At 38.5% G+C, this 121896-nt stretch overlaps 5 protein-coding genes and 1 long non-coding RNA gene across 13 annotated transcripts in view; 2 read left to right on the forward strand and 4 right to left on the reverse strand.

The window, feature by feature from the left end:
- Positions 1-268, reverse strand: part of foxb1a (forkhead box B1a) — a 3349-nt gene extending 3081 nt beyond the window's left edge. The window contains exon 1 of the mRNA XM_008412270.3: positions 1-268. This exon is cut by the window's left edge and continues 3081 nt beyond it. The gene's annotated coding sequence lies outside the window, so the exon portion shown is untranslated.
- Positions 269-32761: 32493 nt separating this feature from the next.
- bnip2 (BCL2 interacting protein 2) lies at positions 32762-47320 on the forward strand. 6 transcript variants are annotated; one of them, XM_017305060.2, is made up of 13 exons: positions 32973-33067; positions 33575-33998; positions 36234-36332; positions 36466-36530; positions 36790-36966; positions 42528-42710; positions 42830-42932; positions 43009-43140; positions 43274-43360; positions 43446-43544; positions 44892-44927; positions 45408-45459; positions 46733-47320. In XM_017305060.2, the coding sequence occupies exons 1-12, from the start codon at positions 33031-33033 to the stop codon at positions 45436-45438; spliced, it is 1473 nt and encodes a 490-aa protein (XP_017160549.1). In that variant the 5' UTR covers positions 32973-33030; the 3' UTR covers positions 45439-45459; positions 46733-47320. The 6 variants fall into 6 exon arrangements, with proteins under 6 accessions (XP_081464341.1, XP_017160549.1, XP_017160548.1 ...); XM_081608215.1 differs by lacking the exons at positions 32973-33067; positions 45408-45459 and adding an exon at positions 32762-32779; XM_017305059.2 differs by lacking the exon at positions 45408-45459.
- Positions 47321-47883: 563 nt separating this feature from the next.
- On the reverse strand, positions 47884-49682 carry gcnt3 (glucosaminyl (N-acetyl) transferase 3, mucin type). Its single transcript, XM_008412264.3, has one exon. The coding sequence runs from the start codon at positions 49574-49576 to the stop codon at positions 48278-48280; it is 1299 nt and encodes a 432-aa protein (XP_008410486.1). The 5' UTR covers positions 49577-49682; the 3' UTR covers positions 47884-48277.
- A 129-nt stretch (positions 49683-49811) lies between these two features.
- On the reverse strand, positions 49812-71189 carry LOC103466585 (uncharacterized). Its single transcript, XM_008412263.3, has 16 exons — positions 70877-71189; positions 68285-68488; positions 68144-68212; positions 67955-67994; positions 64304-64449; positions 62763-62957; positions 58862-58948; positions 58571-58769; positions 58265-58488; positions 57940-58182; positions 56955-57200; positions 53198-53393; positions 52633-52838; positions 52360-52460; positions 51144-51315; positions 49812-51009 (listed from the first exon to the last, which is right to left on the reverse strand). Exons 1-16 carry the CDS (start codon positions 71064-71066, stop codon positions 50645-50647), a joined length of 2883 nt encoding a protein of 960 aa, XP_008410485.2. The 5' UTR covers positions 71067-71189; the 3' UTR covers positions 49812-50644.
- A 3472-nt stretch (positions 71190-74661) lies between these two features.
- On the forward strand, positions 74662-120209 carry otud7a (OTU deubiquitinase 7A). Its single transcript, XM_008412259.3, has 13 exons — positions 74662-74803; positions 92972-93101; positions 97764-97917; positions 100547-100732; positions 100849-101067; positions 103061-103162; positions 105027-105154; positions 106427-106539; positions 107949-108076; positions 108170-108319; positions 114868-114982; positions 115480-115564; positions 116920-120209. Exons 3-13 carry the CDS (start codon positions 97833-97835, stop codon positions 118477-118479), a joined length of 2871 nt encoding a protein of 956 aa, XP_008410481.2. The 5' UTR covers positions 74662-74803; positions 92972-93101; positions 97764-97832; the 3' UTR covers positions 118480-120209.
- Positions 97925-105096, reverse strand: LOC103466583 (uncharacterized). 3 transcript variants are annotated; one of them, XR_533959.2, is made up of 3 exons: positions 105005-105096; positions 104768-104898; positions 97925-98141 (listed from the first exon to the last, which is right to left on the reverse strand). It is a non-coding gene; the product is annotated as an uncharacterized LOC103466583 (long non-coding RNA). The 3 variants fall into 3 exon arrangements; XR_001776725.2 differs by lacking the exon at positions 97925-98141 and adding an exon at positions 103094-103181; XR_533961.3 differs by lacking the exon at positions 97925-98141 and adding an exon at positions 103100-103184.
- Positions 120210-121896: the final 1687 nt, after the last annotated feature.

Here is a 121896-nt window from a genome sequence, read left to right on the forward strand (position 1 = left end):
CCGAAGAAAGTTTCAGTCTTGGCAAAGCTGGAGTTGCGGTGCGCGTAAAGAAGCCAGTCTATGAGCGGCTCCGCACTAGAGAAGGACGGGGCGCATTTTCCGGAAAAGCGTCTCAGCCTGTCCCGTTAAGGTTGCGAAATGGACTTCATTTGGGGGTTTCCCTTCGAAGAGACTAGCTGTCGTGCGCCTCCATGGCCTTCCTCTAACCATCTGATAGTTTTATGTAGTGACATGAGCAGAAAAGAACCCCTGTAGAGGCGCTCCATTAATGTGCCACCTCTTTGCTATCACATGACAATTGCCATGGGAGGGGGGGAGGGCAGGGAGAGGAGCTGGGAAGGAAGGCATAATCTGGTTTCATTTACACCTATTTACACGGACACCTTGGGCCAATGGAAATCATTTCCATTTGAAGACAGAAAAAGGGGGCGAAAGAGGCTCGGTTACCGGATGGCACTCAGTGTGTGAAGGTATGCGCACTTCTGCGGACTTAGCGCTCCGAATTTAAACTAATACTAGGCGTATTTGGTATGTCATAATTTATGTATAATTAACCCATGTTTTTTCGTGTGTTGATGAACGTTAAGACTCAAATTGAAAACTACATTTTGCAATTTTGCTGTAATAAGCGCGTAATAAAGTATGCATTTTTAAATAAATTGCATGCAGTGTTTAGAAAATGCATTTAATTGCCATAAAAAAAATTGTCTATGTTGCAGACACTGTAAAATAAATAATTTGCCACGAGGAAGTTTGTTGACTATTAGTTTTTCTCAGCTAATTTCACCCAGAGCAGAGAGGCAAGGACGAATTTGAAAACATCGACACAAAGCAAAGCAGCGCTGTTCAAACTGAAACTTCATGAGGCAATCAGCTCCATTGTGCTTATGTAAAAGAAGATTCAAAAAGTACTTCAGGAATGCAAATAAAACCCTCGAGGATGGTGTGGCGAAAACTGTATAAAATATCCATAAGTCAATTATATGAATGCGAAGCCCCGAAATGGGGAAGCCTATTTTCAACCAAGTTCTATTCAAGCTTTTTTGGCCGTGCAGGGCCACCTTTTTACGCTTGGAGGGTTCGCAATGCCGGGGGACCACACACACGCACATCCAGATTTACTCATAATTTATGCTAATTTCTCCGCCTCTATAAACCCACAGCGCACCCCATCACCAGTCTGATGGATTACGACAAGAATCGCTTTGCGGGGGAGCACCGAGCTCTCTACTTTTACCCAGAAACCTGCAGAGGAGCGTCCTCCGGACTGATTAACGATCTGAAATCATCAGTCAGGACAAATATGTAAAGCAATTCATCTTTTTAAAAAAAATGAGACAAAACAAAATACGGACAATACTTGCAATAATGTATGTTTCCCCAAATTAAGTTAAGGCAATTATATTTGTTTGCCGAGTTTGATCAAAAACCATGTGGCTATATGCTCCTTTTTTTTCTGTTTTACTTCAGCAGACTGGCTTTTAACACCTGTCATTTCACGTTAATGTTCCGCTGAAAAGGTTTTATCCAAAAGGAAGTGGCCTTGTCGCCCTCAACTCAAACACTGCGGATAATGACCACACTCCGCCGAGTGCCAAACATCTTCTGACATGCAGTGCACAGGGCGGGCAGTTTATTCACTCCCATTAATTGCAGAGAATTTGTTGGACGCAATGAAGGCCCAGTCAAATTAATCAGCAAGTGTACCTACATGTTCTGTGGAAAATTCATCATTTTAGATCGTAATATTAGTGTGAGATTTGAAGAGCTGCGCTCCACGCCGATTTAATTTTATTTGTTTGCAATTTTATATATTCAGAAATTGTGTCTGCGCGTTGCGAGTTAACCTGCGGCGCCTGTTTTAATAACCAACCGAGCCACGCAGGCTTTAAGAGCCTTTTTTTTTTTGACTCCTCTCACTCTCAAACTCAGTGGCTTTTTGAGCTCCAGGGTTATGGGATATTGTTGGGCCTTTTGTCCCTGCCCAATGCACACACTGAAAATACCACCATGACTCTGAATCTGAATAGGTTTTCTTCCTAGCAGCTTCCAAACTCCCGAGTTCAAGCAGCAGTAGATCAAGTCTGCACTATGTTTGGTCATTTGTAGAAACCCGAACAAAGGTTGGGATAAGCCAAATTGCATTGCACTTGTGAACCGTGCCTCGGTCTGAAGTATCCTTTATAGCAGGAGGAGGTGGGGGTGGTGGTGTGAGGGATGGGGGGGGGGGGGGGGTGCACAAGAACAATTTTGTGTGAGCTTTAAGAAGAAGAAGAAGAAGGAAAACAAAGGGCACTTTCTGAAACATCTTAAAGTAGAGTAGTGAGGCGTGACATTCCCAGGGTGACGAGACACAAAAGCTGAGGTCATGGGGATGAAAAAGAGAATCAAACAGCCACTTTCACACGTCTGCCCTCCTCTGCTGCGCCGCAGAACACAATGGGAAACAAATGTTGTTAAAAGAGGATCGATGCCATTCATCCTAAAGCAGCGAATGATAGCCAAACAATATTGTCACAGTGAATCGAGTTGAGATATGCTGCCACCCAGACCCAAGGAGAGCGAGGAGGAGGAGAGGAACTGCTATTCATGGAAATGATTGGAGGACAAATTTAAGTTCAGAATGATAAAGTAGGACATTCTTTAGTTGCAAATTAGGTACGTGGTTAAATACTGCTACCATTTGTAATAATAATAATAATAATAATAATAATGATAATAATAATAATAATAATAACAACAACAATAATAATAATAATAATAATAATAATAATAATAATAATAATAATAGATTAAATATGCGTGTGTGTGTGTGTGTGTGTGTGTGTGTGTGTGTGTGTGTGTGTGTGTGTGTGTGTGTGTGTGTGTGTGTGTGTGTGTGTGTTCCAGGTGGGAAGGTGCTCCTGGTTGCTACATATGTCAAACTCCGCTCCAGACTCCAGGCGATGTAGATTTTAGGTCATTAACCGACCGATAAGCAAACACATTAAATCATTAAATGACGGAAAATGCAGAGACTCACATTTAAATGCAACCACTTGGACTCCACGTACATCCGGAGCAAAACGTCCGTAAATGTGTCGGACTGCTCGCACTTATTCTCACCGCAGCAGAGGTTGAGCTCTGATGGCCTTTTGTGTACAGAAAGCGAGTTCACTGTACAAGAGAAAGCGTGCAGCGGCGCAGTTTGTTGTCTGCTGCAGACGCAACCAACAGGCCCGTCTCTAATTAAGTCCGGGGTGGCTTCAGCCCCCCAGAGATGTTTTACGGCGCAATTAAGGACGCACCGATCATAAGGTATGAATATTCAGCAGAATGACAATTAATTAGCAACCAGAGTGTTCTCTCAAGAGCTCCTCCAAAAGCAAATTTAGCCTATGTGATAAGAAAGTTAAAGGCCACCTTTAATTTTCACCAAAATAAAAGCGTGATTTTTGCGTGCAGAAACGTTAATATATATATGTATATTTTTTTTATTATTTTAATTTCTTTTATTTTATTAACCAAAGAGAGGATTTATTTTTGGCAGTCTCTTCCATCAGCTGTTTCTGGATCAAATCCGAAGGAGGGGCTCCTACCTGGAAGAACACCTCGGGGCATTCACAACATATGCTCGGATTATGCTTAATGGTCTAATTACATAAATTAGGCATTCATTATACGGCACATCATCTGTAACAGATATCTCAATTGGACGGAGGCGGGAACAAGTAATTCAATTTGTCTGGGAATAGTTTTACCCAATTAGTCACCGAAAGACATAGGAAATATAAAAAAGAAAATGATTAGACTTCCTTATTATATTTTATTGTATTTTTTATTTTATATTTATATTTGTCTATGTGATTAAATGCTTAATTTGTTTCAAAGCAGCATTGACATCATTAGTTTCTCACTCTTTAACCATCTATCTATCTATCTATCTATCTATCTATCTATCTATCTATCTATCTATCTATCTATCTATCTATCTATCTATCTATCTATCTATCTATCTATCTATCTATCTATCTATCTATCTATCTATCTATCTATCTATCTATCTATCTATCTATCTATCTATCTATCTATCTATCTATCTATCTATCTATCTATCTATCTATCTATCTATCTATCTATCATATTATTACACAGAATGAATCTTCTGTCCATTTATCTGCTGCTTATATAGAAGTGTGTTTAGGTATATCGCTGTGTGTGTGGGACATAAGTGTGTGTGTGTAGGGGTGTGTCAGTTCATTGACTCCATATGGTGAGAAACAGCAGGACTGATGAGAACACTACCTGAGGTCCGTGCTTTGCGCTGTCGACTGTAACCAAAGCAGAGACCCCTCTGACCCTTCCTCGCATAATTCATCACAGACAAGATACAAATCTCACTCTTCCTTTCATCGCTTAGCTTTTGGTGACAGATGACTCTGTTGAAACACGCCATCCTATTAGACTACACACCATACTTAGCCAGCTGACAGATATAAAAAGAGGGAGGGATCAAGGAGCGAGAGCAGGAGAGATGAAGGTGGGAGGAAAAAAATAAAATAAAAAAAAATTTCAAAAGGAGAATGGATAAAAGACAGAGTGACACGGATTACATATCAATATTTAGGGGAATTACAGAAAATGTTATTACCTTGTAATGAGTTAGTTTCACTTGAACAGTAATTATGCAAATTCCCATTTCCTGTATATATTGTTGAAAATGAGAGAATAATGCAATATTAAGCAAAGACTGATCATAATATATTAACAACAAACTCAACAGAGGAGTGAACTTTCTTCGTGAAGAAAAAAGATTAAAGGGCTTTAATGCAAAAAAAAAAAAGAAGCATGAATTATCATAGGTCAGTCACATACAGACTTTTAATTCACAGAGGATAAAAATGAGGTGGAAGGCTTTGTGACGAACAGAAACCAGCGCAAATGCATAATGAGTCAGAGATCACAGGATGAAGCAATATTAATAAGGGTACACTAAGTTTAAAGGGGTCGTGGGTGAGAACTCACTCCCTTGAACCGTGTCATTAAGCGCCGCCTAACCCTCCCAGTTGACAGGTGAGACATTATGAGAGCAGTGGGAAGAGGATCAATATATGGGGTCACTTTAAGTGAAATCACATCCTTATGAGGTCAAAGCTGTAAGCTTAACCTTTAACCTTCCTTTTCATACTTATTTTTTCATTTTCCTTTTACTGCAGAGAAACTGGTTCAAACTCGAATACCTGAGATCATAACATCCCAGAGCTGACCTCTCGCCTACTTTAACTGCTCTCTTCCAAGACCCTTTGAATTTCTTTGAATATAACTAAAATAGACAAAAATATTAGTGTGTCTATGACCTTAAAGTAGTAAAATAATTTACAATGATCTATTGTTTAGAGTTCTTCTTCTTTTTTCTTTTTTTTTTTTTTTACTAATTTAAAACATCAAAAACATATTTTAAATAATCCACGATTACATATTAACCACTAATTGAGGTAAGATGATGTTTATCTCTTTCTGAGATAGACAAGCATACCTTAGACCTTATGTAGACTTTTAATCAGTTTACATTTCATTTATTGTTCAGAAAGCCCATACCACTACAGTAAATAAGACTTAGAGATATGTTTGATTTCCCTTTTGTTTTTCTTGCATATTTAATTTTACTCAATTAAATAGTTTTCAAATAGACCTTAACATAATTATTAATAAATACAATCCCTGATTATGAGTCAATCATTTGATTCCTGGCAAATAAATCTAAGACATTCTCCATATGTTTACCTCTTTTGAATGTGGAAATGCAATGACTGCATTGAATGGGTTACAATTCATTCTTCAGACATAATTTTGATTTATGTAAATTAACATGGCATATAAATAATAAACATATGTGTTGAGTGCCCCCAATTAATTTCTGTAGCTGCTTAGTAAGAGATAAAAAAAAAAGAAAAGTTCTGAACTTAGGATCAATTCCTTGTACATTCACATGTCCTCTGCAACACCACCGCAGCATTTCGGGTTAGAGAGCGAGACAGCTAACTGATGCAAATCCCCTTATATTGCCGGCTCTGGTGGTTGCAAGGCACAGTCTTTTGTGTGGCTCATGTTCACTGAGACCTTGGCAGTGATCAGAACACACTTAACCAACTGGGACCAAATGAGGGGCATTTTGCTCTGTCTTTTATCTCATACATCAGGGAAATGCCTGGTCTCCACGGAGGGCTGGCAGAACTAAAGACCAGAGCAGCACAATGCACAACAACAGTAGAGGTGAGTTTACAACACATGTAAACAGTAAACACCATGGACGATCCCCAAAGGGAAGGTAAGAGATGAAAAACAGACCACAGCACACTTTCGGAAGAAAAGTTAGGAAACAATCAATTTGTGAGCACCTGCAATTCTTGAAAGTTTTGCTAACCACATTAAGACATAAAGACATGTTTTGGCTGTGTGTGTGTTTTAATTTGCATGAGACTTTTTAAAAGCAATCTTTTGTCTCCTCATAAAAGACTAATGACTAATGACCATTAATCTTAGCCAACACTCTGATAATGCTCAATATTTGGACTGGCCAGCACAGACAATCTCTGCAGTAAATCATAGAACATTAAATAAATAATATATTTATTATATGTTATACTTGACTTACTCTTTCTCTCAGATATAAGGAATAATTTCTCTTAGGCATTATTCAAAAACAGGAGATGCCTTTTTGTATAAAGGCAAATGTGTATCCAGCATTACAAGTGAGTAAATAGTTACAAAAAAAAAAAATGTTACCGTAACCTCACCTTGCACATGTATTTTCTCAGGCCAAATATGAACTGGAGCTGTGACAAACTAGGCTGAAGGAGGAAACAACTTTATTTTGCCGCCACACACAGCAAGCAGAATGATGGAGGTAAAACAATCTCCAAAGGTCACTCTGGGAGAACTGCAGGAAAGAGCACAATCTTGGATCAGATGCAAAACTTCACAGGATTGATGTTATCATACTGTTGCTCAGTTACTATGGCATGAACGTCCATTGCTATGTTGTGTTATCTTGACGGTCTTGACTAATTTAAAAATCCACTGTAGATTTTCTGTTGATTTCCTTAATGGCTTTTTTTTTTAAAATATTGCTTTGTGTTTGTTTTTAAGTATCTATCAATAAAAAAATGTTGCCAACTTAACCATGTCTTAATTTTTATATTCTCTTTTGTCAGTTTGTGATATTTATTCGTGTATATTGCTATATAGATTAAAAAAAAATACTTGCCACTTATTACGGCTTACAAAGTGTCAGAAACAGCTTGTAGATGGTAAATATACAGCAATTGGCAACAAAAAGGAATTGCTTCAAAAAAAGCCTCACTACTTCTATCATTAATTATGTAAACATGTGAATATTGTTAATGTTACTGGAATTTTAACTAGATTCATTAGAAAAAACATAACTTGAACTTTTGTCTCTGGGTTTTAGTACAATAATGATCACAGATGTGTTGCCAAATCAATACTGAAACTGTTCAGCAAACACACAACTGATGTTTTCCCACAGCCACGTTTGCCCTCAGACATGAGTCCCACAGAAGACCTTTGGGGTTTTCTAAGAGGAGTTCTAAGGGGTGATTTTTTTCTGAATAACTCAGGTATTAAATATAGAATGATGGCTATATGTTCCCCACTCTGTATGCTCCTTCCTTTGAATTGTTTAAGAAGAAGACTAAGTGGTGTTCTACCCAAAAGAGAGATGCAAAAATTATTAAAACAAGGATTACAACACGGGAAAACACATTCTTTATTGATATGGTATCCCTCTGACCCCTCCCAATAAACTTACTCAAGTTAGAAGTTAGTTTTAAAAATATCTGTGAGATAATGCAACTGCAATGAAAATTTTGTCTAGTTAAGTATTTTGGTAAAACTTTTGAAGTGATGGCAATATCTGTGAAAGTTCTGCATCACAACACATTTTTAAGTCTAATTTATTTGCTTTGTCAAATTGGAGCAACTTTATACCGAAAACATGAAAAGAAGGAGGGGAAAAAAACATCATAAAGTTTGTGTTGAACGAGAACTAACAAATATAGGTCACTATAGCAACCTAAAGAAATGTATGACATTAATTTAAATAAAATTTGAAAACTTGAGTCACTGTGGAAGATGCTTAGTACACACTGTGCATTATTACTGTGGACTGGTAATAATGTGACACAGTGCGTCGCTGGCAGCCAAGGACTTTGCAAAGCGTGCCTAATATGTAGAGGAAAATATATATTTATGTGTCTGAAATACGGCTGATTAAGTGTTCTTCAAGCAGCACTGTAGCTAATATATGGGAAGATTTATTTTTGATGGGTAGCAGTAATAGAGATGATGAACTGTGATGTTGATTAGTAAACCCTTGTGGGTCTGCACTTGAAAATAATGTTGTTGACTCTGACCTGTTCAGGAGCCAGCACTTCAGTTGTGACAAGGCATTGAAATTATAGACAGGGAATCTACACAGACTGCATGCACAGAGAAGAATGCAATTACATTTCTATCAAACAAATTCAGTCCAGAGCCGGGGTTTGTGCTATTAGAATGCACTAATGGAATAGCACAGAAAGAATCCAATGAAATGTCAAGTGCTGCTGCGCATCAGGAAATACTCTTTACCCGTCACACCTACTGTAGGCAGAGACAGAGTGTTAACAGGCTTATCAGCTAGGGAAATGTCCCATTCCCCTGCCTAAACCAAAGCTATTACAATCCCAAATAATTAACTTTCAGCAGAGCAGCCACTTGTCATGACAACCAGGATCAGAAGAGCAACATGTAGAATAATTTTGATCAAAGACGGCCTGTTTTCAGAGTGCGAAGAAAACCGTGTTGTTGGGTTCTGGTTTTCAATATATTTTGCCAGCTAACTACTGAAGAACTGGAAGGCAATAAGTTCACATTATCCCAGTGTTATCGTGTTTTATGTCAAAATCAAAAAGCTGTGATTTTCAAATTGAATATAAAGGAAGTTTAAATGGTAAAAATGTGTTAATTCATGACGAGTTACAAAAAAAGAAAAGAATACAGGAAGTTTTCTTCTTCACTTTCTTCATGTGTTTTGTAGGTTGCAGAAGGTGTTTTCAAAACCTTAGGTTTCTGGTAACTGGCACCATGTCTAAAAGTATTGATTTATTGTGTATTTCCTCTAATCCACACAGGACAGAGTTTTACAAACAGGCTCAGATATATACATACCCCTCCACTATTTTGTTAAATTGAGGTTGTACCGTAACCACATGTTTTTTGTAGACATTAACAAGCTTCTTGGACACATGTAGCATAGAGAGAGGCTTTATTACCCTTTCAGGTATTGCATCACCTTGAGTATATAATGGAACAAATTTGATTTCTCTCTATTTTCAGAGTGAGAACATGAAGGGATGTCACATCTTTTCCTCCTACTTCTTTACTTCAACAAAAAGGTACTGATTGAGAGACTTTCTCCTCTGTTGCTCTCTGACGATTGTGTGGAGAAATACCATTTGCCTGCTTTCCATTATTCCTGCCATCCTGAGGAGAAAGATTTTCTGTATCAAAACATAACCGTCAGACACATATGTGAACCAATCTATCACACTGAAAGTGATCTATGAGAAGACCCGACATCCCAAGAACAGTTAAACTTAGGATTGACAGGATTGACCTGATGCAGATGAAGGTAACATTCCTTTTGGACGTTCAATGAAGAGATGTAGTTAAAACCTGTGACTGAACAACACTCCAAGTGAGCAATTAAGAAATAGAGGGCCAGTCACAACCACCGACATGTTCATTTCGTTTATTATTTACGACATTGCTGCTTCGCCTCGTCCAGTGCAACAGTTTCCATCTGTCACTTGCAGTAATGAAGAAATGTGACATGATTGTTTAGACTGAGGTAACTTCAAAAAACATCTCATAAGTTTTATGTGAAAGCAACCTGAGTCCGATTTTTTTTTTTTAAATCTCTAAGTTGAATGTTTCAGACTGTCATATGGGTGACAGAGATTGATAGGAATATGTGTGTAATCGAAGTTGCGAACTTGTCTCCAAAATGACTGTTCTCAAGCATTACTCTGTTTATGTCTGCATCCCACTAACTCACTTGAAGAGACCTTAAACCAACTCAGGTAATAAGGCCTAATAAATGACAACCAATAAAAAGCATTTATTCGTGAGTGTCAACATGATTAATTGTGCAGTAAAAAATCTATGCGAGACCTCGCAGTCAATGAGGGCAGTGAAAAAGGCATTTTGCATTTCAGCATAACTGGCACCAGGACAGGCATTTATGCGAGTCTATCCATGGAGTGGGACGAATACCATATTAATAATTAGTCCTGTAATTCCTCCTCAGGAATTGCTATGCCTCAGACTGGTTAGTGAATTTAATTATTAGCAGCCTTTTTGTTTCCATGTCCCCTTCATTACTGTCAGGATTGATGTAACGTAAACTTCATTAAAAATTAAAGCGGGACTCTTAATTATGAGGCTACAGTGACTGAAGTTAGAATTAGCCAACTCAGTGATGTGCAAATGAGAGCATTATTTAAGAAACATGCTGGAAGTAGTTATGCTAATTTCAAGAGTTCACAGTAGCAGACCTTTTCACTTGCAGTTGCATATTCATTAAACACACTATGCAAATTTAATGTAGCAGTCTCCGTAATGCCTTGTTAATTTATTCAGATTTATTGAGAACGACTTGTAAAAAGTACCAATTTAATTACCCTATCTCCTTGGAAGGTAGGGGATGTGGCCAAGGTTTTAAACTGTGTAAATCAGGATTAGTGTGGTTTGATGGAGAAAAAGGGAATGAGAGGACACCTCTGTTAATGGCCATGCTTGAAATACATATTGATTTATTTAAGGGATGATCCAGGTAGAGCACTCTCAGCCAGGAAAGAAAAGCAAAGACGAGCTTGTTCTTTTTGTAAATTGAAATAAAAACACCCCTGAACCTTTGCATTAGGAGACGTGCAAATATTTATGATATAGTGTTTTGCTAAAGTCTGTAAATGCACTATGTTTCACAATTAATCGCTGGTTATGTTCCAGCGATATGAGTCTGATATTTATTTTGTGACCCGGACCACTTAATGCACACGGTGTAGTGATAAATTACATTTCACTGCAGTTGTGTTGAAGGAAAAAAAAGCAATGACTGACACACAAAAACCCATCTGGTGTTTCTGCATATTTTATATCAAGGTGAAACAGAGGAAATGCTTACAGTAAAAGGCAGACATTATTTTTGTAGAGTACAGTACATTTACAAAACAGCACAGGCATAAAGAGAATATGCAAAATATGCATATTTTGCATTTTTGCAATGAATACTGGAGAAGAACAATTATCAGGGTTTTTTGTAACAACATTTAAGACCAAGGTTGAATCTCATTATCTAATTCAGAATTCTGCAACCTGTGGCTCTTTAGGCCCTCGTCATTGGGTGCTAGTAACATAAATGATAGAACTGAAGAGTTTTCAAACCTAAATTTAATATTAAAGCTATCTTAGCCAATTTTTATGTTTTCATGCTAAATTATATGCTCACAAATTCCTTAATATAAGAGGTAAAAAAAAAAAATTATTCAACAGTTTTATTTTGTCAAAGCCCCAAATCAAATGCTTTACCCTTCAAAATTAAATACAAAACAAAACAAGACCTTTGTTTTTCCTTGTTCTAAAGTCAAACATTATACATAATGAAATAAATAAATATCACATAGTGGTTACATTTCATTTTTTTTGCACAGACAAAAATGAGTCAGCTGATTGTAGCGTTTGTTGAACCCTGTCCTGGAGTTACGCCTTTTTACCACACCTTATTTTATGCTTGTTAGGAAAGAACTAAAATACCAACTGTTCTTTGATCAGAAATACATCCACATGGAAGGATTTAACATCAACGTCTTGACATTTAATTGCCATAATATTACCAAAAACTAAATTATATGGTAGAAAGTTTTCATAAAATACCAGTTTTTAAGTATCCAAATCCTAAAATAAACTGGAAAAAGTATGCTTACCCTTAGACTAGACAACTATGTTAAATTTTAATATACTTACAGACACAGGCATCTAAACAATAGAGCAAATGGAGCGACTACCCCATTTTTAAAAGTGGGGGTCATGTTTTCGATTCCCAAATTTTCTAGCAGAAATACTTTCATCACTCCAAGAGTCAGATTAAGTGCCCTATGTCTTTCATAAGGTTTTCTTGCTTGCTATTAAAAAAATATATATCTAAGGATTAGTGTAGAAATTTCTAGTCTCGCCCTCCTTCCCCTCTGAGTTGGCTCAGTGCAATCACCTCACGCACAGTCTATGATATGGAAATAAAAGTTGCTTCACTGAAAATGAATACAATCTGATTCAAGTTTTTTAAGTGTCATAACATGATTTTATCATGTAAAACACTGCAGAAAAAAATAACTTTGCACATAATTATTCTATTGAGGCAGGTCTGGACATCTGCAGCCAAATGTTAGCAGTGATCATTGCAGCAGTAATGTTAGTAGACACAGGTAGGTATCATGTAATAAAACACCAACCTCAAAGTTACTCCAATGTCATTAATCATTTTTGAACTGGTTTATGAAATCAGTATGACTTTAAGGAATCGTAAACTGACAAAACGAAGACGATTTTTTTTTTTAGGTTGTTGTACACTTTTTTTCCAAATATGCTCCCTCATTTTATAACATACATGTTCAGTCCACGTTCAATAACTTTCTATATTGTTGAAAAGTTCATTTATTTCAAAAATAATTATTCTGTTTTAGTTTGTAAAATATTCCAAGATTAAAATCCACTTAAATTGGTTTTCTTCCACTTCAAAATGCTCCATGATTTTATGTTGCTAAATCACATAAAATCCCAATAAAACACATTGATTATTTGGTTATAATGTGGAAACACTGAGTGTAAAAAAATATTATGTTTTAAACAGCACTGTAAATAGAAAAAAATATTGATTTTACCCCAAATTTTGTGGCTGTTAGCAATTTGTTCCACTTTTTGTTGTAACAACAGGGTAAGAATGCAAGTAGGCCAAATGTTCTCATTGTACAACATTAAACAAAATGTCATATGGCAAATAATAACTCAGTTTTCTAAACGCTTTAGAAAACTGTGGAATCTTTTACCGCTTGGTTTCCAAGATAAAATATTCCTTATTTGCGATCTGTAACTGTTGTGTCAGAGCATATAAAATTCAGGTTCAATGAGAGGTGACCATTACAAACAACACAGCAATAAACATTTGCATCTAAAAGCCTATTTACTGAATTGGAACATGTCCAAACAGAAAGATTTACTGCGCATTGAGAGAAGTGCTAATTAATATGCGCTTTTACTTCGATATATAAAAGCCTGGAAGACAAAAAAAAAGAATAAACATGTCTGCTCACACATTGGCAGGGCCTGTTTACTCTAATGGACCTACATTTTAGGTTTAGGTTGTGTATCTGAGTTTGAGCTGTGCTCTAATGACAAAAATGTTCGCTCAGTTGTCTGTGGGTGACTTCAAAGGTAAAAAGAAAGCAAAACCTGATAGACTCTGTAGCCTAATAATCTTGTTAGTTTCAAGTGGCATGGTCAGCTGTCAGTGACTAAACCTCAGTCCCTAGGGATGCAGTAAAAAGCCTGAATTGCAGAAAAACATCCCTGGGGCATATGAGATGATGGTGGTGAAAAAAAACAACAAAAAAACGACCTGCATTCGAGCACCCAGGGCCTTGCTGCGCTGACCGTGTTGGGCCAGAGCTCACTGTCTACATACACACCACTCCAGGAGATAATTACACTGACTCGCTGTCTGTTGCTTGTCTCTGTTCATCACTCCCTGCTGTGACCTCTTAAGTCCCTTGAGGTGTTCATAAGGAGTGTGCATCAGAAGGTTTTGATGACTCTTTAGTTCCATTTTTTTAATTAGTTTTAATTAAAATAAATATAACTATTTAAATGGACATAATTCACCTAAATTTAGATGAATCAAAAGAAAAGCAAGTAAGTGGAAATACATAAAAACAAGATGAAGAGTACAAAAGTCATTGACTTTGGTAAATGTGTGAAAACTTGAATGCTACGCTCTACTTTAAAAGTAAAGCCCTCGGATTATCTTGTAATTAAATTTGGTCACATTTTGATTTAAAAGTCACTGAGTTCAGAAACCAAATTATTTGCAAACCGAACTTGCACAGTTTGTCCTTTTGAGCGTAACTCACCATGTTATGTTTTTTTTCAAGCTTTAATAAATCAATCAAAACCAGACGTATGACAGGCTCAATATAGTTAATGAAGAACATTAATTCAGTTTTCATTAGAATTGTAACTGGGGTTTTGGTTATGTGATCATATGTGATTATAGCTTTGGGTATGCAGCCAATGAATTTATGTTCGAGATTTTTGAAGCATTATTTTTACTTTTGTTAATTAAACAAAGCTGCATAAATATGAATATCTAAACGGGATGGAAATACTTGTATTTGAGTAAATGTCTACAAATGAAATGATTCTAAATATTGCTGCTTTTCTTTTTTTTTTTAATCCTCGTCGTCACGATGCTGTTCTAAAATGCTGATTGTATTCATCCCTACTAAACCCTCAAACCAGAAAATGACTTAATACACACCCATTATCGTCTTGGGGGCAATCATTTCCATTTTTCTCTCTGAGAGTGACAGATGTGGTCCATCCAGTTGACCATAATTAATCTGTGTTTAGAAGGAACACTGCGACCAGGAGTCGAGGTGCAGCCGAGGGTCTGTGTCTGAGGACTGATCTGTGTGGGCCCCATTTGTTTCTACGTAATTATCCCATTGCTTTGAATAATGGGATAAAGGGTGCAAGCATTGCTTTGATAGGAATGAGATTAGTTTAATCAAGTTCATTGCTCGGGCCAGGCCACCAAATCTCATCCCCTCACCTCTCAAATCACCAGACCCTCTCACCTCCATTCACCGAAGCTTTACGGCTGCCACATTAGTGTGAAAAATTTATGACGTTGTTAGTTTTAATTGCTACCCCTGTTAGGACAATGCATACAGACGGCTTTGTGACTAAAGGATGCATAATAAAGCACGTGATATTGCTGAAACAAAGCTTTGAAAGTGAACTGCATCATTGGTTTCTGTCTAGTCCATTTCTGGATTTCAAATACTGGTTAATACTGCAAAAATAACAAGTGGATGCCATTTACACCAACCCTAGTCCTCAAACTCCCCCCATCCTGTGCATGTTTTAGGCGTCTCCCCGCTGTCTCACACCTGACTTAAATGATTATCAGACTTCAGCGGCTCTAGAGGAAGTCATGCAATCATTTGAATTAGGTTGTGCTGGAACAGAGACATATCTAAAACATAGAGGACAGGGGTCCTTGAGGGCCAGAGTTGAAGCTCAACGTGGGTTGGATGTTTTCAAACTCGAGAGTCTCGATTAGGGACCTAAATTGCCTCCGTCCTCCTTTTTTTCCTGCTCCCTATTTTTCAACCTTAATTTGATATTTGTCGTTAATCAAAGATCCCCGAGTTTTAAATGCAGTCCTACTTTTAGACTTCACAAATGCACAAAGATGGCTTTTTGAAAATGTTTTGTCCTCACTTGGCAAGAGCAGAATCCTCTCCTCCAACTGCTGCTTTCTACTAATAGCTACTGGTGAGTTTAGCTTGATGTTTACCCTAGAAAGGCTAGGTTTGTCTGGTTAACTGGTAGCTATTTCATAAGGGTGAGATTACAAGGAGATCCGATAAAGCGGCAACACAATGATCTATGCCTCTATTCATAGGGCCGGTATGGCAAACCTTTAATAAAAAAAGCCTTTCTTTGGTGCACTTTGAACTTTAAATAGCATAAATTAATATAAAACTGCTCACGGGATCATATCTGCTCATTAAAACACAAATATGTGAAGTCTATATTCCTGGACTAAAATGTAACAATTTTTATGTGACCTAGTAATCTTTATTTGTATTTTAAAATTTGTGGTAATTATTGCACAACAAAATTATTAAACCAGTGGAGTCTTATTTGTTGATTTAAAGTGATACAGTAAATAAATAGATTTATTATAATCCAATATCATCTCAGCTACTATAATTTTGTGGCATTTTCAGCCAAATATCTGAACTTTTTTATTACACTAAAATTCATTCTTAAGAAAAACATATTGGTTTTGAGTAATACAAGCACTTCCCATTTGAAAGTCAAACATGGGATTTATCATTGTAATGTGTTGCCCCCTGGAGGTATATATTCATGTGAAGTAGTACAAAAAAAAAATCACAGGATACTTTGTGTATTTATGCTCAACAAATCATGTTAGGCAAAAGTGACAAACTCAGCATGCAACAAAGGCATTGAACTCCTATGGCGATACAAAAAAAAAAACAAATCCGTGAACACACTCTCCCTACAGCACACCATCACTCTCTGCAGCTGGCCAGACGTCAGAGGACAGGGGGCCCCCAAAGTGTCTAAAGAGGACAACAACTTCGTAAACAAAGCCCCGAGTCGAGCTTTCTCCCCGAGTCCCGGCTTTGACTTTCTCCTTCGCAGATCTGCAGCCCCCTCCGCACCAAAAAAGGGGAAAAATACAATTGCAGCACAATTTGGGAGCCATTCATCAAATAAGACATAGGATTAATTAAGCCTGAGGAGTGAATTACCTCCCTCTTCACTCATCATCTCCTACCCTTGGCCTGGGGTAGGAGATGAGTTGGGAGCTCCGCACTGGAGGTAAGGTGGGTAGGGGGGAGGAGATGAAGATACTGTAGTATTAATATGTGTTTAATTCACCTCAGAATCATGCAGATTTTATCCCATTTTTAAATGATGTATGACAATATAAATGCTCCATAGGGGGAATATTACGGCAAACTTATTTTTAGACAATATATTTATTAGAAAGACATGTTTTAGGAGATGTAAAAAAAAGGGTTGAATGACAGAACTTATTTCCTTAAAATCACTCCCGCAACATTAAAGGCATTAAAGCATTTCAGCTGATATTTTAGCTGATATCCCTTCTTTTTTAGAATGAGCATTAACAATGTGTTACTGTGTCATAATACCCAGTAATAAGTAAAGCTTCCCTTTCCGCATGTGCAGAGATATGACACAGGTACGTTCATTACACCATGGCATCCTGTCCCTGACTGTAGCGGGTCATGCTTTTGATGAATGGACCGCGCCGCCTCTAGCTCCAGGCAAAGATTCGGCACCTCAAGAGGCTGACGGGATGCAACCCTGGACGGGCGAAGAAAGACAAGAAAGAAAGGAGGAAATGAGGGGGAGAGGAAGACAGATGAATTTCGATTACCCAGGAGTTCTGTCTCCCCTGAGTTCTGCTTCCAGAACACATTATGAATCTAATGCGCTATTATTCTCTATCACCCTCCTAAGCCTAAAACATCTGTCCTTGGGGTGTCTCCTGTAATAGACAAGGGCTTTCGGGCCCTTCGCTAGGACAAGACGGCAGCTTCTACGAGGGCTCTTGACATCCTGCCGACTTAATCGGCAAGTGCTTCTGCAAAATCGACATTGCCTAGAGAGGATAGCAATCAGCGTTTGTGGAGTTACAGAGCATTGATATTGTCACAGTAGAGCTTCCAGACACAGTGAAGCCTGACCTTTGAGAAAAGAGAAATCGGTTCTTTTTTGATTGGTTTTTCCTTCTCTTCAATACAGTTTTTTGACCTTTTAGTTTCTTAAAGGTTAGTAGCAAGTGTACTTTGGAGTATGCAAGGTTGTGTTTGATATTTTGTATTTTTAAACAAATAAGAAACAAAATCCAGTAACATAGGGCATTAGCTTTTAACCACATACATCTCCTCACTGCAAGCTATCTGTGCAAACTTTGCATTGCAACAGTTTTCATATTAGCATTGTGTCATGCTGCAATTAAACATTTCTGTGATAGGCCAATGTAAACTAGTAAATAGAGAAAAAAAATCTGAAAATGTCTCACAGTCAAACTTTTGGTCACACTCTCATCCCTATTGAAATTTACATGATCTATTTTATATCTGCTTATCCTACGAAAAGACTAAAACTAACTTGCAGTCCTGGTATAAAATTCTTAAAACCTTAATTGGCACATAATTAAAGGCACAAGTTATTTTTAGTGTCTGTCAAACATATTTACATAGTAATTTATCTAAAAGGATGTGGGATGTATACCAGCAGAATGGACTTCAACTGAAAGAAGTCCTTTTTTTACAGTAAATTGACAGTTTATTACCCTTTATGCAGTTTACAAAACATGAATGTGTTTATCATAAAATTCGGAGACAGTTACAGTGTGTCATGTCACATGAAATATTATAATCTGCATTTCAGAATAATGCAAACTCAGATAACACCACCAAATATAAATTGATGTAATGTTTAAGTTTGAAATATCCTCATTTAAATCTTACGCTTTCATTCTTACCCATAATTATATCCCACATGAAATTAGTTACATCACGATGGCTCATTTAAAAGAAATCAAAATAAAAATGAGCAAGTCTCTTAATTGACTTTAAATTGAAAAAAAAAAAAATTGCAATGAGATTTGGTGAGAAGCTGATTAAGATAATTTCCGTTATTAAGAAACAAATGGTCATAACAATGACATTTCAACAAGGGAAGAAATATTTTTCCACACAAAATACACTGACTATACAATAAATAGAATCTATGCATTTTTAACATCAGACAGTATACTCCAACACTGCTAATGACTCTCACTTTAAACATGAAAGATTTCTTAATGGAGGTGTAGTATTTGATGTCGCCCTTCTGCTAATTGAATTAAATTGAGTCAAAGAGAAGAAATATTTGTCTTGGGGGCTTTATGGCCCCAAAGCTCTGATTACAAATGCATCTCATTTAATGAAAAGAATATATCTCCATTCATTAAATATTAAGCACAAGGGAAAATACTATGACTATCCATTCATTTAAGAGAAATAAAGTCTCACTGGAACAAGAAGCATCACAGCAACAACTCTGCTGCTGTGTTACAAACGTCAAGTCAATCTAAACAGGAAGTTTAGTTGTTAAAGAGATGGTGAACAGATGGAACAAGCCTGTTCCTCTCATGTCTGTTTCTTTAGAGCAATTAAAAGTTTCTGGCTGTTTTTGCCTCCCGTTCCTTCCCAAGTACAGATTGCAAACAGAACAAGAGGTCAAATATCTGCAAGGGAACAACTGTTCCAACAAGCTGCTTTGGTCACAGCTGGTGTAAAACACGGACGCGCGCTCACCTGAACGAGGGCCGATAATCACCCCCACACCAATGTGAATAATTAGTGTAATAATTACCAGGCTTAAAACAAATCTGCGAGCCGCCCTCCCTCACAATGCCATCAAGAATAACAGGTGCTGAACATACCCGGGAGGGACAGAGATTAAAGATTATTTCATTATCCTGTGTCTCCTTCAGGCACAGCTATCTTCTGTTTTATCCTGTCGTCCACAGCACAGGGTCGCGTGTGTGCATGTGTGTGTGTGTGTGTGTGTGTTGGAGGAGGGGGGCTCATTTTCCTCTGGCTTGGCAGTTTTGGGAGGCAGTCATTTGACAGAGAGTGAACATTGTTTGATCTGGGAGTGTAAGCTGTCCTTGAGCTTCCTGGACTCTCCGTGTCCACATAACCTCCAGCTACATAGAGTTAGGTTGCATTAATGGTTATTATTTGCTGCCATAATGTACCTTTTCCTTTAATAAAAACCAGATGTTGATATTATTTTTGCTGTAAGGGTGAGTAGATCAATTTCTCCTAGACCTTGAAATATTAAAAATTGAAGATCTCTACCGAACTTATATCTGTAAAAAACTATTAGCATTAATAATTAAGATAGTGGACAATACTTTTCTATTTCTGTGACTGCTCAGTGGCTGTGTATACTCTCAGTTTTCACTTAAGCAATGAAGCAAGTGAGCCTAAGGGTGTTTGTTCATCAAGGAATTACTTAAAGACTTGTCAAGATGCCACAACTCGTGCTTCAGCTCCCAGGCTCTGTCTGTGTTGGTTATTCAGACTTCCTGTGTGTTTTTGAAATTGCTGCAGCAGGTGCAACACATATTAGACCCAGTTAATCAAATATTTGTTTCTGCTGCTTAATAAAGTGCGTTTTCTGTTTTAATTCACAGTTGGACTTACAAAAATCACAGCAGCAGTAAGGGTGAAAGGGGGCAGTGTCTTGTTATTTTATCTTTTGATTTTATGTAATAGACCAACACAAAGTAGCACAAAATTGTGCAGTGATAAGAAAAGAACTGTGTGGTTTTATTTATTTATTTCACAAATAAAAATCTCAAATGTGCGGAGTACATTTGCATAAAATCCATTGGTAAAATGTTTTCAAAGATTACTTGAGTGTCATTAGTAAAAACAACAATGAGATAGCTTTGACTATCTCATTGAACACTGTTCCATCCCTCATCCAGAAATGGAGAGAATATGGCATAACTGCAAATCTAGCAAGCCTTTCAACTAAAATGACTACCTCTGCAAAGTGAATATTATTTAGAGAAGCAGCCGAGTGGCCCATGGTGACTCTGGAGGAGCTCCAGAGATGCAAGTTCCAAGTGGAAGATTCTATCAACAGGGCATGATTACTTTTTGACCTGCTTTGAAGAGTGGGAAAAAAAAACAAGAAAGCATGGTTCAAAGAAACCACAATAATTCTTGTTTTCAATTTACTAATGCAGTGGTTCAGATGAAATAATATTTATGTATTATAATAGTCTAGTCAAGGTCCAAACTTAAGTCCAATTGGAAAGACTTGACAGTTGATTCATGTAGATTCTTATTTTCCCCATTTTTATTTTGTAAATAAAAGTAGGCAAAACTTCTGAACAGATGCGTAATGCTGGTAGAAACATACTACCAGACTTACACCCATTTACTTTTGATTTAATATTGTGTGCTATTTGTGTTTGCATGTCACATACAAAATGAATAATGTGAGTTCAAGTTTGTGGCCGAAACATGACAAATCTGGGAAAATCTCAAAAGCTGTGAATAATTTTGTAAAGCACTATTTAAAATAAGTACAACGTTTCTGCAAAACACCAATGTTAAGCAGATGAGCAATAATGTTTCAATACTTTACAGCGGCAAACCGGCATCCAGCCACATATAAAATGTTTGATGGGATTCTTCAGTGTTTCTATTCAGCAGGGAGCAGAATATATGAATGTCTATGCAAAATAAAGATGAATGTGCGCTAAAACGAGACACTGGTCCATTATAATATCAATATGACATACTACACTTTATCTTTTACCCAGCTCTGTTGTCTTATAATGCTACATCATTAGTTTCCCTGACAATGATTTAGCATTCAGCCATCTACCCCATTGACCTGTGCTGTGTTTAAATGTAACCTTCCTTTAGCCCCTGCTATCATTTGTCACCTCTGAGCCGTCAGAGACACACAAATTGGACGCAGCCTGGCACAGTCGCTTGACAGTGGGACACAGAGGGGCTGCAAAACAGAAGAGGGACAATCTGCTGCATCCATTACATTTACATGGCCGGGGAAGGTTAGCAAGTTGTTCCTGAAAGATTACTGCCTCTAATTTCTTTGGGGAGGGTGGGACCTTGGTTCTGATGCCAAGTCTGCTTTTCAGGTCAGGGCTCCCTGAATGTTAACTAAGACCCAGGAGTAGGTCAGCAGGCAGGCCAAGGGAACACAGCAAAACCTGGCCCCACTGTTAGCTGGTGGCCAGCTAAGCCGTGCAGAAAGTTGCCATCCATCTTTGGAACAGTTCTAATGATTCAGTTAGAAAAGGTGAACACTGGTGCTTCATGCAAAGCACAAATAATAAAATACCCACCAGTAAACAGAGTGACTGACTTGAAACAGGATCAAATTTTCTTAGTTTCCTGCATGTCAAGGCAAAAAAAAACCTGAAGTCAATGATGATTGACAATAATGTGGGAGTACGCAAAGAGGCATATTTGGGACGATTGCCTTTTAGTTTATTTATTAATGACTTTTCAGAATGTTGCCTACAAATGTAACCTGTCAGATGTATAGATGTCACAGCTTTCTCATGCGAAGGACAAAAAACACAGTGCCCAAGAACTGACAGCTGCAATGTATAGTGTTTACAACTGGATCCAGAGTTTGATTAACATATCAACATATATAGAAATGTATGTTTGTAATTCTGTAAAAAGCAAATACTAACAGCAATTCAAGTTTTGTCATTCAAGACAAAAACATATAAATACTACAAGAATTCAAATATCTGGTAATTATTTCATATTAACAGCTTTGTCTCAAACAACAGGTGGAACAACTTGTGAAAACAATAAAATTTAATCTGCCCAACTTTTGATTTATTGGAAATAATTTAATTTCAGAGAGCACCAAGTTTTTTGATGCCATTATTCTGCCACATATGACATATTGTAAAACAAACTCGAAAGAACTCCAGTAAATTACCTTCGGCAGGCTTTTCATGTGAAGTGCTGGTTGGTCAGGCATTTTTTTTTCTCATTGTGCATCTCAGACCTCAATACAATTAAAAGTTTCTCATATAAACTTCCAACTTTTACCTCTTTTCGTAAATATTTTTAAACGTTGCTACTGGAAAATTAGAAAAGGCAAGATGTCCATATTTAAATTTGGGTGTTCTTGTGGATATTTTAAAACTATTACATTTATTAGATTTTACTGTATCTAAACTCATTATTTTTTATGTGTTTGACACCAACTAGAGATGGAAATTTGCAATTGGGAATAATTTTATATATTTTCACGCTACTGTTAATTAACTTGCATTGTCACATTAAATTATAAATATAATACAAACTCAAATACCAAAGTAACTATCCAATAATTTTTCCAAACTGTTTGAAATCTTAATCAGCTTAATCTGCTCTTTGTTTGTCCTCTTCCAGCTATACTTTTTTCATACTGTTACAAATATTAAAACTATTTAAAACTGTGAAAAACACAGCTTTTCCATTTAAAACAACAATCTAGCCATTTGTTGTAAGAGTTCAATTCATTTTCATACCCAGATGTGTAAAACACAAAATCTGAGAAAAATATTCTGCAAAATATTTGCATTATTGAGAATGAGCATGAGTAAAAGCAATGGTGATTTTTTTATATTTTCTTAGCTTTATAAAGAATAAACCTTTCATTAAGAAGCAACTTTAAACGTCACACACTGCTTCACAAAGTATGAAATACAATACAGATTGAAATAAAAACAAAAAAAGAACACAAGTTGGAAAATATACACAGATCCAAAAATCTAAAATGTCCAGTTTATTGAACTCAGTATATTTTATGCATTATTTTTCTTTTTTTTTATATAAATTTAAAATCTTATGAATTTCTTCTCCTAAGTTGCTATGTCATGATTTGGACTCTCAGTGCTATTTGTCACGATTCAACCTTATTAGAAATACAAAGAGCCCCATGTTCATTTCTCTGAGTTTGGTTTTACAATGCAAGAGCTAATTAGGAATTGCTTCATTATTTGTTAATAAAGCAGAGGACTGACTCAGGGGAACATTTCAGAGGAAGTTAATTATGCAGTCTGCTATTCTCAAACGATCTCAGCAAATGTACATTATGGCTGTAAAGCTGTTTGGTGGTCTGGTGCCATTATGTATTTGTTTTGTTGCTCTCACCATATGCAACGGCCATGTTATTCGAAGAACGTTTTGTTTGTTTCTGTAGAAAAGCATTGGATTTAGTTCCTGTGATATGAGGTTAATGCTTGACTTTAAAACATGAGCCTAATCATATGTTTATGTTGTGTTATCAACGCACAAACAAACACAGCAGACAAACTGAAGACTCATTTGTCAACCCGGAGCATGTTACTGAAATGCTATGAAGATCTGCACAAAAATAATTCATCTCAATTTTTAAAGTCCGTGAAGGAAAAAGAACGCCTTAATATTTTCACCCATCTTCACTGAGCTGTGCTTTAACGCTTTCTTTTTATATGCCGCACAGAGGTAAATGATGCTTGAACATCAGGGAGATCGCTCACTGTTAACCATATGGTTTTGTGCAAGAGGTCAGAGTGTTTGTGAGGGTTAATACTAAATGCCGAAACATAGACAAGAGAGACCCATGCATATTAATGACAGCATGTATTCCCTTGTGCAAAGAAGATCTGACAAGATAATTTTTCTTCTTTGGACAACTGTGCATGTTCAGTTTTTTTTCTTTTTTTCTTTTGGTCCCTTCAAAAACAATAATAAATAGTTTTGTCGAATCCAACTATTTGGCAGAAATTATGGCATTAAAACAAACCATCACGTCCCATGGATGAGTAAAAGTAGAGTAAAAATGTTGAACTCATGGTTTCGTTCCTATTTTATTGTAACATTAAAAAAGCTTGCATTGAAATATTCTCCCTCCCCCTTATTTCTGGTCAAATCTTTTCTCACATTGACAGTGATTTGCTTTAGTTTCTCTTCAGTCACCATAAGAAATAAATATTTTAACAATCAAGTCAGAACCCTCTTTAAAACCCTAAAGCTGTCCCGTGCAGTAATTCTCCCAGAAAGTGTTCAAAACGTGACCAAAACAACTGCTGCCTTATGCCAGAATTAGCAAACAGTTATCATTTCTATGACATAAAAGGCTCTGTGCCAACATGCAGTGAAATAATAAAATATTGAAATGTCTATGAAACATAAATGTGAGCACTTGCTACATCTGTCTCTTGCTAATTGAGTTGGTACCAAGAATGTTAGTACTCTGGAGAATAATTTGTCAGTGCAAAACATCGAATGGACCAATTTATTGGTTGCTTCAGGCTGTGGAGTTCCAACAGTCTTTGATCAACCTTTTTTTGGGTCAGTATCTCTCGAAATGCAGCGAGGAAAATTACACAGTGGAGAAAATGTTTCATGTTTTTTAAATAGACAACGAAAAGTATTTTTTGTGGTTCCACTGTGTGGCTATAATTGCAAATGAATTCTTCATAAGATTTGAAGCCAGGGAAGGGAAGCAGAGACTTCTGTGCATCCTATTTACTGTTTTGTGTGTACGGTAGCTTAAACATTTGTTGTAAAACAGAGCGAAAATAGAATCATTATAAGTTTTCTTTTCTCCCCATCTCTCTCTGAATGTCAAACTCACTGACTGTAGACTTGTCTGACACATTTGAAAATCCGCTTCAAAGGGTTGGTGTTAGCTGAGGGGTTGATCAATCTTTGATTTGAAAAGTTTCTTGACATTTTGACACTGATTATTGTTTGATACCATAGCCAAGTGTCAAACTTCTGTTTTGCCTCGACAAAAAGCAACTCTTTTTGTTTCAGTGTAGGAAGTGTACTTGTTTGAGTCTCTTCAGAGAATTTAACTATATGACAAATTAATTCCAATTATATCAGTAGAGATTTGTCTTGATGTATACACCTTAGTCTAACTAAGTTAGTGGTACTCTGATCAGACCCTTGCAGATCTACTTTGCATATCTATGATATGAAAACATAAATAGTTTTCAAGCCTGGTCATGTTGCACCTCTGAGAGTGTAGCATTAATAGTAATATCTCCAGCTAAGAGAAACTGACACCAATATTTTGGTGAAAAATTCTGCAACATGAGTATTGTAATTAAAAAACACTACATATGATATGTTTTAAATTATTATATTCCTGTCATAGCCCATAGGAACTCTGTCCACAGGATTCCTACTAACCTGCATAATAATTTGCACTTTTTCTAAGAAATGTAGGAAAATGGTATATAAATGTTGTGATTCTTACATGATATTTAAGTAGCTTAATGTCATGATACGCCATGCAGATGCTCTGTTTGCACCGATGGAGATTCACTCACTTCAGCTTCCTTAAACTGGCTAACTTGTGATTTCTGAGTAATTTAATCAATAATTACACTGGGGGTCACTGGTAGGCTGTGTTTACAGCACTGGACTTTTAGTCCAAGATGGCCAAATAATCAAAGACTGTCACATAAAGTAGCTTACTCTGTTCTTGTACAGTAGTGCAGTGTCAATTATACACCTTTCATGCAAATAAACAAGCCTAAATTTTAATGGTGGTGATTCATAAAAGAATACATTTTAAATAAGTGACAGGACTTAGTGTTTCAAAAAAGGTGCTTCATTTCTTGACGTATTTAAAATGTGTTTTTAAGCATGTATGGGTTATATGATAGTTTTAGTTTCTTTATGTGAAACGTGCATTGACGAATAAGTCCTACTGTCTTGAGTAGTTTATTATTATTGAACATAAAAATACATATTTTAATGTATTTAAATCTAGTTAAACAACAACAAAAACTGATATTTTATTTTATTATAAAAAACAAAAGCAGAATGCCTGTTTAGTCAGACTATTAGATTTTTCAGTAACAAGTGACTAATTCAAAGTGAAAAAAAATTATATTGGCCACGTATGCTCCCTACTTTAACATTTACATAAAGGGCAGTGTTTTGTTGTATGCTCAGGAGTGCAGCTGGCCCCTTTGCTAAGCAGTTTTACCACTGAAAAAGGCCAAGTGTCTATATGCTGATCATCATCTTATCTCATTCATTATACCCATGAATGGTCCCTTAGTCACAGGGATGGAGGCTCTGGCAATGTAGCCAGAGAAATTAGATTTAAAGCATATTTAAAAAAAATGCTGAATTGGTTTAATTAATCAGGAAATAGAATCAGTAAGTGGAGATAAATTCTCCTGTGTTCCCTAAAAACGCTGTTTCAACACCACGCCATTACTGGCTGGTGTGTACCCATATGATTATGCTCAGTTCAAAGAGAAGATCGTGTGTTTTTTGGACTCCAGATTGCCAACAAGCACTAGATCCCATATGTCAACAAGAATGAGACTACTCGCAAAGCAAATACTTGTGTAACAACAATAACAGACATCGTCTGAAGCCCTTCTGGAATAATTAAACAAAACTAATACAAGTCAGAATCATAACCTGATTCATAAACTACAACATATTTACTTGGAATATGTCCACACTTCACAATAGCGAGGTCACGCAATTCACTGTTGCTGGAAACATTTCAATAAGCCCCCTCAAGATAAGAAATCAAGTCTGGCTATATCATTAGCTCACATGAACATTGTCCCAGAGGACCTTTAATTTGAGTTGGAAAAGCCTGTTCCTTCACTGTGAGGTTAAAGAGTGGGTGACAAGTGAAGAAAATCACAGTGGAATGCATTAATTAGGTAGACCTAAAAGCATATTTATCAAAGGCTAAGCCGTACGGAAATGATCTAAGAAAGGAGCCAATAAAGACAAGACAGGTTAATAGAATAAAAGGCCTTGAGCGGAATGTGTGCTTATACATAAAATATCTACCTGATCTCACATGTAAATGAAATATCAGGATGTGTGCGGATTAAAACATTACAGCAAGCTGAAACTTGTGACCTTTAAGCAGTTTGACAGTGACAGTCGGCATCTTCTGACCGCTCTGATTAAAATGTCAACGCCCCTGACTGCATTCATCTCAGATTCCACACCAAACGGACCAATATTTGCTCAGAGAAAGAAGACTGATTACACCAAACACGAATATGCTGATGTCAAAGATAAATATTTAATGAAATCTTATGATCAGGAAAAGCAGTGGTCCGCAGAGGAAACAAACAGCCCCGCGACTCTGGCTGAATCATCTAAACGGTGTCAATCACACGTGGAAAAACCAGGGCTTCGTTCGCGGGCAGTGATGACTTATGGTCCCTTGGTGGCGATTGAGACAGACAGGGCTGATTGAGAGAGCTTATCTTTATAAAAGGGGGGGAAGCCATGGAATTGTTAACAGGATGTGATGGCTTGCGTCCGCCAAGTTGAGCGGGGAAATAAAGCTGCCCGGCTGCAGCTGCCTTGCCATCATTCTCGGAGGTAATGATCTCTGTCTGGCTCAGGAGTAAGTAATAGTCTGCCCACAGGCTACGTGACATGCCGAGTTCACAGGCAAAGTTGAACCAGGACAAATGAGCACTGGTCAGAGCAGTGCTACACTTACAACAGACCTAACAAACAGATTCATGAGGATTAGAAAATACATTTTTACTTTTCAGTTCTATTTATTTATGTTATTTTTTTTTGTTTCTATTTTAAATAAGACACTCATTAAGATAATATTGGTTTGTATAATATTTTGGATATTTAAGGGGAAGTTAAGCCAGAACAGAGCCACACTTGCAGCAATTTTAATAAACAGATTAAAGATTCAATTGTGATTTATAATTTTGTGTTTCAACTAAAATAAAAGGATATAAATTGAAAATTAAGAGCATGGGCAAAAATGATCTTATTTTGTGCCGTGTTCTGCATTCCAAAGGGAAGGTTTAGCTAAGACAGATGAGAACTGGTCAAAACAGTGATTCACTTACAATAGAGTACATTATTTAATCCCCTGTTATATTTGTAGAATTATTTTCATTTTATCTTAGAAAACACACAATATGAATTTTTAAACATTATCTTGCACTGTTGATCAATTTCTTTTAACACATTACCTCAAACTCTAAACACAATTAAATGTTTCACTTCATTTTATTTTGAAGGAAGCACACAAAAGAAGGCCATAATAGTATTGTCTATATCACATTTCCATTTTTCTGGATTTACTGGGAGATATTTAATTGACTCAGTCAAAAAGATCTAGTTCCACTCAATTATCTTTACCAAGATAATTAATCAATTCACAATGCACATCGTAGTCTCAGAGGCATCTTCGAGATAATTGTTCTCATTGACTTGAATAATTATTTGTTTGCCCATTTAATTATTTTCACATTTGGAAAACAAATGAATGCTTGCTGGTATACAATGCTTTTTGTCCCCCTTGTTTTGATTCAAGTTGGTGAAATTAGAAAAAAAAAGAAAGAAAATGAAAAAATAAATGCAGCGTAAAACAATAATGTTATGACAATTCCTGTTTTTGCATCACGTCTCCTGAGAAATTAATCAGATTCAGTTTTTGTGTCATTATGTTTTCTCTTCAAAACTCTAACCTAACCTCAATGTGAAAAAGGTCAATAAAACATGATTTTATTTCTGCCTTGTGGCATATACTCAAACTACACTGGATCAAAGCATGAATATTTCTCTGATAGAAGGTTAGCTCTGGGTTACAGACACAGTGTCCTCATTTTTTTTTTCTTTGACTGGCACGGTGAAAACAATCTGAAAACAATCTTTGGAGTTCTCAGTTCACACCGCATGAGCGAGACCTCCCGGCTAATGTCGCGAGCAGCACAAATTATGAGAGCCAATTTAATGGCACTCCCTAGTATTTATCATGCTGTTTTAAATGTTTTGCTCATTTGTTTCCATTAAATATTTCATCTTCCCTTAAATATTCATTTAACTTCCTCTTTAAATTTTTTACCAGTCTCTCTGCAGTTGCTATCTTCATGCCTCCCTTTTAGGCTTTGCAATCATAAATAATGATTCCTCTGCACCCAAAAAAATGATTGCATAGAACATGCAGAAAAAAATCCTTTTTGTCTTTTCTCATTAGTGATATACGCCTAAATACTTCCCGCAACTCCACTTATGGAAATTGGTTGGAAAGTTCTCTTAATGATTCTGCTTTGCAAATACGATGCAGCCTATGTTATTGTACCCAGCATCTATTCCTCCTTTCATAATAAAATGAGACGCCTGCTTATTATGTGCAGTTCCTCTGTTGCTTTTAAAAGCAAGGATCATCCTTTACGCACCCTGAATTAGATAATGAAACTGTAGCTTTCATTGTGAAAAAAGGTCCTTCTGATTTGCAACAATAGCTGTTTGTTGGCCCTTGGCTGTATAACTGAGCACGGAGGCTTATAATGAACAAAGCAACACTATAAAACAATGTTTTAATGTGTTTCTTTCTCTACATTTCCACTGCCTCCTGTTTGAGAGTTGCGATGTAGTTGCATATGTTAGTAGTTTTAAACTGGCCGGAAAAAAAATAACATCTAAACTGCTTTTTTTTTTTTTTTCTTCAGAATTTGAAAAAAATGATGCATTAGAATACAGCATGCATGTCGAAGAGAAGCATAAACTTAAATTTTTTTCCCCCTGGATTATCTACTTTGTGATGAGGTTGAATGATCCAGCAGAGTAAATAGCAATGTGTTAATTAGAAATTATGCTGAATGATCCACAGCAAACATTGCTGGAAATAACCAGACAGCATAGATCTATAATATAATCTTTGCTTAGACTTTTTTTTTTATTAACTGATGTCTAAAAATCAAATGAAACAAAATATTCCTCAAAGGCCATATACTGTTTTGGAATTTCTTCTTTATGGTAATATTTTGTTGCTGTTTCTTTATAGTGTTGACAATGTCTGTTGGATGACTGCGAGTATGTGCATCTGGGAATCACGAAGAGAATAGGAAAATATTAGTGTAATTATGACGATCAATGAGGAAAGGACAGCATTAAAAGTAAGGATTTTCCTCAAGACCTAATCATTTTAGCAAGCTTTTGACTCCACCTAGTGGCGACATGAAAATTCGTTCTATTTAACGGATGAAGAAAGTAAGCTGAGAATGAGATTTAAGGGTTCAGAATTCAAATAATATATTATAAACACAAAGTAATTTATTCTAAAAAATAAAATAAAATAAAAAAAATCAGATATCATGCTGAATCATCTTAAAGAAATTGTATGTAAACATACCTGAATAACTGGTTGGTTTCAGATGACAATATAGCCCATGCATGAATACTTGCATTTATCAGCAACACGATGAGAGACGATTCATGAGACAAATATAAAATCATCTGAAATACAGCGTGTACGGTTTAACAGTTTAATAAGTATTGAAGTTGTTTCATTACTGTAATGTAGCCTAGTGTGCTTAACCTTTTTAGAATACTACTCCACTACAGGACACACAAATCAATACAGAACTGGCCATATTTATTAGCAGATCTGGTAAACATATGAAAAAAATGATAAATTAATTTCAGCTTAGAGACCTATAGAAGTCAATTTCTTCTAGACACTGTCTGATAATCTGGAGAAGTTTATATATTTATAAAGACCTCTCACAGTAAGATAGTGTAAAATTTTGTACCAAAGGAAACCCAGCAGATTGAATGGAGCCAGTGACTTACAGCATTCACTCCTCCTTGGACCAGCAGGGGGCGACAGCAAATCCATCCATCCATCCATCTATCCATCCATCCATTTTCTTTACACCCTTGTCCCTTAATGGGGTCAGGAGGGTTGCTGGTGCCTATCTCCAGCTAACACGACAGCAAATCGCTTGTGTTAAGTCATTGACTTTACAGCAATCAATTATACGGAGCATGCATGTAACGACAGTGGAGAGGAAAAACTCCCATCCAACAGGATGAAACCTCCAGTAGAACCAGAACTGGGTTAAGTACCAGCAGCCAGGGGTGCCACCAGGAATCTTGGGCCCCATGAGAAAAAGATGAATTGGGTCCCCCCCTGATGTTACAATTTCTTGAGTCTATCTGACCCATAAAAGGCATCAAATCTGAAAGGCTTGCAACTGCCTTGCTTTCTACAATATTTACTGTTTGTGAACTTTACATGCAACAGTCTGCATGTTGCATGCAAGTAGGTTGCTTGCATTTTTTAAATTAGTTTTAGCTTATTGACATGTCTCTCGCAACAGTCATAGACAAAATGCAAAATGAAAATAAAGCAATCCAGACTTCTCAAAAGATGCTATGTAGTTGCATTTCATTCAAGCTGCAGTATATAACTTCAATAAAAAATATGTTTTCTCCATATTTGTTAAAGTTGTCACCATGTCATGTCAGTTTGTTGTGAGACAGATTAAAAAAATCAATCTCCTCCACCTCCTCCCTGAGCTACTATTGCTAGCTAAAGTAGTGCAGCATTCTAGCCAAAAACAACCAATCCAAACTAGAAGGAGTGTCTTAGCGCTGTCTATCAACCTCACTCAACCTCATAAATATATTGTAAAAAGAGCTAAGACACAGAGAAATCCCTATAGCCTCACTGGAATGATGCTAACTAGCTTGTCATCGAATACAGTGTCGCTCACCTTTTTCACTGGGACGGGTTAAAGGTTATGCTGGCATCGAGGTTAGAGCTGCTGCTGTCTGACTCACCTGTTGTTAAGTGTGGTAAGAAGTGCAAGGACAAGTTAAATATAAAAATATGTAGGTAACTTCTTTTTCCCATGATTCATTAGATGCTAGTGAAATGAAGGCAAACAGTAGTCTGTAGCTAAGCTAACTATGCTAAATGGTTGACAATCTCACACAGTCTACCCACCTCTATTGGAGAAAATCTGGGTTACAAATAGACACTCTTGTCTTTTTCTCTTTCTCTTTTTGTAAACCTGACTTTGTTATTTTTCTTGGCAGCATAGTAACTGCCACTGTTGTTTTTTGTTTTTCTCTTTATTGATAATAAGGGGGTTTACAAACAACCCCATGACATTTTAATTTATTCAATATGACTCTATATGTTTTATAACTGTATAGTTGATTATTATTATTATTATTATTATTATTATTATTATTATTATTATTATTATTATTATTATTATTTTGTTAATCTTTCACAAAATAAAGATTAACTGTAATTTGCCATGACATTTGATCTTTGTAAACACGGATAATCCATTATTTTATGAAAAAAGGGTAATTCGCAAAATGTGAATAACCCTGGACAACCAAGGACAACCATGGATCCTTTTCATAATATGACAGCAGTGTGTTCTTAGGCAGGGGCTTCTTCTGACCTGCTGTAACTGCTACTACTGGACATCGCTCCTGCCCAGTCATCCGTCATCACTTTGAACAAATTTGTAAGTTACATTAAGTTTCCCTTTCAGATTGATGGAGCATTTTAATATTGTAATTGAATCAATGAGATTAAATCCAGGAGAGGCTAGTCTAACATATAAATAAAGATGTACCTCTTTGAGTAAAAACAAAGCAAGAAATTGTATGTGTGAAAAGTGAAATCAGCCCTCCCCCCTCTAAACCCCCCCCCCCCCTCCAAACCCCGTCACCTATTTAATAAATGCCCACGCGCATAATATTTATTTAACCGTCCATGGTTGCAACCGTACGTCGAGGCGCCTGGAACTTTGGCAAGTTCAACTTACCGCTATTTACTAATTTTCCTGAACAATTGAATAACTGTGTACAGTAAGCGGCTGAGCATATATTCCGCTTAGAGTAGACGTTTGGTCCGAAACTTAACTGTTATTAGCCTCAGCTACCGGCTAAGTTAGCTCTACGTAGCCGAAAAAGCTAACGTGACTAACGTTTGTTAACGTCCGCAATAGAGGGGAGAGCATTGTGACTTGGAGGGAGGAAGGAAGGAAACTTGATAAGCAGGATCACTGCGTACTGCTGCTTGTGCAAAGCTAGCACACTTTCAGACGACTAGCTTCTTATTGTGACGCGTTCAGACAAGGTGATCAAATCTAAGTACACGGTGTGATATTTCGCACTGCTTAGCTTATTAGGTATGTTGATTTACAAACATGTTGGCAACGCGTCGCTTGGCTAGTTTGCGGTTTCCTAGAGCTAGTCCGTTAGCAACAAACTTCTGAAAAAGTTGCTAATCCACTTTGGCTTTTTGACTATCATAGGAAATAAAAGAAGATCGGAGTATTTTTCTGAACAAACCCCGTCTGAATCGCGTCAGCACCAAGGGAACCTAGTAAAAGGACTCATGGCATCGGACGTGAAAGAAAGTGAAGTGTTGAGGGGTGTAAGTGATACAAGTTTGAACAATAGCGACTCAGATTGTGTCACACCCAGCAGGACTGATGGGGATTTGGGAAACATACAGACATCTAGTTTCTCGTCTTCTGGAGAGTCGAGAATGGAGGGTGACCAGGATTTACAGGGTAGCTCAGCCTCAGCGTTGGAAAATCGCGAAAAATCTCGTCGAGAAAATGTGACCAAAACAAGAAGGACAACGCCAGGAAAAGTGCAAAAACAGTCTGGAGGAGGAAGCTCTGCCCCGGTTAGCCTTCCCAAGCCGCATTCACCGCCAGAAGCATCAGGAAGGTGTGTATTGATTAAACTGTTAACGTGTGTAATTTCACATCGCACCAGAATTTTAAATCAAAATAACTGGTATGCATCTTTTTAAACATTTTCGGAAGTTTGCGTTTCTTTTTTCTTCTTTTTTTTTTAAGCTAGAAATTCTTCAGTGCCAGTTAACTGTGTCGGGTGTCTTGAAAGAAAACATTTCTGTCAGGGCGCAGATCCCCTTTTAACCGTACCAATTTTTCATTATTCTGCATGTTTGTTCCTGCACGAACTTCCCCTTATTCTCGCCATTGAAAATGTAACAAAAATAGAGATATTATTAAGAAATTAAGAAAACATAAACTCGTTTAGGAAGGCCTAAAGAATTCTCAGCATGATTTAAATTCCTAAAGACGTAAGTTCAGCTCATGCAATTTATAACGAGCTTGATTCAAAACCTGTAAGAATGGTTTAGGTCATTTCTATTCTACAGTTATCATTGTTTACGATGTTTAAAATTCACCACAGCTTTGTACTCTGATCACCTGCAGAAGTAGGTTTTGTTTTTCTTGCCGCTTGTGCGCATCAGGACAAGCTGTAAGAACTTGTAAGAAATAAGTGCACTTTAAAAAAAAAAAAAAAATGTCAGATGTTCTGTGTGGGGAAAAATCCAATAGGTATTGGATTTCTAATGAAATCACAAAAACGGCACATTAGTGTGTTTGACATCTCACAGAGACAATATCTTCAGTTTAACTTCACCTTTACATTTCCATATAAATAGACATTGTGTGGTGATGTGGCTTTATGTAAGCGTAGTGTTATGATTCAAGTTTTTTTTTTTTTTACTTTCTCGTTTTTTGCAGTTTAGCTTCCTTATTTGGCTAAAGTAGCTTACGATTAGTCTTTCCACTTGGTCTGCAGTTTTCCTTTGAAAGAAGCAATTTTCCTATTTCAGCTGTTAGGTTGTGTAGAGATTATTGCCATTTCTAATCAGATACCTAAATGGGTTTATTCTGACATTAAATACCAAATCTGTGGAATTTCTGTACAAGGACAAATACATTGTTGTAGCCTATTAAAGGGGGCTCTGTATAACAGCAATACAGATTCCACATTTATCATTAGTTAGGCATATGGCTTATAAACTAAGCTCTTAGCAGAAGCTGGTAAGCTTTCAAACGGCAAAATACCTGATTAGGAGACCAGTTACAAGCTGAAGCTTTTGACTTGATGCTTAAACATGGGACTAAAAGTATATTGTACGATGATTAGCCTCACAAAGCGTCACATATGAGTATTATGGTGCTTTCTCGTGAATGTTTAGTGCTGTGGTTACTCTCCATGTATTACTTTGGAGGCTCCTGAATATTAAACAAATCTTATGATTAACCTGCCTATGCACAGCAATAATTACTTGCATTTACAATTTAATCTGTTTTATGCTTATTATGCATAGTAGGGAATCAGTTTAACACAGTGTTTCTCAACTCTGGTCCTCACCCAGAGGCCAGGGGTGGGCAGTCCTGGTCCTGGAGGGCCGGTGTCCTGCAACTCCTAGATGTCTCCCTGGCCCAACACACTTGAATCCAACAGCTGAATCACCTCCTAAGTGCAGTCAGGTTCTCCAGAGTCCTGCTAATGACCTCATTATTTGACTCTGGTGTGTTGAAGTAGAGATGCATCTAAAAGTTGCAGGAGACCCGCCCTCGAGACCTGGAGTTGCCCTCCCCTGATCTAAAACATGCAGAGCAGGTGGGCGGTGAGGACCAGGGTTGAGAAACACTGGTTTAACACATCAATTCGGTTTAAAAGAAAGCTATACAATGTAGACTTTCAAACTCGCTAATTTTCTTTGAGACCGTCAGCAGAGACGGCTGTCGGTGAGCCTGAAGGAAGGTTTAATTTACCTTAGACTTCTGTAAAAGCTAAATTAGTCCCAGTTTACTTGATGAAATGATTTTATCCTCAGTGCACCAGTGTCTTTAAAAACAGGCTCCTAGTGTCTGACTCAGTAACCCCAAAACGAACAGTGCTGTGGTATTTTGGCAAATGAGTTCAATTTTAAGGCTTCCTGACTAATCCCATTAAGACTGTATGCATCACCTTTAAAGAAAAATAACCAATTATGTCTTTACATTTTACAGATAATCTGTGGTGGCTCGCTCTTGAACTTTGCCCATTTTATTCTACAAAAGTCCTGTTTTTTAGCAATTAGATTCGGTTAACTATGAAATGTTGAATTCTTGTTTATGTCCCCCCTCCTCCAAGCAGCTTGGAGCGGCAAGAGTCAGTCGCCACTACAGAAGCTCGTCTGAGAATGGAAGGAGTTGAGCTGAAGGAAGAGTGGCAAGATGAAGACTTCCCAAGGTACTGAGATACCCAGATGCAGTATAACTCAGTATAAAATGTCTTATGCATAGTCTCTTTTGCCCACATTATGGGCAAAAATGTGAAAATCATAAAGTATTAAAGTTAAGATTATGAACTTATTTTTCATCAGGCCCCTCCCAGAGGAAGAGGAGCTTGATGAGTTTTTTTCTGGAACCTCTGAAGAGAGAGACCCTGGTAATCATAACACAGTAATGCACTTCATATTACTGTACAAATAAAAAATAATCAGAACTTTTTAAAATGTTATTTCAGATCTTTTTCTAAATCTTAAAGTTAAATCTTTGAGAACTCCTGAGTCTTACTTGGACTTTTTTCTTTTTGTTTTCTTTTCAAAATATAATTTTTTGTCATTGCATTCAAAATGAATTATTTGGTCTATTTTTAAAATGTCTGCACATATAATAGAACTACTAACAGTTGTTATCTGTCCTAGGTTATGGAGAGGACCAAAGAAAGAAGGCCAAGAAAAAACTGTCCGCTCCAGACATGAGTTTGACTCTGGACCGCAGCGAAGGTTCTCTTCTCTCTGATGAGTTGGAGGAAATTACAGATCTGGACCTGGATGACATGGAGACGCCCTCAGACAACAGCAATGAGTTTGAATGGGAAGGTAAAAAGCACTGTGTTGGTCTTATTGTTTCTTGTAACACTGATTGTTTTACTTTGCCTTATTAACAGAATGGCAAAGTAACCCCAGTATAAACATAGTGATGGAAAAAGTGATGAATTCTTGGGAACATGCATGTAGGGCTGGACGGTAAATGGATTTTATTGATTGAATTTTCAGTTTTTTGAAGATTTCAGTTTTTTCCCCCTCCTTGATTTCCATAGTTCAGAGTGTTGTCAGCCTAGCCAGGGCCTACCAGCTTGGTTGTCAAGTTGAATTCAGGTCAACTCACAGAAAAAATAATAGAAATAAAAAACAGAAAACAGAACAGAAAATAATCTACTAAAATTGAATTTAGTATGGGAAAATATCAGATTTTATATACAAGCTTCATCACAAGTGCCTACATGCATGTGAGATCCTGTTATGAGAAGCTAGACTTCAGGTTAGAAATGAGAAGCTGCCTGGTCTCGTTTTGCTAAACTTCATCTATAAACATTGTCCTTCACAGACTTTTTATGGGGTTTTTTTTGGTAGCTTTCCTCGTCAACTCTGTTTAAAATGCTGTTTGTTGTTCTTGTTCCCACATTGCTGCATTCCTCTTTCTCACTTGGAAGAGTTGTTTCCTATGTCTGCCTGGAAACAGGCTGCAGCCCAACAGCAGGTTTTTCTCTTCCTGTGGTAAGAGTTCTTGGACAGACTTCATTTATTTTTTTACAAACCACAAGTCAATCAAATCCTTTATCCCAATCATCTCTTCACTTGTTTGAATGTATTTTCTCCCACGTTATATTTCTTGCTTTTATTTTGTTTTGCTTTGTTTTTTATTTTAAATGTTCATTTTCTAAGGTACTAATGACAGTTTATCACTTCAGAAATGGTTTATTTTCAATACATTCACTATTTTGTTTTTTCTCTTTAAGTGTTTGCATTTGATTGTAAACAAATCATGTAGATTAGCGGCTCTCAACGTGGGCGGTACCACCCCACAGGGGGCGTTCAGAGGATGGCAGGGGGCGCTGGTGGAAATTTTTGCAAAAGGGGGGCTCTGGGATTCCTTTGGGGGGCGTTTGGTCGAAGGTAAACTTTACACCTTAAATGCACAACAATACTAGTTTAGACTTTGAGCAACTTGGTAAACTGTATTGTGTAACATTAAATCATGCTTGGCTGCAACTGTATCGATGGCAGCTGCTCTTCTCTTCAGTGTTTGTAGCTTATTGGCGCAGCTCCTGCTACTGGTAGCTTCACCGCATCAGTTCAGCGTTACACCGGCTGATGACGTTGCTGTGATTCACTTTGTCTGGTATTTTTGTAAATATGTTTTGGCAGTTCTGTGATTATGTCAAAGTAGCAACTTATATTAAAAAGTGTTTTATTTCCATTTGAAAGCTGCTTGATTCTATGGAAGGCTAACAGAAAGTCGCTCTTATAAACATGTTATTACTAAAATCACGATACCCTCACTTTGTATCCCTCTGAAAAATGAGCCCATTTAAATAAAGAAATCCCTCCATGGGTGATACCAAGATAGAGAGCATTCATTTTATAGTATTAACACCGGTGCTGTAAGTGGTCTGGTATGAAACGGGTGTGATAGAACAACACAGCACTTTTAAATTTCAATTATCAGAATACCAAAATTGTTTCCGTTGTTTTAAAAGTTTATATCAGTCTGCCTTTTCCCCATCGATACGCTTCCCGACCGCCCTGCACCTTAGGGGTTAAAAAAAAAACAAACAAAAAAAAACAAACAAAAAAAAAACGATGCGTACATTGCGCAAAACTCTGAAACAGGAGAAGCGGGACATAAAACGGAGCGACAAACTAGATGCGAATTATGGCACAAAAACAGAGAATCCGACGCTGAACAGTGAAAAATCAACACATGATGTGAAACACATGACGATTAGGCGGCGCAGCAGGTGATGAGTGAAGATTACTTGTGGTGAGCGTCAATAAAGGATAAAATAAATCTAGCAACAGGAAAGAAACTAAAGTGGACATAGCAATAAACCAAGAGAGGATAATATTAATCAAAGGAAACTAAATGGAAATGAATGAAGAACAAAATGCAAGAATAAACTAAGAAACTAAAGTAAATACGGAGGAATAAACTGGTATGGCAAGACCTTTCGAGCAATACTTAATACTGAGGAATGTATGGCAAGAATAAACACACTATTTCCAGATAAAAGGTAAAATAATATTGTTGAAGTGCCATGGGTTTGCTGAGACCATATCTAATACTGAGAATAAATATATCTTACAAACCATAACAGTAAAGAACTTATTACTTATTTATGTTTTTAATTAGATTTGATATATTTATTTCTTCAATATTATTTTTCATGTCAGTGTTAATGTCATGAGGCTGATGACTCCATGACACTTTCAATTTGACTCATTAGGATTTGATTAAGAACCAGATTTGTTCTTTGAAATTTCTGACTAGTAAAACTATTAATCTATAAATCAATAGTCAGGTCTATATAAAGATATAATCCATGTTTCTGTCTCATATTTGTATGGCATTAAAAGGACCTGGAACTTTTGTTTTCCAATGAAAGCTCTGGTTTGCACATTAAATGCCATGAGGGTGAAGTTTTATGGATGATACTCTGATGTCCCATTCCCCTGAAGGCAGCACAGAGCTGCACCACCAAAACTCACAGAAACACTGAAGAGAAGAAGAGTTATGATTAATGTAGTTACAGTTCTCTCTAGGCCTGTCGCGATAAACGATAAATCAATTAATCGGACGATAAATTAAACCTATCGACCTCATTTTAATTATCGTCTTTATCGTCTCTTCCTGCCTTTTTTCTTTCTGTTGATGACACTGAAAGAAGAAAGGCTCAGCTCCGGTGCTCTCCACTGACCCTCCCTTCCTCATTTCCTTAGTCTAATGTCCAGCGCACACTACACGAGTTGTCGGCCCATTTTCAAACCCTGAGACCACACATTAGCCGACAGAAATCCTAGGTATAACGGTTCGATCGGGTTTGTCGTGCCGTGTGGTGTCCAGACACATGGGCACAAAATAATGGCTACAAGTCCAGTTAACTAATTTTAAAATTCGGCATTAATCAATGCTTTATTAGAATTTACCTGTGATGCATGTGGCTAGAGTCAGCGTAACGTCCTGACTGAATGAAAAGCATTATAACCTATTTATGTCACGTTAATGAAGAACAGCTTACCGGGTTTATCAACTGAGGTAGCACTTTGGCTCCAACTCCTCTCCTTGTCATTTCTATATTCTGTGCACGAAACGTTGAATAAACATTAATGTTGTTTCCACAAATCCAATCCAATGTCCGCCTTCCGTAATTTCCCCTCAGAAAGTGCGGAGGAGAATCTGCGCTTTCTGATTGGCTACCTGTCGCATTCAACGGGCTGCGTTAAGCTCCCAGTCGGGGAAAACCCCTGATTTAGATCGGAGCGGCCACGACGATCTACCGTAACCCACCACACACTGCAGGATGATCGGTTAGATTGGCCAACGATCTAAGATTGTCATAAGGGGGAAATGGGGGCAAAAAATGGTGTAGTGTGAACTACTGCATTAGGTAGTCGGATGTGTCCGTTTTCTCTATTTAAATCTAGTGATTACTGAAGGGCAATATAGTATACAGACTTCATAATCTGCACTCTTTTGGTTGAATGCAGTATTTATTTTCCCTTTGACTTTATGTTGTTTAGTTTTTATTCAAGTACGCTTTTTGTTAATGGAGACTGAGAATCCATTTTATTTTTGTTTTTGGTTGTTTTGTTTATATAGTTTATCAGTTCCAGTGTAACGTGTTCTTTTGAAAATAAGGTGTATATATCAGGAAATCGCATGTATTATTAGTCATTTCCATTTGACCTCGGTGTCAAAAGGTCTTGAAACAATATTATTGTTTATCGCAATAATTTTTTAGACAATTAATCGTCCAGCAAAATTACTTATCGTGACAGGCCTAGTTCTATCCATGTTTTAATGTTGCAGAGCTCAGTCGTTTTGCAAATAGTTCAAAGTGTAAACTGGCATTGTTGTACATCTTTTATCTGGTCATTTTGTGGAATATTTAACAACTAGAAAATGGCAAAGAATAAGAATATTTTTTCCACTCTGATTGGCTGCTCTTAGGCCTACCGATTTTAAGTTGAATGTTCATTGCATTATTCGTAGACACTTGTGAAAATGATTTCTATTCACATGGCTTTTTTGTTCTCTGGGAAATTATTTTTGATGATGAATACAGAAACTAGCATAAAAATCAAAACATTTACAATAGTGATAGTAATATTAATTATAAAATAATAGTCAGTCCAAAGTAGCCTACAAATTCTTTGGTGGGGGGCTGTGGGGGACCTGGATAAAGGCTAGGGGGGCGCTGGGCCGAAAAAGGTTGAGAAACACTGCTGTAGATAATGCAATGAACATAGCTCTTCTCTTACTGGAAAATGTGGACCAGATTAGAACACAAATCAATACTGAAATTTTAAATTTGGTTTATATTGCAGATGGGTGCACTGTATAAACATTCCCATACAAGTGTTTCAGTTGAATTTGTGTAGTTTGACTTTGTGGTAATCTAAATACTTGTCTCAATGTTGAAACACTGTGCAGCAATAGATGTACAAAATACACACAGAAGTACCTAGGGTGTTTCTGGGAAGAACAATTCAGTGCAATCAGGTGTTTACATACAGTTATATTGCATTATTTTTTTTTTTTTCACACTGTCTGAAATTAAATCAGACAGAACAGGTTTGTCACGATAACTTTTGCTGGACAATAAATTGTCCCACAAGTTATTGCAATAAACAGTGATGTTTTGAGTTACAAGTAATGTTTACAGCATAAAAATGCAAGCACACCCTCTCAAACATCAATAAACTTTAATTTTTAAAGAACATTTAAACCTGGAACTTGGTTAGGGACATTTTTTAGTTTTGGTTGCTTTAGCAGAATATTCCTGCCACTGACCTCTCAGTAGTTTGTAGTAATTCTGGCTCATTCCTCCCAACAGAACGGCTGTAACTGAGTCAGTTTTGCAGGCAGCTGTGAAACACACTCTTTTATGTCCTACCCACAAATTTTCCCACAAATGTTCCATGAAACTAAGATTGCAGCATTATAAAGTGATATTCGTACCCTCCAAATATCACTTTATAACTATTTTGATGGTAGTGAAAGAAAATATGTAGTTTGCTCTTCTACAGAGTATGTAAATATCTTACTTTATTTAGTGTTTGTCAATTTTCGTTGTCATGTGATGTTTTGTATGCGTTAAGAAAAAAAAAAAAGATATTTTTTTCTTCTTCCTAATGAAAGGCCTGGAAAGTGATAATGAACTGCAGCTATGATTGTTGGAATTTAATCTGAGAGCAAAGCATGTTGTCAAGATACAGATGATCAACTGGATGTAATTGGAGCATGAGGAAAATAATCTAAAGATTTGAATGTATACTTGATGAAAAATGCTCTGATTTTAATCACACAAATCATCGGATGGCTTAATTTATATGTTTGCTAAAATATATATTTAGCTCAATTAAATTTTTTCTTTCAGATGATCTTCCAAAACCAAAAACCACAGAAATACTACAGAAAACTGTCGATTCAGTCCAGGAATATTCAGCCTCAGAGGAGCGGGAAGAAGGACGACGATGGAGGATTTTCCGTTTTGGAGATCAAGATCACAGAGTGGACATGAAGGCCATTGAACCTTACAAGAAAGTCATCAGCCATGGGGGTCGGTGTAATCTTATTGCCATGCACAAAAGCACAATGACTTGAGTTCCATGGATTTAGTATTCCAAATTTTCTCAATTTATTATAAACATTTCTCCGTCTTTGACATGTTGTCTACAGGTTATTACGGAGACGGTTTGAATGCCATCATTGTGTTTGCTGTTTGCTTCATGCCTGAGAGCGGTCAACCAAACTACAGATACATCATGGATAATTTATTCAAGTAAGAGTGTGCGAATTAATTGGGATATTACAGCCGACATTTGAAACAATTACTTAACGTGCGATTTCTTCTCCAGGTATGTCATTGGCACACTGGAGCTGCTGGTTGCGGAGAATTACATGATTGTGTATTTGAATGGGGCAACATCTCGGAAAAAGATGCCAGCTGTTGGCTGGCTCAGAAAGTGCTACCAGCAGATCGATCGCAGGTAATTCAGCACAATTCTAAAAAAGACGCCGTTGTCATAAGTAGAATAGAGATGTCACCATTTTCATTTAGTCCACTTAGGAGACTATGGTTAATTTGAGCTTTCTTAACATCTGACTGGTATCTTTGTATAGGTTACGGAAAAATCTAAAATCGCTGATAATTGTCCACCCCTCCTGGTTCATTCGTACCCTGCTGGCACTCACAAAACCCTTTATAAGGTATGTTGCGGGTATAAATATTAGGAAAATTGAAATGATTAATGCAAAAATATTTGTTTTGTGCCATTTCTGTTTCCTTCTGCAGCTCCAAGTTTTCTCAGAAAGTCAAGTATGTGTACAGCTTGAAAGACCTTGCTGAGCTTGTCCCTATGGAGTACGTGGCCATACCAGAATGTATCAAACAGTGAGTATTCAACACATGAACGGCGTTCGGTTTAGGTTTTCCAGTTACATTTATAACTGTATGAAGGTTGAATTCTCACTCTTTCAGTAGAAACAAAATACAGGAGAGGGTATGGGGTGCCAAATCTTCAACAGTTGCTTGAAGATGGATAGGGTTACCCTCTGCACAAATAATGGTTGTCCTGACAACAGATTGTCCCACCTGAGCTGAGTCTTTACAGCTCCTCCAGTGCTACCATGAGCCTCTTGGCCGCTTCTCTAAATATTGCTCTCCTTCTCCACAACTTTCTCCCTGACTTGTCTGATGTGTTCGTTGGTCTTCATGATGCTGTTTGATAAACATTATAAAATAATCCAGCTGTATTTACACTGGGATCAAAGTAGATGAGACTGGTTCTGTTTCTGGTAAGTCCACTTGTGAAGGCAGGAAGGATTTTATTTTGCGTTATACACATGCAGAGCCAACCTTCAACTTTATTTGTAAAAGAAAATCATGGATTGTTTCCTTTCACTTAAAAATCACAACTTTGTGTTGTTCTATCACAAAACTCAACAAAGTTTGTAATCCTTGAATGAAAAAAGTGGAAGAAGGCAGCTGTACATGCACCGCCAATACAAAGTGTTGAATTGCATTTTGTTTGTTCGCTACACAACATCAGCATGTCCTAGTCTCTCAAAGGCAATCTCCGACTGCTTCCGAAGTGTTGAATTTCTGTTTCTTTTTGCTACACTGTTACATTCCTCTTTGTAGCCATCACTCACTTTTACACTTTCCTCAGACTTGTAGAGTAAAACCGTCTAGTTCATTTTTAAAATATGTTGTAAGACGTTAAAAAAAGATGGAACTAAGCTATGATAAAAAGCGCTTTTAGCCTGCACCGTCAGCACACAGTTGCCAGTTATCAATATATTTTCTTTTACGTCAACAGTTAGCTGGTTCCGCTTCAGTTTACAATACGGCACTTCGAAGGATTGTTGTCTGATGCCCATCATTGAAAAATCATGATCTGCATTAATGTAGATATTGGCTTCAAATTAGAGCAAGCATTTAGTTCACGGAATTTTTTAGCATTGGGATGAAATCTAAGCTCCAACAGCCTAGATCTGTCATAAGACGTTTTAGGTCTGGGGAGAAAAATAATAAAAAAATATATAATGTGTTTATACAATAGGAAAGATATTGTGAATAGATGAAACGCACGTCGACTTCATGTTTGTCTCCACTCTTTTAAAAAGATACTGCTCAAAAACTCGGAGAATCTCTGAACATTCTGCAGGTTTTGTTCTGTTGTTGGTGTTCGTTGTCTACATTTTCTCTGCTTAAACCAGTTTTCCTGCCCCTCTTAAGGTTTGACGCCGAAAAAAATAGGAAAAGCAATAAAAGGTATTTGCTCTTTGACCAAGGGTCAGTTTCTGCATCCTTTTGTATTTCGTGAAACTAACAATAAATTGATCAGATAGCTTGCAGAAACACACCAAGACACCTATTCTCTTAAAGGAAAGAATCTCCTCTGCAAATCTCAACTGATGTGATTTAAATTCCAAATAAACAGACTGAATGACTGTCTGCTCATTAAAATAGGTGGCTTGGTGAATGTTTAACCAGCTAAATTCTTGTCTGAGCCAGCAATGTAAAGTTAGCAGCATAATTTTATTATGCAGTTTTTTTTATTATCATTTACAAATATTGTCAATCTTTACATTTTGCGTAAGGCTTTTTGCATTTCAGAATATGCACTTTCTTACCCAGTTCAGAAAGTAATGTAACAACTTTAAACAGTTTATAGGAAAATAACTGTACACAGATTTTCTTGATGTCACATTTACTGGTACTTATTTCTTGTTTAAAAAAAAAAAATAAAAGGAAAAAAAGCCCAAAAAGCAAACGGGTTTAGAGTTGCCGCAGTTTATATTTGGTAAGTATTTTTTATTTTTTTTGTCCAAGTTAGTGCCACAAGGAACTAGTTTGTCCCCGTCATTGTGGTTCGTGTGGTTGCACTGTTGCACATTAACCGTGTCCTCACATGGTTGTCAGTAAGTGGCCCTCACTGAACGCCCAGCTTGTTCACGCTCACAGCTTTCTGCATGACTCACTCCCTGCACTCCTGCTCCCCACTGATGTTTTGGTAAATGGATCGTTTGTCAGCTTTCCTCTTGCACTCGTAAATGTACTGCTCTTTCCTGATAAGTGATTAATGGTTCAGCTGCTGCTGTGATTAGTATAATTGATTGAAAAGTATAACATTTAACTGTAAAGGACAGAGGAGTTTTCAGTTTATAACCTGTGAAAACAAAAGTTCTTGTGAGGAGTTGCACATTACGAACTTCTTAACATTAAGATTAACAGGCTCCTAGAAATATTAAGGACTCATGCACATTTCTCCAATTCCTTCATTTTCTGTTACGTTGAAAATGACCACCTCTATCAAAAATCCTGCAGCTTTGCCCTATTTTAATTTGGAATGAAATTGTGATAAGTCCAAATCTGAATCAGTAGGTCAGACCTCACCCGAAATTGGCCTGATCGATACACAACAGCTAAAATCCATTTGAGAGGCATAAAGTGCATTGATTTGATTTACCGCACTTTACAACAAACTGGAAGATGGATGTCCAGTAAATGCATAGATTGGTCCTTAAACGACACTTTGTGTTCTCAAAGGAAATTAAAACATTGTCATGTACACTTGGTATTGACTTTCTAGGGGAACTGAAATTTATATATATATATATATATATATATTTTTTTTTTTTTTTTTTTTTGGGGAAAGATATGTAAAAAGAGGTATGATTTGAACATTTTCTAAATGTGCATCTTTAGGTCAAGCCAAAAAAAAAAATCAATTGACCAGCAATGGCCTAAAATGTGTTTTTGAAAGTCCAATCTGGCTTGAACCACCACCTTGTAACAAGCTGCATATGGACAAATTATTGAATTTTAAAACGGAGATCTCAATGGACTCTGGCTTATTTTTTTTGGGGGGGGTGAAGAATTTTCCTACTGGTTTTGTTGAGAATTTAGACAGGATTTTTATTTTTCTTACATTCATCCCAGTCTGAACACATTTCAGGGTGTGATTCCCAAAAAGTTCTATTTTTAGAAGCCATTGTTGTAAGCTGATCCTGATTGATTGCATTGATATCTCCCCAGACTCATAGCTGTCTTCTGACTTCTGAATGTTTCTGCAGAGTTGACCAGGAAATATCCGGGAAGGTGGAGATGGCTGCTGCTGCTGTTCCTGAGTGACCACTTCACAGCGCCACATGAGGAGGAGTTTCAATCTCTCCAACTCCTGTCTTCATGTTATGCTCAAATTTACAGACATTTTTTTTTTCTGCACCTAGAGAGCATTTTTTAGTCTATGCTGTTACATTTTCAGACATTTTGCTGTATTTTTTTTTTCTTATCAAACAACCTAACCCTTATAACTTTGCCCACATTTGCTGTTCGAAATATTGTAATTTGCCTTTTAGTCCCCTATGTTAAGTCACGCCTGTTTTCGGTTTTAGTTAAATCCTCACTATTTAACACTTTATTACAAGTGGTTGCTGCATGTTCTGCTTTGTTACATTGAAATATATATTTATATTCAAGGTGTTAAAGGAGAGAAATTTAATATATTTTTATGAACTGATTTTTAAACTGCAATTTATAGGTGTCAAACACAGAGTTTCATTTTATGTAAAGTGTTGGCAGCACCTTTTTCCACTGTTCATTGCTGATGTTCTGTTAAAATTTCACCTGGGGAAAATAAAGCTTTATTTTGTTGGCCTTCACTGGGATGTGCCTTCTGTTTGTTTGAAAGAGAGCCTGAAGCAAATTAGATTAAATATCCATGTATACAGGGTTTGTGGAAAATTGAGAAGTACATTTGTCATAAAAGGTGTTGCATTTTATTCAGTTGTGTCTTACATACTGTATGTACACTCTTTTGTTTAATGCTTATTCTGTTAACCAGTTTCTTCTCGACGTGGTCAAGAAGCAATCAGACTGTGTAAATTGTACATTATGCACTTTTAGCTCATAAAGTTTATAATAGGGTTTTTCCTAAAAACAGATTTTAATTTACTAACATGCTGTCCAAGCCCCAATTATGATTAATATATAAAGTAAGATGACAATGGTGAGGTTACCAACTTGTGTCCAGCTTGCATGCTAGAGTGACCAAATGTCAGCTTATTAAATCAGCTTTACAAACTGTTAAAGGTGATTTTATAATTCATGTAGGACTTCAATCTATTAGAAGAAAAAAAGTTAAAAACTATATTCATACACAGTTGTGGAATTCCAAAAATGTTTACCACTTTGGAGATTCTTGTAGATATTACCACAAATTAAATCCACAAAATGTACAGATTTTATTGAAATCAAAGATTTAGAACATTGCATAAGAAACTGAATACCATTCTGACACAATTAAAATAAATATGTACACCTGTGCACTGCTAGTAAGCTAGCAGCAGGAAGCAAATGCATTTTATTTGCCTACAAAAAAGACAAATTTGCACATCAAACACATTACAGATAACATTACAACTGCAAGAAAATGTTATTTTAACAGCCAGTATTAAAAAAAAAAACACTTCTTATTTTTGACATTTCACTGATGCCGACCTTGTACGTTTACTCGGGGGGGGTCATCGCCCTGTCAGATGTTCTATTGCAATTAAAGTACGAAGCTTCTCAAACTTCACCTGCTCCATGTGAAAAGAGAACTATATACATTTTGGATTCTACAAGAGGTTTTGATATTGCAGAGAACCCAGGGGGTCATGACCCAAAGCTTTGAAGCGCAGAACTGACTCCAAACACCTGATGGAAATGTCATCGACTTCTGGGTCAAACTTATTTGCAAAGAGGTGCTGCTGTCTCAGGAGCCACAGGAGGTCGCCGGCGCCGTACACACACACGGCTCTCCTGTAGGTCCCCATACATGGATAGTACGGAGCTCCTTTTTTCACGTCTCCTGTTAAATAAGACCACTTGACAGCTCGGGCAAGAGCCATCATGTCCGACGTGTCATATTTGCTGTTTGGGGGCATTGATCCAGGAACCGAGGACATCCTCTGCAGGGTGGCCCACATGTGTTCGTCTGGACTGTATGTGTCTTTTTCCCACTCCATGAATTTCTGAACCTCTCCGTTCTGCATCAAGTATTTCACAAAGGCCCTAGAGACCACAAAGTAGGCTGCGCTTCCTGAGAACATTGGGCTGCTGATGGGCGGCGGGCTTTTTCTCATGTCTGTTCTGATGACGCCGTTGGCGACATTGTGGTGGTACTGCCAGCGACCTTTCTTGGAGACACTGGTGACTTCAGTTTCCATGCTGTTCCTCCCATTGAGGACTTTCAGAGCCATCACCATCTCCCTGTTGGTTTTGATGGGAAAGTCTGTCCCACAGGTATTCAGAAGGTATTTCCACTGAACTTCAGAGTGCAGCAGATCTTTCATGCAGTTCAGATCAGCCTGTACTCTGGACCATGAAGCATACACAACACTTTCTAATTTACTGGCTACAAAAACATTGGGAAAGCAGGAAACTATTTCCTTCACAGCCCTGTGAAAAGACAGGGAAGACTTCTGGTCAATATGGATGCAGTAGATGTTCTGTGGAGCATAAATAGATCGTAGGAGTCGTTCAAACATCTCTATCTTCTTGTGGATCACCATGGAGTATGCAATGGGAAAATTTAGCTCCTCCTCACTTAAAGGCACTGTAACGAAGCCTCTGTTCTCAATATAAGCTGCACAATCCTTTGTTGCATTAATGTAGAAATCCTCAGAAAGAGTTGTTTTCTTAGTCCTGGACGCTAGAAGCTCTTCTACTTCAGCCTTGGTGCCCTCTACGTCTCCAGTGATGATGGCTAAACAGGCAGGTAGGTCAACGGAAAACTGCTCCGGGATATGAAATTGAGAGGGCGAACTTCTATTAATGGTGGTTTCCCAAAAAACAAAGGAAAGGAACAAACAAGTCAGGCTGAGAAAGGTGGTCCACAAAGAAATCCACCTTTTCTGGAGCTTTGTGTAAGTCATCTCTTTGCTCACAGGCGACAGGGCAGGTGATCTCTCATCAATGCAGTTTCCAATTTGAAGGAGATTCTGTGGTACTTTATCATCCCTTTGTGGAGGTGTGTCCGATAAGAGGGCGGACTGACTAACGCTGCATCCTTGTCGATGATTAAATATTATCACATTGCTTAGGTGAATGTAGAATTTCTAAAGAAGTTAATGTGTCTTTTGTGTAGTTGTCCAAGGAGTGTCGGAACACTTGTAGCTAAATCATGCAAATTTATTATGGAACATTCAGTTTCCCAGGTACTCCTTTTTTTAATGTTAATTATAAAAAGAAAAAAAAATACATTTACACAAATATGAAGGTAGTTTTTCAGTCACTGCTCACATGTCTTACTAACAGTGTGCATTATATAGATACAGGCACTTTGTAGGATCTCACAACTAAAACAAAGAAAAAGAATAGAATCGCTACAGTTCTGGTGAGATTTCTACATGCAATCTTCAAGGACAAAATGTTTAATTCATTTTAATGTTGCACTTAAACAATTGCTTTTCCAGAGTGGAATTAATCTACAACATAAAATTTTAGTAATTTTTGAAAAAAATAAAAAATTGGATGTACAAGTTTGGATTTATTTGGGATTTTTGCCTCATGTACACAGTGCAGAAACATTTGCATGCTTTACACACACTAAATTTTCTTTAAGCGAGCCTCAGCAGGTTCCACTTTTACAAAACCCTTTTTACACCATTACCAAGCTTCTGGCACAGACTACAACATGCATCTTGACAGTATATGTAAATATTTGTGGGAGTGTAAGAGATTAGGTTTGATACTCTGCGGAGTAGAGAAATTCCACCACAAATTCAAACTTGTGCATGCAGCTCTTGTTTTAAAAATTATTTCAACTTTAAACAAAAATCATGTTCAAATAATCATCAAAAGCCTCAAATTAACACTATGATTACATGTAAACATCTGTAATTACATCTCCATGTCTTTCTAAACATAAACTAAACTACTCTTTAAAACCAAACTTTACAGTTACAATCAGTCAGCGACCGTACGCCTTGGCATGGATGCATCTAAGACTGTTTTCCGATGCCATCTTGGTCTGCGTCCTGCTCAAGGATGAAGCTGTAGCGTCTATAAACTGATCCGCCTCGGCTGGTGTAAACCACATCTACCTCGTCGCCGCTGTCAGGCTCGGGTACGCCGTGCGGCATGTTAATGCTGCCGCTCCCACTCAGTCTCTCGTAGCTTTGGCTCCAGCAAAGCCTTCTCCTGGCGTGCGCCTTGACCAAGGCGAAGACCGCCAGGGCCAGACCGGCTGCCAGCAGCAGGGCAACGGGCAGAGCAGCTGTGGTGTGCTTCAAAGCCCGCGAGGACATATTTGCGTCCAACTCCTTGTGATCTCCAGGCCTGGACAGAGGAGCCTCCACACAAAGAGCTAGGGAAGAGAAAAAAAAGATAACACTAATACTGTTAGTGTTATCTACTAACAGTATTAGATAACACTAATACTGTTATCACCCAAAGCATTTCAATCCTGAAATGCTTTGGGTGGGTGGCTGGCATGTTTACCTGAGCGAGTGTCACAAACACAGCAGTTGGTGTGATTCCCTGCAGCCTGACAGCAGCGGGAGCAACGGTTCTCTACAGCGTGGAGGGCGAAGTCTGCGTGACAGGTCAGACACTGGTCAGGTCTGGGGCCGACGCAGTGCCTGCAGGAGCCGTCACAAAGCTCACAGGTTTCCTACCAAACAGCAGCACACGTCATTGCACAGCACATGATACACAGAGCAACACACTGATAGGAGAGCAGAGTGGCTCAAATAACTACTAGTCACTTCTTTCATTCTCCTTAAACATTTCCATATTTTGTCATATAACGCCAAAAGCCTTTTGGGGTTTGATCAAAACTCTTCCAGTTTAACTTTTTATGTTTTAGATTTTGATCCCGCTGGAAAAGGAAAGTCTTTCCCCAGTCATAAGTGCTTACAGTTTCTTAAATAATTTCCTCCAGGAATGCCGTGTGCATTAGAGCGCCATCTATCTCATCAACTCTGACCAGCTTCCCTGTCCCAAAAAGCCATGAAGAAGAGAAGCATCCCCACTGCATGATGCTGCCACCGCGACATTTTAGCTCAGGGGATGGTTTACGTTTCGGACACACAAAGCATCTCCTATGTAGGCCAGAAATACTTGTTGGTCTCGTCACGTAAGAGCACCTTCATCCACATGACATGTATAACTTACACACCTTATAACTTCTTTTCTTCAATAATAACTTAGTGCTTCATATTTTTCCATTAAGAACAGATTTATAGAAGGCACGACTAAAAGTTAAGCTGTCAGCAGAGTCTGCTTCAGCTGCGGATCTCGGCTGCTTCTTTGGTAATTTTCAGAACTCAAGATTATTTTTCATAACCAAACTCTGTTGTTCCTTGATCTTCAGAATATCTGTATTTATATTAACATTTAACTACATACAAAAAAAAAGTAAAACAATGTGTTATTTCCTTTCATAATTATTCACTACTTTGTCTTGGTTTATCACATTAAATGTCAATAAAATAAAATGAAGACCGTGGTTGTAAGCTGATAATACTTTTGCAAGAAACTGTAGATTTACTTTACAGTAATGTTTTTTTTTTTTTTTAATCCTACAGATTCATGCTTGTAATTTTTCCTCTCCCACCAAACAAAATTTGAACAAGACAGCTTTTCCTGTTCAGGAAGAAATGTAATATTAAGCAGCCTTACAGAGCACTTCTGACCATTGTAAAGGTGAGCTCACCATTTCTGAAAAGTACTGCCCCTCTTCACAGCGTGGGTAACAGACACCGTCCTTCAGAGTGCTACCCCAGTCACACGTCAGGCAGCCTTGAGGCGAGGAGTCTGAAATCATGTGTACACCGTATAACTAATCTGAAAATCTTATGCAAATGGGGGAAATGTACTTGCAAACATTGACATATTATAAAGACAAACTCGATTCGACAATACGGCCTATTGTTCACTCGAACGGAAACAAAAAACAAATAAATGCTACAGCTGGAGATGTCTGTACCTGTGCAAGTCTGACAGCTGGTATGGCACTGTTTGCAGAGGTCATTGACCTGATAGAAGCGGTGCGGGCAGCGTTCCACGCACAGCTTGGTGCCTTGCAGCTCCAGGAGAGGAGGGAGACAGGCCCGGCAGGACTCCGGCCCCGGCCCTGTGCACAGCTCACAGGACCCGTCACATTTTTGGCAGCGAGAGCCCTGTTTGTAATACCTGAAGAAACACATATGATAAATGAATAATTAAAAAAAAACAAAAAAACCCACTATTCATCAAAATGTAATTAGATACGTGTCAGATGATATGTGCAACAGAGAATCAGATGGATTAGTATCGATTTGGCTCAATATGTAGGAGTCCACCAGGGATGCCAGCATGTAGCTTACCACCATCCGTGTGAAGCGCTCTCTAGTCCTCTAGACTGGATAAAGTGCTATACAAGTACAAGCCACTCAGACAAAATTACATTTTAAGAATCTTGACTTCCAAATCAGACACAAGCTGCGGTATTTGGATGATAGCCTGTCAGTGCAGATTTAAAAAAACAAACAGGTCGAGCTTCAGTTTTGTACCCGGTGGGGCAGTGGAGGACGCAGAGCTGGAAGAGCCGCAGGTATCCCACAGAGCAGGCCAGGCAGTCTCGAGGCGACGCCCCAGTGCAGCTGGAGCAAACATGGTCACAGGGCAAACAGAATCCCAGCTCCTGTCCGTCAGCTTCCTGCCTTGTGGAGTACGTAGCAGCAGGACATTCATCCACACAGCTGCTGTCTGGAGGAGAAAACAAAGAACGGTGAACACCAGCTCACGTGTTTGAATCATTTCCATACGTTCTCTGCTACTGTTCTCTTGACCCGTTCTCAGCTCTCAGCTTCACTGTGTAATTTAAAAACAGGATTCAGCATCAGTTGTTCGTCTTTCCAACCCTTTAAAAATACTGAAAAATATATTGTTCTTATCCTTGACTAAGATAGAAATGTAGAAAAAAAAAACGTCGATAAAAATAAAACTGTACAGTAGATGCACAGTGGTGTACAAATGTGAAAACACTGCCCTCCTACTAATCTGAGATCAACTTTCCCTCTCCTGATTTCCTCCCAAACTCATTTCTTCATTCTGATGGTCTAGCCAAATTCATTTCTGATAAACTCATTGAAAGGCATTTTCCTTTCATAAATTATGTTCTTGGGCCGTGTCTCCACAGAGTTTCCTTTGGTTAGCAGTCAGGAAGAATCCATTAAGACCTCAACAAATTAGAATATCAGCACAAAAGAAATTTGTTTTTGTAATGTAATCCAATACATGATTATATTACATGCTAAATTACACACAGAGTGGTGTATTTCCAGCATTTATTTCTAGTAGTTTTGATAATTCTGGCTACCAGCCAGTAAAAGTCTGAAGTTAATTGATATCTCTGTAAAGGAAGATCTGAAGTGTTCAAAAGTTTCCTGGCAGATAGCTGTGATGCTGACAGACCAACACCAGCAGATGACTGCTTCGCAAATCATCACTGACCAAATGCAATGCTAATGAAATTTAATCTGAAAAGGGTTCTTTGTTCCACTGAGGAACACCCAAGTCCTCTTTCTTCTTGCTCCAGGTAAGATGTTTCTCTTGAGTGGTTATAACAATCACAAACCCAGCTCCAGTCCACACCTCGTGAATATCCCCCAAACTCTCAAATCTACTTTGCTGCACAATCCTCTTAAGGCTGGTGCTTGTATATCTTCTGTCTACACACTTTGTCCTTCCACTCAATTTTTCATTTATATTGTGGGATACAGCACACTGTGACCACAGGGCTTCTTTAGTAATTACTGTACTTGACAACTGCCAAGTCAGCAGTCCTACTCATGATTGTCCCAGACCTAGAATAACCTTTCTGCATTCAAAATCCTTCATTTTCAGTCTTACGTAATTTGATTTTTATTTTTATTTTCAGGGTTCTGAATTTATAATGAGGAATCGTGTATGGTTAAAAAAAAAAACATAACAAAACCAAGTCATCTTTCAAAGTTAAGTAGAAGAAAACTTTGTCCTGCAGAACCTGAGTGTGAAAAAATTAAACATACAGTTGCAGCTATTGTAGACCTATAAAATGTAAACAGAAGCTAAAGTCTTCAGAAATAGCAAGCATGCCATTTCTAAGTATTTGCTGTGTAAAGAACTGGTTCATTTGACAAGTGTACAAGTAGGCTGAGTTGGTTTGAGGTTAGCTGAAAGAGTTGACAGTTTAAGTGGTTTGATTCACTTTGGACAGTTGAGTTAATCTCTTCAGCAGAGGATGACCCACCTGCAGTGAAGTAAACTACTCAGAGAAACTGCAAATAAATATATAGCTAAAAGTCTGAATTAATTAGCTTAATGTCACTTAGTAACTCACAGAAGACTCGGAAGATTTGGCACAATTAATTGCAAATGTTTTGAGGAGGAAGCCTTTTCTCTCTACAAACAACGTGGTAGCTCAGCTTAAGCTTACAAAGATGTTCCTGAACTAAACCACAAGACTTCAACCGAAAATTAAATAAAGGACATCCTCCAGAGACGGCAGCAATGTTGGAGCAGAAGATTTGTATCTGGTTTCTACGTAAGCGTATTGCTGTCACGGAAGAAAAAAAACATTTTTGAAGACCGTCACATTGTAACACAACTTTAAAGCACAAATGTTGTAATACATTGTGCAAACGTGACAATTATCTTGAATAAACTTGATAATAATATTGTATAAATGTAATATTTTCATCCAGATGGTTTCTTTTCAGTGCCTTTATTGCCTAGTAAAGAGTAGTATAATGAGTCATTTACAAGTCTTGCTCAAGTTTGACTTCATTCTTGGTTTAAAACATGGAGAGATACTGATACTGCTGCACATTGTGGATGAAATTATTGTTAGTACGCAAACTCTGAGAAGGATCTTAAACAGAATAGTAGCCACAGCAGCCCCTGGAGCAGTCTGACAGAAGTTATCACAATCACAAACCCCAGCTCCAGTCCACACCTCGTGAATATCCCCCAAACTCTCAAATGGACTTTGCTGCACAATCCTCTTAAGGCTGGTGCTTGTGTATCTTCTGTCTACACACTTTGTCCTTCCACTCAATTTTTCTTTTATATTGTGGGATACAGCACACTGTGACCACAGGGCTTCTTTAGTAATCACTGTACTTGACAACTGCCAAGTCAGCAGTCTTACTCATGATTGTCCCAGACCTAGAATAACCTTTCTGCATTCAAAATCCTTCATTTTCAGTCTTACGCAATTAGATTTTTTTTTTTTTTCAGGGTTATGAATTTATAATGAGGAATCATGTATGGAAAAAAAACAACAAAACCAAGTCATCTTTCAAAGTTAAGTAGAAGAAAACTTTCAGTATAAAAGCATGTTGTTATTAGGCCAAATGCAGAACCTGAGTGTGAAAAAATTAAACATACTCTTGCAGCTATTGTAGACCTATCAAATGTAAACAAGCTAAATTCTTAAAAAATAGCAAGCATGCCATTTCTCAGTATTTGCTGTGTAAAGAACTTGTTCATTTGACAAGTGTAGTTAGTCGGTTGGTTCATGAACTAAACCACAAGGCTTCAACTGAAAATTAAATAAAGGACATCCTCCAGGGACGGCAGCAATGTTGGAGCAGAAGATTTGTATCTGGTTTCTAAGTAAGCGTATTGCTGCCATGGAAGAAATAAAAATTTTTGAAGACCGTCACATTGTAACACAACTTTAAAGCACAAATGTTGTAATACATTGTGCAAACGTGACAATTATCTTGAATAAACTTGATAATAATATTGTATAAATGTAATATTTTCATCCAGATGGTTTCTTTTCAGTGCCTTTATTGCCTAGTAAAGAGTAGTATAATGAGTCATTTACAAGTCTTGCTCAAGTTTGACTTCATTCTTGGTTTAAAACATGGAGAGATACTGATACTGCTGCACATTGTGGATGAAATTATTGTTAGTATGCAAACTCTGAGAAGGATCTGTCATGCCAGCCGGCGCCACCAGGCCCTCTGACCACCAGCAAGGCAAGGTGGGTGAAGAAGGATGCAACAACAGAGCGGGGTTTAAACCAGCAACCTGCTGATTGCAGGGCGAACTCCTACCACCGTTACCACCATTACCCCAAGTACCATAATTCAAAATTAATCAGACCCATTACAAACCCATTAGATTACCATCTGGACTATTGCAACAATGTTTATCTCAGTGTATCTACATGTAATAACCTCAACTGACTTGAAGTAATCAGTTACTTCTTGGTTACTTGTGTTGCATACATATCTTATTCCTTTGAGAATCTCAGCATTGGTGGAAAACACTCACTGTGAAGGTATCTGGGGACAGCACAGGTCAGACATTCATCACTGCCGGGGCCCTGGCAGGAGTAACAGTGCTTGTGGCAGCTCATGCAAGTGAACTGGTCGTCGTGGAGGTACGTTCTCGTCGGGCACGTCTCGTCTCCTGTGACGCCACACAGTAAGGTGCCGGGATCCAGCACCAGTCCCCTCTCGCACTGGGTGCACTGGTTTGGGTCTGGACCACTGCAGCTCATACACGTCTGGTGGCACTCTGCAGATACGCAACCGAGTTAGTGTGCACTGGTGAAATATCATCACTGCTTTTACATAAGAAAGAGGAAGTGAAGACCTTTGTGGCTTAACTGTAAGAGCTTATTGTTATATGACCTTCTATAAGCTGCACACACTTAAATGACAGGTAGACAAAGTTTTACAAGCAAATCTATTTCTTATTGGTATTACAGTTACTTTTGGTATTTCAAGCTTCCAAATAAATGTAGGTTTTGATTAGAGAAAAAAAATGTTTAGTCAAAAAGAACATGCTAGGAATTATGGACTGGATAAAAAGTTTTTTTTTTTTGCTTAAACAAGTTATAGAAAAAGTCCATCTGAGTAATCCTGTCTTTTCTTTCTCCTCTTATTTTGTAATGTATGATACAACATAACATTGGAACGTTGTCATATATAGTACCTTTTCTAAAAGGTCATACATGATGTGTAAAGTGAAAAAAATAAAAAAATTTCAGAGTTAAATTTGTACAAATTTAAACTGAGTAGTGCATTTGTTTTATCCCCTGGATAATTTATCAACCACCTTTCTCTGCAGTGATAGTTTTTCAAGTTTGTCTCCACCAAATGTTGCCCGTTCTGTTTTGCAAATTAGCTCTAGTCAGTCAGATGGGATGGAGACTGAAAGAGAAAATCAATTTTCATGTCTTGCTTTAGATTCTCAATCACATTTTAGTTTGAACCACTAACACTAGATCATGAAACTGAGTTTGGAAGCTCACCCTGGCACTCCACAGCTGATGTCTCATAGTAGGTACCCTCAGGGCAGTCTTTGAGACATGAACCTTTATAGAGCTTTGGACTGAAGGTTGAGCAGGTCTCACAGTCGTCCGACAGCGGTCCAGAACAGCTGCCACAGGTAGGGTGGCACTGAGTGCATAGGCCCTCTTCCATGTCCTCGTAATAACCCATGGGACAGCTGGCCTTGCACACACCGTTTAGCATCAAGTAGAGGAACGTGCATTCTGTGAGACGGAGACGAGGTGAAAATCAGAACTGCACAAGTTTACGCTTTGGCAATAACCTAGAGCAGATCGGATAAATCACTGAAACAGGTTCTGTCATCGGAGCAGACATCACAGTGGGGAGGACAGCGTCTGCAGGTGCCGTCGTCTGCTGGGTACGCCCGCAGTGAACAGTTCAGTCTGCACGTGCCGCTCTCCAAGTAGTGGCCATCAGGGCAGGAGAGACACTGAGACTTTTTCTCATCGCAAGTCAGGCAGGAGCTATCACAGGCCTCACATGAACCGTCCGGAGTTTCAAACAAACCCCTGAATGTAAAGAAAGGTAGACATTTGACAGCACATGTAGAGGAAACAACAGCTCATCTGTACTATTCACCGTACTGCTTACTCTGGGCAATTTGACCAACACCGGCCTTGGTGCAGGAAGAATGTGTTGCTGCCTTTTGGGCAGCTGATGCAATTATCACTGGTGTCCACGCAGTCCTCGCAGTTTGGTGAGCAGTCTTCGCACAGCCGGGTGGCAGGGTTCGCATAAGAGCCCGACGGGCACTGTTCTACACAAGAACTCTCCAGGTCCAAGAAATACCCTGAGAAATTACACAAACGTAAACATGAAGTGTAAAAATGTGCACGTTTGCAGTATTCCAATCATGTCCCAACCTGCAGTCAATATCCGCACCTTGGAAACAGGAGGAACAATCCAGCGCCTGTGGGCCGAAGCAGGTCTTACAGGATGGGTCGCACGAGTGGCAGCCGCCAAATTTTCCTGAAAATTAAACATCTTGTGAAAAAAAAAAGTGCCAAACGTTTGAGTTTTTACGACCAGTAGAGGGCAGCAAAGCCTGCTAAAACGGAGGGTGTTTTCCGAGCACAACTGATGACAAAGTGCATGAAACCTGCAACAAATGATCTGCTGAAGAATAAGAATTGCATCAAATTTATGAATAATTGCAGGAAACCTTTTCCTGAAACACATGACATCTCACAGTGGTACCTCTGGCTCTTACATGCTTTTGTTTCTCTCTCTATGTATGTTTGTATTTTGTTATTTTACTTGTAACATTTGTATGGCATTTGCATAGATATACTTGTGTGTTATGGTGCATTAATTTTCCCCCTTGTTCTCTGTATTTTATATATAAATATATCAATAAAAAAAAAGCATCAAATTATATTATGACGTACAGATTTTCTAGGATATAAAATAAGGAGAAAAAATGCAATAATACTTGAACAACAATGGACCTTACCACAGGGGCCGCATTTCATTGGTTAATGCCCATTTTACGTCACAGCGCAGCTATCATGTGGGTTACCGTCTCACAAACTCATGTTAATATACACTGCTCAAGAAAATAAAGGGAACACTTAAACACTTAAGTGAACACTTAAGTGTTCCCTTTATTTTTTTGAGCAGTATACAGTGTGGACTACCAGACCGACAGAAAGTTTTTGCGTCGGGACTCAAAAAGAATTGGTTCTCCACTGTCAGTGGGGTATCTGTACAGGCGATGTCAGGTATCCTGATCGTGTTTGTGGAACTAAAATTCAAATTTCCAAAATCTGAAACGGAAAGCCTTGCTTGGATCAAAGCTTGTGCACGACCGCATTTGCAGCTCAACCGTCGTAGGATCAATAAGAACAAAGGAGTGTGTGCTGGTGCAAGTATTATTGCTTTGCTTTCTTTGTGCTTAGTGAATGAAAAAAATAAAGTCAATAATTAACACATCCATTATGAAAACCTTTTAGCCAAGTACAGCATAATGACAGTACCGATACAACTTCTACATCCTGAAGCCTGTCTGTTACACAGTCTTACGTTAGCTGAACAGATCAATATGCAATGTGTACCGTATCTGACATACATTAAAGATTTTATTTCACCTGAAAAGGCTTTTTACTAAACTGTAATCGTGATAGCCATGCTAGCTTTTACTAAACTGTAATTGTGTTAGCCACGCTAGCACCGAGTACCGTGTATAAGTCCTAGGCACATTCAAACCCTCAAAACCATGAATGCCCGACTTACCCAGCCTTGCAAGAACAATAGGCATCAGTGATCTTGTCCACAGCTATATTTATGCTGAGGGTGTGAGGATCTGCTGTTTTCCTCATGACCGGTAGCATTTAGCTGTGACGCGCACAATGTTGGAGGCATTGCGTGGCTCAAACACCTTGATGTCGCCCAAAAAAGATGACATGAACTTGTTGGTTCCCTTGTCCATTGTCATGGCTGATATTTTGTGAAAATCCGGCAGAAATGCTAAACTAATCGACTCAGAAATACTCTGCAAAGAACGGAAAACTGCCATGTTTAGACATTGGAGCTAAGATGTTAATGTGAGACATGAAGTCATGTGGGACTCTCGAGGGGCGTTTCTGGGCGGAGCTTGGTAAGGTCCATTAGTTAAAGTTAAGTCAAATTCCGTATTTTGCTTACAAAACAGACAGGAGATGGTTTTACAACTTAATTGGAGTGCAGTTTCACCCAGACAGAGTCAATGAACATATTTATGATGGCACACACCGTTTGGAGACCTTTTGAAAAGTCTTCCATTTGTATTGAAAGCAAAGATTTTGGGAAAGACAGGAGAAAAATTTCCACAGGATTCAGAGTAATAAAAGCACAGTGGAAAGATCTGGAGCAGACTTTCCGGAGGTGTCTAATTGGTGATGAAGGGCCTCGGCCTGACAGGTAGCCAGCGGAGTTTCACAAGAACCTTTGCAGAAAAGCAATTATCACTGTAGCTCGGGACTAATCAGGCTTTTATAATGCGCACAGAACCCATTCCTGATGAAAAGGCACATGATGTCCTGCTGGCAGTAAAAGGGCTGCAAAACCATGAGAGGCAGAGTCATCTGAACTGACTGAACAAAGACTAAACTGTCTGTGCTAACATTTGAATCGAACAACATTTTAAGCAGCAGCACATTTAGAGCTTCTTGTTAAATTACAAATTCTTCTCAAAGTTTTCATATTTAGCTACATTTTAACCACAAGCTTCGATGCGTTTTTGTTTCTGATATTTTATATGATGGACAAACATAAAAGTAGCATGCAATTGTGCAGTAAATTGTAAGAAATAAAAATCGGAAAAGACTGGCTACCATTTCGATGATGAAGTGGCTGCAGAAGTCCTCTAATTTGGAAACAGAGTTTACCTTTATGGAGTTTAATCTCAGTATGAACTTTAATGCCAACCGAAGGACAAAGAAATTTGTTTTTACTCACAAATCAATCAAGAATATAAGATGTTATCTTTGTGATCTACGTTCGGTTTTGTGCTGATGTGCTAACAGGCTGTTCTGTTACTTTGCTCGCTCTGCCTCACTTTATTACTGAGAATCCCGTACAGATCGCCAGCATATAAAGTTACCCAGTTCTAAAATGTCAAACACTTGCTGTTATTCAATATAGACAAGAATAAAGATCCACTGTAGATTAAAATGTCATTTACGGTGTTGGTTCCCATCCAACAAATGACAAATGCAGGTTACAATGAGTGCGCAATAATTTAGACAGTTAGCTAAAAGAACTGTGCAATACATTTCTAAACTGATGCAATGTTCTGGCTGTAACATGTATAATATATTGATGTTTACGAACGCAATAGACACTTGTATTTTTATTGTTGGCCTGAAGGGTTATCTTGTGTTTTGGCTTTCCCTCGTTTCCTAGCCGAGAGAGGAAAATCTGGGAAGGCTGCATAACACTTGAAACTACAGCAGTGTTCACCTTCCAGGAAACCACTTCGAAGTTTGTGGCAAGACGTGAAAATTGTTATTCACAGACATTCTTCATCCAATCTGACTGGATGTATCTGAGATGTCAGTGAAACACGAGCAGACCTTTAGATATCCTGTGTGTTGCCCAGCCCAACGTGGGCCCTCTTCCATCAGCTGTGCCGTATCTTCCAGCCAGAGGCCTAGGCGGGGACACTTCTCTGACTTTATTCAGAAAATAGAATGCTGGTAGAATATGTCAAAATACTGAACACTCCAGCTGGACATTTGTACCTCTTAATTTAAAATGGCTAAAGATTAGGAATTGTTTACCAACACATTAAATGAAAATAGAAAGGAGTACAAACGGTACATGAAAAGACATTTCAATTAGAAATTAAGCGCATGCACCGGTCAGTAATTTAATTAATCATGTTCTACACACGCCGATTTCCTTTGAAAGTCAAGATTTGGCTGTGTTCGATATTTGTTATTAGTTATGTCAAAGGCTATTTATTGATGATTAATGAAACTCTTTTGCAATCGTCAACATAAAGAAACGTACCAATAGGACACACTGGTTGGTACAAGGTCAGAGCTAAAACTGATAAACTGTTGACCTTGTGTTCTCTCTTTGTTTCACAAACTCTTCTGATTTACAACACGGATGGTCCTGATTTATTTTTAGCAGCAATGAGCAGAATGTGATGGTGAAGCTCCTTGATTACTGCATCCTTCTAATGCTACTTAACAAACCTCATCATCAAATCTGGACTCAAGCCTTTTTTTTTTTTTTCCTTCAGCAAGTCAGCTTACTTTCATCATTAGCCAAATTAAATTAAGTTTTTTCTACTTACCATCAAAATACTGGCCAAGTGGGCAGTTAACCTGGGGACACTGTCCGTGCAGAGGCTGATTCCCACTCAGACAGAGGTCACAGTCTGTGGAATGAGGCCCATGACAGGTCTGGCACGAGCTGTGGCAAAGCTGACAGCGCCACCCACTGGAGTCACTGAAGGTCTGCGATGGACACTGTTTTATGCACTCCTCTCCTGAAACAGCAAAGAATAAAGTGACTTTATTGCAATAATAAAGTTCCTAAGCTAACTAAAGATAAATAGTACCTATGATACGATATATGAATACTTTGAAACTCAACTGCTTAAATATAAATAAAGTCAGTCATGTACAAATTTGAGCAAGTATTTGCTACCTTTGGAGTTTTTCTGTTTGTGACTTTTTTCTCCCTTATTTAGACGTCACTAAGCAATTTCTGTTTTGTTTTTTTCAGACAAAAACAAACACAGTAAGTAATGAAAGTAGTTTTGAATTATTAAGAAATAAAAAATGTCTAAATCAACCTAAACAATAAAAACAGCAGTGTCCTTCCCAGCAGGGCTGTTCCTTCAGTTTTTTTCTTGTCAGAAACATTTTTTCAGTATGTGCTTGCTATGCTATCTTGTGGATAAATTTGACTGGCATCCAACCAGACAGATGAGCATGACAAAAAAAAAAACATTTCAATAAATTATTTATTTAATAATGATTTAAAAAACAGATAACATATTATGGTTTAATAACAGATTAAAATGTATGATTTAAAATATCATAAGATTCCTTTTCTTTTTTTCCCTCATCTTTGCTCCAGCTTTCTGAGGCCCCTCTGGTTCCCTCTGGTGGTCCCTGAGGGAGCTGTGGTTCTCACTGATCTAAAACATTTAGCTGTGATACTAAGCAAAAAAGAAATCTGTAAGAGTGTCACTAGTTTTTCACAGTATTGTAGTTCCTCTTAAAAAAAAAGAAATTTGCAACAATTTAATTTTCTTATTTGCTTCTTCAGAGTTGCTTTTTCTCCAAATTTCACCAGACATACAACCACAACAGCCATCTTAAGGCTGAACCTTGTGGTTACACATAACAAAATTATATATTACAAATTATATATTCCAAAGGACACCCAGTTGGACAACTGAACAAAATGACAGAACACTTGCTCATCTTTATTAATATTAAACCTTTTTTTTCTCCTCGTTCTTTCTGCAATCAGTCTCGAAGCTTATTGCTGATAGAGAACAGCGCAATGCTAATTCATTCTTTGCATAAACCATACATTTGCATATCTTTTTTCCCCCAGATTTGCTGACACTCACCTGATTTGCAAACCAAATGAAGACTCAGGAGTGCCATTATTTGTTTATAATAAAGATAAATGCTCAGAGACACAAACTAAACCAAGCTTTTTTTCAATATTAAGAACTGTCAGGATCTGTCACTTGCACTTCACTTTCATTCTTTTTCCAAATAAAGGAGTGAAGGAAATACATATATATATATATATATATATATATATATATATATATATATGTGTGTGTGTGTGTGTGTGTGTTTGCAGTTGTACCGTTCAGGAAGTAACCCGGCTGGCAGGCGAGACAGCGGGTGTTGGTGCTGCAGTCCTCACATGGCGCTGGACAGGACAGACAGACTCCACCCACGTGGTCCTCGTAGCTGCTCTGAGGGCAGTGTCTGCGGCATTTCTGTCTGAAACTGTAAGGAATAGTTCACTCAAATACCACCCAAATGCCATTCTCAATATTCATTTGCATCCAATAGATTAAAAATCCATAATAATTCGAAAATTAATTGTCTCGCTGCAGGTATTCGTAATTGGTTAATGACCGTTTGACTTTTAGCTGCCATGCTTTTTAAACAAGATGAAGTTTCTTCTTCCTCTTTTTTTTTTTTTTTTTTTTGCATTGGTGAAAGTGCAGGAAAAAAAGCAGGCCATGGAAAACAGCTGCTGTTTTCAAAGTGTTGAAGGTGACTGCTGTTGCAAGCGGATACTGCACACTCAAATTTGAGACTAGATGAATTGGAAACCAGGGACCTGAACATGCCCTGTGTCAGTTCATGGCACACCTGCAGCTGCATTGTTGACTTCAATGCTCTGCTCCTTCAAAAGCTTTATTCACTCAAACAATAGTATGACAGCTTAGAAAGAGGAGCATTTTTTTTCTTTAACAGAAAGTAAAAATGGTTTCTCATTCTGTTCTCTCAGAGCTTTAATCTCTTGTTTATTACGTTGCAATTTTAAGCTTAAAAATTACAACGTAAATTTGCAATTTTTAAGCAAATTTAAATGAAACTTAGAAATATTTGCAAATAATTTAAAACTGGCTACTGCTAAGCATGGGCTGGTTTAAAAATGTAAATCAAGTCGATCCAATAGTCTGAAGTCCTTTTGCTGGGATGTCATTGAACTTAGGGGAGTGCCTTATGTTTTCTTCGGCTATGAAGTAGAGAGTAAGTCAGAACACCCCTCCCCCATCTGTCACAAGTCTGGCTCTGGCAGAACAAAAGCTGTTACACTTTGGCCTTGCTTACAAAAAATTACAAATGTGATGGCTTGGAAATTATTTCCAGACACAAAAAAAACATTGGTAGTCTTGTTTCGCAAATTAAAGGAGCAACACCCATTTGTTTTATTGAGATAGGGTTAGGTAATACAATTCAAAATGTCAGAAAAATTATAAGTTTACAGTGTGTTCATCTATAAAAATACACAAGACAAGAAAGTATCATACTTTTTATATTTATTTATTTATTTATTTTGAGTACGTGGAAGGATCAGAATAAGTGTTGCTCTTCTATGTTAAGTAAAACTAATTAACTCATATGCAGCCCATGCCTAAAAAGCTACATATGAGCTGGGGAATAATTACTCCCCAGCTTTTGTAATAGAACCCCCTCTAGCTGCCTGTTTTGACAAGTTCCTCCACGACAGAATATGACCACTGACAGTCCAAGCTGCACTTCCAACTGCGTTGCTGTGGGTTCGGTGATAAGATGTGGTAGCTGTTTGAGGAAGAACAGCTGGAGACGCCACACCACATCCATCAGTTCACTCACAATAGCTGCAGATGGAGACCAATGGTCTGTCTCAAAGCTAGGAGATGATGCTCTGCTTGAGAATCTGTGGGATGTTTAAGAAACCCTCTCTGCAAATATTAGCCTATGCATTCCAGGAGAGCACATTAGCAATCCCTTGCAACTTTCATTTAGGTCTTTTACCACATGATTTTGTTGCTAAATGGCGAAACTAGATTTTAGCCTGTGCATATTTTTTTAAATAAAATTCCCCAAAATGAGTGGTTTAAGCTATATTCCGAAAGGAGCACAGCAACTCTCCAGTTTAGCTGCACTTTGTTGGCGCCTTAGGGAGAAAGATAAATGCCAACAAATACCAAGCATCCATCACGCTGAGATTTTGTCCAACAGCAAGTGTTTTATTCAACAGTGACACAGGCCCCAGGGATTCATAGTTACACCAAAATTGTCCATCTTCAAAACCTTTAACATTTTTACTTTGCTGCAGAAACTCAAATATCGCCAGCTCTTAAAGCACCGGGAACTGTTACAGTCTATCCCAGAGAGGTGGCTCTTTCACTTTATGATTGACTCATAGTTTATTGGGTTTTTTTATTGGTTTGTGCTACTCGTGGTAGATGCAATAATAACTGTGGCTACAGGAATTGCTGAGACGGTCTGTCATTTTACATTTTTTAAAGTCATTAGTCTGACTCAGCTACATGCACTGAAGAAGACTGAGTATCCCTGCGAACCTCTGAAAGGAGGTAAGTGGAGAGTTTCGCTTAAGACATAATCTCCCGTCATTCACAGAGGAAGTTGGTAAAGTCTGGTATTCATGCATTTGTTTCTCTGTGTTCTACTCCTCTTCTTCATAACATGGTCTGTTAGGTCTCTTCTAAGCTCAAACTGAGTTTCAGGTAACAGCTTGTGACTGAAAATGGAAGGTAACCTGACTCACATCATACCAGGAGGCCTAAACTCGAGGGAGAAGGACACAATTGGCGTTCTGTTCAAGCTCTTAAACCAGTTTTTCTCATTGGGTCTAAGTGATAAGTTGCTGTAAACTGAAATCCAGGCAAAATGTTCCTGTGATACAAAGAAGGCAACTCAACTGAAGTGTTTGTAAAATGGTATGGAATGTTACCATTTACAAAGGATAAGATTTTTTTATTAATTTTTTTTTTAACAAAAACAGTAAGATTTAAGGGTAAGAAGAAGTTGCTGGGTTTGAATCCAGTCTGCTCAGTTAGCTGCTCAGTGGAGTTTACGAGTTTGCACATTCTCCTCATGCATGCATAGGTTCTCTCTGGTTACTTCAGCTTCTTTCAATTGTGGAAAAACACACTAATTAGGACAACTGTCCACTGTAAGCTACCGCTAGATGTATTTGTGTGCATGCATGATTGTTTTCCAGCGCTGGTTGCACTGAGAAAGACTGGCCACCTGCCCAGAATGTCCCCAGCCTCTCACCCACTGACTGCCCCCTGGTGATCCTGCCTGTCTTCAGTGGTCACTATTGGGGTGAGCTCTAGACATGTCACTAGTCCAACACAAAGCAACACGGAGACACACAGGACAAACAATCACAGATGCACACACTCACTCCCTCCTAGGAGGAATTCAGTGAGAGCAATTAAGTTGCCATGCATAGTTTTTGACAGTTGGAGGAAGAGTACTGACAGAGAACCTATGTATGTGGACACCATGCAAATACCTCAGACAAGGATTCAAATCCAGGACATTTTTGTTCCAAAGCAACCAGCATGCAGCCCTAAGTTAAACACCTTAGAGCAAAACACAGTGCATTGCAAAAATATTCATGCTCCACTCAATTCAACAAATTTAATGAATTATATTAGGATTTTGTGTGACAGCCTTTTGTAGTCTAAACATTTTTGCATTCTACATGCATTAACGTCTGCAGTTGTCACATAATTCTTTTTTTAAAGATCAAGGAAGGTGATTACTTTTACAAGACACAGTGCACAAGACAAAAGAGTTTGAGAACTGCAATAGTTCTTTCTTCATGATTAAAAGAAAAACTCTGGGTATAAACTGGTGCAGCATTTCTGTTACAGGTTATAATCACACCCCCTATGTCTGGCTTTTTTAACAGCAAACATGCGAGCGATGAAAATTCTACTTATTGAATGAAAACGATGAAGGAAGATAAAAGACTCACAGAAAGTAACCTTGAACGCAGCTGCTGCAAATCTCAGGGTCTTCTCAGTACAAAGGAGAAAAGGGGATTAATTAGAATTCAGGAGAAGAGGCAAATGGCACTTTCCACCAAAATCATCACCCCTTGTGCAAGAATGCTTTTTAAATGAGGGGTAAGAGAATTGGGCTCAAACAATAAAAGTCTGTTTACCTGTAGAACACGTTTTGCAGGCCATTGCACATTTGATGCACTCTCCTGTATCGGGGTCCAGCATCTGTCCTGAAACACACAAAACCAGCAACAATAAAGGTCTTTCTATCAAGGCACACTGACTCCGCTTCACCTTTTTACCTGTGCCACACAGCGCTGGTTGGCAGACCCCATTCTGAAGTTTGTAGTGTTCCCGGCATTTGGCGCACAAATTGCCATCTGTGCAGAGTTCACAATTGGCTATGCAGGGCAGGCAGACATAGTGACCCCTGTCAGGGTAAAATCCCCTGGGGCAGTGCGTCCGACAGCGACCTTGGTGCAGGAAACGCTCCTGTCCGTCTTCATCTGTGGATGAAGAGGAAGACGCTCAGCCTACAGCCTTGAAGCCGATATTGTGTTATTATTGCTATCAAATATGCATAAATCATCATGTTTCTGACGATAAATGAGGGCATAAATGCAATTCAAGGTATGAAAGAAAGACGACACAGTACAGCTGCTGCAGAGATGTTCAGTATTTGTCACCGAAACAGATGGAAAGGCTCACCAAGCGAATCAGTTCGAATGATTAAGAACCAGGACGTTCAGGGAATCAATCAGATGAGTAATAAAATGGGATAACAGCGGCAGGCAATGACTGCATCGCAAACGTATTGACCACATCTAACAGATCGCTGCAGAGAGACTGATTGGTGATGCTTCAAATGAGAATAATCAGGCTCAGAACCTCGTCCGGAGGCTTGTTATTGTTACAGTGGGGAAAATAAGTATTTTTACACACTAATAATTTTACTTCAGTCAATATATTTTTTACGGTCCTATTGACATAAAATTTGCAACAGATGGCAGCACTCCAAATAGTATACACAGAGATCGGAACCAAAACAAAAAATGTCCAATAAATCAAGTTTTGTGTTGTAGAATGGACAGGTAAAAGGAATAAGTATTGAACATGTGATGAAAAGAAATGGAACACCAATAAAAAGCTAAGATCTGACAGTAAACCCAACTTCTTATCAGTGCAAATTTACATTAGCTGCTTTAATCATGACCGACTATGAGAAGTCTCCTCTTTACGTCACAAGTGCATGGCATGATGGGTAAAACCAAAGAGCTCTTTTTAGTCCTTCTCAACCTCATTGTTGCAAAACATAGTAGATGTATTGTTATAAACATGTTGTGTTCCCAAATGTATGGATGCTCTATTGAGAAGAGAACCTAATCAATGAAGTGGAAATAAATGGTTTCCTTTTAAACCACTCATGACCAAGTGTGTTTTTTTAGAAGATGTTAGACTGCAGAATCAACCAACACCCAAAGGCAATGCAAAGAGCTTCAGGAAGATCTGAAATTAGCTGGCACTGTTTGATCATGAAAGCAATAAGTAATGCCTTCAACTGCCCCGGCCATTGAGCAAAGAAAAGGTCCCTTAAAGCCTGTTTGAAATTTGCTGCAGACAACTTGGATAAACAGTGAAATGCTGGCAGAATCTGAGCCAAAGTATGTCATTAGATGTCAACCAGGAACAATGGCACCCCACATCACCCTTAAACCCCCGTACAAGCAGAGAAATCTGGAGGCGGGACCATCATAGCTTGGAGCTATTTATCTACGTAGTACTGGTAGACTTAAGTAATTTAATAAAGGGATGGAACAGTTTATTGTCTTGATAGGATTTCTTTAACAAGCCAATGATTCCAAACACAGAGCCAATAAAACTGAAAAGAAAATAACACTCCAATCATTGACCCCTTCAGCCTCTGAACATAAAATTCTATGGGAAGAACTGAACGTCGATGTGCATGGAAAAGGCCGTCCTTATAGATTTTAACAGTTTCTGAGCAGGAGCTGATGAAAATCGCGCCTGCACAATGCATCCGACAGACTACTCGGCTAAGGCAGGAGGTATCAAAAAAAAAATGGTTTTCTCGTGAAGCACTGAATAATTTCAATTTACATTTTTGTTCAGTAGTTATTTCCTGTGAAAATTACTTGTGGGTCGTGTGACTGACATCTGGACTGAATTTCACATCTGTAGCTTCTTCAGAAATATATTTATCAAGAGAGGTCCTGATGTGTTTAATGCTAACTTTTTCACACTACATTGGGCCTGTGGCAGCACCTGTGTCAGCCATAATTGTTTTTTTTTTTTCATCCTCACTGTTTTCCTCATTAAAGACATGTTTTTAATAGACAGCCACAACAGTGTATATTTCCCCCTTTAATTAACAAAGGTTCCATTATGAGATGATCAAATTACACTCTGAAAAGTAGACAGTGAAATGATTGCACCTACATTTTTTTTGCCCCTCGGGTAGAAACATCAGCAACTTTTATGGTTTTTCTTTGAATGTTTAACAAGAGGGAAGGATAGACCATGTTCCTTCTCCAACACAAAGGACTTTAAAGCACTCAGCTTTGTTAACTATTAAATAGTGCCCCTTTGAAAAAAAAAAGAAAGAAAGAAAAAGAACTAGGATTGTTGAACTTGGGTGGCATTTAGAGGACAAAAGACACAACAATGAACAAAAACTAGAGGAAAATGCATTGGAAAGTCTACATTTCTTGATATATTGCGAGTTTAAATAATGAGATCTTTATATAGGGTAAAGGTGACCCATAGAAAAGTGGCTCTGGGGGAACTTAACAAGTTTAACCCTCATCTTTCATTTGACAAAGCTATCAATTTAACGCTTTACGTTCGGGTAATTTAAGAAAAAATCGCTCACTCACAAACTCCACAGGTAGTGCAGTCAAACAGCTCGTGTCCGTCGCACTCGGAGCAGGTGGGATGACACAGGACGCACTGGTTTTTAAGCAGAAACTGGCCGCTCGGACAAGACGACGAGGGTTTACATCCAATAAATCCAACGCACAAAAAGAAGAAGAGGAAGAGGAAGATGAGCGCGGAGATGGAGCTCATGGCTGTGCTCGAGTACTACGAGTGAAAGTGGGGGAAAGCGGCGAAGAGGGAGGTCTGAGAGAGACGCAATGTCCGCGCTGCAGGTGCGCTGGCTGTCTGATGGGTGTGTGCGTGCGTGTGTGCGTGCGTGCGTGCGTGTGTGTGTGTGTGTGTGTGCGTGCGTGCGTGTGTGTGTGCGGCTACACAGAAATAACTTGCTGGACCAGTTGATAAGTGACGCATCAGGAGAATGAGAAGTGACCGTAGTGAGCATTTCATAAATGATCCCGAGAGAACGTCAATTTTAGAGCAAAGCACTTGTTTTAGAAACACGAGTCTTAAATTGCAGAGTTTCAGTAACATGCACTTAATGTGACGTCAATAATGTCATATTTTACATCATAAAAATATCATCTGAGTTAATACAGCAATCAGTTTGCAAGCAGTTAGTTCATTTAAGTATTTCAGTTGAGGAGGAAAAGCTATTCAAAACAATCTTTCCCTGTGAAAAAGTAGTCTATCATCCTACCCCTCCTCCAAACACCACACACACACACACACACACACACACACACACACACACACACACACACACACACACACACACACACACACACACACACACACACACACACACACACACACACACACAATTCCCCCACTTGTAAATAAGGCATTGACTGTGATTAACCACAGCTACACCTGCCTTACCAGCCCTTACAGACACAAAGTAGGCTAAAAGACCTCGTTAATAAACTGTTGTGACGTGGATAGGTTTGATATATTTCTGAATATTAAATTTACTGGAAGCAGCAGTTTTAAAACTTAGATCAGTCTTATTTCATAAAAAAATATTAGCAGTCTCAAATTCATCATAGATCTGAAGAGGAAATTACCTTTGTATGGGAGTCTAAATTGTATCCAAACAAACTAGATGAATGTACTAATATCTTCTTCTGCAAATATTTAGAATATTGAAAGATATTTTGAAATACTTTCCAATATACAGCTGAAAGACTGGATATTCAGTCTTTCAGTTGTATATTGAAAGGCTATTTTGCATCTAGTAACTAGGAGAATCAACTTTTTAACTGAGCAACCAAACTAAAGTAATAATTAATAGGTAATCAGATACAAAGATGAAATCTATCTTAAGGAGTTCAAGAATAAATGTTCAGGTTTGCTGATAAGGATTCAATCTTATTTCTCACTTTTTTTTCTGGAACAGTAAAATAAGCAAGAACTTAATTTATGCAACAAAAAAGAGTAATTTGCATGTGCAAGTTTAACTGTCATCTTATTGGTCTGGGGGACAGTTTGGAAGAATTTATGAAAGGGGTTTCAACATAGGAAGGTGTGGAGCTTAACCAGAAAACATTATTAAATGACACGTCATGGGAGTACCTCCATTTTGGGTCAAATGTTGTTTACTTTCTCAAAACCAGCTCAGGCTTCTGCTCTAGGTCGCTTGTCCTTGTTTGAAGAAAAAAGGTCGTCAACAGTGACTCACACTGGTGGTGTCTGCCCCGGTGATTTACTCTGATGCTGGAACGCTGTTCCAGTCTTGAAATTTAGAAATGTCAGCATCCCAGAAAATCTATCTTGCTGAAAGATTCAAAACATTCGAGTGAACAAAAAATAATCAGAACTGAGTTTTAAATAAATGGATCCAACTTGTTGTAGACGCAGTTGTTAGCTGGCGTCTCTCACACCGATTCACTGACTCGTCTCTCAAAGTACACACGGTTTAAACGTTTTGCTACATCTATATTTGTTAACCGCTAGGAAAAACTGATTCCACCATTTTCTGAAGAGAATTTGTTTACTTTCTCACAGAGGAAGAGTGTTCCAAAGATAAGGATATCTTTCTTTTCGTATACAGAAGTCAAGGACTCAGAGTGATGTGAAATATTCTTACTATGGGAAAAGGACAAGGTTACATTCTGATGAGATTTTTACCTGTAGGCACACAACAGATTAAGATAATTCACCTTTTACAAACTATTTGTCATACCTTCTTCGTACTCATTTTGGACTGTCTCGAGAGCATAAGGTAGAATCAAAAAAATAAATGAGTTTATCTGAAATAACCTGAAGGTGTTTTTGAATAGCTTTAGTCAGTTAAGTGAAGTGTTTAGAGATTCAATAAATTGAATGATGAGGCATTTTAATCAGACTGTTTGAAAATAACAGCATTTCAGCAGGTAGTAAGAATACTTTCATTCAGCCCACATTCCTTTATTTATTTGGTCTGGTATTATATTTTAATCTTTTAGAAAATGTTGTTTTTGCATTAGCTATAAAATGAAAAACATCAAAATTAGCTAAAATAAAAGCTTGCCAACCTCAATCCGTGTGTAATTAATCTATATAATGTGTGTCATTCTGAAACGAGTTATAGAGCCATTTCTAAGGCTTTGGGAATGAAGCACAGTGATGCCTGCTGTCCACAAATGTGATTATATTGGGAATATACCTTCACAGGGGTGGTCACCCTACCAGAATTGCCCAGTAACTCAACCAGGAGTCACAAAATAAACCAGAATAACATCAAAGGTACTGCAAAACTGAGATCAGATTTCCTGATTCAACAATAAGAGCGATTTTTTTGTTTGTTTTATTTTGTTTGATGATTTGAGTATCTGAGAAAAAATTAAAAACAGAAAAAATGAAAGGGAAAATAATAACCAACTTTGTCCTCTTTCAAAACAGTTTTGATGTGTTTTTGTGTTTATTGTCCTTTTGAAACGCCCTTTTGTGGCAAAGTTTCCAACTATGTGTTGTGTGAATTGAAGTAACTGAAGTATGAAGTATGTTTCTTCATTACACAACATTATGATGCTGACCTTTTGATAGTCCACGTGGATGGCTGCAAATTTCAGTCAAAGTGGTATTTACAGTTTTTTTACACAATTAGTAACAAAGACAAAGGAGTTGGAAATGTTGATGATGCTTCACCACTAAGACAGAAATTGAGGACAAAATATTCAGGATCAAACGGAAACACATGTGAGTCTGGATTTGTGTCCCTTACTTGTAGAAACAGATTTTTTTCATAAGCTTAAATCTCTTCAGTCATTGAAGCCTTTTTGGTTACTGCTATGAATAATGTTTTGCTGTCACAATAAAAAAATGTTGGGTCTAAAGAGCTGAGACAAAGATAAACATGAGCATGTAAAACTATATCAGGAACAAGATACATTTTTATTATACTAAATAGTATTTTTATTTTAAAAAATGGACTTTATAGATAAGATGCATGAATGAAATGTGCGGCCATCTTTAATTATTTTGCGTTTTTTTAAAAATAGTATTAATATTAATGCTTATAGTTGATTTGTTTTTTTGTTTTGTTTTTTTTACAATAGAAAGACCAAAAGTGCGAATTTAAGACAAAACAAAACAAAAAAAATTTCAATGCACTGACTTGTTTATTAATCTTTTTGTTCAAAGACAGCGACACCTGGCGGAGCCCCCTTGGAGGTGCCGCCGGGGTCACTCGCGGACGTCACGGCGCTTGCGGAGGAGGCGCGGCTTGGTTCTGCTGCAGCGGAGAAACATGACATGGGGATGAGCAAGAGAGAGAGAGAGAGAGAGAGAGAGAGAGAGAGAGAGAGAGAGAGAGAGAAAGAGGCAGGGAGGCAGACAGGCAGGGAGGGAGTGAGAGAGTGAGTGAGACAGCCTGATTGGAATAAACGGCTCGTCAGAGGTCTGGGCCGAAAACGTAATGATGGGGAGCAATGACTGAAAAGGCAACGGTAAGACGGCTTGAGCCGATTTTCATTTGTTCTATCGCAAAATCCCCACGTTATGCGCGCGACTGGACGACCCGTGGCTCATTTGCTGTCAAAAACAAAAGACTGCACACTGCAGACAGGTGCACCTGTCTTTATGCGAGTACGTGCTTCGATAAAATCAACTTCAGGTTCCGTGCGCTTGGCTTTATTTTAGCTCGAAGGCAGACACATTGAGGCCCCCCTAAAAACCTCATCGGCTCTTCGGGATGAGACTTCAGCCGGGCTGATGGGAGTAAAACGCCGTATAAACATGCATCTGCATGCTTAGTCACAGACCTTTGTCATGTAGAACCTTATAGTAGCGATGTATTATAGCCTAATTATGAGACTAATGGGTGGATTGTGTGATGTTAGCTGGTCATTAAAATTTCAAATGTTAAGGTGTGCACCCATATAGATATTATTGTTACCATGTTTGATATTTGCAGATATTGGCTATTAAAAATGAGTGTTTATTTAGGCCAGATGGCTCTACGTGTTGATGGTGAAGAAAAGCATCAAGTCTCACTTTAAGGTGCACATTATGAAATGCAGGAAGAACACATCTGTCTGCTTTTACATCACTGTAGGTCTTGTTCACAATATCTACCGATGCCTGCCTGTGAAGATAGTGAGGCCACTGATTCACTGCTGTGGTATTTTTAAACCCTACTCTTATTCCCTGACAAAGACCTACATAATAACACTGAGCCGCTTCACATTTCTCCTACCTGAATTAAAGGATGATGATGATGATGATGATTTTTTAAATATTTTTTTTAATTTATTTTAACATCAGGTCATCTCAACTCTACAACACTTCCCCGTCATGTCTGATCGCTTTGGTCTGATTCGTAAGACAGGGGGCTGACAGCAGGTAGCTCAGATAGTTGGAAGGTAGAGCTACTAAAGCAGGCCCCGTGGCTGCCGGGCCGAGCCAGGCCGACGTCAGCTCTGTGGAGGCTTTGGGTGCAGCGGGGCACTGGGGACAGGGCGCCTGGCACCTGATCAGTTGCCACAGTGAATTCTGTTGTCGGTCTCTGGCATTCAGCAGAGCCAGAGACAACTATCGTTGTTGTCGTTGTTGAACCTGGTCGGGCTTTCGTGTCTCTGAGGCAGTGCTGCTTTATCAAATCGTTCCTGGACTGATCCAGAATGACAGGCCCTTGTAACATCTGTGTCCGCCACGCACATCAAATACCCGAGCGGAGAGATACCTTCATCAGATAATTTCAAACGAATTGACTGTGTTATTAACATGACATTTGCTCTGGGTCAGTCCACCTGTGCGTCAATTGAATTACTTAATTCCAACCAAAGTGTTGTCAGTTTGTTTTCTTCTGACTCTCATTTTGTATCAGAAACAAACAAATTTTGGCTCCAGATACTTACACTGTGCATCCGTCTGTCCCAGAAAATTAACATGTATTAAGAATAATGGAGCTAAATATTCATCATGTCCAACTTGTCATTTTATTCTAGTGTGAGTAAAATAGGAGACCAGGATATGTTGTCTCTTAATTTTCATTCTTTATGTGACTTATAGTCTCTACAACTTTACTAAAAAAACCTGAAATCTTTCAGAAGAAAAACAAAACAACCTAAATCTATACGCTTTCATAAATGTTTCCTTACACTTCAGTTAATACTTTCTTGAAATATTGTTTGCAGAACTCAGTCTTTTTGCATCGAAGTCTGCCTGCGTAGCACATCTTAGTATTATTCATCAACATTTCATTGCAAAACATTCCCACAAAAATCCCCAAACTGATCTCCTGCCCAAAGCCCTTTTCAAATCACTCCAAAAACGTTGAGTGAGATTCAGCTCCGGACAATGACTGGTCTGTTCCATAACTTGAAACTTCTTCGAGTTAAGAAACATTGATCTGGATGTGTGTGCTTGTGGTCGTTGTTATTGTGCTGAACGATACAGTTAGTCTTTGTCTTTCAGCTTTTTAAAACAGGCCTACGCATTTACTCCTATTTGGAACTATTCATAATTTCCTCCTGCTTGACTCAGTTCCAGAGGAAAAATAACATACAAAAAAAAAACACAGTCTGAAAGCATGATGCTGCCACACTCTTGCCTCACTGTAGGTGTATTCTTTGGTGTTATGCAGTGTTTGGTGTTTTTTAATCAAAGATACCTTTTAAAATTGTGTCCTAAAAGTTTGGGACAGCCTTGATGTAATAAGACTTGCCCTTATTACATGCTTTCAAGAGATCTACAAAGACCCTCTAGCCCAGACTTAGTAAAAATGTAAAATATTTTTTGTCACATGTACTACAGAGCCAGTACATGTCAGTAATTTCTCCAGCTCTTTTAGTATTGCCGTAAGCCTCTTACCAGGTTAGCTGAGCAGTTTCATTCTCATTTTCATCGTGTTTAGGTTAACTTCCCATTGCCGTTAATACGGTAGCACTGTCCAATTCAGCTTTATTTATATAGCACTTTTCAAGTGACAGTCAAAGGGCTGACCAAGCAAAACAAATGCATGCAGTAAATCGACATTTTATTAAGAATAGTAGAAATAGTCAAGATAAAAACTGTCAAACAAACAAGTACATTTTCTTCACTTGGTAATCTTTTGGTGCTCTTTCTTCTTACCTTTTGACAGTAAGATCAGATCCCTCTGATAATTTGGAAGCTCTCTCAGGACCTTGGCTGTGCTACTAAGTAGAGACAGGAGATGCCTGTTGCGACATCCGTCCTTCCATTTTCTTATGCCCTCGTCCCCAGTGGGGTTGGGAGCAGTGCTGGTGCTTCTCTCCAGCGAGACCTTTCGGGTGAGAGGCAGAGTGAACCCTGGATAGGGTCGCCAGTCCATCGCAGGGCACCGGTTGCAACAGATGAGCTTTATTTGTGGTTAACCAGATGCCTTTAAATTATGGCAAGTGTGTACTGACTCCTATTTAACATGAGTTTGAATGAGTTGGGTTGTACTGAGCACAGTCCCTTCTTTAAAAAAAAAGGCTGTACTCAGTTATCTATCCACTTTTTTTTCAAGCAGTTGTTTTAAAATATAACAAGAACAAACAATTATTATTATTATTATTATTATTATTATTATTATTATTATTATTATTATTATTATTATTATTATTATTATTATTATTAGGACATAGGCCATGAGTTGCATTAACGGTAAAATAAAAGATTCCTAAATTATTTCTATTGGTCTACTTTATTTTAATTTGTTGAAATCTGGCATCATAACATACATGTAGACATTTTACATCCACTGAAATTGTATGATATAATCTAAAATCTTTGCATTGTACCCCGTTTCATCTGAAAACAATTCTTAGAAAATATGACAAATTAGGGGCCCTGGGTGTGCTGTGGTGGTGCAGGGGTTAAGCACAACCCACGCATGGCGGCCTTAGTCCTCGACGCGGCTGTCGCAGGTTCGATTCCCGGCCTGGCAACCTTTGCCGCATGTCCTTCCTCATCTCTCATTACCAACTTTCCTGTCAAATAACTATCAAATAAAGGCCACTAGAGACAATAAAAACCTTTTAAAAAAAAATAGGGGCCCAAATATCACCAAGATAAGTCCAGCTGATATTGTTTATTAGAGTCTAATTATTATTATTTTGGAATTGGGAAATAAGCGGCTCCCTTTTATTAATTTATATCATGAAACTAAATAACTTTAAAAGAACCTGCAAATGACTCTCCATCCACCGTTTCCTTTTGAAAAGAACTCCATGCCTTCATGCCTGATCCCCTGAAAGTTTAGTTTCTAGAGGACATGAACGAGTCAAGTGCCTATTGTAATCATGGTTCAATCAGTGCACAGCTTTGAAGTGGGAGCTGTTCTTCAGACGTATCTGCAGGTGAAGAAGCGAATGGTAAGTGTTGTGTCTACAGGGGGAGAGAGGTCAGCCAGAGGTCGTGGAAGCTCGCAGAAGGGGTCCTGCTAGATAATCATAATGGGGAAAGGTGATGAGGCTGTGGTGGCCATCTTAGAGTCGCTGCTTTGCTCAGATATGACTTGATAGCAGAACAGTGTTGTGTACTATCAAGAGCTACGTTTAACCAAGCAAATATGTAGATTTTAATATATCAAAGATTGATATGACATATTGGTGTGGACAACAGAACCTATTACAGTATGTCTGTAAAGCACACAGATAATGTTTTGCAGAATAATGCTAAACAGTTTTTAATTTAAATGGGTCGTTCTACATCCAGACTTGGATCTGGTAATGACATCCTTCCCTATCTAGTGGCGTTCCAGTTCCAAATCTGAAAACTTGAAAAGTTTGTTAATTCATTTGTTCAGTAACCAATAAGACTCCACAATATTAGGGGGGAAGATAACATTGCATTGTTATTATTAATTTGGCCAGACTTTGCTAACTACCTTATCTTTTTCAACCAAATGTTATACCCACCATTTTCCCTGAAGTTCCTAATCTTGGTTATGACCAAGGATAGGCTAAAGATTAGTTTAAAGGCTTGTGCTTTAGCTTTAAACAAGATATCTTTAATTCAAATTCTTGAACCAAAACTATCTGTTTTTAGACACAGCAGTACTTCAATCACAGATTGTGCAATTTGGCTAATTACATTAAAAGAAAACGATTGTATCGCTTAGATTTAATGCTTCATTGACAATTTAAATAGACCATTATGAAATTCTCAGGCTTATAGAACACCGCCTAGTTTTTTTTAAGTGTCATGTTGAATGAAAATATACTACAGACAATATTTGCTTTTTATTTTACTCCACTGTTTATGTAATATGAACTTTGCATATGTACGACACAGTATGGTCAGTACCTGACATGGCTGTTGAGATGAAAGATGGGTCTATAATAGTATTTTGCTCGTTTTGGATTTCTTTCTGATTAAGGTTTAAAGAAAAGGACAACTTGTTCATCAGTGTCCTATGTGGCCTACCTTTTTTATTTTCAGATTAAAATGTGACGCATGCAGTCATCTAAGTCAGACGTCATGGTTTTGTTTTAGGCCTTTGCTCCTCTTGCTCTTAATTTCATTTGCATTGCTGCCTCCCCTGTCTGGTGCTGAGTCTGGTAGGAGAGTGCCTCCTGGAGACGTCTGCCACTGTGACGTCCCCATCCCAAAGCCTACAGGGCACAGCCATCCCCTGCACTGCCTTCCAATCAGCAAAGGAGCCGTTTATAAATCAAACCGAACACTGTTGCACCGGATACCCCTGGTGACTCAATTCAGATTCACAAGATTTCATTCACTCAGGAAAAATAGGTCACGCTTCTTCCTCTGTGAAAAAAAAAACACAAAAAAACACCCCACTTGATTGGTTTTTCAGGGTGTTGTCATTCTATCACATTTATAGCTGTTGAGACGTTGTAGTTTGGCAAGTTAGTGTGCGTATATTAGGCTACTCATTACATCTTTCATTTTGTACTGAAAGTAAAAAAAAAAATAAATAACGCGTGGTTATCTGTTTTTTGTTATCTTCTCCTTGTAAAGCATGCAGAATCTTTAAAATAAGCCGCTCATAAAGTTCTTTATGAAGTGGCAGACTACGTTAAAGTGTAAAAGCAGTTATTAGTAAATAAAAATATAAATATGAATTTATGATAAAAAAGTGAGCGTGCTGCCGCAAGTTGCTGCCTCAACGTATTTTTTATTTTTTATTTTTGCTGATGCTCCCATTATAACGAGCCCTGTTGTCCGATCCCGGAGAACTATAAACAAAACGCTGCGATTTTCATGGCACGCTTTCTGCGTCACATCCTCGCTTTGTGCTCCGTCAGGACGCAGCTGTGAGAACGCATCTGCAGCAGAAAGTATGCTATAAAACATGCTCAAAATTAGCTGGGGAGGTTAAAATGAGGAGCAATTACTCAGACTACAACAATCAGATGAGGACAGATGTGTCCTTAAAATGGAATGAAGAACAAAGTTTACAGATGTTTTGATGGGCACAACTAAGTGAAGAAAATAGTGCGACCGTAGGATCACATTATGATCTGTAAAAGTTCAAATTTAGTTTCTGTTGCTGAATATTACAAAACGTGGCCATTGCAAAATATTTTATATTCAGTTTTATAGGTACTGATAAATCTCCGGATGTAATTTAAACCACTTGAATTGGGGGGGAAAAAAACACACTGTAATTTTCAGGTTAAATGATTTTCTTGACTGAGGTTTTTAATATTTAAGAACCTAAACTCTGACCTCTACTTTATGTAACATGCCAGAGGAAAACCACTATTTTAAAATGTGTAAAAGTTTGTTCTGTTTTCCTGTATTTTAATTATTAATCTTGAAAGCTTCTTGTTACTGATTTTTTAAAATGTGATGCTAGCAAAGTTGTAATTAATGGTGGTTTAGACAAATTTATAATTAAAGCCCCAAAACGTTAGTAGGAAAAGATAAAATTTAAAAGTAGGGAAATTAAATAAACTGGCCAGTACTGTTTTTATTTCTCAGGAAAGCACCTTGTAAAGGATTACCAATTGTCTGGGATTTTGAACGTAGTTTTAATTAGAATTTTCAGATATATATATATATATATATATATATATATCAGTGGAGGAGAGAATGTTTTTTCCCCTCGTTTTAACACAAGCAGCTCTGGTAGCACAGTAGCCACCCTGTCCATGTCCTACGGCTTCAGACTATATCCTTCATTTTGACATACATGGCTTTGAGCACATGTGGGGCAAAGCACAAATTAGCCTGTCTCCATCTTTTCTGCATTTAGCCATGAATAAACGGGAAATTCTAAAAACAAATTGCGTACTCACAAATAATGTTTGTGGGTGTTTGTGTGGTGTAAACAATCATGAGGAGGAGAAAGTGAGAACAAATTTGAAAATTCAGCACAGAGCCGACTGAACCAAAAATCAAACTTCAGTTACAGATTTAAGTTACTGGTGACGCCTTCGAATGAAAAGATTGCAGCGTTTAACATTGAGCAAAACTATTTAAAAAAGTACATGAGGAGAGATGATATTTGTTTGGTGCATAGCAGGAAGAGTTCTGTTTGGTGTTTTTATAACAGGTTGAGCTGTGTGTGGGAGTGACTACAGTTGATGCAATGAACTGAGCTAAGACTTTATGATTTTTGAAGCTGAAGCAGGTTTGTTACATTTTGTTACGTGGGTTTTACCTGCATAAATTAACCAATGTTTATGTGCAGGAGGAAGCACTAAAACTTTAACAGCTGTAAGGAGAAACACAGCTGTTAAAGCTATAACTTGATGTTATAACAACTGTATGTTTTACCCCGAGTTCAGCATGCTATTTACAGTAAATATGTTTCAGTAGGTGTAATATTAAACACAGTTTAACATGGATATTGATGTTTTAAAAGCTTAATGACCTATTGGCTAACAAAAGGAAACAAATCATTTATTTGGACAGTTGGTTTGCCTTTCATTACATTTGAAATATACGTTGATTAGACATTTGTTTAAAATATAATTTCTTTAACTAAAAAGTTTATTGTAGGCTTTGAATTGTAGCACCTAGACCGCAAGCTTGGTGATCCAAGCAGTCATTTTGCCATCTCTTCTAATGACGAAATACAATTTATCTAAAACTACAAAACTTAAATGGACCTTTGAAAAAAAAAAAAAAAAGCGGTATTTGAACACCTACTATATAAAATGCATTTGCTTTGAAGAATCCCAATTTTATATCAGATTTTATCACATCACAGTTTTACAAGAAACGATAACATAACTGTTATCGCTATGAAAACTTCTGTTTTTTTTTAAATAAATTGAAATGGAATCTGCTGTCTTGTGACAACAGACAAAAACAAAGGAAAAGAACTCCTTGTATAATTAGTGCCATTAAGTTCTAGAGATTCCAAATAAATATAGCATGAAAAACTAAGTTTTTCATTGCCTTTGCATTGAAAAAAAGTCATATGTTCTACATCATTAAAGTTATAAAGAGCTACTGCAGAAGGCCTGAAGAGAGACAGGTTGCAGATCACTGACCCAGACTTTTCCGTGCCTTTAGAAAACCTACAAGATGACCTCTGCCCTGCATCTGTTGCTTTTCCAGAGATGAAGCTTAAAATGTCAGTTGTTAAAGTTACAGCAGCTTGCAGATCAGTCAAAACAGGAAGTGGTCTTAAGTTGTATCAACTCAAATTCCCTCAATATCTCACATTGCAGTGGCGGCTTGGACGTGTTTTTATAATTTATCCCTAAGAACATAACTACCGAAAAGCCATCTTGATTTCATGCCTCAGATTCACTGCTCTCTCGACAGTCTGGGGCGTCTCTCTTCACTCGTTCTGGAGCTTTCTGCAGTGTGCAAGTCCAGTTTCTCGACTATTTGTTTTTTTTAATATATTTATCTCAGATGCTACATCAAACAACAGAGGTTCTGTGACCCTACCTCCTCTGCTTGCTTCTAAATGCACTAAACTGCATATTTTTACTATTACTATTATTATTAAGATTAAATTTAAGGTCATTTGAATAATGAACTGAACATAAAGCACTGTTTGAGAAGTAGGATAAATTGGATGTATGAGTAAACTGAAATTAGTTATTTAAAGGGCCTTGAGATGACATTTGTTGTGAATTGGAACTATATAAATAACTGAATTAAGTTGAATCGAACAACCCGCACTTTTTAATTTATTTAGTATAATTAGGAGACACCCATTCAGTGACAGGGATAGTCCCCACCCAGACTGCTGAGAGGTAAGCGTGTTAACTGCTCTGATGAGAAAACTAAAGAGTTTCATTTGTTTTTAGTCTGGCATTTAGAATGAAGGCATTTTTGTCAAGAATAGGTCTGCACTTGTTACAAGAACAGGAAAGTCAGCAAAGTTATGCTTTCTAAATATTTTTCATATCATTTTGAAATAAATATATCCTTCAGAGGTGAGCACATTAAAGCTTTTGCCTGAGAAGAGTTCAGATACATCTGGTAAACCCATAAAGAGCCTGGAAACTTCAAAATCAACAGATTGCAGATATTGAGAGTGAAGAGAGTGAAGCTGATCCAAAGCAGATTGTTATGTGCACAAACGTTGTGAATAAAACTGGTTTGGATTCTAAATACATAGTTTTACAATGGCAGTAAGCTGTCCTGAGGCTGGTGTATATTGGAAAAGTAGCTAGATATGATAAATATAATATATTATTTATTTTAAATGTAATAGTTGCATTTAGATTTTAGTTGATTTGGCAATAAATGCACATTTCTTTTCATTGTTTTAAAAATAACAAATAAAATAGATTATAAATATATTTCTAATGTGTGGCTGTTGGATGTAGTGAAAATGATCAAATGCAGCCAAATGATTCTGTTCAGTAAGTTTATTTTTTATTATTTTGTCTAAAATGAAAAAAAACAAAAAAAACAAAGTCAACCAAATCCAGCAAAACATGTTAATGGAGGCAAAGCTGAAAATCATCAAAGCGATTGTTGGAATGAGCTCGATTTTGTGAGATCTCATTAAATACATACTTGACTTAGAAGAATTTGGAGCAGAGCTTTAGGACCCTGCTTGGTACCACTCACTGACCTGATCTGAGAGGTTTTTTTTTTTTTTTTGTGCTGTGACATAGAATGACCTGACTGCGATCAGACCAACCTGACATAGTCCAATGCTTCGCTCTGACTTATTGAGTTGACAGGAGATTATATAGAACTTTATTTCCAGGCAGCTTAGCTGCATGGCTGTGGGTGTTTCTTATTTCTGAAACAAAAACAAAGAATCAAAGCAGAGATCAGGACAAACTAAGCTGTGTCCTTCTTCTGAACATGACGTGTTGACGGATAACATGGCTACGGTTATGTTATTGGTCTTACATCATGTTCTAAGAGCCGATGCAGATGTTGATCAGAAGTAATGTGTGCATTATTACGGCAATTTGACTGTTGCCCGGAGCACTTGATGTGGATGGAGATGGAGAGAGTTACTAGTTATTTTAGTCTTTCCATTTCTTTTCTTGATGCCAAATTCAAATTATTGTTTTTTTGTAATATGCAACATGTACAAAAAAATATAAAAAAAAGTTGTAGGTGACTTTTTATGAATATCTCTCTAAAGTAAAGTAAAATAAAGTAAAGAGTTAAGATCTAATTTTCTGCCTCTCAGCACCCGGCTCTTTGTTTGGATGAACTGCTTCTCTGTCAGAACGGAGGAGCTGATTTACCTTTGAGGACAGGAGAGTGATTATCGGCTGTTTTCAAAAAGTAGTTTCTCACTTTCTGGTATGCCTTTCTTTTAATTCATTTGTACGTAAACAAGAGCATACAAAAAAATTTATCTTTTTTTTATAACTAAGATCATTTTGTTGTGTTCGGAGTCACGAGAGCAGGGATTTATTCCAGGTGACATGGGGCTAGAGAGTCAGCTACACCTTAAAAACAGGGTCTACATAGAAACTTAGTTATTTGTGCAAACTCCAAGCATGGCCAGCCAAGGCCATGTTATTAGATTTAATGAAAGGAAATTATTTTACAGGTTAGAAATTCCCCAGATATGTTAGATAATAATGAATCTTCCTGTTGTAAGTAAATGTCACTTGGGTAACCGCAGCATCATCGCTGTGATAATTAATTCTGATTCTGACTCAGAGGTGCCATAGATGGTAAAAGCTCGGATTGTTGGTATAAATGGCCTGGGCAACAGATTGGTGCTGTGCTACAGTTCTTCAAACTTATTGTTAAAATCAGTATAAGAGCCCAATGCAGTCGTTAACACAACAGGAGAAAAACAGATCATTTTTGAAGCATAACAACAAAAATATATTTTTGACAGTCATATAATATTAACCTAGTTGTAATATTTAGGTAACAAACCTATCAGATTGTGAATACGTCTCTTATCCCATTGTCCCCTTCTGGTGACCGCACCAGGTTTTTTCTGTCAGGTTTTTTTCTAAAGTCTCATTAGGCAATTTCAAATCTTTAATTTTCCCCTAATTTTGTCATTTTGTATTTTTATTTGAATGCATGCCGTGACTCACTGTAATTACAAAGAATGGAATCTCTATTCTTCTCAATTTTCTGGTTGAGTTAGTTTAATTAGCATAACTTGACAAACACTTCAGTTCTGTCTGAAGAAATATAAGTCAAGATAATGATATTGTCTCTGTCTTCCACTCTACACACAGCGTCTTTTGTTTTTATACCAAGTCCAAGTTTGGTTTGGTTTTATAAATGAAAGCGTGGTTTCATTCATACAACTTTTTTTCTCAAGGGTTTGGAAAATATTGGCCAGGTCTGGTATCTGTAGTGTGGTTGGAAAGTTGTCAGCAGATTTTTAGTTGTCCCACATCTTATGCTAATATTGGTGAGCTTCTCTGTTCCATGGTGTGTAAATGAAGCAGTAGTTTTAATTTTATACCCTTCTCCTAGCTGATACCTTTGACATTGGAATCGTTTTCTTTTACATCCTTTGTAAACTCTGTAAATTACGACTTCACATAAAGAATGTGTTGAGAAAATGGAATTGCATTGTACATTTCAGTATAGATAGTTCAAGTCAAGTCACTTCAGTTTTTAATTTTTGATATTTTCTCCTGCTACGATATTGAATGTTTTTCATTTTATTTGTATAGGATATATGTAATATAGTATGTGAGGAAAATTTGGAAATTGTTTAACAAAATCTTGTTTTTCTGTATAAAAAAAAAACCCCTTCCATTTTATTTGTAGTGTATTGGAAATTGTGATTATTCTCGAGAGCAAGTTGACAACACGAGTTGTAGTTCATAAATGTGCAGTGCAGGCAGTGTGCAGAGCAGCATTTAGATGCAAAGAGACATCACTGCTACCAGCAGCATCTTTCCCTTAGGATGCAGAAAGCAGCACATCTTTTTAATTTCAGGAAGAAGAAAGATGGAAGATGTCTTTGTAGAATTTAATTTAAACTCCACACAATTCAATTCAAATGCGTTATCATGATAGGCTGGGGCCTATGGGGTCCTTGGTGGCATTGAATATCTTTTGAACTTTTGAAACATATTCCAATAGAATTATTTAGAAATAGGATTGTGCAATATATTGAAGTGTAATTTTCTTCACAGTGGTGATGTGTACAATATCGTAATTGGGTTTTATGTTTCAAGTGTTAGGCATTCATGCTCTTCATATTAGTAATAAATTCCCATCTCAAATTAGTGGTTGAGATGATGAAGCCAATGGAGAGTGATGAAGACTTGGTTTATCAACAACAACAAAAGCATCCTGGTAACGTGGGTTAAACAGGATCAGTCATTATCGCAATTTTCAGCAGTATAATTGCAATTAAATATTTTCTGAATATTGTGCCATTCTTTTTAGAAGTGCAAACCGTGCACATCAGTGTTTTAATACTTCATATACCTGTGGTTAAATATGTTCCAACAACATAAGTAAAATCTTTCTATTTTGGCAGTACAGGAAGAAGGGCCACTTTTTGAGACATACTGATTAATCTGAAGACAAAACTGAAAGTCTCAGTTCATAAATGTTCATAAATGTGCCTTGCTCTAAATGTAAAACATAAATAAATATTCATTTTTTTGCTTTTTTTTTGTGGTACATCATAACACCCTATTACAACATTTCCTATGCTTGTAAATTGTGGCTTGTTTCAATCATTCTAATAGACTGGTGATTATTAAATATTGATGTGAGGTGGAAATTGTGTTTTTCCACAAGCGTGTTCATTTATTTCCTCAACATATCTCTCTGGCTTCTGCACATTAGCAGTTTTGCTGCGACACGGTGTTGAAAATGTTCTCTGCTTTCACAGCCTAGTAGCATATCATAAATATCTGTGCTGTTTCCATTGTTGTAGGAATGAAAGCCTCGTGCTTTGTTTTTTGTTTGTTTTGGTTTTTTTCAGCCTGACCATAACTGAGAGGGTGGCTTGACATTTTTGCTGCACACGAGCATGTGAACAAGTGCGGCGTAGGAATGAATGCCTTGTTTTATACGTCTTCTGTGTTTTGTCCATGCTTTGTGGAAGCACTTGCTTTGAGATTGGTTAACATATTGAGGGCACACTGAGTGGCGAACCAGTAAAATTCACACACACACATACATAAAAAGACATGCATCTGTTCCTGTGCTCTCCAGAGAGGGGGGATCATGGGCTGTTTATCTAAAAGTCAACACAGCATTTACAGCTTGTTGCTGCTTGGCCCTTGAAGCTGCAGCTTAACTCTCGCCCTCTCTTTGGTGAGGAAGCCACAGTTCGGCCCGCCGGCCAAGTGGTTCAACCAAAGCAAAGTAGATTTTACTCCCTGTTTGGCCTGAAGAATCCCAAAAATTCAGACTAGCAAGGGGAGGATCTGACTTTTATTAAGTTTATTAAGACTTTTAGGAAGTTTTATTAATGTACTGAGTTTTGCAAAAGTAATCATAAGCCTTGAACTTTTTCATTTTGTCATAGTACGGCCATGCACTTTCAGTGCATTTTATTGGACATTTGTGTGGTAGGCCAGGATACAGTGTAATGTATAAATGTGGCGTCCATTAATGAAATCCATTGCAACATATCTAGGAAGGAGAGTCTACTGGCATGTAATTGTATGTCATTGTTAATGCAGCTGGTCTAATAACATTAGTGAACAAACAAAATCATAAAGACCAAGGAACACAGCAGAAAGGTCAGGAAAAAAGCTGAAGAGAATTTCTTCCTGAAAGTTCTCCTAGTTTCATAACCTATTGTTGTAGGTTATTAAACAATATCCTATTTCAAGGAGAACCATTCAATCTGTTTTGTGAAAAGGAAAAGTCATTGCATAGCTGCAAACCAAGACATGGGCTTCCACCTACACACAACATCCTGGGCTGGCAGAGCTTTAACTAGTGAAGTAGAGAAGAGGTCCATGGTAACTTTGGTGGAGCTGCAGGGATCCACTGGACATGAGGATGACCGTAATTTCCAGACTAGAAGCCAGTACTTTTTTCTCACACTTTGAACACCACATGGCTTTTTACCAAGGGGTTTTGAAAGGCTAGTCTACTACTTGACGACAAGTATAATGAATTTGCCTTGAGATGAAAGTGGCATTGAGAACGACAACGAAAGAGAGACTTAGGAAATGTGTGTGAGCCTGTTTAATTCCAACATTGAAGAAGACGACTTAAATAAAAGCTAAAAATAGCGACCACTGACTTCTCCATTTTTTTAAAACAATCATGTTACAGGCAATGTTCAGAAAATTATTTACGAAATGCTACCGATATGTATTTCATGTTATTATCCGTGTGCTGCCTATAGATAAACGGTTTCTTCTTTTCAAAGTTGGATGCATTAGTATTTGTTTTATGTTCAGTTACACATTGGCTACCTGACAGCTTCGGGCAGCACCCTTAGCAAGTCGTGGCAGCGCATCGCAGCAGATGTATAAAAAGCTTTAGCATAAATTCAGCTTTTGTTGCTACAGCTTCATTTTTCATTTATTATTTTTTTGTGTACTTCTGTAACATTACTGGATATTTATTAGAAAGGAATATCCTGTGTCTGGACTCCTTAGGCATTGCCTGCTTCTGTTGATTTTTTTTTTTTGCTCCTTTGTATTACAAACCGTATACCTGTTTGCTGGCTTTTGAAAAAATATTAAAAGCCTAAAAATTAAACAAATCTGAAGCTAATATAAAGTAAAAATTGACAAGGCGCCTATGTGGAGGTTAAAATAAAATATATGTACATAAATGAACAGGATGTGACTTCTTTCAAAGCCCACGTGCTTCCTAAATGTTCCCTTCACTAACATTACAATAGCAATAATATAAATATAAATTAAAAAAAAAGAACCTTTTTTAAAATATTATTTAGACCCACACAAAAAAGCATAAACACTTGTTGACCCTAATAATTAATATTTTGCCATTATGGAAAAGATGGAGTGCAAAGCTTGGAGTCTCAGTGCGTGTTTTCACCTCCCACCTACTGTGTACCAGCCTCACATGTGGGCGATCACTGCTCACTATGGAGACAATTATCTCAGCTATAAATCATCCTGTTACTGGAAGATGGCTACATTCACATTAAGACGTGCATCATGGAAAAATTGCCAGCAGCTCATTTGCAGATTTCCATTTTTTTTATTATGTATAAAAGAGTTCTGAATGATAAATACTTTTCTGACTGTAGGGATTGTGTTGAAGCGTGTTTCTGGTTGCTTCCAGTGTTGTTCTGCGAGGCTGCAGCTGATTTATAAGATTCCTTCAGAGCCATTTCCAAGTAAGGTAAGTTTTATGTTGTTTAATCAGCCAGATTCTTTACCGTTTTTCTTTACTGTCAGTTGGAACTGCAGAAGATGTGCTTTATTTTTTATTTTTTTGAAGAAGTGACTGATTTTGATTTTAAAGGAGCTCCAGAATCTTCAAATTTTACACAGGTACGGCTATGTTGTTCTGTAAAGTACATTTTAAACGTATTAATATAGAACATCATGAATTATTAAATCAAATATTAAACAATCTTCAGGATCATAGACTTCTCAGTACAGTTGACACAGCAACCTTATGATTGGTTACAGATCAAACATTGCTTCAATCTATAGCTATTATGGGAAACCGTGCGCGTTTCAGCATAATGACAATTTATGGAAAATTAAAACGACATTAGAGGTTTACATCTACCACAGAAATGTGACATTTTTAAATTTATTTTAGATCTTTCAACTGTTGCTTTTGTTCAGTTTTTTGTGTTTTTAAAGCAGACTAAAGACACAGCTCTTCATCTGTTTGGCTTTTAAATGAAGTACTTCCTAGTTATTAACAATTATGGCAAAGATGTCATCAGTTTAACTGCACTGCTATTTGTCTTTATTTTAGATTTAAATGTTTGCTCCAGTCCTCCACTTAAAGTTGAAATAATTTTTGTTTTATGCACATTCCTCACTTTGTCACTGTTACATTTTTATTGTGCTATGTTAGAGAAAGACTAAAGTTTAAAGAAAAATATGCGTTAGCTTTCAAGAGTAAATGACTTTCATTTAATGAGAAGTGGCAAGAAATATTTCTCAGGAAAAAATATTTTATCCCATCTTTTATCTGCAACACAGTACTGAGCAATCAATTAATTTATGGGGGAACCGTTCATCTTTGATTTTTGCATTTATAATTTCTTCATATTATTCATATATAATTTGTTTTTATTAATACTTTTAAATAGATTTACAGCTTCTTCAGTAAGCTGCACTATTACCTCTTTTCAGTTCCTCCTTTGAAAGTGATTTATTTTTCAAGTTTTCTCAGATTAGTCTTTTTTTTTACGACTATGAAGCTCTCTGTGCTTTGGATGGATGAATGGATGGATGATTCAGATAATCTAAACCTTAAAGTCGCCCCATATACCTGAAGGAACTAGATCAAAGTGCCCTTGGGCCAATTGATCTCAGGAAGTAAAAAACACAGTGTGCTTTATGTGTTGCACTACTACGTGCAGCATTGAAACTCAAGGTTTAAACAGTAAGTGACAATGACATGGTGGCTTTTGGTCTGAAACTACTGTCTCTGCACAAGGTGAAAGGTAAAACTGCGGTTGCAAATATAAATAGAAGTGACAAACAAAGCTATATCTTTTGACCAGGTGTAAAGGGCTACAGCATTCACTTGCAATAGTGTGTTGAAACAACTTTTGTGGGAACTAATGAATCAGATTGTCAACTTTCGCTTGTGGGTTTTTCCCAATGACAAATGTTTTCTTAAGTTAGATAAATGACTTGTGTGGAGATACAAGAAGCAGAAATACCTGCTGTTGAATCTTAACAGTAACTACTCATATTAATTAATTTACAGACCTTTTGGAGGTCACCGCATGATTTTTAAGTAATTTGTCTGAGCATAAGCAGTGTGTTTCCTTCTATTTGCTAAATATCAAAAAAGGTGTCCCTCTGGGCTCTGTTTTAGTGCCTGTGCTTTTTACAATTTATGTTAATATTATGACTCAAGATGTTACTGATACATCTCTCCATCTCTACGCTTAGAACAAAGGTATTGATTGTCAGTCAGACACAGTTGCCCTGATGTGGTGGTTAAATAATTCCATCTTGTTAGTTCCACTGAATCACTGAACAGAACAAAGACGTTTTATTTTAAAACCAAAAGAAAATACATTTACTTCTGCCTAAGATTGTGCCAACCTAAATGAGTTTGCTATATTTGTTATATTTATTGTTATATTTATTTTGTATATTTTATATAAAAACATATTTAAGTATTTTAAGTAATGTCTTGAACTTCTTAAAAAAAACTGTAAACTTTGTTCTAATTTAACAATAAATTGATTTGAAATGGGATTTCAAATCCAGATTATCCATAATATTTCACCAGGGACTATAAGTTATGGTTAGATAGTATTGGGTCCAACCCTCTTTTGCTTTGTGCTTTGTCTTAGAAGATTTTGGTCCCAACTGACATGATGGCATCATGTTATTTAGCCGGCAACTCAAAATTGCAAACCTCTCTTATCACCACATCCCAAAGGTTGTTCTATTGGAATGATAATTAGCGTGAAGACCTCAAGTGAAGCTGGAGAACCAAAAGTGTACAATGAAAATCCCTCACATCATTTCTTAACCACCAGTAGCCTGACCGTTGATTACAAGTCAGAATGGATCCATTATTTTATGCTATTTCTCCCCGATTCTGATCCAACCATCTGAATATTGCCGCTGAAATAGAGGCTTCTTACACTACTAGACAATGTTTTGTCAGTCCAAATCTGGTGAGCTCGTTCGACTTGTGGCTTTTGTTTCCTGTTCTTAGCTGACTGGAGTGCCTCTCAGCATGCCAATGAATAGTTCATTAAGACATGGTACTCAACATACCTTAGATGTAACAAGTGGTTATTTGAGCTACTGTTGCCTTTCTAATGACATTGTTATCCTCAAAGCTGCTAATCACCAGATGTTTTCTCTTTTTTGGGGGACAATTCTCAGCAAACCTGAGAGATGAGGTCAATGAGTGAAAATCTCAGGAGATCAACATTTTCTGAAGCAGATCAGCGGAAAGACCATTGTGGATAGATGCAACATTAAGATGCTAAAAGTATTTTACAATACCACCTTTTAATTTCAGAAATTATTAACTTAATGCTTCAACTCGGCCAATTTTAGGATTTTTTTTTTTTTCCTATATTTAGTTTAGTATGTCTTTTTTGTTTTCTTATTCAGAGTAAGTCTGGTAACTTATTTTGATGATCTCTGTTTTTCTGTGTCTTCCAGGATTCTCTGCTTCTCCAGAGTCTTCCTTTACTCTGCTGCCACTGAAGCCATGGACTAGATCAGCGTTTGATCCTGGCGGTCCTGTGGTCATCAGATGGCTTCTCACCAACTGTCAGCAAAGACTCTGGATGTAAGTTTAGAGACAAACTAAGACAAGAGGGCTTTTATTCGCTTCGTTCACTGTCGCATTCAGCTGTTCTGTGGCTCACATTAAATCGACATCCTGTTATTGTTTTTTCTTTATTATGAAATTATGCAAAACAAAAAGGGTGTTTTACTTTTAGCTGCTTTTGAGTTTCAGTTCTGAGAGTTTGTGTTTGTTCCAGCAGAACCCATCAGGCCTTTCTTCATTCAAACTGATTTTCATAGTTTCCACTGCCTCGGCTTTCACACTTATTTTATATGGGCTGGATTTAATATACCAGCATAGAAAAGTGATTGTTTCCATCAGGGTTCATGGTTGTCTACTGAGGGCGATAGCGTCTCTCTAGTTCACAAAGTGGTATTCTACTGTATTTAAGCATAGATATGTTCATACACACAAATGTAATACAATTTATCATGAAATATTTTAAAAGAAATGCATAAGATGACACTCGATATTGTGTCATTTTCACATCATCATGCATGCATAATCATTCACTAACACCAGCAGCTGTTAAATCCAGTACTTCCTGTCTGTAATGCTGTGATGTGGAAATAGTTGAATCATCTTGTTGTGTTTTCTCTTAAGAGTGGAGCTTTCAGTTGAATTCTGTCAGTTTTTGTTTTTGTTGCTGCTGTAATGCCGTTCCATATTTGTAAGCCTGATTCATTATAGCTGACAAATTTGCTAAAATGTCACTTTGATTAAGAGGAAGCTGGACAGCACATTTCTGTGGCCCACATTGTTTTACGTCAGGTGTGAGACCACGCTTTTCGGTGTTTCTGAGTCATAATTAACTCCCACATGGAAAAGCAATTTGAACATTGCTGCTTATAGGTTGGGTGAAAGTGAGGTCATATAATAATCCACTATTTTAGTCTGTGCTCCACACTACAAGGAACAAGGTGTCTAGTGCTATAAAGCAATATTCTCTCTTAAAGGTTACCTTACTGTTCACCCATTAGGTTTTTTATGCAGTATTGAAGTCTTTTAGTTCCCCAAAGAAAGAAAATACCTCCTGAGTTGTGCTTAGGTCTGATGGAAGTTCCTGTTGATGTGGTTTTCTCTTTAAGGACACTGACGACATTGACATTTTAAATGTTCGTTTTCATAACTATATTGTTTTGCAGCAAAGACATTCGACATTTAACTGCTTACATTCAAATCTCAGACATATTATATATATATATATATATATATATATATATATATATATATATATATATATATATATATATATATATATATATATATATATATATATATATATATAATATTAAAAATCTATATATATATATATATATATATATATATATATATATATATATATATATATATATATATATATATATATATATATATAACAGTTTAATAAACATTGCCATCCAAAAAGATTATTATGGCGGGAATGAGAAGGGAATGAGAAGGAAGGAAGATGACAAAATCAAAGGAACACAAATACCGGGGAAGTGAAAGGAACATCATGCATTTTGTTTTATATTCACAATAAAAAGAGAAGTATTGTATTAGTATTACTCAGATCTATCTTATCATGATCTGCTTAATTATGGTCTAACGGATCAACATACATTTTCTTCACATTACGTATTTTCTTCCTGATCTAAACTCATAATTGTCCAGTTTTATTCATTTATTTATTTTTTCTGTTGTTCACCATCCTGCTGACATGGTTGTGCAGTAATAACCCCTCAGCCTTCAGGCTGCCGGTCTACACACAAAGGCCTGGTGTCACAGTCTCATGCCTGTGGGTGTTTGTTTTTTTTCTGCTGGTGCTCTGAGATCAGTTCCTTTGTCACCCACCCAGCCTGTGCTGGAATGAAAGTTATGCATGAACTCAGTTATTCCCCAAACCACAAAAGTGAATGCATCTGCATGTTAACTGTTATTTATGACCCAATAGTGTCTCGCTTGTTGATCATTAGATTCACAGCGCTATTTAGTTTCAAATATGCTCTCCAGCTAGCAACTAAATAGCACCGTGCTTAATCATCCAGTTACAGAAACGGGCACCAGGCGTCCTGACTTTCGGTCAAAGTAAAGTTTTGTTTCTGACTCACACCTAAAGATTTCTGGTTAATACTTTGTTCTTTAGAGTTCCTACAGAGTCTTGAAAAATATGGAAAAAATATGGAATTTGATTGGGTCATTTTCCTTGTTCCATGCAAAATTATAAAATTAGTTTGGAAAAAACAATTCTGATCTCTATCTACAGGATAAAAATCAGTACTTTTGTAGATCTTGGTTTCCAACATAATTATTTCAATTTTTATCTAACATAGTGATGCATAAAAAAATGTATGAAAAAGTAAGCACTGCTCAACTTGATAACCAATACGCCTCTTTGTGGCAAAGTCCTGCTTTGTCCCACTTTTATTACAGAGTAGAATTAATTCAGCCACACTGACTGGTTGGCGGGCTGCACAGTGGTGCAGTTGGTAGAGCAGCAAGAAGGTTCTGGGTTTGATTCCCGGCCCTGGTCTTTCTGCATGGAGTTTGCATGTTCTCTCTGTGCATGCGTGGGTTTTTGCCTGGGTTCTCCGGTTTCCTCCCACAGTCCAAAAACATGACTGTCAGGTTAATTGGCCTCTCCAAATTGCCCCTAGGTGTGAGTGTATGTGTGCATGGTTGTGTGTCTCTGTGATGCTCTGCAACAGACTGGCGACCTGTCCAGGGTGACCCCGCCTCTCGCCTGGAACGTTAGCTGGAGATAGGCCCTAGCAACCCTCCCGACCCCACTAAGGGACAAGGGTGTAAAGAAAATGGATGGATGACTGGTTGGCACAAACTGCCAGTTTTACAGCCATGCCAGAACAACTGAACCAGATTTGAGTCCGGACTTTGACTTGGCCACTTCAAAGCCTTCTTTTTTTTTTTTTCTTTATCCAGTCAGTAGTTAACTGTTTTGTGTGCATAGTGTCATTGTCCTGCTGCACAACAAGCGTGTGCTTGAGCCTAAGGTCACAAACTGATTGCCTGACAAGATTTCAGAGAAGAGATTTTTGGTTTCAACTACTAGAAGAGGTCATTAACTGGAAAGCAGCTCCCAGACCCTTACATTATCACCATGTTTCACTAATATTGAGCTGTTCTTTTTTATTTTTAATGCTGTTTTAGAAATATTTCATAACATTAAAGTTTTGTATGATCAGTCCAGAATCTATTGCCATGTTTGTCCAGTCTCTTTCCTATTGTTGAATCATGACCACTGACCCTGACTGGGGCTAGTGTACCTTAAATGCAGTTCTTTAGATGTTGTTCTGGCCTTCTGGGTTCTTTTGTGGGATCTTGACTGTGTCTTTGATGTGATTTTTGAGTGATTTTGGGAGCTCCTGGGACGGTCCAGCACCGTTCTGTGTTTTCTGTGGATAGCTACTTTCAACATGGTTCAGTGAGAGGGACTTTCTAAACTTTTGCAGTCTGATTGATTACAATAACTTGGTTTCTCATCCATCCATCCATCCATCCATCCATCCATCCATCCATCCATCCATCCATCCATCCATCCATCCATCCATCCATCCATCCATCCATCCATCCATCCATCCATCCATCCATCCATCCATCCATCCATCCATTTTCTTCCACTTATCCGGGGTCGGGTCGCGGGGGCAGCAGCTTCAGAAGGGAGGCCCAGACTTCCCTCTCCCCAGCCACTTCTTCCAAGGGAATCCCAAGGCGTTCCCAGGCCAGCCGAGAGACGTAATCCCTCCAGTGTGTCCTGGGTCATCCCCGAGGCCTCCTCCTGGTGGCACGTGCCTGGAACACCTCACCAGGGAGGCGTCCAGGAGGCATCCTTACCAGATGCCCGAGCCACCTCAACTGGCTCCTCTCGACGTGGAGGAGCAGCGGCTCTATTCTGAGTCCTTCCCGGATGACCGAGCTTCTCACCCTATCTCTAAGGGAGAGCCCAGCCACCCTGTGGAGGAAACCCATTTCGGCCGATGGTACCCGTGATCTCGTTCTTTCGGTCATGACCCAAAGCTCATGACCATAGATGAGGGTGGGAACGTAGATCGATCGGTAAATTGAGAGCTTCACTTTTTGGCTCAGCTCTCTCTTCACCATCTCATCTGTTCTTGAATTTCTTTATATTCAAACGTGATGTGCCACCTTTGCTGATCTTTTAGCGTTGTCTGTGCATTGTCAGATAAGTCATATTTAAGTGATTTATTTCATTATAAAACCCCATAAGTCAGATGTTGGGCCCACAAAATGTTTATAATGTCAGGAGAAAAACAAAGAAAGAACCTAGAAACTATTGTCAGGAAATACTGGGATTTTTGAAAATGGATATACGATACAAACCCTGTGTTGTGATTACGGACAGAGGAGGAAAGCCTTTGGAAGTGGGCAGGTGTGTCCTGGAAAAATAAGCACTGGCTGTTGCTGATATCTCTGATGCTGGGTATTATGTTATGACTCCTGGCAGGAGCACTCCATGAAGCATTACGCCTCGGTACAAACGGGCCCGAGCCAGGGCTGAAATAAGAGACCAGGCAATCTCACTCGTATTTTCTCACAGGGACTCGCCAGGGATGATATCTTTAAGGTGTGGCTAAACAGTTTACTGTAAAGCGGCGTCCTCATCGCTTCTAATGTTTCCTTCTCTGCTTTGTTTGTTCCCAGATGAGAACGTGAAGGCTGGCGTCCACCAAGGCCACCGCTGCACCGTGGGCAGCACACACACATGATCACATGACTCTGGACATGGACGCGGTCCTGTCAGACTTTGTTCGGTCCACGGGGGCAGAACCAGGTCTGGCAAGAGACCTGCTGGAAGGTAAGATTTTCTGTTTGAAGGGGTGGGGGAGTGGGAGGGGGGCAAATAAGAAGGGAATGAGAAGGAAGGAAGATGACAAAATCAAAGGAACCTGAAACAGGAGGCATGTTTGCTGATTTAGAGGCAGGACTGATGGGTTTACGAGTGCAACTCCCCAAGAGAAGCTTTGTGTCCATTCGCTGGCGCTCACTGAGCAGCAGAGGGCTGCAGGAGCATGTGTGGTTCTGATAAAAGAGACAACAGAGAGGTGGATGAATGTCAGCCGGGTATTAAATATTAAACTTTTACATTTAAATTCACATTGAGCAAAATGTACATACATCTGGGACACATCTTCATCTGTGTTCACAAAATGTGTCCCTGTTTTTCCAGCCTCTCTCTCTCTCTCTCTCTCTCTCTGTCTCTCTCTCCTTGCTTTGCCCCAAAACCTGCTCTGGTGCGAAGCCTCAGCGGAATATGTGTGACACGAGCAGACATCAAACAAGACAGTGCACTCAGACGACGATGACTCAAGCCCCGATTGTCCCGCCTCGGTTTATTTTTTGCCCCCTGACATTAGCTTAGCCTTCAGGATGTGCATTGACACAGACCTGCGTTGATAGACCAGCTGCTCTGTTGCACTCTGGTCCCAGTCAGGAGGAAGACCAGGCAGTTGTGCTACATGTGCTGCTCTCTACAGGCTGTTTTGGGTATTGAACCGCCTTTTAATTGGCTCTGACTTTCATTTTTCATCTGGCATTTTAGAGACTGTTGTACGAGGAATACTTTTATTGTTTTACCTCAATTTGCTAACTATTTACAAGTAAAGCATTAAAAGGAGCTCTATTTTTTCAGACCATAATCATATATTTTATAGCTTACTATATGTATTGTATTTTTTCAGTATTTTTTTCCCAATATTTGAAGTAGTAAAAAGAAACAATTAAATGAAATGCATAGCATTATTCTAGCCACATTAATCAATATATGTTAGTATTACATTACATGATTATCATGTTAGACATTTTTTTAAATGTATAGACAACATTTAACTAAGTAGCTTTAAATGCTTATTTTCTAGAATGATGAATTTTTTCCTTTTTTCCTTCTTTTTTTTTTTTTTTTTTACCAGTCTGCTTTTTCTAGAGAACAAGGAGTTAAGCAGATTGCTGTTATTTGCTCCGGTTGCCAGTCTGCAATCTGCTTCCTAACAGACTTGCTGCTTGTCAGCTGCAGATTTAATGCTGTTGTTTCCTTTAATTAGAACAATAGGAGGTGCATTTGAGTGGCCCCACTGTTTCCGCTTGTGCTTTTGTGGAAATTCTTTCCAAATATCTGAACTTGTCTTGGTCTTGGAAAATTGTGAAGGTTTTTCTTTCAGCTAGCTGACGGCAGTGTGCAGCATCAGACGGGGAAGGAGCACACCTGTGTTTTTTACGTTTATACCGGCATTCTATAAGACAGATTTTAAAATGAATAAAGGAACCGCAGATTTTTTAAGCTTTTAAACTCTTGGTATAACCCATAATCGATCCATGCTTTGCCTCTTGTATCAGAATCTGGACTTGCGCATCTGAAGTGTCTCTGATGGATATTGATTATGCATTTTCATGCTTCAGAAGAGTGTGTCTGTGCTAAGTGTCAATCAGGATTCTGAAAGAAAGCGTTCCACTTAAGCGTTTAAAGACGATGCATTAAGGTGCCGAATGTTGCTGCGAGGCTGAACTGTCGGCTGTAGGCCTGTTTCTCTGAAGCTCATGCTGCTGAAATCCATTCCGTGAAATGCGTTTTGCATTGACGATTGCAAAAGCTGCTGCTTAAGCGGGATATGCTTTCATATTCATGTTCAGACTCACAGACAGACATCCTGTCTGGAAGGCCGAGGTCTTCCTCCTCGGGTCTCTCCATCATGCCGAGGTCATTAGTAGATCGACTTTCACAAACACACTCAGGTTACAGTGAATGTAGACATAGGTATTTGTGTGCTTTTCTTTTTTTTCTTTTTTTCTTCTTTTTTGGATAATTTCTGTGGCAGTGCTAGAAGTCAGACAGTGGTGTATGAAAAACCGACTTGCTTGTCTTAAACCTTGAGGGGATTTCTGTTAAAGAGACAAAACTCGGAGGAGACAGCCAGGGGTGTCTCTTTGTGCATGTCAGGATATTGCTGTCACCATATTGAAGGTTCTGTCTCCCTCTCCGACTTTATTTTCGTGCCAACACCCAGCCTCGCTATGATTCAGCATGTTTTCCTCTGATAAAAGCACTGCAACATCTTCTCTTGTGGAGAAGCTATAAATCTGTGAAGCTATGTGGACCGATATGTTTTTTTTTTATTATGTTAGAAATGTTATGTTCTTCAATTAAAAGGGGAAAAAAAAGCATACCAAGTTGTTTAAATGTTTCAGTGAAATAGAGTTATCTAATTCATCTCCAGGCCCTGCAACTGTTTACTGTAAACTTTTAGTCTGTGTGCGGTTTCGTCAGCTAGCTGACGGCAGCATCTGCAGCATCTGCACACTATAGCATCTGCTTGCACGCAAGCAGATGCTATAGTGTGCATGTGCATGAAATCGAACCAGAATACTTAATGGAGGTTTATTTTTTCCTGTTTGTGAGCAGACTCTGACTTCCTTTTTTTTCTTTCCTCCAGGTAAAAACTGGGACCTCAGTGCTGCTCTGAACGACTACGAGGAGCTCAGGCAGGTCCACACTGCCAACCTGCCGCAGGTCTTCAACGAGGGCCGCTACTACAAACAGCCAGAGACACGTGAAACACCCAGCCATGTCAGCAAGATCGACAGGCCGTGTGCACAGAAGCAGGAGGACAATGCACAAGGTACTAAAGCCAGTTCAGCATCAGCAGTGGCGTTTTTGTTTTAGTTTGTTTGTTTTTGTTCCCATGAACCTCGTCTTACGTCTTATCTGCACCGCCTTGCTTGTGTTCGCCTCTAGAGAAGCGTCTGTCCCGTGGAATCTCCCACGCCAGCTCTGCTATCGTCTCCTTGGCACGGCTGCAGGTGGCGAACGAGTGCACCAGCGAGCAGTTCCCTCTTGAGATGCCCATTTACACATTCCAGCTACCCGATCTCAGCGTCTACAGCGAGGACTTTAGGAGTTTCATAGAGAGGGATCTAATAGAGCAGTCCACCATGATGGCTTTGGAACAGGCGGGTGAGTCCGATGAGGATATAGCACAGAACATTTTGTCATGTTAAAACCACAAACCTTGGTGTATTTTTGCTGGAATTGTATGTGATTGGCCAGCACAAAGTTGTGCATCATTGTGATGTTGAAGGAAATGCAATTTTACATTTGCAATCCAGTGCAACTGCTTACCTTCAGAAGTGAGCAAATAGGCATCAGAGAACACAGCAGATAGGTGAAGGAAAAATGCGTGAAGCAGTTTAAATCAGGGTTTGTTCACAAAACCTTACCGCAAATGTTCAATCCATCATTTAAATATTGAAAGACTGTGGCAATTGGAAATCTACACAGCATTAATCAGAGAAGCTGCTAAGCGGCCCATTTTGACCTGCAGCATGGGTGGAAGAATCTCTGCGCAGCTGCATGTAAATGGCTATAAATACATGACAACCTCAAAGAAAGTCTGTTAGATTCTGGAGATGATTTGAAACTAGGGCAGAGGTTCACTTTCTAGCAGTGGTTAGTTTAACACATACTGCTGTGCTAGAATGGTCCAGTCAAAGTTCAGGCCTTAATAGAATTGTGACTGTTCCAATATTTTAAAAAAGTAGATGTCCACAAGACATTGACTGAAATTGAGCTATTTTGCAAAAGAAAAAAAAAAGGGATTAATTTAAGTCTTTTTGATTCTTCACTTGTTTAAAGTAAACTGGAGCCAAACAGAGTAGTTGCAATAAAAAATCCCATTAAGTCTGAAATACAGACAGATGCACAAGATGAGACTGACCCAGTGAGACAGAACAGATCAGAGCAGCAGCATCAGGGAGGGAGGATGACAACAGCTAATTCGAAGAGGGTTCATATCCCATCTGACACTTTCAACTGAAGGAGAGAAACCTGCTCAAAAGTTTTGAATCTTGCAGAGAACCCCTCTCACTCTGATGTTATAATAAACAAGCAGAAAACTTTGAATATTTTACCAATAAGGCATAAAGACAACGTCTTAAAACCGCACGTCAAATCCGTTTTGCTTGCTGAAAAATAATATGAAATAATAATTTTTCAGTCAGTAAAATTGTTTTGTTTTTTTTCTTCTTTTTGCAAACGATGCAAAAGTTACTGTAAAATGCACCGATATGCATCTTTCTGTATTTCCTAGCAGGTAGAATTGTCCATATGTACTGCATGTGGAGCACGCTATGAGGCCAGCATCATAAAACAACAGGAGGTTACAGTAGCTCAGAAATAAAGAACTGCAAGTGGCAGGAAAAAAAGGAAAGGCTGCAGTTTAATTGTGACTACAGTGAAGGCTAAATCATTCAGAGGCTCCTCTGTGTTTACTGTTGTTAAATAAATGATGGAGCCAGATTGGCCAGGCTCAGAGCAGTGTGGTCCGCCTGCAGTCAGCCTATGTGTCGTGCTCAGGGCTCTTCTTCATTCTCACTTCTTTTTTTTTTATTTTATTTTATTTTTTTTTCGAAAAGTTAGAGGAGTGTTTCAAAGTAGCTTCCGGGGGACTGCAGTGGTTGTATGAATAAAAAGGTGAATCATATACAGGCTAAAATGGAACGTAACCAACTGATGCATGTGCAGAGTGCAATGTGTGAAACAACTTTCTATTTTTTTTTCCTTTATTTCACAATTGGACAATTGGTATTAAGATGCATGTACTCAACTAGGTGAAATTTAATCATTTGAAGATTTCCAGAGTTCAGATTCTTTATTCTAAACTACACTCTCTCTCCTAAACCACCTAGAATGTCAGTTTTGCAATCTTTAACCTGTAGGAAGAACATTGTAACATCGATCTGCAATCAAGGATCCTCCTATATACATAACAGAACAACTGATTGTGAAATAGAGCCGTCATGGTTCCGCAAAGCTCAGTGGCTCTCTGCGTTGAATACCGACACTCATGTTACTGTGACCTGCAGCGTGTATTTTTACACTTGTGTAGCTTGTCTGCTGGCTGCAGTGCTTGTCATCAAAGGTGACTTTCTGAGTGTCCTTGTGTTTTCAGGACGTCTGAACTGGTGGTCCACCATGTGCACCAGTTGTAAGAAGCTTCTTCCTCTGGCCACCACAGGGGATGGTAACTGCCTCCTCCATGCTGCCTCTTTGGGTGAGTAACACCTAAAAACCTGCTGTGCAATTTGGTGCAAACATAGTTTTTTTAAGTTTTTTTTTTTTTTTTACTTAGACCTCTACTGCACTGATCTTTCTGGTTTATACTGGTCTTCAGTTAGGTTTCCTTTCTATTATAAAGTACAAACCTTGGCATTTATGTAAAATGCATTAATCTCTATAGCATGTTAACTGGGTACATTCTAGTTTTACACATGGAATACTTGTTGTTTGCAAGCGCAACTTTTTGATACATTTCTGCAGCTTCAGTGAGGAGATGGATTAACTACCACAGGAACACCAGCGTCCAGAATGCTCAAAAAAAAACCTAACATTTCACCACATCATTGATCTCAGATGATTTAGTCGTGGTTACAGTTTGTTAGCTAAAAAAAATCACTTGAAAGCTGGTGAAAATGTGCAACTGCAATGAATTTTAAATGAATTGTGATGAGTGTGCAAGAAAAGTGGGGAAAGAAGCTCAAAACTTTTAACTTATAATTTCACTTTATTACTTATATAAAATCACAAAAAATTCATGGGAGATTTCGGTGAGATGTATTATTCACTTTGAACTTAAACAAAAATAGATGTCACAAGTTTTATTAATCTGCTAACAATCCACAGATGTTAATTTTTGCAGTTCAGACTCCTTAAACGTTGAGTGTTATTCTAAAACCATATGTGTGTACTTAAATGAATATTTTTTTACTAATGCTAACCAATTTTGTATTTGAATGTGAGCATAGTGAGATACACAGTGGGACACTCAACAAGAGTAACAAGGTCTGAATTTTGCATTTTGAAACCATAGTACCGTATTTTCCGCACTATAAGGCGCACCTTCAATGAATGGCTTATTTTAAAACTGTTTTCATACATAAGGCACACCGCATTATAAGGCGCATAGAATAGACACATTTGTTCCGTAGTCTATTATTACACATCCACATTTGTAAAAAAGTGGTCCCCAAGTACTTTATATAGTAGTCTGCCTCAGTCATTGTTTCACTCCCGGTGTTGGTGTTGCGATATTGTGCCCAACTGCTTTCTGGGTAACACAGACCAACCGACACGCTGCCACCGCAGTCTCTGTCTCTCGCCCCTCCGCCCCCCCTGGCTTTAAATGTATTATCAAACTTTATTAACAAACCAGCGTTCTGACAACTATCCCAGCATTCACCACGCACTTCTTCTTCTACGGGGAAAATTAAGTCGGCGGCTGCTTACCGTAGTTGCTAGACCTGTTGTGGCTCAATATTGGTCCATATCTTAGGCGCACCAGATTATAAGGTGCACTGTCGACTTTTGAGGAAATTGAAGGTTTTTAGGTGCGCCTTATAGTGCAGAAAATATGGTACTTGCTGAATCATATGTGTAACTTAAAGTTAACCAAAAGTAAAGAAGCGTTTAACTGGGAAATTACTGAAGCAAAAATGTTGTGAATATTCAACCACAAATTAAATCTCTGCCACCAGAAGACTGGCCTAGTTCCTGGGTTGGAAACATCTAGTGCTGTGTCACAGCTAATGATTCCAAAATCTTGCTGAAGAAGGACAAGTCAAAGCTAAAAGGACAGGAACAAGAAGAAAGAATAGCTCACCTGTACTTTGTGTTCTAGAGACATGGCATATTCAGCCTCCTCAGATTCTTTCCTCCCCAGTGCGAGGGCTCTGAGGGCAGCCGAGGTCTAGAGGCACCGGAGTTATTGTAATCTGTCCTGACAAGCTCTGTCTGAGGAGGGCATTTTTTTAGTTAAGGAGCCGCGGTCATCTAAGAATGACAACATACAGACAGCCAGGGATCAGTGCATTCTTTTCTCAGTCGGAGTCATTCCTACCGTTGTGTTTTTTGTCTTCCAGGGATGTGGGGCTTCCATGACAGAGACCTGATGCTGAGGAAATCTTTGTACACCATGATGAAAAGTGGAGCAGAGAGAGACGCTCTGAAGAGGAGGTGGAGGTGGCAGCAAACCCAGCAGAACAAGGAGGTTCGCTGAACACAATGCCTCCTCTCCAAATGATACTTTTGATAAGAGTGGAGCAATAGATCATTTCCTGAAGACCTCTGGTTGAAGTAATGCTGATTTTTGCTTCTTAACTGAGCCTCACTCAAAATCTGGAAACAGATTTTCTGTTTCTAAATGTACATTGGTGCTGTAGCAGTTCAAGCAATGCTGCCACATCCTCTGCACTTCCTCTGCCTCCTCCTGTTGCCCTGATGTCAGATTAAAGTTTCTTATTTTTTTTCAATCTATGAGAAAAAGTGTGTCACCAAAGATAGCCCAAGCAAAGAAGTTGTCCAGATGTTTATGTTCGAAAATTCCAGTCTTCCAGTTGGCCCAGTTATGTAAGACGGATTCCACGAAAGGAGGTGTTCTGGTTTGAGTTTTGGAAGGGGCCGCCGTCGCATGGCAGCAGACATTGGCTGGATTCTCACAGCATGTTTAAAAAAAAACTGCAGAATCACAATAATTACACAGAAAACACATGTGAAGTGCATAACATGATCTTATTACTGTTCAGAAAAATGAAAAACCAATCATTGCTCTGCTATTAAAAAATACTATTACAGTTTAAATGTTGTTAACTATAACATTTCATTTGTTTTTGACATGTAGAATACAGCAAAATCACCTACTAAAATACAACTGTGGTTTTCAGTTGCTCAATACGCAGATTTTGTTTTTGGTGTTCTTTTTATAAGGTAAGCCAGTATAACAAGTTGGTGTTGGGTGGTCAGTTAAATTTTCTTACTAAACGTTTCGGTAGAAATCAATTAAACTCTCCTCAAATTAAATTTAATAACTACACAACAATAAGTTATGGTTAGTATTTCAATTTGTTTTGATATTCTGTTCTAAAATGTGAAATTTCATAAATACTATTAAGTTTTACTCAAGGTTGCTAGAATATTTTTTATCTTTTAAAGTGGTATTGAGTGTTTTCTTTATTTATTTGAATTGATGAAAATGTGGGATCCCATCGTATTTTGGCTTTTATATTTATTACCAATTCAATACCTGTTGTTGTTTTTGATGGCTTTAAATATAATTTATAGAACCTGGAGAACTATTGATCAGTACCATTTTACTTCTTGAGGGTAAATTGTAAACAAATGGGAGACGGCTCAACACGGCACTGTATTTCTTTCATTTTGAAAAATGCACTTACTCTCAAAGAAGCACACAGTGACTTTGAATTAACAGTGACTTTATGGCAAACTGTAATTAAATTTTCATTGCCGTGATTTTTTTGTGCAGTCAGGGCTGGTTTACACAGAAGAAGAATGGGAAAGAGAGTGGAACGAGCTGCTGAAGTTGGCCTCCAGTGAGCCTCGCACTCATCTCAGCAAAAACGGGAACACCAGTGGAGGGTAAGTTAACCAACGCACATGAATGTACAAATCTGAAAATAACATTTTCAAAAAGGGCAGATCTGCAAATCGAACTCGTCTTCCTCTGCAAAATCACAACGTGAAACGGTGCCACCTACTGGCTTCTTTGTAAGTTTTCTTTTCTGCTCAAAGAGCTCAGCCCCCCTCACCCCCACCACTACCACCAACCTGCCCCTCTTGGGTTTGAGTTACTTTTAGCTGCAGCGTATTGCACAAATATAAACGTAAGAGTGGCTTTTTCTCAAGCTACAGAGGCGGATTGGAAACTCGCTCTGGTTTCCTCCTCCCACGCAGAGAAGCCTTGTGGTTTTTCACCGTGTTTCCATATTCACTGAAATAAACACACATACGCTGTCGCACAACTTCAGCTCTTTGAGGTAGGCTGCCGATCCGGTGGAACAAGAGAAGACGTGTGAACAACAGAAAGTTTCAGCCGAGATTAAAATGTCATTCAAGTGCATCAAAAAAAAAAAGCATTTAACGTTTAGGGGAAATTTGATTACAATAAAAAAATAATAATAATAATCTTCTGTAGCAGAAACAGGGGTAGGTTTAGATTACGATAAGTGACATTTTTCACTAAAGGCTTTAATGCTATAACAAAAGTCATTTTTTTCACTACATGATTACCGAAGCAGATTTAAGCACAAAAGACTCCATTGCTGAAAATGTTCCTTTCAGGGGAGCAATTTACTTATTTATTGTGAATGTTTGAACCTCTCATTAAGCTTCACTGTAAGAGAGTAATAAGGTTAGGGATGTTTGATGGTCGTAGTGTGAGATGAGCCTGTGAATGGGCTGAGTGGGATTCACATATTAAGAGGCCCTTTATTAGAGCCAATTTGGCTGTGTGGCTGACAGCTTAATTGTTGCTCATCCCCCGTTTCCCTGGTGGTTGCACACTCAAGAGTGCTGCCTGTGCTTTTTATCCATCTCTCCATCTGCATCCCTTTCTTCCCCCCACCTTCTCCTATTTTATTTAGTTAGCATGACTACGAAATTATGGATTTTTTTTTTTACCTGTTTGAGCACTGCTTTGAGAAAACGAGGGGCCACGTTAATTCTGGAAAAATCTGGAAAAGCTTGGAAAAATATTTGTATTTCCAAACTTTATTCTGCGTCCTCGAAGCTTTTTTTTTTAATGCATGTTCCAGATACGAGCCTCGCTAGTTTTTTTTAAATATCAGCAGTAAATTCAAAATAAAAATATTTTATAGTTTATCACTGGGATAAAAAAGAAATTCTTGTGAATTGTGGAAATTGAAGTATGGAGTTTAGACTCTAATAACCTGTGGTGACTGCGGAAAATGAATTAAACATGGACAGGATGTCTTCTGACTCGTGTAGATCAGTCTGTTGTCATGTTTCGTTTTTTTTTCTTTCCCCAGAGTGGATAACTCTGAGGATCCGGTCTACGAGAGTTTGGAGGAGTTCCATGTGTTTGTGCTGGCCCATGTGTTACGCAGGCCGATTGTAGTGGTGGCCGACACGATGCTCAGAGACTCCGGAGGAGAAGGTGAGGGAAACTGTGTATTCATTCAGTCAGTCGTACGTAACTCAGGGCAAACTGCAAAGGAGTGACCCGGCCATGTTCGAACCTCCTTTGCAGCGTTTGCTCCCATCCCGTTTGGAGGGCTCTATCTGCCTCTGGAAGTGCCTCCGAGCCGCTGTCACTGCTCCCCCCTGGTCCTGGCCTACGATCAGGCTCACTTCTCAGCGCTGGTGTCCATGGAGCAGAGAGACCAGCAGCGAGAACAAGGTAAAGCACGCGTCCTCCACCACAAAAAGCTTCTCATAGCAGCGTGGCGGAATTTGCTTTTAACTCTAGCAGGATTGGAGGGTAAAGGGAAGGTTCTGTCTGTCCTGTCTGAGGTGAATAATGTATGAGATGGCAGCCTAATTACCTGAGATCCATTATTAAAAGAGGCCAGTTGGCAGCATCAAGCGGGGGAGTGGTCATCGTTGAGGAAACCGGCCAGCTTCGACTCCTGAATGCTGACAAAATTATTCAAGCTTGCAAAAGCTGCCCGCACTTTTTCCTTGACTTGACGTTCCAGCTGCGGGTTGTCACAGTAGGTGTGTCTGTTTATGCGTTTTCCTCGGTCACGGTGGGGAGGAGGTTGTGATGCAGAGCTCTGCAGAACATGTTGATTGTGTTAAGCTGTGGCAGGCGAAATACACATTTTAATTCCCGTCTCATTTTGTGGAAACACTCTTGTTTTTGGCCATTCGGATCCCTGTGTTCCCGCTCACAGCTTAGCCTCGAGGTCACGGACTTCCTGTAAGTGTCAACAACAGTGGATCTCCCTGACAACCGGCCTCGCCAGTCACGGCACCCGGTCGTTGTTTCGTGTGGGCTGCTGACGTCTCAGTCTGAGTTTCACTCCAACACAGTATGAGACGTCACCTCGACAACAGACACACTTATGCAAATGGATTCCTTGTTCCTCCTCTGACTGTTCCTGAACTAGTCCCTCCCACAAAGCCCCAGAAGAACCTCACCACTCCAGACTAATCAGCACTTTAGTGGGTGTTAAATAGCCAAAAGTTGAGGTTCTCTGCTCATCCACCAGATGGTGCATGTGTCCAGACAAAATGGCACAGTATAATCACAACACCCGTGCGTGGTTGTACTTTTTTCATCCTGGTACACAGTGTCCTCATTCGATAAGATCAGAAAGTCTGCACTCTCTCCAGGATGTTATGAAAACATTTGAACTCTTGGCATGGTGCATTTGTATGTCATGTGGCAACTCATGTTACGCAGCAGCGATGCAAATCTGCACTGCTTTAAATGAAAATCTCATGAAAATGCAGGGTGTACGGTATAACTATAAGATTTAAAAAAAACGTGGCCTTTTGCATTTCCCTGTTTCATCTGAATTAAAAGAAGCAAGTTATGGGTCTCTTGTCTGAGCTAATGCCAGACAGACCAGGAGGTACTTCACTGTCTGTCCTCAGCAAATCACCTCTCAGCATTAAAGTCCCGGCCGGCTCAGGCCTAAACAGTCACTCCACTGTGTGGACGTTTCAGGTGGACGGTTGCTGTTAGTTTCCCCTGACTCAGCAAAGAGCATCTAAGAGGGGCTGCTGGTCTGGTGTGTGTTCAGGTGTCCTCCGACACCTGAACACACACTGTTTTCTTCAGGAAGAAAACAGTCTTGGAACCCCATTCTGCTGTACAAAAGTATTCATACCCTTAAACTCTTCCACATTTGTCATGTTATAGCCACAAACATCGATGCACGTTGATTTGGGATTTTTTTGTACCAGACAAACTCGAATTGGAACATTTGCTGAAAGTTATTTCAAGTAAGTTTTGAGCTCCGAATACTGTTTATGCTATCTATGGAATGGGAAGAATATGGTACAATGCTACCAGGACAAAAGGGGTTTGCCTAAAAAAAAGACGTCAGGAATAATTATAACTAAAAAAAAACATTTGTACCCTCTATTTCTAGAGTAATTACATGTCACACCATTAAATTCTGCATCAGCTCTTGAAAGATTTTAAACTCTCTTAACATCTACTATGTCACATATGCTTAGTTGTAACTTTACACTCCCTGCAGTGGACCTTCTCCACCTTCTCCTATTTTATTTAGGAGAAGGTGCTTCACTGGTGGTCCTTCCACCAGTGAAGCATGGTGGAAGGACCATCATGCTGTGGGAAAGAAAAACCTGTTAGAAGCTGCAAAAGATATAATACTGGCTTTGAGGGTCACAAAACTGATGTTCATAGATGTACTTTATCCATTCTGACTCGACTTAAACTGTTTTGCAGTAAGGAATGAGCATACCCAAAAACACTTATGGCTGTAACTAGTGTTGCATCGATAAATCTGCCCCGGTTTCCTTGACTCTAGAAGATCTGCGATCTGCCGACACTTGCATGAGAAACGATTTAATCCACCGATCTTATCTACCTCGACAAACGTCTGAAAGTCAGCAATTGTCCCCTTTTGCTCTGCTGTGAGAGAAGACCGACAGACAGACAAACCCGCCCACCAGGTCACATCTGCACGTGCGCGGTTAGCAATAGTCAACCCACTGTCGTTAGCATAGCAATTTTGCCACTTTATTTAATAACCTCAAACAAAAGAATCTGTATCGGACAAAATTAGAACTAACAGGTCAGGCTTTTTAAAGACAGGTGATCGGCCAGAAAACTGAAATTGGTGTACACCTGGTTATAACTGCAGTAAAGGACAAAGTAGTAAAGTTGGAAAAACAAAACATTGAAAACTACCTATCATACTTCATAATTTTCCAGTACTTGTGTTGGTCCTGTCAAATAAAATCTCAATGAAATGCATATAACGTTTTGTGTGCAATATGGTAAATGTTAAGAAAAAGTTCAAAGGGTGTAAATACTTTTGCAAGGCATAGTCCAGGAGTTTGACAATTTATGCTCCTCCTTCTTTTTATGTGTAAGGAATCTGAAGCTACATAAATGATGAAATTGATGAATGGTGACTGAGGCCGAGAGTTGCTGCTCTAAGATTTTTGTTTGTTTTCAGTTTTTGAGCTGGTGAAGTGGTTTTCCACTCCATGTGTACCTGGATGTGTGTTTCCTGCCCAACCCACCAATGCTCTCACCTGCTGTGTGATAATGAGTTAAACCCTCAGTAGATGCTAACAAAGGTCTTTCATCTGCCTGTTTGTGCTCACGCAGTCCAGCAGCGTGTGAGGGGAACTAACCCTCTGGAAAACCTATTTCAAGCTCCTTTCCGTAAATCAAAAACACTCCCAAGTTTTCTTTGGCGTCCTGTTGATAAACTTCTTGCACCCATCTGGTTACATAAACTGGCCGGAGGACCACCTACATGAGAGCGTGGTGTAACCATTAACTTCTGGTCAGTGGGGGTTAGGTCTTGATCTTTCAATGGATTCACTGTTTTACTCAACTTTTCCATCTTTGCAGTGACACCAACACACAGCTCTTTATTGAAATTAGAGTGCTTCACAGAATAATTCACACTCCTTGAACTTTGGGGATTTTATGTGATAGACCAACAACAAGCAAAAAATAAATGCAAAAACCAAAACAACTCACCATTCCAGGACAGCCGTTTATCTGCCTGCTGGCTCTCTGTAGCACAGCAGAGAGCAATCAGGATGGTGTGAGCAGCTCATACACAAGATGATTGACAGAGCTAAGACCCGCCTCTTGGCTCTGATTGGTTCTTTCTGATAGGGCAGTCTGTTTGTTCAGATAACAACACCATAGGGAATCAGCAAAGGGGCTAAAATTTTTTCACAGATTATCTGTCTTATGCTGCCCTGATATAATGATAATGTGAAAAATTTGTTTTATTAATAGAATTTACTTAAAGATAATATTTATCGACATGATTTAGACATTGCAAAACTTTTCAGTTGGATTCTTCTTTTTATTGCTCTGTCACATAATAAAAAGTTCAATTATCAATCATTTTGCAAGTCACTGATTAGATGTACTGTCCTTGACTCTGGAATGGTGGTGGACATCTCAGTTTTGTTTATGTGCATCACTGCTGTTTACTCCAGTGATTTAGAGCCTGGAAATCTGCAGCTGTGCAGAGCACTAACTCAGGAATTTGAATGTGTTACTTTTCCAGTTTGGACAAATGGTTCTTGAATCTCACTGCAGCTGAAAGACTGACTAAATGTTGCAAGTCAAATCATGTAAAAGAAAGGTGCTGTTGTCCTCTAAAGCCGAGTTAAATAAGGGAGGGGATGTTAGTCTGCTCTCACGACCCAATGCATTATATCTTGAAGATTCTTTGACAAATCAGAAAAGAATAAGCTTATCTCCAGCACAGTGTCCCGAATGTAAGCGGGGAGAAGTTAATCTCCAGCAGTTATTTCCTTACGGGTCACACCCATGTTTGCTCGCCCTCCTCTTCTCTGTATCATTCTTGAATCAAGCTTGCAAAATGAGCAGCGAGCTATGACGTCGACTGCACAGCTTGTATTCCAAAGAAGGCTATGATGTCATCCTCGCACGGACTGTGGGAATCGGTTATTGGAGGACGACAAAACACGGCTGCCGACAGGGGATAGTAAATATATTACAGCACACTCGAGTCCCCCGGAGTTTAGTTGGCAGAGCTGAAATTGGACCCGGCTCAAGCTGGAAGAGCCATGCGTGCACGCACTCACACACAAGGGAGGCCAGCTGCATCGTGGGAGCGGGGACACCACCTCACAGACCTCCGCGTGGCTGCTGCATGACCCGAGTGGGAACCAAGGAGGCAGCAAGTTTTATCGTCTTCTCCTTAGCTTAGCTTTGTTTGTGTTTTTAACTTGTCTTGAGACAGAACTGTCTGGGCAAAACTGTTCTTGGAAAGACCCTACTTAATGGAATCCCTTTTTCCTCTTTGTCAACAATGCTGGCATGCCAGCATCCTATTACCGTTAGTCATTCATTGTTTGTGTTGGGGATTTACTGTAAAGTGTATTGCGTGCTAAGGTAACAGCTGATTTGACACAAAGACAAACACCATTAGTCATCCATTCACCTATTGTTGCCCTAGTCAGGGTTCGACCTGACTTCATCTCTCATTTTAGCTCTTGGTCCAGTGTGGTGAATTTTTCCTGGAGTTGCAGAGCCCTGATCTATCGCATGAAACCCCAATAAAATACATCGAAGCTCATGATTGTAACGTGAAGTGCGAAAAAGTTAAGAAAAATAGAACAAATACTTGTTTACAAAGCCCTAAGAGATTGCATGATGCAATAGCACATTGACTCTGTATTTATGCAGAGGAGAAGAAATGCACTAAGAGCAGAGACTGGCCCTGAATCATCCATTTGGACTCTGTACAGGTAGTTGTTTCTGCTCCTCACAGTCTCCATGAAGCCTACAGAGCACAGCAGCCTGCTGGCAGTGGAAGAACTGATGAGGCCAGGAGGAGACTGCGCCTTCCATCTGGGTCTGACAGGGAAGGCTGGAATGTCCTCAGCCTGAACAGCCTGCCTCTCTTTACAGTCATGCAGACAACAGCCCCCACACTAGGTAGCCTGATGAGAGCCGTTATGTGGGCCAGCAAGGCCCAGCTACTCCATCTTACACTGTTGTTTTAAAAGACTCCCACACATTCAGAGGAAAGAAACATGTAGCCTACTGTAAACTCCTGCCCTGTGCATGTGCATTTCCCACAAGAGGAAACCCGGCCTGGTGCCTGTTTTGGTGCTGAAGTCTGTTTTACTGCTTGTAAGTAGTTTATCATATGGGATAAAGATAAACGCTGTGTTCTTTTGTCGTTTATTATGCCTGTGATAAAAATGACCTTTCTTCACTGTTTGAACTTTAACACCGCTTCTGCTTTAAGTCGGTCACTAAACAAAATGAAGGCACGCTGCCCCAGTCTACTGTAGCACTGAGCTTCAGATCTACAGAGCAGATTAAAAACACGATCACAGCAAAAAAAAAAAAAAAAAAAAAAAGAACAAACGCCATGAAATGCGTTAAACCAGAGAATGCTCCTAAATTTGAAAATGAATAAAACTCTGCACAAACTGAAATACAAGAAGCTCATTTTTAAACACAGGCACAAAACAGAGCCAGACATTTCAGAAAACTGCAAATATAACATGTTAAACATCATCAAAATTATGCTGTGTTTTTAGTTCAATTGCAAAATAAAAAAAACTACTTTTTATATTCTGCATTCATCTTAAACATTTGTAGTTTTTTGTTGTTGTTTCTTGTCACGAATACATATTAAAAATGAAAGGTATGAACAAGAAAGTCTGTAACTAGACAACATGAAATCAAAATCCTACAGACAATAAAAGTTAACAAATATGGTAATAACTTAGGAAGATTTACAGAGTTTCTGTGAAATCTGGAGAAGTCAAAGTAAAAAAAAAAAAAAAATCTATGCAGTTATTTAGTTATTATTTATTTATTTAGTTATAATGTGTATTTATTTGTTCTTTCTTTCTCTTTGGAAAAAGAAAACAGACTAAAGAAAATGTCTTACCTTTCCATCCAATCTTTCATACTGAATACTTACTTTAAATTTTTACCGAACCTTTGCATTTATATCTTAAAATGTTCCGGAAGATGACAGAGAACCCCAAAAATGACCATGGAAAAATACAGAATTTGACATGAAAATGTGGGGAAAAGAGGATTTGGGTAACTGAGTTCAGGTTCCTCTTACATTGCTCTTAGCAAACTCTCCCTGAGCTCCAGTCAGTTGAAACTGTCCAAATGCTTCGGCGCCACATTCGCATGTGAGAACCAGCGTCATTTAGACTTGCTACTGTAGATTAAGGGGGAACAAAGTAACGTAACTGCATTTTCCCCTCTTTCAGCTGTCATCCCTCTGACCGACTCCGAGCACAAGCTGCTGGCACTCCATTTTGCTGTGGATCCTGGTGTGGACTGGGAGTGGGGAAGGGATGACAATGACAACACCAAGCTAGCCAGGTAAGCCTGAAACATCACCAGCTGAAGCGTATCAGCAAAGCACACAGAGGTACTGACAGTAAACAGTTCTGCCCGTCCATCCATCGACCTCCTTGCATGTTACGTGTTGGGATTTAACTGTGACTATTGGCTTTGGGTCACTTCAAAAAGGAAAAAAGATCGAAAGATTTCAGGCAGGTGTCGCATTTGTCCAGAAGTGGGCTCTGGAAATCTGCAACGCCTTCACTTGAGTTTTGAAAGGTTTATTTAAGGGGTTTGATTTTATATACTTTAAGATTATTGTGCCAAAAAAAACTACACTATGACACACAGAAAAAATGCTTTGTCCATCTCTGAGTGCATCCTTCATGGATTTCCTTTAGAGGACTGCAGATATCATTCATACAGCTCAACTTATGTAATCCTTCTGCATGCTTCCAATAGATATGTTACTGATATGTTTGTCAGATGTAATTGTGTTTTCTTCTTTTAAAAAGTGTATTTATATTGTTCTGCAGTCTGATCTTGTCCCTGGAGGCCAAACTCAACCTGCTGCACAACTACATGAATGTAACATGGATCCGAATTCCCTCTGAAACAAGGGTAATTTTTTTTTCAGCTGTCACATGTGTGTCGTATTTGTCATGGTTAATTTAGCTTTATAGAGACTCCCTTGTTCCAGATGTTTCTGAAACCCCTTGGTTCCCGTCAGTCGGTTCTATTTTGTGTCAGAATGCGATGATCTCCCACATTTGTGGTTATGAGTCACGGAAAACCAGAAAATTGTTTGTTTCCCAACAGTTTTTAGACAATTTCTACTTTAGATCTTTCCAGTTCTTGCTTAGAGATCTTGCGAAGAGATCAATACCGTTTGGATTATTTTGCATGTGTTATGTTAGATTTTTGAGGGAAAATCATTCATAAATTCATGCATATTTTTAAGCTGAAAACAGAATACATAGTTTTTAACAGTGTGGCATGCATACAACTTCAGTCTCTTTTACTCTGATCCCCTAAATAAAACCCAGCACCAATATTTTTGTTCAAAAGTCACTTTGTCCACCTTTGTGTAATCTGGATATAAATCCAGATGATCAGTGAAAGCCCCACTGTGTCAAGACAATAGAAAGCAAAAAGCATCATGAACACCAAGGGACAGAGCAGACAGGGCCAAGATAAGGTTATGGAGACATTTAAAGCATGGTAAGGCTATAAAATAATACGCAAAGCTTAGAAAAGAAAGTTTACATTTCAATTTCAAATCTACCAATATATATATATATATCCACATAAAATGTCAGAAAAGCTGCCCTAAGAGGCCAGTGGTAACTCTGAGGGAGCTACAGGGATTCATGACTTGGGTGTGCAGTAATCTATCAACAGGACAGTTATTGTTTGTACACGTTACAAATCTGGATTTTAGCACAAAGAATGTCACTGTTGAGAGAAAGTCATAAAAAGTCTCACTTAAAAATTTTCCACGCAGGAGACGCAGCAAACAGCTCTAGTGGGGTGAAACCAAAACTTAACTTTATCGCTACAAAAACACTACATATAAAAGAAAACAAACACTCCACATCTACATGAACACACCATTCCACCACTGGTGAACAATGACGGTGGCAGCGTTACATTGAGGGCATGCTTTTCTTCAGAGGGGATACAAAGCTGGAAAAGCATTGATGAGAAGATTGCGTGGAGCTAAACACAGTATAATCCTAGCAGAATACCTGGTAGACTAAATACATAGGCACTACAAACTTTTTTCTTATTTTCTGGGAAAACGTTTCGTTTTTATCCTGTCTTTTTCATTTTACAATAGTACACTATTTTTGTGAGCCTGTCACCTACAATTCCAAATAAATACATAATGATAAATACATCCGAAAAAGTTTAAGAGGAAGGTGTGATCAAATTTAAAATGTATTTATTGTTGTGTGTGTTTGGCTTTTTTGCAGGCTCCCCTGGCTCAGCCAGAGTCTCCTACAGCCTCTGCAGGTGAGGATGTCCAGTCTCTTGCTGAGTCCATGGACTCTGACCGCGAGTCTGTCGGCAGCAACTCAAACATTAACACCGGGAAGCCCAGCAAAGAAAAGGACAAAGACAAGCAGCGCAAGGACAAGAGTCGAACTGACTCTGTAGCTAACAGATTAGGAAGCTTTAGCAAAACGCTCGGTATCAAGCTGAAGAAGAACATGGGAGGTTTGGGAGGACTTGTGCACGGCAAAATGAACAAGTCGAACTCTGGCTCAGGTCGTAATGGGGAAAATGGAGGGGAAAAGGCAAAGAAGAAGGAGTCAAAGGCAACCAAAGGGAGCAAGGAAGATTCAGGCCATTCAACCAGCTCCACTTCCTCCGAGAAAGCCACAAGTCCCTCCCCTACAGATGGAGACAGACCGTCGAGTTCTTCCCCGACTGAGAGACAGGACAGCACGGGGCGAGGCTCAGGGGACAAGTCCTTGGAAAACTGGAAATACAGCACAGATGTCAAGCTTAGCCTCAACATCCTGCGGGCTGCCATGCAGGGGGAGCGCAAGTTCATATTTGCAGGACTGCTGCTGACCAGCCATAGACACCAGTTCCATGAGGAGATGATCAGCTACTATCTGACAAACGCCCAGGAGCGCTTCAGCCAGGAGCAGGAGCAAAGGAGAAAGGAGGCAGAGAAGAAGCCTCCTGCCACTACCGAAGTGTCCTCAAAGAAGCCGGAGCACGAGAGCGTCTTCCAGAGGGAGAGGTCTGACAGCTCTCCTCCGGAGAGCTGCTCTCCCGTCCTGCCTCACCACACCTACAGCAACCCGCAACCGTTGCTCAGTCTCAAGACGCAGGGCAGAAACAGTCCCATTCCTGCAGCCAATCTCTCTACCGTCCAAGTCCCTCCTCTCACCCCTCCGCCGAGCTCGCATCACATCTCCCACCCAGCCCCCGCCTCAGCCCCTGCGCCTTACTCCTCTCCCAGCATCGGTGCTAAGAGACCCGGACCCATCCCTGTGTCTGCCCACTACAGCCATACGCCGCCCATCCAGAGGCACAGTGTCATCCACTTACAAGATGTCAACATGCAATCCTCCATCTTCCAAGATGACCCCTACAAGCCAGTGGTGGGCACCCTCAAGACATGCGCCACCTACCCCCAGCAGAACCGCACGCTCTCCTCCCAGAGCTACAGCCCCGCGCGCCTGTCAGGGGTCCGCACAGTCAACACCATGGACACGCTGTCCTACAACATGCCCGGCGAACACAAGTCCCACACGTACACCAACGGATTCAATGCGGGAGACATTCAGGACTGCCTCGAGTTCGCCGACGAGGACAGCGTGCCTCACACCTGGCTCGGTCCAGACAAGACCAAAGGGCGGAGCTCCGGGAGCCCTTTGTACTGCTTTCAGCAGCGCCGCTGCAAAAGGGAGAACTGCTCCTTCTACGGGAGGCCGGAGACGGACAACTACTGCTCCTACTGCTACAGGGAGGAGCTGAAGCGCAGGGAGAGGGAGGGCAAGGTCCACAGGCCTGTATAGCCATCACCGCTACTTTCAGCATCAACGCAGCCGCAGGACACCTGAGGGAACAACACCATCCACACTCCGCATTTGGAAAAAAAAAGAAACTAACAGAAAACATAATATCGAGCATTTCCTGGGTTTGTTGAGTAATGCTCGTGCGTTCCTGTCCCCAGTCCCTTGTTACCTCACGACGAGGGAAGCAGAACTTGAAACAGTGAGCAGCTTTGGCCAGATTTTAGGTTGTTTTTTTTTTAGTTCTTTTTACTTCTGTCCCATCAAATTTAGCCTTTTACTTGTTTTAGAGTAAAAGTTTACCTCTGTGATGTAAATTTATGTGCAAGAAAGCTCTTTATTTTTCAAAGTGCAAAAAGATTTGCATCTCATCAGGAAGGGACATTTTAGCTCTTTTAATCAGTTGAATGCAATACCTCTGCCTGGAGCTCCATGGGATATTTGTAGTTGTTTTGCAATCAAGAGAAGTTTAATGGGGGGTTAATATTAGACTTTAAAGCAATAAATTGGTGATTTTTTGCTACACTCTCTCCCGGTTTTGTCTATGCACCAGTAATATGGATACTGTAGGTTAACTGTGTCTTGTGACTCGTAAAGGAACGTCACAGCGTGCTTTTTGTAAACGAATTTGAGATACAGAAATTAAAAACGTGTAAGAGTTTTAGACTGTAATGTTGGATTAGAATGAAATGTTGAACTCTCATTTGTTTTGTGTACCTTTTGTTTCAGTTTTTTTTTTTTTTTTTTTGCCATGTTGAAGGGGTTTGCCGTGTCAGAATTGGACTCGAAATATTGTGTGATATCACGTTTCACATTCTTGCACGTATCCTAAAATCCACAAGCACTGCCACGCTGGCTTCTTAACAAAAAAAAACAACTAATTACAATCAAAATTCTCAACATTTTTCTGTGCCAAACACTTTACAACTGCTTCTCAAATATGCAGTGATTGTGGTGTGTCTCTCTGAGTTGCCTGTCGACCAATCTGCTCCGTAAATGTGTGTAGATGAGACAAACTCTTGAGTCGTGACTGCAGGCTGATGTGTGTGGGTTTTTTTTTTTTTGTTGTTGTTTTTTTTTTTGGTTCTTCTTGGGTTTTTTGTCTCAAGTGTTATTACGTGTCTCTAGCACCCTCCTCCACCCCTTCTCACACCCACACAACACGACGTGCAATCATGCTAACAGCACTACGGTATGTGGTGACCTGCAGGAAAACGGAAAACAAGTCGCCGGGTCAGCGTGAGGTTATTGTTCTTCCTCATCCAGAGGCCGGTTCAAAATAAGCACCTGCTGCTACGAGCACCTCAAGCCTTTGTGATCTTCAGTGCTTTAACCAATCAGTGGGATTTTTAAAAGATTTTAAAAAAAGAAACAAAAAGAAACCCGGGGCCTATTAAGTGCTTTCTGCTCATTTGACATGACTACTGTAAAGATGCAGTGTTTGTGTTGCTGTTTGTCCTGGTGACGCTTGGATTATGTGCCATGCTGTCCTTAACAAAGTGTGTCCTGGCCAAGGATGTCCACTGCTCCCTGGGTTTGCTTCTGTCTCTCTCCTGTACACACTGCAGTGTTGCTCCCCTCTGTTTCTCTGTGACCAGTTCATGGACTCCCACCATGTTAGGACTGTAAGATATGATTTTGTATTCCTTTGAGAGTTTTACACTACTTTAAATTATTAATTTGCACATTAGGTACAAATGTAAATATGAAAAAAAATAGTCTATTGTTACAAACCTGCCGTGTCTGTGTATTATTTATTTTTGAAACAGGTTGGAACTGGGCGTCCCGATACGTTGATGATGCTCCCCTGTTGTTGCTTATCCAAACTCAGCTTTATCAGTCTTTGAAGTTAACCAGCGTCAAACAGGCAGACTGCTATAGTCTCACATAGTGTCTTGCAAAAGCACTGATATTTCTAAAATGTTTTCACATTTTGTCCTGTTACCACCACAAACTTTCATTTGTTTTATGAAGAATTTATGCGATAAACTCACACAGGATAGTGCAAATTAAACCATCTGATGAAATGCTTTGTATCATGGAATCATAGCTACAAATGTTTTGGACTATGTCTTTGCCAGCTTTGCAACCTCTAGACTTTTGGCATATTCTCCTTTAGAACATGGCTCAATTTCAAGCAGGCTGAAATCGATCAGTTAACATCAGTTTTAACTTCTCAGATAGTAAGCCATTAAGGAAAACAACCAAAATCGGCTTTCGGTTGTTGTCTTTTGTGGTGAGCCTTGCCACTCTCAATCCATCAGGTTTTGGGATGATGTCCCCATCACCGGGTTTCACCACGGCGATGGTGTGTTTAAACTTTAAACTGATCTACAATGTTTGTTTTCTACCATATATGGGCACATAGATTTAGGGTAAAAATTGAAGAAGTACTGCTCTCCACTGACCACTGCTGATTCACCATATGCTACGTATGACTGATGCTCTTCATACCTGGCCTGTCAGTTTAAAGCATAAATTGACGTTTGAGGTTGCAACATGGCAAAATGTGGAAAATTTCATGGATTATCAGTAGTGTTCTAAATCATCTTATTAGAGAAACTGGCAGTTTTGGTAAAGGTAAATTTTTTTCTCAAAATGGACACCCTTGAGCACACAGGGCAATTAATCAAACTGGTTTCAAACAAAGTCCACTGCTGGGTTGTTCAATTTGACAAAATATAGAGATCATATCTAGAATCATGCTAAATTACATCACAGGACAAAGACATATTAAAACATGGAGGGTACAAACACCTAATGTAAGCCGTTTAACACAGATTGGTACGCAAAAGAAACTCCTCGTAAACTTGTACTCTGCAACATGTTCAGCCTTGCTATTTTAATTGCTGTTTACTTTTAAACACTGCTACCGCTAACTATGGCTGTGCTAGCATCTCTGCTTTCGACCTGTTAAGTTTCCGTATCTCTTTGCCACCAAAAGGAGGGGCTGCAGCTACCCATCAACCTGTGTTTTACGCATTTAGTGATAGCTACATTTTTAAAAAGACTGCTAAAATGATTCAAGTTTGAAAACTTTAGAAAAGCCTAAAACAAAGGACACTTGTATCTTAATATTGTGGTTAGATATATTTAATTTTATTCACAATAAGACTTTATAGCTCCAGTTTGGAAAGAACATCCTCAAACATTTCTTACCACATGAGTTTTGGTTGGAAGAAAAGATCTGTTTTTCCTTCTTTTTAAATGACCTGAGCCAGAGTTGCAGGGGGTGGGGGGGATGACTCCTACCAAAATTGCTTTCGGGTTACTGAAATGAGGATCTTCAGTGAGCTGCCAAGTAGGACAGCCTTCCAGGCTCAGAGCTGTAACTGTGCCTTCTTACTCCAGAGACACTATGTTGCCAGAAGAATCGACATCCTGCTGATAAACTGGTGCTAACGAACAGAAAAAGCAGAA

This window comes from Poecilia reticulata, chromosome 6 (assembly GCF_904066995.2).
Source record: "Poecilia reticulata chromosome 6, P_reticulata-male-v2, whole genome shotgun sequence".
Classification (NCBI taxonomy): Eukaryota; Metazoa; Chordata; class Actinopteri; order Cyprinodontiformes; family Poeciliidae; genus Poecilia; species Poecilia reticulata.

Bases quoted from the DNA above. Each gene is read 5' to 3' on its own strand.
- bnip2 (XM_017305059.2), top strand. From the start codon at position 33,031: ATGGTTGCAACCGTACGTCGAGGCGCCTGGAACTTTG. The intron at 42,933-43,008 runs GTAAGAGTGTGC...TTTCTTCTCCAG, and splicing joins ATCATGGATAATTTATTCAA to GTATGTCATTGGCACACTGG. The intron at 43,361-43,445 runs GTATGTTGCGGG...TTCCTTCTGCAG, and splicing joins CTCACAAAACCCTTTATAAG to CTCCAAGTTTTCTCAGAAAG.
- gcnt3 (XM_008412264.3), bottom strand. From the start codon at position 49,576: ATGACTTACACAAAGCTCCAGAAAAGGTGGATTTCTTTGTGGACCACC.
- LOC103466585 (XM_008412263.3), bottom strand. From the start codon at position 71,066: ATGAGCTCCATCTCCGCGCTCATCTTCCTCTTCCTCTTCTTCTTTTTG. The intron at 68,489-70,876 runs GTGAGTGAGCGA...CTTCATCCACAG, and splicing joins CTGCACTACCTGTGGAGTTT to ATGAAGACGGACAGGAGCGT. The intron at 67,995-68,143 runs GTAAACAGACTT...TGTACTGAGAAG, and splicing joins CTGCAAAACGTGTTCTACAG to ACCCTGAGATTTGCAGCAGC.
- otud7a (XM_008412259.3), top strand. From the start codon at position 97,833: ATGACTCTGGACATGGACGCGGTCCTGTCAGACTTTGTTCGGTCCACG. The intron at 103,163-105,026 runs GTGAGTAACACC...TTTGTCTTCCAG, and splicing joins CCTCCATGCTGCCTCTTTGG to GGATGTGGGGCTTCCATGAC. The intron at 114,983-115,479 runs GTAAGCCTGAAA...ATTGTTCTGCAG, and splicing joins GACAACACCAAGCTAGCCAG to TCTGATCTTGTCCCTGGAGG.